This window comes from Rhizophagus irregularis, chromosome 24, assembly GCF_026210795.1.
Source record: "Rhizophagus irregularis chromosome 24, complete sequence".
Taxonomy (NCBI): domain Eukaryota; kingdom Fungi; phylum Glomeromycota; class Glomeromycetes; order Glomerales; family Glomeraceae; genus Rhizophagus; species Rhizophagus irregularis.
Window position 1 is genome coordinate 678,584 of NC_089452.1, and position 137,373 is coordinate 815,956.

At 26.5% G+C, this 137,373-nt stretch overlaps 26 protein-coding genes across 29 annotated transcripts; 15 read left to right on the plus strand and 11 right to left on the minus strand.

Annotated features, from left to right (window-relative positions):
* Positions 1-5,718: 5,718 nt before the first annotated feature.
* Positions 5,719-7,678, plus strand: OCT59_015873 (uncharacterized protein; the record flags this gene model as incomplete). The annotated part of the gene is made up of 8 exons (XM_066132103.1): positions 5,719-6,237; positions 6,297-6,392; positions 6,469-6,564; positions 6,632-6,716; positions 6,775-6,873; positions 6,943-7,296; positions 7,372-7,435; positions 7,501-7,678. The coding sequence occupies 8 exons, from the start codon at positions 5,719-5,721 to the stop codon at positions 7,676-7,678; spliced, it is 1,491 nt and encodes a 496-aa protein (XP_066003127.1).
* Positions 7,679-14,354: 6,676 nt separating this feature from the next.
* Positions 14,355-21,898, minus strand: OCT59_015874 (uncharacterized protein; the record flags this gene model as incomplete). Its single annotated transcript, XM_066132104.1, has 18 exons — positions 14,355-14,605; positions 15,101-15,215; positions 15,292-15,615; positions 15,682-16,053; positions 16,136-16,528; positions 16,603-16,998; positions 17,073-17,459; positions 17,537-17,893; positions 17,970-18,338; positions 18,415-18,789; positions 18,856-19,236; positions 19,322-19,657; positions 19,735-20,118; positions 20,194-20,562; positions 20,634-20,802; positions 20,971-21,005; positions 21,076-21,486; positions 21,551-21,898. The coding sequence occupies 18 exons, from the start codon at positions 21,896-21,898 to the stop codon at positions 14,355-14,357; spliced, it is 5,772 nt and encodes a 1,923-aa protein (XP_066003128.1).
* Positions 21,899-33,386: 11,488 nt separating this feature from the next.
* OCT59_015875 (uncharacterized protein) lies at positions 33,387-38,236 on the plus strand (the record flags this gene model as incomplete). Its single annotated transcript, XM_066132106.1, has 2 exons — positions 33,387-36,839; positions 37,340-38,236. The coding sequence occupies 2 exons, from the start codon at positions 33,387-33,389 to the stop codon at positions 38,234-38,236; spliced, it is 4,350 nt and encodes a 1,449-aa protein (XP_066003129.1).
* A 2,700-nt stretch (positions 38,237-40,936) lies between these two features.
* OCT59_015876 (uncharacterized protein) lies at positions 40,937-41,744 on the plus strand (the record flags this gene model as incomplete). The annotated part of the gene is made up of 2 exons (XM_066132107.1): positions 40,937-41,282; positions 41,383-41,744. 2 exons carry the CDS (start codon positions 40,937-40,939, stop codon positions 41,742-41,744), a joined length of 708 nt encoding a protein of 235 aa, XP_066003130.1.
* A 695-nt stretch (positions 41,745-42,439) lies between these two features.
* Positions 42,440-42,847, plus strand: OCT59_015877 (uncharacterized protein; the record flags this gene model as incomplete). Its single annotated transcript, XM_066132108.1, has 1 exon — positions 42,440-42,847. The coding sequence occupies one exon, from the start codon at positions 42,440-42,442 to the stop codon at positions 42,845-42,847; it is 408 nt and encodes a 135-aa protein (XP_066003131.1).
* A 284-nt stretch (positions 42,848-43,131) lies between these two features.
* Positions 43,132-45,246, minus strand: OCT59_015878 (uncharacterized protein; the record flags this gene model as incomplete). 3 transcript variants are annotated; one of them, XM_066132111.1, is made up of 3 exons in its annotated part: positions 43,655-43,679; positions 43,799-44,441; positions 44,973-45,246. In XM_066132111.1, the coding sequence occupies 3 exons, from the start codon at positions 45,244-45,246 to the stop codon at positions 43,655-43,657; spliced, it is 942 nt and encodes a 313-aa protein (XP_066003134.1). The 3 variants fall into 3 exon arrangements, with proteins under 3 accessions (XP_066003133.1, XP_066003134.1, XP_066003132.1); XM_066132109.1 differs by lacking the exon at positions 43,655-43,679 and adding an exon at positions 43,680-43,696 and having other exon boundaries at positions 43,761-44,441; XM_066132110.1 differs by having other exon boundaries at positions 43,132-44,441.
* Positions 45,247-48,573: 3,327 nt separating this feature from the next.
* On the plus strand, positions 48,574-48,825 carry OCT59_015879 (uncharacterized protein; the record flags this gene model as incomplete). Its single annotated transcript, XM_066132112.1, has 1 exon — positions 48,574-48,825. The coding sequence occupies one exon, from the start codon at positions 48,574-48,576 to the stop codon at positions 48,823-48,825; it is 252 nt and encodes an 83-aa protein (XP_066003135.1).
* A 1,039-nt stretch (positions 48,826-49,864) lies between these two features.
* Positions 49,865-51,442, minus strand: OCT59_015880 (uncharacterized protein; the record flags this gene model as incomplete). 2 transcript variants are annotated; one of them, XM_025332353.1, is made up of 1 exon in its annotated part: positions 49,865-51,442. In XM_025332353.1, the coding sequence occupies one exon, from the start codon at positions 51,440-51,442 to the stop codon at positions 49,865-49,867; it is 1,578 nt and encodes a 525-aa protein (XP_025173140.1). The 2 variants fall into 2 exon arrangements, with proteins under 2 accessions (XP_025173140.1, XP_066003136.1); XM_066132113.1 differs by having other exon boundaries at positions 49,865-51,100.
* Positions 51,443-52,201: 759 nt separating this feature from the next.
* OCT59_015881 (uncharacterized protein) lies at positions 52,202-53,638 on the minus strand (the record flags this gene model as incomplete). The annotated part of the gene is made up of 1 exon (XM_025327062.1): positions 52,202-53,638. One exon carries the CDS (start codon positions 53,636-53,638, stop codon positions 52,202-52,204), a length of 1,437 nt encoding a protein of 478 aa, XP_025173139.1.
* Positions 53,639-55,108: 1,470 nt separating this feature from the next.
* OCT59_015882 (uncharacterized protein) lies at positions 55,109-57,331 on the plus strand (the record flags this gene model as incomplete). Its single annotated transcript, XM_025333348.2, has 3 exons — positions 55,109-55,570; positions 55,674-56,262; positions 56,349-57,331. 3 exons carry the CDS (start codon positions 55,109-55,111, stop codon positions 57,329-57,331), a joined length of 2,034 nt encoding a protein of 677 aa, XP_025173138.2.
* A 2,951-nt stretch (positions 57,332-60,282) lies between these two features.
* Positions 60,283-60,817, minus strand: OCT59_015883 (uncharacterized protein; the record flags this gene model as incomplete). Its single annotated transcript, XM_025319709.2, has 2 exons — positions 60,283-60,716; positions 60,796-60,817. The coding sequence occupies 2 exons, from the start codon at positions 60,815-60,817 to the stop codon at positions 60,283-60,285; spliced, it is 456 nt and encodes a 151-aa protein (XP_025173137.2).
* A 312-nt stretch (positions 60,818-61,129) lies between these two features.
* On the plus strand, positions 61,130-62,525 carry OCT59_015884 (uncharacterized protein; the record flags this gene model as incomplete). Its single annotated transcript, XM_066132116.1, has 8 exons — positions 61,130-61,181; positions 61,504-61,527; positions 61,609-61,642; positions 61,739-61,760; positions 61,843-61,886; positions 62,306-62,319; positions 62,403-62,424; positions 62,504-62,525. 8 exons carry the CDS (start codon positions 61,130-61,132, stop codon positions 62,523-62,525), a joined length of 234 nt encoding a protein of 77 aa, XP_066003137.1.
* Positions 62,526-68,461: 5,936 nt separating this feature from the next.
* Positions 68,462-69,418, minus strand: OCT59_015885 (uncharacterized protein; the record flags this gene model as incomplete). The annotated part of the gene is made up of 2 exons (XM_066132117.1): positions 68,462-69,076; positions 69,170-69,418. The coding sequence occupies 2 exons, from the start codon at positions 69,416-69,418 to the stop codon at positions 68,462-68,464; spliced, it is 864 nt and encodes a 287-aa protein (XP_066003138.1).
* A 6,804-nt stretch (positions 69,419-76,222) lies between these two features.
* On the plus strand, positions 76,223-76,516 carry OCT59_015886 (uncharacterized protein; the record flags this gene model as incomplete). Its single annotated transcript, XM_025327060.1, has 2 exons — positions 76,223-76,301; positions 76,377-76,516. The coding sequence occupies 2 exons, from the start codon at positions 76,223-76,225 to the stop codon at positions 76,514-76,516; spliced, it is 219 nt and encodes a 72-aa protein (XP_025173134.1).
* A 2,436-nt stretch (positions 76,517-78,952) lies between these two features.
* OCT59_015887 (uncharacterized protein) lies at positions 78,953-80,643 on the plus strand (the record flags this gene model as incomplete). Its single annotated transcript, XM_066132118.1, has 2 exons — positions 78,953-80,546; positions 80,627-80,643. The coding sequence occupies 2 exons, from the start codon at positions 78,953-78,955 to the stop codon at positions 80,641-80,643; spliced, it is 1,611 nt and encodes a 536-aa protein (XP_066003139.1).
* A 1,012-nt stretch (positions 80,644-81,655) lies between these two features.
* Positions 81,656-81,955, plus strand: OCT59_015888 (uncharacterized protein; the record flags this gene model as incomplete). The annotated part of the gene is made up of 1 exon (XM_066132119.1): positions 81,656-81,955. The coding sequence occupies one exon, from the start codon at positions 81,656-81,658 to the stop codon at positions 81,953-81,955; it is 300 nt and encodes a 99-aa protein (XP_066003140.1).
* A 3,563-nt stretch (positions 81,956-85,518) lies between these two features.
* On the minus strand, positions 85,519-87,405 carry OCT59_015889 (uncharacterized protein; the record flags this gene model as incomplete). The annotated part of the gene is made up of 3 exons (XM_025327058.1): positions 85,519-85,701; positions 85,771-86,817; positions 86,908-87,405. The coding sequence occupies 3 exons, from the start codon at positions 87,403-87,405 to the stop codon at positions 85,519-85,521; spliced, it is 1,728 nt and encodes a 575-aa protein (XP_025173132.1).
* A 1,710-nt stretch (positions 87,406-89,115) lies between these two features.
* OCT59_015890 (uncharacterized protein) lies at positions 89,116-90,852 on the plus strand (the record flags this gene model as incomplete). Its single annotated transcript, XM_025319707.2, has 4 exons — positions 89,116-89,290; positions 89,374-90,294; positions 90,388-90,530; positions 90,615-90,852. 4 exons carry the CDS (start codon positions 89,116-89,118, stop codon positions 90,846-90,848), a joined length of 1,473 nt encoding a protein of 490 aa, XP_025173131.2. The 3' UTR covers positions 90,849-90,852.
* Positions 90,853-91,064: 212 nt separating this feature from the next.
* OCT59_015891 (uncharacterized protein) lies at positions 91,065-92,239 on the minus strand. The gene is made up of 4 exons (XM_025319706.2): positions 92,126-92,239; positions 91,924-92,036; positions 91,635-91,794; positions 91,065-91,559 (listed from the first exon to the last, which is right to left on the minus strand). The coding sequence occupies exons 1-4, from the start codon at positions 92,217-92,219 to the stop codon at positions 91,108-91,110; spliced, it is 819 nt and encodes a 272-aa protein (XP_025173130.1). The 5' UTR covers positions 92,220-92,239; the 3' UTR covers positions 91,065-91,107.
* A 7,571-nt stretch (positions 92,240-99,810) lies between these two features.
* On the plus strand, positions 99,811-101,082 carry OCT59_015892 (uncharacterized protein; the record flags this gene model as incomplete). The annotated part of the gene is made up of 6 exons (XM_025319705.2): positions 99,811-99,892; positions 100,030-100,126; positions 100,200-100,258; positions 100,359-100,428; positions 100,514-100,542; positions 100,622-101,082. 6 exons carry the CDS (start codon positions 99,811-99,813, stop codon positions 101,080-101,082), a joined length of 798 nt encoding a protein of 265 aa, XP_025173129.1.
* A 3,725-nt stretch (positions 101,083-104,807) lies between these two features.
* On the plus strand, positions 104,808-107,763 carry OCT59_015893 (uncharacterized protein; the record flags this gene model as incomplete). The annotated part of the gene is made up of 2 exons (XM_066132120.1): positions 104,808-107,281; positions 107,730-107,763. The coding sequence occupies 2 exons, from the start codon at positions 104,808-104,810 to the stop codon at positions 107,761-107,763; spliced, it is 2,508 nt and encodes an 835-aa protein (XP_066003141.1).
* Positions 107,764-108,293: 530 nt separating this feature from the next.
* On the plus strand, positions 108,294-108,566 carry OCT59_015894 (uncharacterized protein; the record flags this gene model as incomplete). Its single annotated transcript, XM_066132122.1, has 1 exon — positions 108,294-108,566. One exon carries the CDS (start codon positions 108,294-108,296, stop codon positions 108,564-108,566), a length of 273 nt encoding a protein of 90 aa, XP_066003142.1.
* A 2,192-nt stretch (positions 108,567-110,758) lies between these two features.
* On the minus strand, positions 110,759-111,097 carry OCT59_015895 (uncharacterized protein; the record flags this gene model as incomplete). The annotated part of the gene is made up of 1 exon (XM_066132123.1): positions 110,759-111,097. One exon carries the CDS (start codon positions 111,095-111,097, stop codon positions 110,759-110,761), a length of 339 nt encoding a protein of 112 aa, XP_066003143.1.
* Positions 111,098-113,203: 2,106 nt separating this feature from the next.
* Positions 113,204-114,400, minus strand: OCT59_015896 (uncharacterized protein; the record flags this gene model as incomplete). Its single annotated transcript, XM_066132124.1, has 1 exon — positions 113,204-114,400. One exon carries the CDS (start codon positions 114,398-114,400, stop codon positions 113,204-113,206), a length of 1,197 nt encoding a protein of 398 aa, XP_066003144.1.
* Positions 114,401-124,357: 9,957 nt separating this feature from the next.
* OCT59_015897 (uncharacterized protein) lies at positions 124,358-126,346 on the plus strand (the record flags this gene model as incomplete). The annotated part of the gene is made up of 5 exons (XM_066132125.1): positions 124,358-124,730; positions 124,907-125,295; positions 125,368-125,625; positions 125,716-125,913; positions 126,065-126,346. 5 exons carry the CDS (start codon positions 124,358-124,360, stop codon positions 126,344-126,346), a joined length of 1,500 nt encoding a protein of 499 aa, XP_066003145.1.
* A 3,472-nt stretch (positions 126,347-129,818) lies between these two features.
* OCT59_015898 (uncharacterized protein) lies at positions 129,819-130,040 on the minus strand (the record flags this gene model as incomplete). Its single annotated transcript, XM_025329052.2, has 1 exon — positions 129,819-130,040. The coding sequence occupies one exon, from the start codon at positions 130,038-130,040 to the stop codon at positions 129,819-129,821; it is 222 nt and encodes a 73-aa protein (XP_025164217.2).
* Positions 130,041-137,373: the final 7,333 nt, after the last annotated feature.

Here is a 137,373-nt window from a genome sequence, read left to right on the forward strand (position 1 = left end):
TAGTACAACATGGTCCGTTTCTTTTAATACTTGCAACTACATGAAGTATATAATGTATACACATTTTCATAGCACTAAGACGGTTAGCAGAAAATTTGTAATATTCACTATAATTAATTATTCATATTTTGTTAGTATTATAATAATAACATAAAATTATAAATAATATATTTCAGAATATTTACCGTTCATAATGAACATAAAATTTTAATAATAATGTATCAATATTATTTAATTCATCCATTGTAATTACTTTTTTCTGACATAACTGTACAGCTTGCACGAAGAAACTCCACCCTTTATAATATTTTGTTGGCAAATAATCTTTAAGTAATGGCAATGAATACATTGTTATCCATCCTGCCCATTCTTCAGCTTTGTATCCATGGTGATGTAGTATTATATTGCGTGGAGGTCTTCCTAATGCTGTTGGTATAGTTTTACGAATCTGATCCATTTTTTTCCAATATTTGTCCAAACTTGTTTTGAAAGTACGTATGGCTCATTATTTAATGTTTGATTTGTATAAAAAGTACCCATCCAATGACTAAGCATATATTTGGCAACATTTTCATAAAATACATGCATAATATCTATTGGAAATGAATCAGGAAAACGAGTTGTGGACAAGTTAAATAGAATACTACGCTTTATAATGCCTAAATATATTAAAATTAATTATTATATTAGCTTAAAAAAGTAGATTAAACAATTGAAAATATTAAAGTCTCCTTTACCATATTTATTAACAAGAGTATCTCGCATTTTTCCAACCTTTGATTTATGAATTTTTTCAAGCCTTTGTTGCCACTCTTCATGTGTTCGATTAGGTAATGCAAATAAATCATATGTTGTATTGTTTTCAAAATTATTTGGTGGAGTGGTAGGATAATAAATATGATTTGACCAAATTCCTCTTATATTACAATATCGACATCCTTGATAACTGTTATGCCCTGTTAAACACATCAGCTTTGTTAATCCTGGAATATCGCCTGACCAATTGATTACAGCTGCATGCAATATAAAGTATTCCTTTTTTAATGCATCATAGCAACTAATACCATCTACAGTATTAATAAATAATAGTTAAATATTAATAAATAAATCAAATAATTACAAATTAACTATTCTTATATTTACATATATATATGTAATATATATAAATTAATATCATACTTTCTAATTTCTGCAATTCCGAAACAATAGGAGCAAGAAAAAAATTGAAATCTTTTGGTTCTTTAGGACCTGGTATAATTGCACCCATTAAAAAGTTGTCTTTTTTAACTCGAATTTCTGGAGCAAGGTTTGCATTAATAAATAACAAAATCCAGCAATCATCTGACTTTTGTCTAAATATTTGATAACCATCAACTGAAGCTAATAATGCTACATCACGTTCATCCTGAAAATGTCCATTTTGTACCAGTTCTTTATAATGATCTCCATCAAAAACATCACCTATTTGAATATTACATTTATATAATTTTTGTGAAGTATAATTGGTTCTATAACGTAATTCTTTAGCACGATCATAATTTCTATATTGAATAGTAAGGCGTTCAATAAGTGAAAAATATGAATATTGTTTACATGGTTTTTTATGTTGAAATCGTTCAGATCCACATACTGGACATTTGGTTAATTTCCTATAACTTTCTGTATAAGCACAGCATGAATTAAGACACATATCTATCCAAATAGGTTCAATATGAACAATAGATTTCAATTGCTTTTTAACTGTATGTAAACTGATCGGATTACTATTAAATGCCATCATAGTTTCTTGAAATGCTTCATCTGTTAAATTGTGCTCAATTTTGACTTTCAGAAATCTTAGTGCTGATAATAAACTTTCAGAAATATCATATTCTATCCATAAATAAATAAATTAATTTAATAGATAATAAAGTTTTATTACATGTCAAAATAAGTTGATAATATACCTTGTTGTAAAATATCAGTCACTGAACTTGAATCACTTGTAACTTCATCATAAGACATCATACTACTACTTGAATGGCTTAATAATTCATCAGATGAATTTTCAAAAGAATTATCCAAATCATAAATTACATGATCATTTTCTGAAGTAGTACCACTAAAATGATAAAAATTTTATTTAATAAAGTAAATAAATTGCAGTTATAATAATTATATAACTTAAAAAACCTTAAAGAATCTTCTATTGGTATTTGTATTTCTGTACTATTATCAGTATTATATTCATTATCTTCTAGTATTGACATTTGTGTTTCTGTACTACTACTAGTATTGGCATCATCACTTGTTAATTCTGAATTAAGTGGCTTTGAATATTGATACCGATTTGCACGTTCAGTTTTCATATGTCTAGAACGAGTGTTTCTACTGACCCAAGCACCACCATAACCATTTTCAGCACATAAAGAACATCGACAATAGGGATGCCAAAAGTTCGGTTATGACCGATCATAACCGGTTTTTACCGGTTCGGTTCCAGTCTAAAACTGACCGGTTAACCGACGGTTTTATATATAAAAAAACCGATCAAAAAACCGATACTGCTAATTGATTATTAAATGACGATCAATTACAAATTTGATACATATGATATTAAATAACTTGTTTTTATTATTCTGCGGAAATTATATAAGCTGTAAATCACTGCACCATTACTAAAATTAGTTTATTGGCTTATTTTCATATGCAAATGTTTTTTTGTAAAGTGCGCTTAAAAAAAAAAAATTTATTAAAATATTTTTATTCTTTTTTTAACAAATCATCAAAGTATCTATTTATTAATTTTTTTTGCCTAAATAATTGATTTTAAAATTAATGGATAATTTTGATGTTGACTCAAACTATACTTCAGAAGATGAGAGTGAATATTCTTTTGGGAGTTCCTCTCAACACTCAGCGTATAGTTTAGAAATGCACAGAAATGATATGATTTTAGATGATGATAATACAAATCAGCAGGAACTTGATGATGAGGAAAATGAAGATGATGAAAACCAAAGTAATAGAACGCCATCTGATGTATGGGAGCATATAGATAAAGTAACAGATCCAGAAAAACCTAAATGTAAGATTTGTAATAAATTTTTTTCAGCAAAAAGTTCTACAACAACATTGCGAAATCACATTAAAAAATATCACAAACATATTCATAGAGAAGCCAACCAAACAACTCTTAAATTTAAGGGCAACATTACTTCCTTTTATGATAAAGAAAAAAATGCTGAATTCGTTAAACTTCTTATTAAATGGATAGTAATTGACATGCTACCATTTTCTCTTGTTGATAGTGTTTATTTCAATGAATTTATACAAAAATTAAATCCAAAATTTAGATGTCCAGGTCGTACTACATTAAAAAATGAAATAATGTCTGAATTTAAATCTAGGCGTGAACATATTGTTGATTTTGTTAAAGATATTCCAGGTCGTTGCTCAATTACAACTGATATATGGTCAAGTATTAAAAATGAAGCATTTATTGGAGTTACAATTCATTTTATTACTAATGAATGGAAGTTGAAGCATTTTACACTTGAAGTTTTGCGAATAACTGGTTCTCATACTGGAAATGCAATTTATGAAATTCTCAATAAACTTTTAGTAGATTTTGATCTCAAACAAAAAATTATATCCATTACTACTGATAATGGAAGTAATATGGTTGTGGCTTGTAGATTGTTAAAAAATGATTTTGACATTCAAACACCTGCATTAGATTTTATTCATTCTCGTTGTATATGTCATATATTAAATCTTGCAGTAAATGCAGGATTAAAACATGTAGAAAATTTAATTAAGAAGTTAAGAAAAATAGTAAAACGTGTTAGGAGAACCCAATTATATCTTGAGGAATTAGAAAGATTAGCAATTGCTGCTAATCATACATTTAAGCATCCAATTTTGGATGTTAAAACCAGATGGAATTCTGTATTCTTTATGGCTGAACGTGCATTAATTCTTAAGGATGACTTATTAATAATAAAATCTCGACATCAACCACTTCAGGATATTTGGCTTAATGAAAGGGAATGGGAAAAAATTGAAGTAAGTGTTAATTTTTATAATAATTATTAAATTATTATTTTATATTTAATTATTAATTACAAGTTTTAATTTTAGCATCTGGTTAATTTATTATCACAATTTCATATTGCTACAGCCGAACTTTCCACACAAACATATCCAACAATAGCATATGCAAGAGTAGTACTTTTAGGTTTACTTGTTGATCTTAATGAAAATAGAGGTCATAACTATTCTCTTAGTGAAGTTCTTTTGGCAATCCGTAATAAAATTCAAGAATATTGGGCTCACATTGATAAAATGACTCATGTTCCAGCATTTTTTGACCCAAGGTACAAAACAATTGCATACAAAAACTTGGAAATCAATGAGATTCTTGAACCCATTCGTAATAATTTTCCAGATTCAGCTTTAAGTAATTTGCCATCTAATAATAATGCATCTATATTTGTTCAACGTTTATCATCTGTACGTCAACAAAGAAATTCAAATACTGATGAATTGTTAAAATACTGGGAATCAGCAGATGCAAGTTTTGATATAGAACCATTATCATGGTGGCATGCTCATTCAACAGAATACCCTATATTATCAAAAATGGCCCAGAGTTATTTATCTGTACAAGCTTCTTCAGTACCCTGTGAACAATTATTTTCTTTGGCTGGTAATGTGGTAAGTAAAAAAAGAAATAGGTTGGATGAGGATACAACTAGGGCATGTTTGTGTTTAAGAAGTTGGATGATTGAAGGAATTGAATAACTTAAATATTTTAATTTAGTATAATGAATTTAAATATATTAATTATATATAAGGAGTTTCAATATTTTCCAGCAAAAATTTACTAAATTTAAACATTATTAGCATTATTCATTTATTAACATTTATTAGTATTTTTTTTATTGGTTTATTGACAATTATTTAGTTATTTTTTTTTGTAAAAATCATTAATAAAAAACTTTTAATAAGTTTAATGATATTGTTTATTAACGAATTATTAATAAATCAATAAAATTTAAAATTCGGTTTTGTACCGGTTTTACGGTTCAGTTTTACCGGTCGGTTATGCGGTCAGTTCGGTTTTGGTTGAAAACCGCGGTTTTAAAACTGAAACCGAACCGAACCGACCGTTGGCATCCCTAATCGACAATAAACTTGATTTGTATGATTATCAGATATCTCCATAATAATACTACTTTTTTTTGGACTATTTATTCAAATTATTAATTATTAAAATTGTAACTTATAAAAAAGGTTTATATAAGATATTAAAGAATTGTAAATTTAAAGTTACATTGAAAAAAAATTTATATGATTAATATTTTTTTTAACCAAGTATTTCATATATTAGAATTTGTTTGAACTTGATGTGATTTTATAATTATGTAATAATTCATATACTATACTAAATTTGTCAAACAAACTATAAAATAGCTTATACTTTATACTATACTAAATTTGTCAAACAATATATTTACGAAAGTATAATATTAACTATAAAATAGCTTATACTTTATACTATATTAAATTTGTCAAACAATATATTTACGAAAGTATAATATTAACTATAAAATAGCTTATACTTTATACTATATTAAATTTGTCAAACAATATATTTACGAAAATATATTTATTTTTCTTTCAAAATCTCTTAACAACTGAAATAAATACTTTTATTTTTTTTATTTTTAAAATATGGGAAAATACAAAAAACCTGCTATACGAAATAAAAAGAAACTTGTTGATGAAATAAGTGATCCTGAAATGGCTTATATGAAACGTCAACTAGAAATATTAAAAGCTGATAATGAACGGTTGCGAAAAGAACGACTTAAAAATGACCAAAACTCCAGTAAAACTTTAGCTTTAACTGTAGCAAGCATTGGTAAAAATTCTAAAGCTAAACATATTAATAACCATAAAAAATCAAATAAGGAGATTAGTGACTCTGAAACTAATATTTCAAATAATCAAAAAGTATACAAATATAACAAAACACGTAAAATTATTAATGTTTCAGAAAATTCTGAGACAGATGAGTTGACTTATAAGCAAGTATTAAAGAAGCGCAAACATCGCAAAAACAAACAAGCAAATAAAGTAACAACTATATCTAGTGATTCTGAAACAAATAATGAACAAATATTATTAAAAAAATATAAAAAGAAAATAAATGATAATGAAAGTGATATTGAAGATATGTCAATTTCTCAAGTAAGGTTTTTTTTTTTAATTTATAATTGCAAATATTAAACTAAACATTTTTTTTAAAGAAAACGAAAACACCAATTGCAAAACCAACTAACTTGAAATGGTATGATCTGCCAAAGCTATTGTCACTTGATAATAAAGTTTATGCATCGTATAGAGTAAGTTTAAGATATTATTTAATTATATCCAAATATTCTATGATGCATTGTTATAATATTATCATTATTATTTTAGAGTGCTATGCGTGAATTTATAGCAGAAAAATGGAATGGAAATACTCCAGAATATCGCAAGATAAGTATGACTAAAAAACGCTATTTGGTTGAAAAGGTATATCAGTTTAATGATATTATAATTGACATAACAATAACAATTAAGTAATAACAAATTATTTTAGCACAAATCAAATAATCCAGATTTTCCATTATCAATTGGTGATTGGGCTATTCAAATGATGATGCGTCGTGCTATTAATCAACAGCGTATGTTGATTAAACATAATTTTTTAAAGTTTATTACTTATTTATTTTATATTTTTAGGTAAAGTAGAAAGAAAAGTTACAAAGAATGTTAAGCATTCTCGTGTTATGAAAAGTAAAGTGATGGTAGCTAAGACTAATAAATCTAATAAAATTCATGGTATGTATATAATATATATTATTTGATTATTATTTATTAATTTATATATTAAATCTCCATTTAATTAAGATTCAGTATCAGAAGATGCCGATGCTACCAATGATGAGGATGCCGATACTAATAATGATGAAGATGCCGATACTAACAATAATGAAGATGCCAATACTAATAATGATGAAGATGCCAATACTAACAATGATGAAGATTCTGATACTAATAATGATGAAGATGCCGATACTAATAATGATGAGGATGCCGATACTAATAATGATGAAGATGCCGATACTGAAGAAGATGCCAATATTAACAATGGTGAAGATGCTGGTAATGTTGAAGACACTGATACTACTAATTATGAAGATGCAAATAGTGTAAACGATAATAAAAATACTAATTCAAATACTAATAACAATAAATATAAAGGTAAGGTTTTATAATTTTATATTTTAAAAGTATGATTGCCGACCTGAATTAATTTTCTCCATTAAAAATAAAAAGACGATTCAAGATCCATTAATAAAAAATTGGATACCAAAAAGTCTAGAAGAATTTTAAAAATGCGGTATGTAAAAGATTATATAATAGTAAATTTTATAGAAATTTTATTAACTAATAATAATTTTATAGACAAGATATAGTTAATTCTAATAATTCCGAAATTCAAAAAAGTAAATATGGACGAAAGGTTAATAATAGCAAAAGGAGTATGCAAGAAGCAGATCAAGGCGAGGATACGCAAGAAAATCAAAAATCTAATAGACGATCTAAAAGAATAGCCAACAAGTTAGCTAATAGTAATACTTAATAAAAATACAGATTCAATATAAAATTGATATAATTATCACACATTTCATTATGTATAATAATAGTATAAATACAACGCAGATTTAATATAAAAATAACATAATTATTGCACATTTTATTATATATAATAATAACATAAATATAACACAGATTTAATACAAAATTAACATAATTATTCTGCATTTTTTATTAACACAAATTGGTGCATTTTCAGACATTTATAAGACAAAATATTATACATAATTTTGATACAAATTTAACACATTTTTTTTTTATAGGGGGGGCGACACGTTATCATTGTGCTAACTCCCCAAATTTTTATTCAGAAAATAATTTTTAAATAAGCACTTAATAATTTCATTGTTAAAGTAATAATAGATTAATTAACAGGTTTTGTCTTTTTGATAATAACTTATCAAATGTCATACGAAGTTGAAATGTTTGGTTTTCTTTATCAAATTTTTTAGATGCATCTCTCATTTCTTTTCCTTATAACTAAATTTTTCTTCTTCCCCTATAATAAAAAACACCAAAATTCAAGTATTTATACTAATTCATCAGCTTTTGAATTTTTAGACAAAAAGCATTTTGAAGATATTTTAATGTTATTTACAACAAACATAGAATAATAAATTTTATAAAATAGCTACTTCATTAATTGAATTTTAATTTTATTAAAGGTATAAATTAATATAAATAAAAAATAAATTACGTAATTTAGTTTAATATGTTTAATATGTGAAATTGTAATTGTGTTAATTGTGTTCAAAAAAAAACAATTGTTTCAATTAAAATAAATAAAATGTAATAATTGTAAAATGATAAATTTATTTTTCATTTAATAAAAAAAATTAAGAAAATGTTACGCAAAAAGTAAATTAAATAAATATAATAAACATAAAATTTAATTTTTCTATTAATTTATTTATTATATCAAAAAATTCATTTTTATTTTTATTTTTTTTTTGTAACCACATTATTCCCAACATTCATATTCCCGACACTTATTATCCATTTAAGTGCAATACAATTATTAAATATAATAAGACACTAACCAACTACCCGGATAAATCTAGGGTAAAACTAGGGATGCATCCAGGGTAACTACCCAGGGGTTTTGATCAGTACGGCGCTTCATAATGATGCTATATATTTCCTTTTTTGAAAATTAGTAGAAAATATAATTCTGACCAGAATTATTTATACTCATAATTTTGCATTTCCTAAAATGGATGATGACCTGTTCAAAAATCCTGAAATTTAAATGACGTCATTTCCGGCCATTCCAACATTATTATTATTTTTCTTCTTCTTCTTTATAACGATTAACAAATAAATCAATGAAATACGTAAGATTATTAGAGCGCCACAAAATAGGGTTTAAAGATTCAATAGAAAGATCTATAGATGGTAGTAGTCATTTAGCATGGTTGTCATCATTATACTCGCCCATAACACCATTCACGCCCGAAATAACAGTGTCAGAAAATAAGAAATATAATTATCAGTTATTGTTTAAAAATTAAAACTAGGAAACGGGAACCGTTGTAAGTCCGGAGCGAAAAACTAAAATTTGAGATTTCATTGGGTGATGATCACGTGCGGACAGAGAATTCACGTGATCTTTTTATTTCATAGTGCGTAGACATGTCGCTTCGCTCCGGACAATTATACATCAACAATGGCAAGATGTTGAAATTTAATAAGCAAGGCTAGGTACCAAAATAAAAGAGTGGATGAATGATAAGTGAAAATTATTAAGTTTAATAATTACTTAATTACAAAAATTAGATTTAATATTTTAAGGTTTTAAATTTTATTAATTTTGGAATAATTATATTAAAAAAAAATTATTTGAGAATCTACTAAAAATAATGTTATTTATTGGAAAAACTCTTCACCCCAAAATCCTTGTGTTGATCCAAAGATTTAATTTGGCTAGTGGAGATTTAGTTATGAAATTTATGAAATTTGTAATCATAATTGTAAGATAGAAAATATATGTTAATTTTGACGTGTATATTTTTTAAGTCTCAGAACACAGTAATTTATGTAAAAATATCTAGTAATATATAGTGATTTTTTATAACACTTCGCAAAATATTAATGTCTTATTACAAAATTAATATTTCTTATCGGTCTTTAATATGTTTTTTGCAAAAATCTGCACTTGACATTAAAACCAAATAAAATTTTGAAAATACTAAACTAAAATACTATAAAGTAATATGAATAACAAAGAAAAATTACGTGTTAATCCATGCAGAAAATCAGTAATGACCGATTTTGTCATCATTAAAAATTGGCATAATTTATTTTCCTGTCAATTAAATTTTGGACATTGTAGAGGTTGGAACTGACCAAAAAAACCTTAATCGATTAATAATCGATTAACCAAGGGCCCTAATCGATTAATAATCGATTAATATTAAAATATTAAAAATTTTTTTTTTTTGACCGCAGATTGCACCAAATTGTTTTTGATCATACATTTAGTTATAGGAAAGTCTTATTTATTATTATTATCATTAAAAAATTAATACAAATTCTTCCAAGTTCGGAGAACACGTGACCAAAAATTCACAGCTCTGGGCCGCATTAGATAATTTGACCAGAATTATGGGTTGATAATTTTAATCGATTAACCGATTTTTGAGATACTTTAATCGATTAACCGTCTTAGTCGATTAATTAATCGATTAACCTTAATCGATTCCAAACTCTAGGACATTGAGCACTACGAAGAATATTTTCAACTTTTAAGTTCTGCTGCTTGTCGTTGCTCCTTTTGAAACTCATTAACTATAGTATAGATTTCTATAAGTGTTTGATTAACCTAAAGTTACTCAGCTTCCAGCGACGATGCCAATTTTCAATATAATTTTGTGTTTTTGGAGCACCTATCTCCACTAAGTCATGTACAGACTATAGCTGTGGTGAGAAAAGAGGCGAGGCATACATGAGTTATATCTCCATTTTCACTATTTTTCTATTTGCATTTTTTATTTTTGTTTCTTATATTTAATGAACACCTTACTAACTTATTCTACTTTTTATTACTTTATGGATTTTAATTCTTTTAACTATCTCCCTTAGTCCCTTTTTGTCCTTTATTTTTCCGTATATTTTCATTTTTAATATCTCCCTTTCATACTCATCATTTTTTATATCTTTCTTAATTTCTCGTTATCTTCCTTCGTCTCTTATTACCTTTTACGTTTCCATTCGTTTCAGTCATCATTTTTTTTGCACCTTTCTTCATCTTCATTTTTTTTCACGCCTCTCATCATTGTTTATCATCTCCATTTATCCATCATCTTTTTACATTTTCTTTCTTTCCTCATCATTTTTTTTTTACGTCTTCCTTCGTCATCATCTTTTTGCATCTCCATTTGCCTCACATCATTTTTTTGCATCTCTATTCATCTCTTATTCTCTTTTTGAATCTCTATTCATTTCCCATCTTATTTTTTACATCTCATTTCATCCCATCATTTTTTTCATTTCTTTTACATCCTTATTCACCTCTCATCATTTATTTATATCTCTCTTCGTCCCCCATTATTTTTTTTACTTTTATTTATTATCTCATATATTTTTTAAGTTTCCTTTATGTCCTATCACGGTTTGACATCTCCATTCGTTTCCATCCTGTTTTTATATTTCAATTCATCTCAATCATTTTTTTAATCTCTATTTAGTATCTTAATTTTCTTAATCTCTCTTTATATTTTACCATTTTTATCAAGATTTCCTTTTTTTTTTTGTATACCTATGTTATTTTTTAGTTTGGTTAAGTATGAATTTGATAATATTTTATTTTCTAATCAATGATTAACGTTATCGTTTAATATTGCATGTACCAATTAAAATAGTTATTTTTTATAAATATTTTTGTGAAAATGTATTTTCTGCAGCAAAAAATTAACAAACTAAAGAAAATTAGAAAATCCAAAATTAGCTAACCGTCACCTCGCCTGGGTTTTTTTTTCAAATATGTCACATGATGTACAATATATAGTAATTTATTAATCGGTCGATGGCTGATTTTTTTTAACTTAGCTAATTTACTTAAAATTTTATTGCGAAGATATTTTTAAAAAGAATTTTTTGCAAACATATTTATTCAAAATAATCTTATTTAATTTATTTAATGAAATTTTATTTGCAAATATTAAAATTTAAGCCACACATTTACGATTTTAAAGAAAAAATCACCATATTTATTTTTAATGAAGTGATATAAACCAAAAAAAACAATAACAACGGACGCAAAAATTACCTTCTTGATCCGTGTAACCATATCATCACCCCACCGCATAAATAAATAAAAAATATAAGTAAATTACAATGTTCAAGGAGAAAGATGTTAATAAAAAAATGGGTAATGGAAAGTAATAGAAGATGAAGAAGAGTAATAAGGAAGTGATAGGAAACAAAAGGAGGAATAGGACATGATGAGAGATGAAAAGGAGAAATAGGACATGATGAGAGATAAAAAGGAGTGATGGGAGACGAAAAGAAGTGATAGGAGATGAAGGGGAGTGATGAGAGACGATAATGAGTGATGAGAGACGTGAAGAAGTGATGGGAGACAAAAAGAAATGATGGGAAGTAAACAGGAGAGAAAAAGAGATAATAGAAGATGAAAAGTTGTAATAGAAAATAATGGGTGACGAAAGGATGGAATAATGAAAAGCAATACAAAAAATAAAAAAATGATCATGATAGGAGGTTGGGTAATGATAGAAAACCAAGTAAAAAAAAATCCATAAAAACCATAAAATAAAAAAAAATGTAGTTAGTAAGAAGATAGAAACGAAATAAAAAAAAATAAATAAATAAATAAACATACCTTTATTAATTGTAGAACCGAAAGAACTAAAATATCTAAAAAAAAAAAAGAAATAAAATTAGTGAAAACCGAAATATGAAACAGAACAAAATAAAAAAAATAAAAAAATGAGTAAGAAACGAAACGTAAGGTGAAAAACAACTGAACCTTAATTGCAGAACCTGAAGGACTAAAGGACCTAAAAATAATGAAATAGAGTAGTAAGAAACAAAGTATAAGCAGAATGTAAGTAAGAGATAAAAATAAAAGAAAGAAAAATACCTTGAGACTGAAAGAACCGAGGAAACGAACCTATACTGAAAACGAGATTCGATAAACAAGTTAAACATGACGCGATCATGTGGCCAATATGGCCAATCAGAATATTAAATCTGTCACATGATCGAAGACCCAGGCGATGATCGTCCAGGCGACGGTTAGCAATTTCCAAATAAATTTATTAATTTTAATTTAGAGAGTGAGTTAACTCGGGGCAAGTTGGCAAAATTAAAAAAGAATATATAATTAATTAATCACTTCAATTATAGTATTAAAGTTAAGTAATCTGCATTAAGCAAGTTTGCGTAAATCATTCATCTTATTAAGATTTAATAATAAATTTATTCATCTTTTAATGCAAACAATTATAATGAGATTACGTTTCAAAGCCAAATAATGATTGAACCTTTTGTGCTACCATAAATATTCTAAGCATATATAAGAAGTTCCTTATTATTTTTCCATTACACTCGCTAAACTAAAAATTCATAAAAAAAGTTTTAATACATGCCCGGGGATTCTAATACATAAATATGTATATTGAAGTTAATATTTAGCAGATTTTATTTATTATTACGGACCCAGGTGATATTAATGTCAACCAGTTTTTTTTGGTATTGTGAATAAAATTTATGGCAAAACATAAATAATTTATTTTCTGAATTTGATATGGTCTTCTGCTGTAACGGTCCTTTTAAAATATTTGCTAAATTTCTCGCCATCAAGAGGTCAGATTACCACCATTGGATTCTCTTGATCGTATGGTTCGAATGATAATATCTGTGTAACAAAGACAGTTCAAGTATAATGTTTTAAAAATCAATTTTATATTGTACGAAAGATAACGATAAAAGACAATCATTTCCAAAAGCAATATAACATTCAATAACATTATCACATAGTTGTAAGAAATCCAATAGTCTTAATTTTGTTTTAATAATTTTGTTTTAATACAAGCCCTGGTTTATAGAGAAAATGAACCACATTTTGAAAATTTCTGTGGTAAATTGATAAATTTGGAGATTTTTGCAGAGTGTTTATAAAAATATGAAAATTTCAGTTAACAATTCAATATTATTACATATACTAAAATCATGATAATTTGTGCAATTGACAACAAATGAATCAATAGTAGCAAAAATAATATACAGTATCTATTAATTTTTGTGAAAATTAAACAATTTTCTTTGCTTCAGTTAAGGTAAGTGAATTCTTTCTGATGTCACGTTAGAGAGATGGTAACAGTGGACTTTTAACAATCAAAATCAATCATTGATAATAAATTATGATACTTCATCAATAAATTATAATACTTCATTTTTTCAGTTAAAACAAATAATCATGTATCCAGTATTTGCTAACAATAAATTAAGTTCACTACTGTGATTTAATTTGCCCAATTACAAACTGATTTATTTACTTAAAATAAAACTTACATTTACAGTGTTGGACAAAAAATTATTCATTTCATTACAAATGTTCTATAACTAAGCAATTATATTTGAAATATCAAATAAATAAATTTGTAAAATTAATCATGTGCAATATGATGCTTATTTTGCATCTAATTTAGATTATTAGTAATTGCACAATCTAAGCATTCAGAATTGTCATCATTATATTTTGGGAGATCTTCTGTGAATGGATTAAGTAATCGAGATGTATAAATAGCTTGAGGATGAGTAGTTATTTGTCTATCCCCCTTTAATGAAGAGAGATGTAACTTTCTATATTCCTCTGCTTTTTCAATTTCTAATTTATTATTTACAATCAATGAAAGTGAGTGATCTAATTCATTGATATCAGGCCTATTTTCTAGATTTAAATCCCAACATTTGTTCATTAACTTAATATAAGTTATTGGCATTTCCAGCTCATTGATTTCAGGCCTAATTCCATTACAAATATCTAATGCTAAATGATGATCATGTGCACAATCGCCAAAAGGTTGTCTTTCAGCTGCTACAAAATACATAATCATACCAAAGCTATAGATATCTGCTGCTTTAGTGTAAGGTTTTCCTCTTAATACTTCAGGGGCCACATAAGGCATAACTCCATAGATATTATTTTGATTGATATCATCAACTTTTCTACATAATCCCATATCTGTAATATATATTCTACTATTTTGTTTTGAAGAAAGATTGCCAAATAATATATTTCCTGTATGAAAATCTTGATGTACTATTTTTTTACGATGAAGTTCTCTAAGTCCACTAGCAATATAACGTAATATTTGCATCTTATCTTTCCAATTAAAGTATTTATAATTCTCATTTATATTTAACCAATTATTAAAACTTCCACCTTCTGCATGGTGAAGAACAACAATATAATTTTTTGTATTTGGATCTTGAGATATTCCATATGTATTCATAATTTTACTATTACTAAGAGCCATTTTAGTTGAATATGCCTTAACCTATTAAATATTTATTATATAAAGTGTAAGTATATTGAAAATCATCGAAAAATTTATGAAAAAAAGTATTTCATACCTCATTTAGCAATTCATTAATAGGATGTTGTGAATTGTCCAAACATTTTAATGCAACTTTGAAATCTTTCCACATTGCTGAATATACTGTAGAAAAACCACCTTTACCTATTTCCTTAATTTCATTAAACTGATTATATGGTATCCATTCAAATATTGCATCAGGAAAACTACTAATTTTCTCCTGTTTTTCTTGTATGAAATTATCAATTGTTTCATTTCCACTAATCCGGGTAAGAACCAAAATATAATCACTTGTATCTGGATTTTGAGATATTCCATACAATACAAAAAACTTGTCATTTTTTGTTGAATATTTTTTAGCCTAAAACCATAAACAGAAAATTAGCATTATATTAAAAAATGTGATAATACTTATATAAATTTATACCTCATTTATTAGAGAATAATCAACAGGATCCTGCAAGTTATGCAAACATTTTAAAGCAACTTCTTTATTTGAATCTCTTGTACAATTACCATAATGTAATGGGCCATTCTTCCATATTGCAAAATATATGGTTATAGAACCATTTTTGCATGTTTCTTTAATTTCATTAAATTGATTGTATGGTATCCATTCAAATACTACATCATCATCAGAATTAACATTTAATTGCCTTTCTTGAATGAATTCATCAATTTTTTCATTTCCACTCAGCATAAGATAATTTTGAACTAAAATATAATCATTTGTATCTGGATTTTGAGATATTCCATATAATACAAGAAACTTGTCATTTTTTGTTGAATAATTTTTAGCCTAAAACCACGAATAGGAAATTACATTATATCAAAAAATGTGATAATAAACATAATATATTTATATTTATTTAAATTCATACCTCATTTATTAGAGAATCATCAATAGGATTTTGCAAGTTATGCAAACATTTTAAAGCAACTTCTTTATTTGAATCTCTTTTATACTTATAATATTTATCATATTCATCATCATAATATAATGGGCCATTCCTCCATATTGCTGAATATACAGTTATAGAGCCATTTTTACCTGTTTTTCTAATTTCATTAAACTGATTGTATGGTATCCATTCAAATACTACATCATTAGACTTATTAATTTTTAATTGCCTTTCTTGAATGAATTCATCAATTTTTTCATTTCCACTCAGCATAAGATAATTTTGAATTAAAATATAATCATTTGTATCTGGATTTTGAGATATTCCATATAATACAAAAAACTTGTTATTTTTTGTTGAATATTTTTCAGCCTAAACCATAAATAGGAAATTACATTATATTAAAAATGTGATAATAAACATAATATATTTATATAAATTCATACCACATTTATTAGAGAATCAATAGGATTTTGCAAGTTATGCAAACATTTTAAAGCAACTTCTTTATTTGAATCTCTTTTACACTTATAATAAGATTTATTATATTCATCATCATAATATAATGGGCCATCCTTCCATATTGCTGAATATACAGTTATAGAACCATTTTTGCCTGTTTCTCTAATTTCATTAAACTGATTGTATGGTATCCATTCAAATACTACATCATCATAGGATGTAACATTTAATTGCCTTTCTTGAATAAATTCATCAATTTTTTCATTTCTGCTTGTCCATATATAATTATTTTGAACTAAAACATAATCATTTGTATCTGAATTTTGAGATACTCCATATAATACAATAAATTTGTCATTTTTTGTTGAAGATTTTTCAGCCTAAAGCCATAAACAGAAAATCAACATTATATTAAAAAATATGATATAAACACAATATATTTATAAATTCATACCTCATTTATTAGAGAATCAATAGAATTTTGCAAGTTATGCAAACATTTTAAAGCAACTACTTTATTTGAATCTCTTGTATAATCTGAATCCAACTTATTTTTCTTGTATAATGGGCCATTTCTCCATATTGCTGAATATACAGTTATAGAACCATTTTTACCTGTTTTTCTAATTTCATTAAACTGATTGTATGGTATCCATTCAAATACTACATCATTATGCTTATTAATTATTAATTGTCTTTCTTGAATGAAATCGTCAATTTTTTTATTTCCACTTGTCCATATATAGTTATTTTGAACTAAAATATAATCACTTGTATCTGGATTTTGAGATATTCCATACAATACAAGACATTTGTCATTTTTTGTTGAATATTTTTTAGACTAAAGCAATAAACAGAAAATCAATATTATAATAAACAATGTGATAATAAATATAATATATTTATATAAATTTATACCTCATTTATTAGAGAATCAACAGGGTCTTGTAGGTTATGCAAATATTTTAAAGTAACTTTTTTATTTGAATCTCTTGTATATTTACCATAATATAATGGGCCATTCCTCCATATTGCTGAACACACAGTTATAGAACCATTTTTGCCTATTTCTTTTATTTCATTAAACTGATTGTATGGTATCCATTCAAATACTACATCATCATAGGAATTAATATTTAATTGTTTTTCTTGAATGAAGTCATTAATTTTTTTATTTCCACTAGTCCAGGTAAGAACCAAAACATAATCATTTGTATCTGGATTTTGAGATATTCCATACAATACAGGAAACTTACTTGTTGAATATTTTTTAGCCTAAAACCATAAACATAAAATCAATATTATATTAAAAAATGTGATAATAAACATGATATATTTATAGAATTTATACCTCATTTATTAAAAAATCAACAGGATTTTGTAGGTTATGCAAACATTTTAAAGTAACTTTTTTATTTGAATCTCTTGTATATTTACTATAATATAATGGGCCATACCTCCATATTGCTGAATATACAGTTGTAGAACCATTTTTGCCTGTTTCTCTAATTTCATTAAATTGATTATATGGTATCCATTCAAACACTACATCATCATAGGAAGTAACATTTAATTGTCTTTCTTGAATGAATTCATCAATTTTTTCATTTCCACTTAGAGTAAGATAATTTTGAACTAAAATATAATCACTTGTATCTGGATTTTGAGATATTCCATATAATACAAGAAACTTGTCATTTTTTGTTGAATATTTTTTAGTCTAAAATCATAAACAGAAATTAACATTATGTTAAAAAATATGATAATAAACATAATATATTTGTAGAATTTTATACCTCTTTTATTAGAGAATCAGGATTTTGTAGGTTATGCAAGCATTTTAAAACAACTTTTTTATTTGAATCTCTTGTATATTTACTATAATATAATGGGCCATACCTCCATATTGCTGAATATACAGTTGTAGAACCATTTTTGCCTGTTTCTCTAATTTCATTAAACTGATTGTATGGTATCCATTCAAATACTATATCATTAGATTTATTAATTTTTAATTGCCTTTCTTGAATGAATTCATCAATTTTTTCATTTCCACTCAGCATAAGATAATTTTGATAACTTTGAACTAAAATATAATCACTTGTATTAGGATTTTGAGATATTCCATACAATACAAGAAACTTGTTATTTTTTGTTGAATATTTTTTAGCCTAAAACCGTAAACAGAATATTAACATTATATTAAAAAATGTAATAATATTTACAGATATTCATACCTCATTTATTAGAGAATCAACAGGATTTTGCAAGTTATGCAAACATTTTAAAAAAACTACTTTATTTGAATCTCTTGTATACTTACAATAATTATAATTATAATGTAATGGGCCATGCCTCCATAATGCTGAATATACAGTCATAGAAATATTTTTACCTGTTTTTTTAATTTCACTAAACTGGCTATATGGTATCCATTCAAATACTACATCATCATGGGAAGTAGCATCTAATTGCCTTTCTTGAATGAATTCATCAATTTTTTCATTTCCACTCAGAATAAGATAATTTTGAACTAAAATATAATCACTTGTATCAGGATTTTGAGATATTCCATATAATACAAGAAACTTGCCATTTTTTGTTGAATATTTTTTAGCCTAAAACCAACAATCATTAACAGGAAATTAGCAACATATTAAAAAATGCAATAAGTAATGTAATAATATTTATAGAAATTTATACCTCATTTATTAGAGAATCAACAGGATTTTGAAAGTTATGCAAACATTTTAAAGCAACTTCTTTATTTGAATTTCTTGTATATTTACTATATAAAGGGTCATTCCACATTGCTGAATATACTGTTATAGAACCATTTTTACCTGTTTTTCTAATTTCATAAAACTGATTGTATGGTATCCAATATACTAAATCATAGGAATTAAGCCTTTCTTGAATGAAGCCATCAATTTTTTCATTTCCACTAGTCCAGGTAAGAACCAAAATATAATCATTCGTATCTGGATTTTGAGATATTCCATACAATACAGGAAACTTATTTGTTGAATATTTTTTAGCCTAAAACCATAAACAGAAAATCAGCATTATATTAAAAAATGTGATAATAAACATGATATATTTATAGAATTTTATACCTCGTTTATTAAAAAATCAACAGTGTTTTGTAGGTAATGCAAACATTTTAAAGCAACTTCTTTATTTGAATCTCTTGTATAATCTGAATCCAACTTATTTTTCTTGTATAATGGGCCATTCCTCCATATTGCTGAGTATACAGTTGTAGAACCATTTTTGCCTGTTTCTCTAATTTCATTAAACTGATTGTATGGTATCCATTCAAATACTGCATCATTAGACTTATTAATTTTTAATTGCCTTTCTTGAATAAATTCATCAATTTTGTCATTTCCACTCAGTATAAAATAATTTTGAATTAAAATATAATCATTTGTATCTGGATTTTGAGATATTCCATATAATACAAGAAACTTGTCATTTTTTGTTGAATATTTTTCAGCCTAAACAATAAATAGGAAATTACATTATATTAAAAAATGTGATAATAAACATAATATATTTATATAAATTCATACCTCATTTATTAGAGAATCAATAGGATTTTGCAAGTTATGCAAACATTTTAAAGCAACTTCTTTATTTGAATCTCTTTTATACTTATAATATTTATCATCATAATATAATGGGCCATTCTTCCATATTGCTGAATATACAGTTATAAAGCCATTTTTACCTGTTTTTCTAATTTTATTAAACTGGCTATATGGTATCCATTCAAATACTATATCATTATAGAAAGTAACATTTAATTGCCTTTCTTTAATGAAGCCATCAATTTTTTCATTTCCACTAGTCCAGGTAAGAACCAAAATATAATCATTCGTATCTGGATTTTGAGATATTCCATACAATACAAGAAACTTGCTTGGTGAATATTTTTTAGCCTAAAATCATTAAACAGAAAATCAGCATTAAATTAAAAAGTGTGATAATAAATGATTTATAGAATTTATACCTCATTTATTAGAGAATCAACAGGATTTTGCAAGTTATGCAAACATTTTAAAGCAATTTCTTTATTTGAATCTCTTGTATAATCTGAATCCAACTCATTTTTCTTGTATAATGGGCCATTCCTCCATATTGCTGAGTATACAGTTATAGAACCATTTTTACCTGTTTTTCTAATTTTATTAAATTGATTGTATGGTATCCATTCAAATACTACATCATCATAGGAATTAATATTTAATTGCCTTTCTTGAATGAAGCCATCAATTTTTTCATTTCCACTAGTCCAGGTAAGAACCAAAATATAATCATTTGTATCTGGATTTTGAGATATTCCATACAATACAAGAAACTTGCTTGGTGAATATTTTTTAGCCTAAAACCATAAACAGAAAATCAGCATTATATTAAAAAATGTGATAATAAATGATTTATAGAATTTATACCTCATTTATTAGAGAATCAACAGGATTTTGCAAGCTATGCAAACATTTTAAAGCAACTTCTTTATTTGAATCTCTTGTATAATCTGAATCCAACTTAGTTTTCTTGTATAATGGTCCATTCCTCCATATTGCTGAATACACACCATTTTTACCTGTTTGTTTAATTTTATCAAATTGCTTGTACGGTATCCATTCAAATACTATATCATTATAGTCACTTATTTCACTTATTTTCAATTGCATTTCTTGAATGAAATCATCAATTTTTTCATTTCCACTCGCCCAGTTTATGAGATTTATAAAATTATTTTGAACTAAAATATAATCATTTTTATCTGGATCTTGAGATATTCCGTATATTTTATGTTGGTCCTTATACTTATTTGTATGATTTGTTAAATACTTTTTAGTCTACAAAAAGAAAGAGATTAATATACTAAAAATAAAATATTAATAATATTAGAAAATTTCATACCTCATCTATTAGGAATTCAATCATATATTGGGAGCTATATAAGCAATTTAAAGTAACTTTTTTATTTGAGTTTCTTGTGTATTTGTCATTCCACCAATTCTTATATAATGGTCCGTCCTTCCATATTGCTGAATATCCTGTTATAAAACCATTTTTATTTATTTTTTTAATTTTAACAAATTGATTGTATGGTATCCATTCTAATACTATATCATGACGGTCTTCTATTTTCAATTGCATTTCTTGAATGAAATCATCAATTTGTTTTTTTCCGCTGGTCCTATTTGTAAAATTTTTTATTGAATATTTTAAATGATCCTTATTGTCTTCACTATCTTTAAAAGGCATTATTATTTAAACAGTTAAAAAATTTTTAGAATAAAATTTTATTCTTTAACGATATAAATAAAAAAATAAAAATAAATTTGCGCACAAAGGCGTATTCTCGCATGTGACAAACAAAGTCATGTTTGGGTCAACTATGATGATCTCCCGAGCAATATATAAATAGGTAACAAAGGATCGGCACTCATCTCTTCAGGGCAGAATTACGTAATTCTGCTGGAATTATTCAAAATAGGAAGGATTTACACATTATTGTTCATTCTACGCAAACTCTAATTCTTTTTGGCAACCCTTGTCTTTTATAAGTATTATTCATTTATTTTCTTTTCCTCATAGATTGGTTTAATAATAAAAACATTTTTTTCATTGTTTGATTGATTTCACAACTTTCTCTTATGCTTATGCTGAATATGGATACGCCAATTTCGTTTTCTGCCTCATACTTTCCATAAATTTTCACCTGGTGAACTCCAGTCATATATTCTCTTTGCTATTTCATCCTTTAATCATACTTCCAGCTCCTCATTACATTTGATTTTTATTTAACTAGCTACTTTTGCTCTTTCTTTCCCAATTTTCATTCAACAACTATCGTACTCTAGTATTTTCTACTACCGGTCCTTCAACCTTTCCTATCTCTCGTGCTACAGACTCTCTTGCTGCCTCTAAAAATATTTCTTTTGATGCAGAATTTTACAATTTCATCATTTTTCCGTAGTTCTGACTGTTTTAAATGTTTACATTCCTGTTGTATTTTCGTGATTTATCATGATAAAAGGTGTGTATATTTTATATAATTTATATATCATTAATAAATATTGTTATAAAGCTAAAAGAACGACCTAGTAATCATTCACAATCACATTACATTTTTATCACGTGACACTAATCAGTGACACTAAGAAAAAATCAAAAAAAAAATTGATTGGTATAGGGAACTAAAACAAATAAAACAAAAAATAAAAAAATCTATCATTGACTGATTCAACCATTCAAGAAGTCAAGAACTAAATTGTCTAAAAGATGATAGTATTATGATGCTCTATTTATTTATTCTTTACCATCCGTTTATGTATTTGAATGTTCGATATATTTAGCCCAATTGATTCGATTATAACAAAAAATTAATCCATTCCTAAGAAAATAATTAAAAGGAAATGTTAGTAACATTCATTATATCAATACAATCATGAAATTAATACTCTTCTTTACCGTGAGTCATCATTTTTAAAATCCATGAGGCCGTCCCTTATTTTTCCACTACAACATTGTCTTTATAGCTATTCTTATAAAATAAATCGTAATAAAACACTTATATTTCATTTCCTACAAAAATTAAAAGAAAACCTACTGATTATATTCAACTGAAGCTAGGAAAAGTTCAAAAGATAATGCTGAAACAAAAAAAAATCTCTGTTTTTTCAAGTCAAAAAGCCCTTACCGGATAAATTTGCAAATTTTGACCAAAATTAAATTATATCAGTTATCCCATAAGATCATTATGCCATCATTTTGCTCATATTCGGCTAGTTACACCATTTATTCGTTATTTAAGTTATTTTCAACTTTTATAATTTTTCATCATGATGTTTCAATGATTTTTATGTATATTTTTATAACAATTTGAATTACGACAACAAACTAAATTTTAATTACTAAAATTATCTTACATTTATACATTTTATAAAGTGGGATCGACTTTTATGAGTATTTGCTTCTGATTGGAAATACCGGGGAAACCTTTTTATCAGTAAAAAGGAAACTTATAAATTATTATAATTATATTTAACAAATATAATCTTAACATGTGTCCAAACATGTAGGAATTTAGCCTATAAATTAACTAAAAAATTTAAGTCTAATATGTAGAATGTTTTAATATACAGTAAATACAATGCAATAAAAGAGATAAACTACTTTAAAAAATAATCTGCTAACATATTAAATTTAAATAAATCAAAAACATCATTTTTCCATTTTTCTCGTCAGTATCTATTAGGCCGTTCCAATTCGGCTGTTTGTTTAAGAAAAGTTTGAGAAGGAGGAGGGTTTTCATTAAACGATTGGAAAATTTGGAAAAATTCGGAAATTTCAGAAAAATCCGGAAACCCGTAATTTAAATTTAGAGAGAGGGAATTTAAACATGTTTTGTTATATGTTTATCAACATTTTAAATTTTTAAAAAATAGAGGGGGTGGGTACGTTAAACAATCAAGTTGGAATGACCTTACGTTTAACTATAAGAAAAAAAAAAATAATATTTCATACATTAAATAATAAATAATTTTATTATTACATCTTAACTGTATTGAGTCAGTCGATTAATTGAAATTCACAAGCAAAAAATTACTGTTCTAACAATAAAATTTAAAATTTAAATACTTACGATGAATTGCCTGTTAGACTATCATACGTATTAAATTTATAAATCGTATTACTATACAGTTTACGACATAAATATTCGGAATTTTTATTTTTATGCATAAAGGAGTGCTGTCACACCAAGTCTTGTGCAACCAAAATAATAATTAAAATGGAAGTTGATCAGCCCTTTTTAAACATAAATATAGCGTGAAAAATTCTCACCTGATTGTTTATCAGCAGCAAAATAAAATCATGGCACCCACTTCGGTATTTGAAATGCAAAGGTTGACTGTTAAGGAGCTATGGGATAATAATATACGAAAACCCTCTGAAATAATTAAAATGACTGGTTTTCCAAAGTCTACAGTATATGACATTATCAATCGTCTAAAAAAAACAGGAAGTGTTGAACACTTACCCGTTCCTGGTCGTCCTCTTGTTCTGACACCAAAAAAACGTCGATATCTTGGCCGTCTTCTTAAAAATGATAATGCAACAACTTCAGCTTTAATGACAACAAAGCTGAATAATTTGTATCCAGATCTTAATGTATCAACCCGAACTGTACAACGTACTCTTAAAAATAAACTTAATTATATTGTTTGTAGACCATGGTCTGTTCCTCTTCTTAAAGAAAGTCATGTTGAAGCTCGTCTTCAATGGGCCTTAAATCACATCCAAGATGACTGGACTCACACAATTTTTTCAGATGAAAGTACATTTCAGACATTTCGTAATACTCAAATTGTACGTTACAAGGCTGGAAACCCACATCCAGTACATCCTATGGTAAAACATCCATATAAGGTTCATGTTTGGGGTGCATTTTGCCGCCAAGGGCCAATTGGAGTTGCATTATTTACAGAAAACATGAATTCTGCTAAATACCGTGAAATCCTTCAATCTCAACTACTTCCTAATGCTTATCATGCTGGTTATGGATGGAATTTTCAGCAGGACAATGCGCCAATGCATACCGCGAAGCTTACTCATCAATTTTTTGTGATTAATAATGTTCCGGTTATTGATTGGCCTGCAAACTCACCTGACTTGAACCCCATCGAAAATTTATGGGCGATTCTTAAAGGAAATGTAGAAAGAAGGGTTAATAATTGGGTTATGAAAAAAAAATCACTTGGTGCTAATGATTTTCAAGGCATAATTCAGCAAGAATGGGATAATATTGATAAAAATCTCTTCTTTAGTTTAGCAGATAGCATGTCAGATCGGATTAACATGGTCATAGAAAATAATGGTTATACGATAAATTACTAACTTTTAAAGTATGTTTATCTGCACATCTTAAGCTATTAATGGTATAAATTTGAAATAAAAAAAATAAAATTTATTATGTTTTTACATATTGTGATAAAATTCCGGATATTTATGTCGTGAACTGTATACCCGATATTTATGTTGTGCCCCAAGTTTACGATGTGCCCCAAATCAACGATCGGCCTAAATTATCGGCCCACCTTTATAATGCCTTAAGAATTTCCTAGCATTACTTTTCACATATAGTAATCATCGATGATTATCGTCAATTTGGGATTTTGGGCACAACATTTATAATGAGTTACTAGAAATGCATCTATATCTATACTACAACTAAAAAAATTCGGTGATATTTAGATTACCCTTCCAATAAAAATTTGAATTGATTACTAATATTTATCATATAACTATTATAATAGACTATTATAATTTATTTATTTTTTTGGTTAGATTGAAGTTTCTTGAAGGGCCAATTCATGACACATCGGATTGACCCGAAATATCCAGGTTGGACTCTGACCAGCTTTAAAATAGGACTGACTTGCCAACTGATCGTTAATAATTTGTATAATTATTGATTAACTTAAATGTTGTAAAATGTAAAATGGCTGTCAAATCATTTTTTTTAGAAAAATTCGATTGGTAAATTCCATATCATGGATACCGATAATTTCTACATTAAATGATCGTTTAAAATCGTTGATTGGATTAGTATGTAAGAAGTAATGCTGAGCTAAGTTTATAATTAGTGCTTGATAATTTGGGGTGTTACGATAACATGTAGTGTAGGGATACCCATGTATGTAGGGTATGCAAAATTTCACGCGCGTTCCATACAGATCTACATTGTTTATTACCGAATAAGGAAAGGCCTAGACCGTTCTATTCTGTACCACGTATAGTCACGTGATACTTTTATATGTGATGTTTAATCATACCCTACATACATAGCCAACCATACACTACATGTTTACTATGCTCTCGATAATTTGTTAACTGTTAACCCAAAGCCATATTGTTATGTTACCATAAATTATCATTATCATAGATAATTCAATGGAGAAATATGATAAAATTTAGAAAATATTCATTATATCATAGTTGAATAATTAAATCGAAAATTTTATAATTATAGTATAAATTTCTTATGAATTGATCATTTTTATAATTTATTTCAAATATAATCATTCATATTTATAAACAAATTGTAATTTTTAACCCGATTTAATAATAAAATATAATCATTCCTTAATACTAACAACAAAAAAAAAATTTACGGTATATATAGATTTTAAACAAATACGAAATTTTAAAAAAAATGCAAATGACGGTTTGCCATCTTTTTATCATAAGTGATGGAAAATAAAATTTTGATTTGCGAAAAAGACAGGACAAAACATAAACAATGATCGACCAAAGAATGAAAATTCCAAATAAAAAAAAAATTAGAAACTCCAAAATTTTCGATGTTTTAGCAGTGAAATGAAAATGGAAAAAGGATTTGAAAATCAATGAAGAGATTTTTTTAAAAAAAAGAAAATATACTTTTTATGTTATTGTATAATTAATTATATTGAAATAGTGAAATTTTTACATGATCATTCAATTGATTTATATACATACAGTAGTTATATGCAATTAAAATAGTTATACTATTTTTAGTTGTAACCTTTTAAATTAGATAATTGCATACTCAATAAGCATTTTTTATACATTAATAAAGAAAGAAAAAATATATATATTTTATTTAAATAAATCATTATTATATATTATTGATATTTTATAATATAAATTGAAAATAATAACATAAAATCATTAAAAAATTATACAACAACCTGTAAAAATTTTATCCATAATTTCTGCATTTGCTGAAATAATATGAAATAAAAAACACGAAATAAATTTTTTCTAGAACTGCTATCATTTTTATTTTAAAATTTAATAAATATCATAACTGATATAAAAATTGTTCAGAACCTTAGAATACATCTGGAAAAAGTAATGAAATACAAAATAGGAGGATGTTTTAGCAAGTATGTACAGTACAGTATAAAAGTTCACAAATTGAAATACTTAATAGGATTTGAAGCAAAATTTATATGACAAATATATTGGCAACACATAAATAGTCATATGATATATCACATTGTTTTACATTTTTGATGTTAATTTAATATATATATCAATATTATAAATCTTGAAATTTGAACGAAATACTTAAACATTGCCAATTAGCTAAATTTTGGCATTATAATTTCTTCATAAATTTGCGCCACTTTTTTTGTCTCATAAAATATCAGCTAGAAGTCTTAAATTTCTATATATATACTTTGGATATCTGCTACTATATTCTTTTAAGAAAAAAAAAAATAATATTAAAAAAATATAGAAAATTTTTTATGTTCCAATTATGTTAAAAACAGAAAATACTATGCAAATTTTCCATTTTTTCTATTTTTTTTAGAAATTTCCAATTTTTCAATTTTTCAAACTAAATATAAAACTTCATAAAAATCATATTGAGATTTTAAAATATACTGCATTGAATTGAAAACCTGTATTACTTAATAATCTAACAATAAGACTATCGGATTTAGCAATCAAATTTCTCAAACGAATGGAGTGATTATTGATTAACTTTTTTTAGTAAATCATATAACCCTAAATAGTACAGAATATAATAAACTTTTTTCAAAGTTTCAAACTTTTTTTTTTTCGCCATTTTCTAATTTTTATTGCCGTGCGTATGTGCGTAAAATGTTTATAAGATTTAAAAGTTAAAAATATGTTTAATTTATTTTATAAAAACACGTTATACTACATGTTTGATACTTCATAATATAATAATGTATAAAAAAAAAATAAACAGATTATACAAATTACAACCAAGAATCTTGAAAAAAAAAATAACTCATCAAGTTATATCCCTCGTACTAGATCTCAAAATTATTCCGTATGGAATCCTTTCACAAGTACCTCTTTGGATGCTTCAAATTATTTACATTCGGAGGATAAACTTCATTTTTGAATGATTTTAATTATAGTTTAGATTTCTTTAACTATAGTGTTTAAGTAATTTATGATAAGAAAAAAAATTCAGACGTAATAATGTTGTTTATTTTATATAATGTGTGTACCTAAATATCTATGATCCTTCCAGAAAAAGTCCCGCAGCTACAAATAAAAATCTTTCACTTTGACAATAAAATTTTTTTTTGGAATATTAAATTATTTTCCGTTCTTATCATTCTTGATCTAAGGATCTGCAAGGTGAAGTGTACAACGTCTGCTACTTCTGTTCCACTATCTATTTAACCATATAAATCAATCATCACAACTTTCTTATTTATGGTCACATGTGAGAGTTACTTCGCCACCCGCAGCCATCTCAAAGGTTGAAAATCTCTCTTTATCAAAAACTTAAAGGTTTTATAACCATCTTTACTCCATAAAAAGGTGAATAGAAACACTCTTGACATCACTAAATTATCAGACATCCCAGTGACCATCCCTGATTAAGTGGAAGTGTGAACTTTATTGGAAGTATGAAGTAGAAAGTGAAATTGGGGAGTGTATCCATATTCAGCATGGGCATGAGAGAAAGTTGTGAAATCAAAGAAAAAACCATTAAACAATGAAAATGAAAAAAAAGTGTAGTTGGGAGAAGTTAAGCCAGCTAGTCGATCAAGTTGACTCAGAGAGTTGTTTTAAGACTTATACATTAGACTTTTGTCATTATTTATTCTATAACGATTAAATTTTGGAATGTGTTGAATGTGTTGTCATCAAATGAATATTATATACTAAAGTTAATTTTAACTTAATAAACTTTATTATAGCTTTACAAAATTGATAAAATTAATTAAAACATTTATACTTTACAGGAACTACAAGATCATAGCGATGGCTTAATGCACAGTAACTGCATATATGTAATTTCTTTACGATTACATAATGTGGTCACTATATATTTATAATGCAGTTACTGCGCATTAAGCCATCGCTACGATCTTGAAGTTTCTGTACAGTAATCTTCGATGTTTCTATTTTTTACAACAAAACTAAGTATAGATATAAAATAATTTAAAAAAATTAAAACTAAGGTTTTAAAAGTATTGATTTTAATCGATTTGAAAAATTTTGAAACGTTAAGGAAATTCTTTTTGTTTAAAATATTCAATTTAAATTAGGAATATCTTTATAATATTTCATTATAAATTTTAAATAATTTTATTAGTACATCTTAATTAGAAAATTTTAAGACTATAATACAGAATACAAAAAAAATTATTATTAAAATTTTTAAAATAAAATTTTTAAATTTATTTTACTAAAAAAGAAAAAAAAAATTTTTTCGTTTTAATAAGCATATTTACAATGTTACTAAGGAAGGGATAGCTTAACCATAAGTAGAAGCTACATCATCAATTAAACAATTTTTTTGGGCCATACTCAGACACGTGATTATTTTTCTGAAAAATTTTTTATAGGGTTTCAGTATTGATCCTGCGCTATTACAAAGGCGAAAGCTCAAATGGGATTCGAGTAAAACAAACCAAGTCAATGAGTAAATGTTTCCTCTTGATCCTAATAAATGAATAAAAATTTAAAAAGTTAATTTGCGAAAATTTTACGATTAGAAGAGGATCCAGAAATATATATAAAAGGGTCAGGTTTGAGTTTGCGTATTTTGAACTAAGAAAATCATGAAAAATCTCTCCTTTTTTAGATAATTTTTGATAATGCCGGTCAGAATTTTTTATTTCCTATTATAGTAACCGACTGACATTATAATAATTCCGGGCCTGAAACAAAAAAATTTTTTCATCACCTGACCCCTACATACGGTATATATTTCTGGGTCCTATTAGAAAGAGTATTTTTATGATTTTGTACAATACCGTCTTTATGCTGCTATCATATTACTCACGCATCAAATTGCTGGTTAGGCAACTAGAATTCTCTAATATATGAGTTTTCTTGGGGATACTACAAAAAAAAATTTTAATAGAGCTTCAATCATGTCAAAATATTGGAACTTCAACTTCGCCTTCTATTGTTCCTCTTTATAACCGAACCTGGCGATCCATAATTGAAATCTCTTTAAAACTGCATATTTTCATTCAGATAATCTGGAACACAGGTTGAAGTACTACTTAAACTTCCCTACCCTTACCAAATCTATTTAGAATCAAGCTTAATAGATAATAATTCGCTAATATACTATGTAATTCTAACCGTGAGAATGTTCAAAGTTGACTTTTACTTTTTTTTTATCTTTCTTTGAACTTTATGAATTCTCCTCGCTCCTTACTACTCTCTTTATTATTGGTAAGTAATAAGTCTAATAGACGATATTTTGATTACCTCAAAGGCTCAAACGCTTCACAGTTTTTCTTTTTAACTTATTTTTTAATAAATGTAACTAATAACAAAGTAAGCGTCAAAGTTGTTCAAATATTATTTCTATAATTGCTGATTTCATTGATGTGTAAAATTATATACTGTAAACTAAATAATAACCCGAGTTTACGCTTGGTTCTAATAAAATATGATGAAATTAAAATGATAAAACTCTATCTCTTATTCAAAGTTCAAAATCATTAATAAAATCCTATACTTCTAAATTTCAAATATCAAACTTCGATAGTTTCCCCTAAGTGAACAATATTTCTCGCTTCATAATTATTAATACCTTCATAAAATATTATCGGAATAAAATAAAATCCTTAATAAAATATTTCAAGTTTTCCCACTTACTAATATTTATCGATTATTTCCCCATATGCTTCAAAAATACTACGCCACTTTTACTATTTTTATAATTTTGCTTCTAAAATTTGATCTTCAACTTTCTGTGCTCAATTTAGATAATTCAGGCTGAGATATTTACGTCTTATAATTAATTTCCTTTTTAATTCTTTCCATAAGTAATTTCTTTACACAATTCTTAAATTCAAAATTTACTTTTTCATTGTTAATGTCAATTCTTTAATTCTCAACTTCCGATGTCATTGTTACAATGATCATCATTCCGTAGTTCCGATCTCCATTGTACTTTGTGATCTACATTTCCTTTGTCAATCACCTTCCTTAATGATCATTTTGATTACTCATAATATTACTAATAATACATAATATTACTAATAATATAAAGTTACGTATGATAGTTTAGGACCGCAGAAAATAAAATAAAATAAAAATTTCTAAGCATCTAAACTAAATATAATACTGCGACCCACACTTAATAAATTCATTAGATAAATTCCGGCATTACACTATAAAAAATTTTATCCGTTATTTCTGTAAAACTCCGTAAAAATGGGTCCTTCACTGATCCATTCACAGAAAATGTAAATAATTCAACAAATTCTGTGATGTAAGGTTATTAATTCCGGAAGCACTTTTACTGAAAAAAGATGAAATATAAAAAATGGATCGACTTTTTTTGCAGGGTCTGAAATGTAATACTACATGAAATCAACCGTTATAATATGCCATGACCAGTGCCGCCTACAGATGAATTTTGCCGATTTTTTATCTTCGTAAATTAAAAATTAAATCTGAAATAAAATAAGGTTTTTTTATGTCTAACTAAAAATAATTTTCCTATAAAAGATTTTATCCGTTATTTCTGTAAAAAATTCATAGAAAATGTAAATAATTCGATAAATTAGTCTTTTGCTGAAAAGATGGAATAAAAAAAACGGATTGACTTTTTTTACAGGGTCTGAAATGTAATACTACATTAAATCAACCGTTGTAATATACCATAAACAGCACCGCCTATGGATGGATTTTTACCTTCGTAATTAAAAATTAAATCTGAAACAAAATAAGGTTTTTAATGTCTAACTAAAAATAACCTGAAATGTAACAATACATGAAATTAACCGTTGTAATATACCATAAACAGTACCGCCTATGGACAAATTTTTGCCGATTTTTAAATTAAAATTAAATATGATACAAAATAAGGTTTTTTTATGAACTAAAAATAATCTGAAACTTAATACTACATTAAATCAACCGTTGTAATATACCGCCTATGGACAAAATTTTGCCGATTTTTAAATTAAAGTTAAATTAGAAACAAAATAAGATTTTTTATGAACTAAAAATAATCTGAAATGTAATACTACATTAAATCAACCGTTGTAATATACCATAAAGTATAAACAGTACCGCCCATGGACAAATTTTTGCCGATTTTTAAATTAAAATTAAATTTGAAACAAAATAAGGTTTTTTATGAACTAAAAATAATTAGTAATGCAATGCTACATGAAATCAACCGTTGTAATATACCATAAACAGTACCACTTACGGATTTTTTATCTTCGTGATATGAGAAAGGTATTACTCGTCGTCATCGATCACCTCAGTATCCAGCGCCAATCGCAGACACTTTCGAAGGTAAAAAATTTCTTTACAATAACATTTAAGTTTTATAAACGTCTTCTAGCTTCATAAAAATTTGTATAGAGCAACACCGTTCTGTCGTTTAACATACTTGCTGAACTTGTTATCAAAAAAAACTAAAACTTTAAATATATTTCACTTTGGTTGTAAAGCGTCTTTGTTCGATATTTCTCTATCTCTAATAACAAAACTTTCAAAAAAACGATTATAAATATTATGAGAAATGATTAACCTTTCATATAACCTTCTATCACTGGTCAAGTGATCGACACATTATATTATCACGAATTCAACGGAAAAAATGTTCCGAAAATATTTTTTTATTGGTGTAACTTCTATTTTATATAAAGGCATTAATTTTTTTGTCAAAAAATACGCCTATAAAAACAATAATTTTTTTCCCCAGTAAAATAGGGTTCTAAAATAACAAATGGCAACTGAATTTAGTAAATCATACATTTTAGATAAAGATACTAATACAATAGACACCAAAAATTGTTCATATTGCATTAAACCTTTTGCTGAAAAATTATGGTGCAAAGAATGTATTAATTCTTTGGAAAAATTAGCAGAAAATGGAGATAAAGAAGCAATGTTTAACTCGGCCAACTGTTATAGAAATGGAGAAGGAACAGAAAAGGATTTAGAAAAAGCATTTCATTGGTGCCAAAAAGCAGCAGAAAATGGTGTAAATGAAGCAATGTTTAGTTTAGCTCATAACTATTATAATGGTGAGGGAACAGAAAAGAATTTAGAAAAAGCATTTCATTGGTATCAAAAAGCAGCAGAAAAAGGTGTTAAAGAAGCAATGTTTAATTTAGCTCATAGCTATTATAATGGAGAGGGAACAGAAAAGAATTTAGAAAAAGCATTTCATTGGTATCAAAAAGCAGCAGAAAAAGGTGTTAAAGAAGCAATGTTTAATTTAGCTTTGTGTTATGTAAATGGAAAAGGAGCAGAGAAGAATTTAGAAAAAGCATTTCATTGGTATCAAAAAGCAGCAGAAAAAGGTGTTAAAGAAGCAATGTTTAATTTAGCTTTGTGTTATGTAAATGGAAAAGGAGCAGAGAAGAATTTAGAAAAAGCATTTCATTGGTATCAAAAAGCAGCAGAAAATGACTATTCTTATGCAATGAATAGTTTAGCTAATAGCTATTATTATGGAAAAGGAATAGAAAAGAATTTAGGAAAAGCCTTTCATTGGTATCAAAAAGCAGCAGAAAATGGCTATTCTAATGCAATGAATAATTTAGCTTTATGTTATGAAAATGAAGAAGGAATAGAAAAGAATTTAGAAAAAGCTTTTTATTGGCATCAGAAAGCAGCAGAAAATGGTTCTACTTATGCAATGAATAATTTAGCTGACAGCTATTACTATGGAAAAGGAATAGAAAAAAATTTAGAAAAAGCCTTTTATTGGTATCAAAAAGCAGCAGAAAATGGCTATTCTGATGCAATGAATAATTTAACTTTATGTTATAAAAATGGAAATGGGACAGAAAAAAATTTAGAAAAAGCGTTTCATTGGTGTCAGAAAGCAGTAGAAAGTGATCATATTAAATCAATGTATTATTTAACTTTATGTTATAGAAATGGAGAAGGGACAGAAAAGAATTTAGAAAAATCCTTTTATTGGTGTCAAAAAGCAGCAGAAAATGGTTTAACTCATGCAATGAATGATTTAGCTATATGTTATAAAATTGGAAGAGGGACAGAAAAGAATGTAGAAAAATCCTTTCATTGGTATCAAAAAGCAGCAGAAAAAGGTGTTAAAGAAGCAATGTATAATTTAGCTGTATGCTATGAAAATGAAGAAGGACCGGAGAAAAATTTAGAAAAAGCATTTCATTGGTATCAAAAAGCAGCAGAAAGTGATCATATTAAATCAATGTATTATTTAACTTTATGTTATAGAAATGGAGAAGGGACAGAAAAGAATTTAGAAAAATCCTTTTATTGGTGTCAAAAAGCAGCAGAAAATGGTTTAACTCATGCAATGAACGATTTAGCTATATGTTATAAAATTGGAAGAGGGACAGAAAAGAATGTAGAAAAATCCTTTCATTGGTATCAAAAAGCAGCAGAAAATGGCTATTCTGATGCAATGAATAATTTAGCTTTATGTTATAAAAATGGAAATGGGACAGAAAAAAATTTAGAAAAAGCGTTTCATTGGTGTCAGAAAGCAGTAGAAAGTGATCATATTAAATCAATGTATTATTTAACTTTATGTTATAGAAATGGAGAAGGGACAGAAAAGAATTTAGAAAAATCCTTTTATTGGTGTCAAAAAGCAGCAGAAAATGGTTTAACTCATGCAATGAATGATTTAGCTATATGTTATAAAATTGGAAGAGGGACAGAAAAGAATTTAGAAAAATCCTTTCATTGGTATCAAAAAGCAGCAGAAAAAGGTGTTAAAGAAGCAATGTATAATTTAGCTGTATGCTATGAAAATGAAGAAGGACCAGAGAAAAATTTAGAAAAAGCATTTCATTGGTATCAAAAAGCAGCAGAAAATGGCTATTTTGATGCAATGAATAAGTTGGCTGTATGCTATAATAACGGAAAAGGGACAGAAAAAAGTTTAGAAAAAGCTTTTCATTGGTATCAAAAAGCAGCAGAAAATGATAATGAAATAGCAATGTATAATTTAGCTGTATTATATCATAATGGAGAAGGAACAGAAAAAAATGTAGAAAAAGCCTTTTATTGGTGTCAAAAAGCAGCAGAAAATGGTTATACTTATACAATAATACATAGTCATTGGTATCAAAGAGCAGCAGAAAATGGTCTTACTTATGCAATGCATAATTTAGCTGTGAATTATGAAACAAAAAAGAATTTAGAAAAGGCTTTTCATTGGTATCAAAAGGCAGCAGAAAATGGCTATCATAATGCAATGAATAATTTAGCTATATGTTATGAAAATGGAAAAGGAACAGAAAAAAATTTAGAAAAAGCATTTCATTGGTATCAAAAAGCAGCAGAAAATGGTAATAAAGATGCAATATTTAATTTAGCTGTATGTTATAGAAATGGAGAAGGGACAGAAAAGAATTTAGAAAAAGCCTTTAATTGGTATCAAAAAGCAGCAGAAAATGAAAATGAAAAGGCAATGTTTACTTTAGCAAATTGTTATTATTTTGGAGAAGGAATAGAAAAGAATTTAGAAAAATCCTTTTATTGGAACCAAAAAGCAGCAGAAAATGGTAATGAAGATGCAGTATTTAATTTAGCTATATATTATTATAATGGAAAGGGAACAGAAAAGAATTTAAATAAAGCCTTTTATTGGTATCAAAAAGCAGCAGAAAATGGTAATGTAAATGCAATGTATATTTTAGCCGTACTTTTTGAAAATGGAGTAGAAACAGAAAAGAATTTAGAAAAAACATTTCATTGGTATCAAAAAGCAGCAGAAAATGGTTTTAATTATGCAATGTATAATTTAGCTATATGTTATAAAGATGGAAGAGGAACAGAAAAAAATTTAGAAAAAGCTTTTCGTTGTTATCAAAAAGCAGCAGATAATGGTTTTAATTGTGAAATGCATAATGTAGTTATATGTTATGAAAATGGAAAAGGAACAGAAAAGAATTTAGAAAAAGCTTTTCATTTGCATCAAAAAGCAGCAAAAAATGATGTTAAAGGAGCCATGTATAGCTTAGCTATATGTTATGAAAATGGAAATGGAATAGAAAATAATTTAGAAGAAGCTTTTCATCTGTATCAAAAGGCAGTGGAAAATGGTGATGAAAGAGCAATGTATAATTTAGTCCTATATTATAAAAATGGAAAAGAAACAGAAAAAAAATTAGAAAAGATCTTTTATTGGCATCAAAAAGTAGCAGAAAGTATTAAAGTAAGTTCTAAAGATGAGGTTGGATTACTATGTGATAAATGTAAAAGACCATATAGAGATCATTACTCAATTTATCAACATTGTGGTGAATGCAGACTACCATGTATTGATTACCAATGGTGCCAACAATGTAATATTAAACGATTACATCGTGATTTTTCAAAGTGGACTAGTAAAAATGAATTTATTGATAAATTTATTCAAGAGGCCCAACTAAATGCTAAAAATTGTTATGAAATTTTGGAGTGGATACCTTATAATAAATTGTTAAATATTAGTTATTATGATAAAGGAGGATTTAGTGAAATTCATAAAGCTATCTGGTCAGATGGACCTATTTTTAGTTGGAATTATGACAAACAACAATGGAATAGACAAACAAATTATGAGGTTATTATTAAAACATTTGACAATTCATCAAGCTTGAATAGTAAATTTCTTGATGAGGTATAGTATTTGTATTGATAGAATATTTTACTTTCTTTTTCAAAATTTAATAATTTTTTATCATAATATAGTGGAAATATCATTATAATTGTCAGAAAAAATCATTTTCAAGATTTATTCAAATCTTTGGAATTACTCAAGATCCGAATAATTTAAATTATATAATAGTAATGAGTTATGCAAAAAAAGGAAGTTTGAGAAAATGTTTGTCCGATATAGTTAAATTTAAGTGGCAAGATAAATTACAATTATTGAAAAAAATTATATTAGGACTCAAAGTAATTCATGAATCAAATTTAACTCATGGTGATTTCCATGATGGTAATATTTTAATGTCTGATATTTACAATGAGTTATTTATTACTGATTTAGGATTATGTAAACCCATAAGTGATTCTGATAATACTAGAACAAATGGAAATTATGGAGTTTTACCTTATATGGCACCTGAAATATTAAGAAATAAATCCTATACTCCAGCAAGTGATATTTATAGTTTTTCAATGATAATGTGGGAATTTACATCAGGTATTCCTCCATTTAATGATAGAGCACATGATCATCACCTTATCTTAAGTGTTTGTGAAGATGAACGTCCTAAAATTATTGAAAATACTCCAAAATGTTACGTAGATTTAATGAAAAAATGTTGGGATTCAAATTCTTCTAATAGACCAACTATAATAATGCTTGAAAATATTATATCTGGATGGATTAAATATGTTAATGGATATTATGAAAGAAACACGGATAGAAACTGCTGTATCTTTATAGTACCTGCTGGTATTGATGATCAATTAAAAAATGATATGTTCGAATTTGTAAACGCAAACAAAGCTTTAGTACAAGAACAAGCAAATACTTCTATTGTACAATCTCATTCACAAGCATGTTATACAAGTCGCAAACTTACTGAAATTTTAATCCAAGAAAATTCTGAGTGTTTTGAATGTTTAATTGAAGAATAATTCTGTTATTAGTTTATTCTTTATTTGTTGGTTTATTTATCAGTTATTATATAAGAAATATTTAATTATCTTTTGTATTTTTATAGTTTTTAAAATAAAGTAATAAGAAACAAACATCATTAAATAATGTTTATTTGTAACTTTATATTCATTAGTTTAACTTCCAATATGTTTCAATAATTTGCTAGTTATTATTATTATAACTTCACTGCGTGTTAAACTTTTTAAAAATGATTACTTATATTAATATGCAAACATGAAATTTTCAATTATCATAAACCATTTAAAAACCTGAAATCCTTCGATAATTACTTTCGCGTTGTTTATGTGCATTATTGATTTTACCTCAAAAGTAAAAAAAATTATTTTCTAGATTATGATGTAATACAATTTTAATTGAAATTGTGAAACGGAAATTGCAAATTCAAAGAGTTACCTTAATTAATATTTTAAGTGTTATTATTTGATCGACTAATGTTTCTATATTTTTTAGAAATGGATATTTATATATTCAACCTTTTATATATTATGAATTATAATTTTAAGTGTATAATATCCAATAATTTATTATCCCATTTGTGTTATTTGTGAATATAACAATTTACGATAATTAAATAGTTATTTAATATATATATTGTCAAATTTCTGAAAGAGAATATTACTATTGTACAGGTGGTTCATATGGTTTATATTATTAAAATTTGGTGGAAACCTGTTCAATTTCCATAATGTGCTAGGTTTCAATGAAGTTTCCAGTTTTTGGAAATGTTATGGAAATGTTATGCAAATTGGATCAGTTTCCATCATGTATACTAAAGTTTCCATAATGGAAATCATACCACTTTGACCAGTGTTGAATGCAATTATTTCACACTTTTCAAACGGAATAAAAAAAGTAACTTGAAAATTAAGTAAAATATTTAGTACAATGGTTTTTTGTATACTCATTTGAATACAAAATTATTAGAGAAAATGATTATAAAATTGTTTTTTGCAATCTTAAAACTTTTGCCAAATTTAATCTTATTTATTTCCTAAATTATTTTTTTTTCTCTTTATTGAATCATATCATCAAAATGCCATTCCCTGACGCTTAGATAATAATGCATACCAACAACATAGAAAAAATATATCTATACAATCAAGAGCTATGTCCCATAGTAAAACATAAACTAAATTAGATTAGTGTGGTTATTTCAGTTTAGTTAATTAAAATTACGCTAATATAAACTATGAAAGCGCAAATCAAACATTAATCCCCAAAAGTAAACTTTAACAAAACAATCCAAAAAATCCAAAATAAAAAAAGTAGGCAAGTCTAAATAACAATAATAATAATGCAGACGACATAGCACCACGTGAATCGACCGTTGAGCTATACTAAATCACGTTCCACCTTAGTCTTAACAAAATTATACTTATTAATAATATGAACAAATATAAATATATGCTTGGTTTAATATAACTAAATATTTCTAAAAATAAATCCCAAAGTTCGTATCCTGCCCTTTAGATCAAATCAAATATTACCCCTTTTTATATTTGATGATAATCTTATCATAAATCTTCTTTAAGAGCAAAAACCTATATCAATTTCAATTCAATTTTCAAAATTTCAAATTCCCATCCTAACGAATCTTGTTCTCTGAAACATATTTCATTATTGAATTTTATTTTCAGTACCTCAAAATTAAAAAAATTCGTAAAATTCCCTTTTTGATCTTCAACTCTACTTCTTAAAATATAAAGTTCTCGATTCTGGTCCCCCGTCTTAATCTAAATATAAATTATTACGCAATCTCATGACCTCTAGTTTAGCGTCATCTCGGACGTTACATTTGTAACGTCATACAATTTTGAATTTTTAAAATTATATACTGATTCTAAATACAATACTGCGCCTCATAATTAATAAATTTACTAGGCATTACATCGGTAAATCCCGTGACCGTCGCAGATCCAGAGGATAAAATTTTCCGATTTTTTATCTTCGTAATATGATAAGAAATCTCATTTCTCTAACATTCGATTCGTTCCCGTATCTTACTATTATTCTTTATTATTGTATGGCAAGCTTGATATTTTAGCTTACAGACGAACCAATATCAAGCACAAACACATCTAGCACGAACAGTTAAAATATCAATCACATGACGGATAAACATCAAACACGGACAGATGAACATCAAGCATTAACAAGTAAAATGTCAGACTTAATGTGACATTTAAATTTATATAGAAAAACACTGTTCTGACGCTTAACATACTACTTGTTAATGATATTTCTCTATTCAATACTATAGTAGTATAGTATAAAAATAAAGGAAAGACGACAATTGCAATAGTATGCAAATGTAAATTGTTTAAATTAATAACCCTTCATATAACTTTTCTATCTTTTTTTCCAACCTGAAAATTAAATTAATCAACGGAAAAAAGTTTTTTGGGATGATCATTTTTCTAGATTATCATTTTTTTTTTTTATAAAAGGTGGATAATTTACTGACATGGGTAGATCAGTGAATCGGAAAAAATATGGCCCGAAATTAATTTTTTTTTTTTACTTTTAGTTAAGATATTCCTTTTATAGAAAACTTATTTATGAAATATAAATTTTTTGTCAAAAAAAAAATTCGTCTAAAAAAAACAATTTTTTTTTCCAGTAAAATATATTTAATAAATTTCTAAAATAAATAACAAATGGAAACTGAATTTAGCAAACCTAAAGATACAATAAACACCAAAAATTGTTTGTATTGCAACATACCTTTTACTGAAAAATTATTTTGTAAAGAATGTATTAATTCTTTAAAAGAATTAGCAGAAAATGGTGATAAAGGAGCAATGTTTAATTTAGCCAACTGTTATAAAAATGGAGAAGGAACAGAAAAGAATCTAGATAAAGCCTTTTATTGGTACCAAAAAGCAGTAGAAAATGGTAATGAAGATGCAATATTTAATTTAGCTATATGTTATAGAAATGGAGAAGGGACAGAAAAAAATTTAGAAAAAGCCTTTTATTGGTATCAAAGAGCAGCTGAAAATGGTAATAAAAAAGCAATGAATAATTTAGCCATATGTTATGAAAATGGAGAAGGAACAGAAAAAAATTTAGAAAAAGCAAGCCTTTCATTGGTATCAAAAAGCAGCAGAAAATGAAAATGAAAAGGCAATGCTTGCTTTAGCAAATTGTTATTATTTTGGAAAGGGAACAGAAAAGAATTTAGAAAAATTTTTTTATTGGAATCAAAAAGCAGCAGAAAGTGGTCTTAAAAAAGCAATGAATTATTTAGCCAGTTGTTATTACAATGGAGATGGAATAGAAAAGGATTTAGATAAAGCCTTTCATTGGTATCAAAAGGCATCCGAAAGTGTTTTTACTGCTGCAATGCATAATTTAGCAATATGTTATGAAAATGGAAATGAAATGGAAAAGGATTTAGATAAAGCATTTCATTGGTATCAAAAGCGGCAGAAAATGGTTTTACTTATGCAATGTACAATCTAGCTGTATGTTATGAAAATGGAAAGAGAACAGAAAAGAATTTAGAAAAAGCCTTTTATTGGTATCGAAAAGCAGCAGAAAGCAACAAAGATGAAGTTGAATTATGTCATAGGTGCAAAAAATCACATATTATTTACCCATGGTATTAACAATGTAATGAATGTAAACAACCATATACTGATTATCAGTGGTGCCAACAATGTAATGTTAAACGATTCCAAAAAGATTTTTCAAAGTGGACTAGTAAAAATGAATCTATTGATAAATTTATTCAAGAAGCACAATTAAATGCTAAAAATAGTTATGAAATTTTAGAGTGGATACCTTATAATGAATTGTCAAGTATTAATTATCATGATAAAGGAGGATTCAGTGAAATTCATAAAGCTATCTGGTCAGATGGACCCATTTTTAGTTGGAATTATGACAAACAACAATGGAATAGACAGACGGATCATGAAGTCATTCTTAAAGTACTTAATGATTCATCAAGTTTAAACAATAAATTTCTAGATGAGGTATAATATTTAATTTTTAATTTTTATAAATAATTTTATTTTCTTTTTCAAAAATTTAATGACTTTTTATTAATTATATAGTGGAAATATCATCATAATTGCCAGAAAAAATCTTTTTCAAAATTTATTCAATTTTTTGGAATTACCCAAGATCCAAATAATTTAAATTATATGATAGTAATGAGTTATGCAAAAAAAGGAAATTTGAGAAAATGTTTATCTAAGGTAATTACATTTAAGTGGCAAGATAAATTACAATTATTGAAAAAAATTATATTAGGACTTAAAGTGATTCATGAATCAAATTTAACTCATGGTGATTTTCTTGATGGTAATATATTAATGTCAGGTGATTACAATGAGTTATTTATTATTGATTTAGGATTATGTAAACCAATAAGTGATTTACAAGATTCTGATAATAACAAAGTTAATGAAGTTTATGGAGTTTTACCTTATATGGCGCCTGAAATATTAAGAAATAAACCCTATACTACAGCAAGTGATATTTATAGTTTTTCAATGATAATGTTATTTATTTATTTATTTATTTTATGTGAAGACGGACAGACTATTAACAGGACATAAACGTAACCGTGCTATCCTACTTCTAGCTATCATCCCCCCGAAGACGGACCCGAACTTCTTTAAATCCAATGAACCAGAATGATCCCCTCCCCTACCAGAAAGGAACCAATGAACCAATTAAAAAGTGAACTAATTAACCCGTATTTTTCTTTCAGCATCAAGCTGCCACCTGTAAATACTGTCATAGGTGGAATGATTCACACTGTTTGTAATTGTTAATATCTATCTTAATACGAACTAAAAAATTCAAAAAATGAATTACAAAATATAGAAACTAAACTATTTCAAACACGAAATTTAAAAATTAAATCTATATTAGAGGGTAAGAAGTCTTCTTCTTTGGTATCCCTACAGTCGAAAATACAAAGTTTTTTTGTTAGAGGTATAAGATCTCCATAATTATTATAATGAGTATATCTGGCGCGACGTTTTTTTGGACGACGTTCTAATATCTTCGTGTCGTCGGAGGTATCACTGAGATCATCTTTTATATATTCGACGTTATTAGGTCGGATAATAGCACGGTACCGTTTGGAGGGGTATTCGACCCGGTATTTTTCACCAAAATCTGTTATCAAATTATTAAGACGTTTTGATGCAACAGATCGTTTGTTGATGCCTTTCTTCATATGTGCACCATACGCAAATATGCGGATATTAGCCATACGATCATTAAAATTGTCATTCATTTGAGTGAAAAAATCCATAGCATTTGTACGTCTAAGGTAGTGTTTAGCAGAAGTATTGTGATCCCTAATGTCTTTAATGACATTTACCCTTTCGTTAAGACGATCACGAGCTTTGATCTCAGCAATGCAATCTTCGTTTAAACCTAACATATATGCGTCTCTCAAGGATAGTTGAATTGTGGAGTCCTCTAATAATTGTATGGCATCTATATATTCTGATGCACCTTTGCCATAGTGTTCATCAATAAGATTTGTGATATACCAATCCCTATAGGAGTTTTCTGATGTATCATCCCTGCCATTATCGGCTGAAGAGTCATCCTCTTCATCTGAATCCTGATTCTTGATAACCCAGCTTGATCCAGGAGTAATGTGAGAAGGAAGAATCCTATCTTCATATAAGTGTAGAAGAGCGCAGTTCCGGTCGTATGGAAAGCGGAATAAGGGAACAGTTGGGAAACGTTTAAATAATCCCATATTAAATTTTAAGTGAGGGAGACGTTTACAAATCTTTTGATACGGATAGAAAAGAAACTTCCTTTGATTTGCAAGTCTAATCTTATGGCGGAGTTTAAGAGCCATCCCAGATTTAGGTTTATTACTACTAAAAATACGTCGACAAGATCGGTCAAAATAAGCTTTTTGGCGTACAGCTGTACGTGGATTAGAACTTATCGTACGAGAAAAATTTTCATAAATCTTGGTGTACATAGAACCAATAGCCTTATTAGGAGGTAAAATTAGATTGAGATCGTGTGCGTCATAACGTGTTGTATAAGAGATACCCAATCGATTTGAAAAAATTTTTTGCCTCGAGTTACTGTTATATTTCTCATAGATAACATTAGCGTGAAAGCTTTTATGATGAATGATGTTAATCGTAGGTGTTGATGTCGCCTCAACCTCTAAAGGTATATTTGCATTATGAGTGATGAGTGAATGATGTTGGATACAAGCGTGTCGATTAAAATTTTTAACAAAAGGGCACGGTATATGGCATAGTGTTGCTTTCTGATGGGGAAACTTCTTTGTAAGTAGATGGTTACAAGCTACGTAGATACCAAAGTAAAATCTGTATCGTTTGTAAGAGAAGTTGAAAAAGGTTTTTGTAATATTATTGCTGCACGTGATTTTTCCTGCACGTGATGCTATCAGATTGATTCTATCCAACAATTTGAGTCGTATCATGTTAAAAAATTTGTTCTGAATACGCCGAGGAATAACTCGTTGATGTAAAAAAAAGTGCGTGAGGCATTTCGATATTTGAAATCGATGATTAGGTAATTTGCTTGTGGAATAATACCGAATTGGGGTTGATAACATATGATGATCGTTTGTGTATATTTTAAGGTGAATTTCATTGGTGTCTGGTATTTGATCGACAACCTCAAAAAAGAAACTTTTTGAACGCCTAAGTTCATAGATCTTGTTATAACCTGCTTTAGACGCAGCGGTCACGTGAAATTTTTCGAAAGAGACCAAAAAAGAAAAGGTCGAAAGGGTTGGTGAAGGTAAAGGAGCTTTGACTGTGATAGTCGGAAGTGTGTTATCCTGTGGTTTAATAGTCATCACTGAAACATTATCTTTAGCAAGTCCGCCTTCAGGAATATTTCGTCTGCTATCGGAGTGTCCGTCCAACTGCGGATAAGGTTTCGAAGATTCATATGAGGCCAAGGAAGAGTTGGGTAGTTTGTATTTTGAAGATGACATGGTCCCTTAGTATGGGATAAAATGAGAACTAAAAACCTTGTATAAGACCAAGGCGCCCGGTTGGGCCTCGTCCCCTTTAGCGTTTCAACTAGAAACTAAAAAAAAAAAAACTTTCGCAAAATTACTGCGGAAAACTAACGGAAATAAAAAAAGGGGAAAGAGTTTTTTTTTTATCAATAATTTTTTTCAATGATAATGTGGGAATTTACATCAGGCATTCCTCCATTTAATGATGAAGCACATGATCATCACCTTAACCCAGTAAATAGTCATCGTTTGTAATTTATATTGTATTCGTTTGGAATATGTGTATATTGTTAATTTTATATACTAAATTTGAGCCACTTAATAAAATTTAAAAAAATTATTTTTTAATAACGTACTAAACTTGTACTATTCGCTTGGTTTTATACTAATTATGTATTTTTAATCATGTACTAAATTTGTGTTAATTACTTAGTTTTATACTTGTAATATGCTAAATTTGTACTAGTTGCTTAGTTTTGTACTAGTTTCATATCTATATTCGTATTAATTACACATTTTTGGATTTTTTTGAACCATATACTAAATTTGTACCAGTTTTGGTCTTTTTAATTATATACTAAATTCGTACTAATTTCGCAGTAGTTACATATTTCTTCATGTATCCTTTTTCTGTAACTATCATCTATTATTAATCTATATTAATCTCAAGCTATATACTGCAACAGTGCAACGTACATATGTACCTTAATATAATTAATAACATCAAAATAAAATTTCCCTATTTATATATCGCGTGATATACTACCAGTTCGATCTTTAATATAAACTAAAATAAACTTTTTTTTTAACTTTTTCAACTCTCCTTTCATTCTCTTTTTCTAATAAACTTTTTTTTAACTTTTTCAACCCCCTTTCGCTCGCTTTTTTTCTTTTTAAAAATAAACTTTCATTAGCTTTTTTTAACTCCCTTTCACTCGCTTTTTCTTAAAAAAAAATATTTTTTTTTAACTCCCTTTTTCCTTTCCATTATTCCTATTTCTCTTCTTTTATATTTCGTTTGTTGAAAAGTACTCACAAAAAAAAAATCAAATTCTATAAGGCCAAAAAAATAAAATTATTCGTTTCTCATGAAAAAAAATTGCTAAATTTGACCCGGCCGCCCGGAAAAAAAATTTATTTTCAAAAAAAATTTAGCCGATTCCTAGATGATGATTGGTTGATTTAATAAATTTTTTGCCCGGGTCACCGGATGGAAAAAAAATTATTTTTTTATGATTATGATTGGTCAAAACCAAAATCACATGACCAAATAAAATAAATTTTTTTATCTTTTCGTAACATTTACATGACCCGCCCGGTCATGAGAAACGAATAAATTTATTTACTTGGCCTAATGAAACATTTGAAACATTATAAAGTTTTTTTTTTTTCTTTTTAGGTGGCTCCATGATATTTCGCAAGTTTTCAAAAAAAATTTTTCTTAAATTTATTTTAACAAAATATTACTATTTTTTCTTTTTTAGATGGTTTTTCGGGTCTATTTTGACACGTGGGATTTCGTTCTCAGTAGGTTTTTTTTTTCCTCTATTAGTTTATTTATTCTAACGAACCATATGTTAACATTTTGAATTTATCTTTTTTTTTAAATTTTTTTAGATGGGCCTGAACGCATGGAAGAGGAAATCGGACTATATTTTTTCGAATTTAATTCTTTTAATGAAATAATAATTCATTTTAGACGACTTAAGGATCACTTTGAACATAAATTGCGGTAAATAAAACAAAATATTTTTTTTTCATTTTTTTAGGAAACTTTTCAGATCTTTGGACGCATGAGATGAGATTTGGTGGAAAAGGTTTTTTAAATGACCTTTTTATGGAATATTTTGCTACTTTTTATTTCTTTTTTTAGGATATTGACTATGAGGTAACTTTTCTAAGCTTAGGAATATTATTGAGTATCGTAAGAATTGATTTAGGCCGCAAAACCAACCTGTTAGACTAAAGACGAGTACTATTGTTCAAAGATCAAGACCAAATTAATCTATATCAAATCGGACACTGGACACGTGAGATTTTGGTTGAAAATAAGTTTGTGTAAAATTTCGGATTATTTCATATCTTCTACTTTAATTCGTTGTGAATTTTCTATTTTTTTTTCTAAATTATTATTTTGATCAAACATTTATTACACTTCTTGTTTATCTTCTTAGACGGATTATTTGGTTTAGTACATGGAATTCTTACTTTAAACATTTTGGTTTGCTTTATTTAGACGGGTCTAGACGCATGAAAAAGTTGGATATTTCTTTTTAGGCAGCCAGTTCTTCGGGCCCCTGGACCTCCTTAGGCATGTTGATTCTTGATAAGTATTTTTTCCTTTTAATTTGTACAATTTAACAACGGAACAGGTACTCACACTTCGTATTTTTTTCTTAGATAGCCTCTTCTGATTTCATTTCACAAGATTTTGGGATTTTTTTCATTTTTCTTTAATATTATTGACGTCTAAATGATGAAAAAAAGAATGAAGAATAGTGAAGGAGAAACAAAGTAGCTGCACGAAAAAAGTAAAAGAAAAGAAGAAACTTGATTGCAAGGAAAGAGAGAAGAGAGAAAGCTTCTGTCATTGGTAAGATTGGAAGCATATTTCGTTGAACTACTACTAAAAAATATATATGGGGGAATAGCAGAAAGAAAGTAGAGAGGAAAGAAATGAGGTAATATAGTGGATACATCTATTAAGGAAGTGAGTCTATTACTGAAATAAAATAATAACTTCAATTCTTTACCTGCAGACGCATCTAAAGATTTATTACATCAGAAACATGTGTTCAAATCGGGTTCCCACCTTGTTATAGTTGTGTCACCAGGGGCGCTATGTCAACGGAAATTTAGTACGTTGATCGCTTAAAAATCCGTGGCTATCCAATTATAACAAGAGGAAAGAAAAAAAGTTAAGTAATACAGTTAGCGCAACTTTAAAATTATCTATACTATGATCCACAGGAATTCACACTAGATAACTGATATATATTTATAATGTATAATATATTTATAATGTGTATTTTATATATTATTTATACATGTTAATAAATTAATATTACAATTACGAAAACGTGACATTAATTTTACAATACAGTATTAATAATTACATATAAAAAAGTGGCTCATATACGGCACAAGGTTAGATATAAAAATGGTATAAATCTATGTACAAAAATAGCTTGAAGCTGGACTACAACTTGGATAAGTTTAAAATAAATGCAGTACAAATTTTGTGCCAAACGGGCTCACTATATAGTGCATAACTTATGGATATGAATTTGGTACAAATTGATGCGAAAACTTTTTATTGGGCTTATATTGAGTGTTTGTCAAGGGAAACGTCCTGAAATTATAAAAAATACTCCAGAATGTTATATTAATTTAATGAAAAAATGTTGGGATTCAGATCCTTCCAATAGACCAACTATAGCAATACTTGAAAATGTTATATCTGAATGGATTATATATGTTAATGATATTGATGTAGTAGATGGAAATTATACCTTTGAGGTTTCTGATATTGATAATCAATTAAAAAAATGATATGTTAGAATTTGTAAAAACAAATGAAACTTTAGAACAAGAACAAGCAAATACTACTATCATACAACCTCATCCACAAGCACATTATACAAGTCGCAATGTTACAGAAGAAATAGAAAAGTCTAAGGATGTTAGTGAAAACTTTGTTCAAGAAAATTCTGAGTTGCTGGAATGTGTAGTTAAAATTTAAAAATCAATAATAATAATTCTGTTATTTATTCTTTATTTGTTGGATTATTTGCCAGTTGTTATATGGAAATGTTTATATTATTTGTTTTTACAGTTTTATAATAAAATAACAAGAAATAAACATGTTTAAATACATGCTACTTATTAAATAATATGTTTATTTTCATTTGCAATTTGTTTAGCAAATTTAAGTTTCAAAAAATATCTTTGCATAAATTCTGTATAATTTAGTGACTGAAAATATCATGTATTATAAAATATTCTGTACCTGTATAATTTGAATAATTTGTATAATTTCTATATTATAGCAATATACAGGTTTATTTGAATTATTGATAAATTTGCGACATGATACTAAGTAAAATTATAAGTTGAATTTATAATGAATATAATGTAGCAAATTATAATTCGAACTTGTAATTTGATACAATCTATAAGTGAATATGCCAATAAATGAAATAATCACTTATCACCATAACAGAGAATAAATAAAAGATGTTGATGTAAAAAACAAAACTGTTATACCAATAAAGTCAAATATAACACATTGGTTTTCAAGTTATTTTTTTTTTTGATTTGTCCAAAAAAAATGTGATGATATATATATATATATAGTAAATAATTATTGTAAATATCCTGTTACTGTATACCTATAGGCTATAGTTTATAATATAATTTTTTATTTACGAACATCATAACTTGACATAATCATATACTTAAAAAAAAAACTTATAAAAAATTCATATATAAAAGAAAGTTAAATATATAAATGTCTATATTCCTTAAAAAAAATAGTTAACAAAACTTAAAAAATAAACAAATCAAATAATAATAATAATAAAATCTAACTTTAATAACACCATTTAAAATCTTTATCATCATTAAAATTACAATTTTGAAATTTCTTAATCACACCTTCATTTGTATATTTTTCAATCAAATTTTTCATCTCATTTATATAATTTAAATTATAAAAACAATCATTAGAATCTTTATCAACAATAGAATATAAATGTAAGGTTTTTCTACCTTTCCAATGATTAAAAAACCTATCCAATACCGTTATTTTAAAATTACAATAATTGATTCCAATTTTATATAAAGTTCTTGGTGCAAATCTAATTAATTTATCCAATAACTTATCAGTAAATGATGGATTAATATTATTATATGTAGATGATCTTTGATTTTGTAATAATGACATATTAATAGTAGTAAATGTTATTTTGTCTTTATAAATATATAAACCTTCCAATAATTTACAATTAGTTAAAAGTGATTCAAGTTTATCAAGATAATCATCATTTAAAGCAATTCTAACATATTTAAGATTAGGACAAAATTGAGATATACATTGAATAAAATGACCAGTATTACTATTTAATGATAAATTCCTAATATGCATAGAATCTGCCCAAATTTTTTGAATACTTCCAGTAGTTTTCTTAATAATTTCTATAGCAATAGAATAAGTTATTTGAGATACATTAAGAACTTGAAGTTCAGAATAAACAAATTCTAAATGTTTATCCAAATTTAAACTAATCCATTTATCACTGGTACCACATAATTTTAATTTTTGTATATTAATTAATTTTGCAAAAAGTGTTTCAAAAAATTCCAAATCCCTTTCTATTGATAAATAAATAAGATTATGAGCATGTTTTATTATTTCTTGACCAATGTTACAATTTGATAACTTATCATTATGTGATACATAAGTTGGTTCATCAATTTTAAGATATTTTAATTTTTGTTGCATTTCAATTAATTTAGCAAGTCCATCATTTGAATAATTATGTAAAATATGAAAAGACTCAATAGATTTACATATATGAGCCAAACCAAAAAATAATTCAGAATCATCATCACTTCTACAATTTAATTCATTAAGTTCTAAAAGACTTTTTTCAGAACCAGGAAATTCGTATAAAGGATGTTTGAAATCGGTAATATCCAAATATTTTATTCTAGAACATTTACTAACAAAAAGTTTATAAATTTCTTTTTCCAATATAAATCTTTGAGAATCATTATAATCATTCTTAAATAAAATATCATAAATATTTTTACCATTAATAGTCATATAACAATATTGATTTTTAATATATTTAATAAAACTAATATAATCAAATAAAGGACTTTTTTGTAATGATAAATCCTTAAAAATATCAATACCTTCACTTAATAAATAATTTTTTGATTCCTCAGATAAATTTAAAAAGATAATATTGAAAAATATATTTGCCCTTTTTTGAAGTTTCAAAGTAAGAGTTCTATTTAAAAATATCCAAGGATCCTTCCATAAAATTGTTACAGCAGTTTCACACCATAATCTATTAACTCTTAGGCATGAATATAAAGAATTTTTATCTTCAAATAATTCTTCAAAAATATAAAGTAAAATATCTTTATTGAGATTTGACATAATTATTATTTTTTTGTATAGAAATAAAATTAGGGTAATCTGTGAAATTTTTTTAAATTTTTTTTTTTGTTATTTCTAATTTAAGTTTAAAATTAGTAATCTTAATAAGTAAATAATCAATAGCTGCGCCATGCATAATATTTTGTACTTAGGTGGCTAAGTGGGCAATATTTCAATGAAATTTATGATTATGATCATGTTGTATCACATATTGAATGGCTTCACGGCTTCACAGCCTAAACTAAATAAAGATCATCTTTCATAATGTACGTAATAGTACTTATTTTATGAGTACCTTAACAGTATCTAATTTTAGTTAATTATTGCAGGTGATTTTTAACTGGCCCGGTGAAAATATAATTGTGACAAATACAGAGTTTACTTGTGTCACACACACTTGTTATTAACTACGATGAAAAAGGTTAATATTATTTAGCAATGAATTTACAATATAAATACATAAAATATTTTTTTTTTTGGTACTATTTTAAATTTTATTACTTTTTATTATAAAAATATGCTAAAATTTAAAATAAATCATTTTTATGATTTTTTATTCAAAAAAACGAATACAAGTATTAGTTTCGACTAAAGTAGATTCAAATTTGACTCAATCGTTATGTAGAATCGTTAGGAGAACTTGACACATAAGTAACACAATGACTAGTTAAATATATATGATGACGTATTTTTAATAAAAAAAAGTAATAGTAATAAAAAGGGTGTATTGACCGATAAATAAATATTTAATATGATTAGTTAATTTGAATTTTTTTTTCTAATCCATTCAAAATCTTCAAAATAAACTCCAAATATACTATTATGATATACTTTAATTACTCCCTCCGCTTTATATTTTTCGATCATATCACAATAGTCTATATCTACAGTTACATATTCACCTTCTGGAATGGTATATAATAACATTGAATGTCTACTTTTCCAATTATCAAAAAATAATTTTAAAAATTCCGGACGAGGAGCCACGGAAAAATAAAATTTAAACTTAAACAAACTAGTAGGTGATGACCTAGTTAATATTTTGAATAATTCAACCCAATCAATATGATCTTCAGTCATAATAAATAATCCGTCTAAATATTTACAATTAATTAATAATTTTTCCAATTCCCAAATATTACTATCCTTAATTAACAGTTTAAGATATTTAAGATTAGGACAATTTTGATAAATAGCTCGAATGAGTCTTTTGTTATCAATTTCATCATGATCTATATAACCTATTTTTATTTCATTAAGATATCCTTTCGTTTTTTCAATTAAACTTGTTAAAACGTTGATTGGAACATTTTTAACGTTCAAAAGTTGTAAAAAGGGTAAAGATACAGTTGCTAATTCATCCCATAATGCGTTGTAATTTATACCAATCACTTCTAAAATTTTTAAATTTTCAAAATATGAAAGAATATTTGTGATTGGTTGATCTACTATCTTAATATATTCTATAGTCTTTCCATGTTTAATTAATGAATTTTCAAGATTTTTACAAAATGATTCATCAACATTATCATAATCTAATTCAAAGTATACTTGATTTAATTTTTTTTGTGAATCAATTAACCTAATAATTCCATCATTATTATTTGTTTTGACAAAAAATTGGATGAAAAAATCCAATTTTTTAATCGATTTACATATTTCTGATAATCCAATCAAAATTTTCTCATCTATACCAGCATTAAAATTAAGGAATTCAATTTCTGAAAAACTTTCTTTAGCTCCAGGAATAAGATGTATTTGATAATTAAATCCATAAGGCATATAAAGATGTGTAAATTTTGCTTTGTTATTAATAAAAAGATTAAATATTTCTTCTTTAAGTAAAGAAATATCTAATAAAAAATTATAATCTATTGAAATATAAATGATCTTTTCTATTTCAATTAAATTTAAAATTTTACAAAAACTTATATAGTTAAATAAAGGTTTTTTAAATGATTTTATCAAATATTTACTTAAATTATCTCTTGATTCATCTGATAAATGTGAAATTATTACTTCTAATAATAATTTTTCTCTTCCTCTACTTAAATATTTCCAAGGATCATTCCAAAAAATTGGAATAATTATTTCACACCAAATTTTATTGACTGAAAGACATGAAATTAAAGTCATTTTATCATCTTCCAATTCTTTGAATATCAAATAAAGAATATCTCCATTTAACTTGGACATTTTTTTTTTTTTCATATACTGAAAATTTTTTTTTAAAAAAAAAAGAGGGAGGGGAATTCTCGATGTTTCAGTTAAACATTCGTATTACATAAACATTCCTTTATACGTCGTACAAAAAAATTCTTTGGTCGTTTAAATAACGGTAGATCATCTGCTGTACAATGGTTTACCTGCCGCAGTTGCAGTAAATGACACTTTCGACCTTTCAATGTTACTGAGCTAATCATACAATTTTAGACGCCATTAAAAAAATCGTAAATATAAAAAAAAAACAAAACTTCATAAATAAACCTATTTTATTCTTACATAACTGATAACACCAAACTGTATTACAACGATTTAAAATTTAATTCCTTTTGTTATTTAAATTTCAAGCTGGCATAAATCAATTTTACTATTATGATTTTATTACAAATGTAAGAAGAGTTAGTAGACGATAAAAGAAAAAATTAAAACAACTTTCAATTCCGGTCGGTTGCATTTTTCGGTCGGGTTTGTTTGTCTCATTTTGTGCAACACATGAAATATCCAATCTTTTGACCCATAAAATCTTTGGGTTTACCGGTCGAACGTGTTTCATCAATAGAATAGTTTATTTTGCATATGACCGAAAAATGCAACCGACCGGAATTGAACAAGCCTAGTAAATCTTAGTAAAAGTGCTTATAATAGTAATATAACAATGTTAATAAAAAATTAACTGTTTTGTAAAATTTTAAAAGAGATGCGAATTATCTGCTAACCCAATAATAAATTGTGTTATTAAATCTTGAACAGAAAAAAATAATTATTTAAATTATTTAATTATTTAAATCTTCGTCTAGAATTTAGTATTTTTTTTTTCTACATGAGCTTAAAACATGCGATAACACTTTCGTTTAGGTTTCTTTGCGTCTTATTGAATTAGTTAACTGTAAATCTGGTATCAAGTGCAGTTAATGTTAAACTGCTGAGCCGCAAATTTACTTCACCTACGACCATTTTGAAATAATGCCTTAATCAATTTAACTGTGAGATTGAATTTCACTCATAATAATTTATCTCGGTATAAAAATAATGTATTTCAAATGATAGCAGAAAGTTTTTAGGCTTTTTTGGTTTTGTCTAGATAATAATTGTGTTGTGCTACAGATTACTGATACACATGATGTATTTTCATCATACACAAAGATAATGGTATTTTGGCTATAATATGACGTAGTATGTACATGTTGGTCGCGGGGATCGACTTGTACTATTCAAAGGTGGTGTGGCAATTATTTGTTGCACAATACACAAATGCTCATAATGCTTATCAGAATGAACCATTTCCTATTCAATTTGTTCTTTTTTGGAAAAAATAAACCCCGAATTTACCATTCAAAAAAAGAAAAAATCTAAATCTTAATTTTTATATTGCAGATTTTTTTTAATACAATTAAGAATTCAAAAGACTTGAATAAAGTAAACAGTCATACATTCCTTAAGACTATGCGCACTGAAAACGAAGCTATTGCTCCTTTCATATCTCTTGTAAGACTTGTTTTTACTTTAACAAAAGAAATTATAGAAGCATATGAAAATGTTCAATGTATCAAAAGAACTTGTGGTACGTTAGTTAATCGAGTTAAAGCTGCTGGAATCACTATTAAAGTATTGATGAGAGAAAAAGAAAAGTATCTTGAAAATTTTAGAGATGAAAATTATTATAACACTTTTTTAAGATTTACAAATTGTTTAAAACAAATTAAGAAATTATTTGATGATGTTTCTCAATTACATAAATTTATTAAATTTATTTCAAGTGCAAGTATTGAAGAAAAGTTTGAAGAGATTATTAAAGAATTTAATACTTGTTCTAATGATTTAAATTTAACAATTTATATCGCTACACAAAATCATTTGAATAATGACCTGAAAATTTTACATAATGATATGATTGAAATGTATAAGGTATGTAAACATATAACTTTCTAATTTTCCACTTTGAATTCTTTCGTAAACAAATTGTTAATTTAATGATATGAAAAAAAAATTTTTTTCATGAACGATATAGTTTTTACAAATGATTGAATGTGGTATCACGGATACAGCTAATAATAATGAAATTACCATGAACAAGTTAGAAATTCAAAACAATGAAATAAAATTTATAGCTGAAAATATTGTGGTAGGAAACGAACGACTCATAGAAATGAATGAAGAACTCGATGGATACAAAAAGGTATATAAAACGATCAATTACTTACTAAATATGCGAATAAATGAACAAGATTCAATTAGAGCCAAAGATATTAAAGCTTCAGAACTACAAGATCCACCAAAATATGTACCACTACGACTGGGTAGCAGAGTAAAAATTCAAAAAAAAGTTTTTAATGCAATAGAAGTTGCTTGCAAACCCATTCCTAAATACATTTTTCCAATGGCCCAGAAGTACCTTGCTACCTTGGAAAAATTGGGTGCTTGCCCATATATTATTAAGTTTCATGGACTATCGGTAATAGCTACAGTAAAAGTAATAGTTATTGAATGGGCGGAATATGGAACTTTAAGGGATGTTTATCAAAATTATAAGATTAATTGGGGAGCGAAGATTTCTATTGCAAGAGATATTTGTTGTGGCTTGGCTTTTTTGCAATCAGGTATTACAATGTTATTCACTAATGAATTATGATATCGATTTCAATCCAATAATTAACTTTTTTTTAATTTTGTCATTCATCGACAGTGAATATTTTGCATCATGATATTCGATGTGAAAACGTATTAATTAATGAGAAAATACAACCTAAACTTTGCAATTTCTCATTTCCTAGTGAATATTATGAAAAAAAGATATTATACAGTAGGCATAATATAACAAATTGGGCAGCACCCGAACTATTTAATTTTTTTTTAACAGACCAGAATAAAAAGTTTAGAAAATCGGGGGTCCCTAAATACACTATTAAATGCGAAATTTTTAGTTTTGGAATGCTTTTATGGGAACTTGCTTTTCAAGAAATACCATATAAAAATATGAGTATAATTGATATAGAAAAACTTGTTTCGAAAGGTTATAGAGAAGCATTGAATTTGGGATTAAATTCTTATTTAATTAAAGAGTATTGTGAAATTATTAAACTTTCTTGGCAACAAGATCCATCATTACGTCCAGGAATCCAATCTCTTTTTAATAAGTTGCAGGGGTTATATGAGAAAAATATATTAAAATACAAAGGTACTACTGTAGATGTACCATTATTCCCAGTTAAGGTCGGTCTTGAAGCTCATAAAGATGGCAATTATAAGAAAGCTTGGGATATTTTTGAAACAAATGCAGATGTTGGTGATATGTTAGCAAAATATTGGAAAGGTTATTATTATTTAGTAGGAATATATATTAATAAGAACAAATCAAAGGCAATGAAATTATTTAAAAAAGCAGCAGATGCTGGTAATGCTGATGCTCAATTACGATATGCTTTTTGTTTAATTAATAAGGAAAATAAAAACATCAATGCTATTGAGTTTATGAAATATTTACAATTAGCAGCTGATAATAATAATGCTGCAGCTCTTTATAATGTTGGTGATATATATTTCTCTGGTAAATTGGGCATCAAAAGGGATAAGGAAAAAGGAATTTATTATTTAAGACAAGCTGCTTTACGTAAGCATGCTAGGGCAAAAGAAACACTAGATAAAAATAACATTAGTATTGAATACTAATACATCATATTGACGATCAGATTGGTCAAAAATATCAGAGATTCGGAGTTTCCAACAAGCGAACCCGAAAATTACCTTTTTCAATTTTAGTATAACAAAAATGAGTTTTTAGAAAAATTATTATTTTGCCTTTAGTGCAAGAAAATTTTAACTTTAAATAAATTTGATACAAATATGTATTACTCTTTAACTTTATTTATCATAAAAGAAAAAAAAAATAAAAAATAAATTTGTTGCTCAAACTATAAAAAGGCATACTTAACAATAAGCCATTTAAACTATTTCAATCTCTCATGAACTCTCGACCCATTCTTTCCATTACTTTTTCATCATGCATCTCCTTAAATATTCTTCTTATTGACATGCGAATATCGCACAAACAAAAACAAAATTAACACTTATACGAGCTTATATGTGTAACATAGATTAATAACCGAGGTAACTGAAGTTAATGTTAACCTAGAAATCAATATTGGCTTAGGGTCACTAAAGGTTAGGACTGGTAAACATTAGCTTAGGATGAAATGTTGACTTGGAATCATTTAGGGTTTTGTGGGTTAGGTTAGATTAGGCGTTTAAGAAAGTAAGTTTAAGTTAATATTTCAACTAAATTTTACGTTGTTTTTCATATTTTTAGATGGATGATGGTCGGTATGATGAATTTAAAGACATAACCAAATAGGACCCAGAAATATATATACAGGGGTAGGGTACACAAATGCGTCGCCATCATAGTGGAATTAGACGGAGTAAAGTTTTGATTTGCGTACAATTTTAGAATTTTTCATCTATAGTTAGGTCATCAAGATTGCGTATTTTTTATCGAAATTTTTATATGTAAAAAATTAGTTTGCGTATTTTTGACCTAAATTTGGCTAATCTTATATATATAATATATTTACTGTAAGTACTTATTTAATTAACCGAATTGTAAGAAATTTCTAAGGGTTAAAAAGTGAAATTTTAGAAAAATATTATAAAAAAATGGTAAATTCTATTTTTTCACATTAGTATTTTGTTTTATAAATAATATAGAAGCCATGATAAAATAATTAATAACTTAATGTCTGAAATTTTATTTGCGTATTTTTGCAGGATTTTCAATATCAGGTGTCAATTATGCGTACTACTCATATAAAAAGTCTCTGCGTACAGCTCATAGTAAAAAAATTTTTCGCCACCTGACCCCTATATATATATTTCTGGGTCCTAACCAACATCAGGAGAATAAAACAAGCGTAGATCTACAAAATAATACACGTGTGAAAAACTACGCAAATCTACACCACTCGCGACGATATACGAGTGTGAAAAATTTAGAGGAATTTTCAATAGTATAAAATAGTGTACTTTTAAAAATGACGTAGTTTTTTTAATAGTAAAAAATAGTGTAGTTACCATATTCTCAAATTTTTTCACATTTTGTAATTTTATTATTTTTTTTTACTTACACTAGTAGGGAGCCGAACTGAAGCATTTTTATGTTTTTACTTACACTAAGAGTCGAAGTGAATTACCCACTATTAATTATATTTTATTTATTTATTTTTTACTTACACTAGGAATCGAACCGAATACCTCGAGATAAACTATTAATATATTAAGTCTCATTATCCGACCACTACACTATTTGTTCTTTTTTTTTAATTATTAGTATTATATTTCATATTTATCTTAGAATTAATATGTATTTATATAATTTTTTTAGTGTAGATATATCTATTTGTGTAAATTTTATGCAACTTTTTTAATACAAAATATTTTAAGTTACATTTTCGCGTGGGTTATGCAAAATCGTGTATTTATGCAAATTTCTAAAGTGTAGATTTCTGAAACTACCTACTTATGTAGAATTTATGAAACTTTTTAAGATACAAGTCAACGAAATATTTTTTTAAATTGTTTTTATGTGTAGATTACTTAAATCATATATTCAAGAAGTTATTTCAAGGTAAAAAGTATCATAAAATTTTCGTGAATAGGTAGTTTCGAAGATTTATAAGATACGCCTTATTAAATAACTATGTTTTAAGTGTAAATTATGCAAAATTGTATATTTATAGATTTTTACGGAGTATAAATTTCCAGGGATTATACATATTTGACAACTTTACGCTAATATTCGCCTCATATAATCTCCTGATGAAATTAACCAATGTATCTAAAATTTCTAATGAGTACAATAAAGATAATTTGTCTGGTAGTATTGATTCTGATATTGAGCCTAATTATAGTCAATTGAAGAATTTTTATAGTGAATAAACATTTGCTTCTTTTGATGTACTGGAAAATGTTTACTCTTTTTGAATAGGATTAGAAACAGAAATTGTCAGAATTGAGAAAAAAGAGGGTTTATGGTCATGAAAAAATTGGATCTTATACAGCCTGTACTGAATGTGGCTTTTTACTAAATGCAAATGTTCAAATTTGGTTTTTGTTAGCAAATTTGCTAAAGATCATAACCATACGTTAAATACTAGCAAAAAACTGCTCCATCATTGCGTAAAATACCTTAGAATGTAATGGAAAAAAAAAGTCTTATGTTAAAAAGTGTCATTTGAGTTGTAAAATAATTTATCTATCTCAATTAGAAGGGATAGAAGTAATAATCATATAAATTGCTTCAAAGGACTAACAACTAGATAAATGAATTAGTATATATTTTAAGTGTTCATTGCTATTAAAATTTATAAGAAATAATGATTATAATATTACTCTAAGGCAATATTACTTATAAATTTTTAAAATACGGATTTGGAAGTTAAACTTAAATTTGCTAAATAAGTTGCAAACGAATATAAAATCATAAATAAAAAGTTTTCAAATATATTTAATAATGTTTACTTTATTGTTAAACTATAAAAATACAAAATTACAAATATTTTAATATATAATAATTGATAAATAATCCAATAACTGAAATAAGGAATAAAATAACAGAATCATTATTATTAGATCATACAGTCAGAACCCTGAGACTCCTCTTGTAAATAAATTTCAGTAAGTTTGCGACTTGAAAAACATGTTTGTGGATGAAATTGTATAATAGGAGTATTTGCTTGTTCTTGTCCTAAAGCTTTGTTTGCTTTTACAAATTCCAACATATCATTTTCTAATTGATTATCAATATCAGGTACTCTATATGCACCATCATCCCTATCCTTGTTTATTTCGTAATATTTATTAATACATCTGGTCCATTCAGATATAATATTTTCAAGCATTGTTATAGTTGGTCTATTGGAAGGGTCTGAATCCCAACATTTTTTCATTAAATCTATATAACATTTTGGAGTATTTTCAATAATCTCAGGACGTTTTCCTTCTTCACAAATACTCAAGATAAGGTGATAATCATGTGCTTCACCTTTAAATGGAGGTTTACCTGATGTACTTTACTGTCAAGGCCAATTTTTTTACAATTATTATACCATCCATGTAATCATAATGTTACATATACATACATGTTATCATGTATGTTAACATGAATATTGACAGGTTTTTGAATTATAATAATAATGTAATAAACCATTACAAAATAATAATTGTCAAGTATTATGCAATAATTATTTTTTTTCTTAATAAATAATTATTTTGATATATATGTTATAATTTGTTTAGATCTAATGCATTACACAAATATTATAATATGATAAAATTCAGCATTACAATATTTTATTTACATATATTGCCAAATATAATTATAATATTTTATCTATGCATTTTAATCAAAACTTTTGACCTTTAACGTTATGTAAATTTTGCCGATCGGTCATATGAATCATCACATTTTGACCAATGGCAATACTAGTCAAAACGAAGGATCAGCTGATCGGACTAGTCAATTATAGTCTGTGCGGCAAATGATAAACTTTTTAAGCTTTAAAAAAAAAACTTTTTTTCGGTAAGTTTCAAAAGTTTCGTTTTGAAACTTTTTTTTTCTTTTTTTTTTTTTAGGTATCAGTTTCAACTTTTGCTTTAGATCGGTAAGCTTTGAAAGTTTCATTTCAAAACTTTATCGTTATTTTGATTTTATTTTAAAATTAAAAAATTGTATTTTATTTTTTTTAGTATCATCGGTGCTTTGAATTGGTAAGTTTCAAAAGTTTCGTTTGTTTCAAAACTTATTTTTTGGATTTTAAAATAAAAATTTTTTTTTTTATTTTTTTTAGGATTTGTCATTGTGCTTTTGATTGGTAAGTTTTGTAAGTTTCACTTTCGAAACTTTTTTTTTGTTTTTTTTTAAATAAAAATCTCTAATTTCTTTATTTTTTTAGATATGAATCAGCTTCAACTTTTCGCTTTGGATCAGTAAGTTTTGGAAGTTTCATTTCAAAAAATTTTTTAAATTCTTTTTTAATATTATTTTGAAGAAACTAATCATTCTTCTTTTATCTATTTTGTAAGTTACCAAGTTCGGTTTTTAGATGTAAGTTTTGAAGCGAAACTTTATTAAATATATTTTTTTAATTTTGAAGAAACTAATTGTTTCTTCTTTGTCTATTTTGTAGATTTTTGTCTTCAGCTTTGGCTTGGTTTCTTGGGAAGTTTTGAAGTGTTTTGTTTCAAACTTTTTTAGTAAATTCTTTTTTTAAAATTGTTTAATTTTTATTTTATTTTTTTTTATATTTGGTTATTTCTTTGGTACTTTGGATGGTAAGTTTTTGAAGCGAATGCTTCAAAATTTTTTGGATTTTTTTTAAAATAAAAAAATTATTCTAATTTTTTTCTTTTTTTAGATATCGGTGCAAAATTTCTAATCAGTAGATATTAGCTTTGCAAGCTCTGAGTCACTTTCTTGCAAATGCAATCACAACTGAAATATTCATACCTTATTCCATTTCGCTGACACCTGAATTATTTTGATCGGCACCCTCATGTGACATTGTGACGTGCGATTTTCAATTGGTAAGCTTAAAAGTTTCGCTCAAAACTTATTTTTTTTGGTTTTTTAACTAAAATTTTTTTTTTTAGGTCTACTTTAGATGGTAAGTTCATTTCGGAAATTTTTCTTGGGTTTTTTTTTTTAAAAAAAAAATTTTTTTAAGGTTTTTTCTCCTTTTTTTTGTAGATATCGGTAGATTGAATGATCGGTAAGTTCCAAAATATGTTTCGTTCTCAAAACTTCTAAATTTAATTATTCTTTGTTAATAATTTTTTCTTTTTTCGTAGGTGTATGACTTCTAAATTATGATCAGTAAGTTTCAAAATAGGTTGAAACTTTTTTTTAACTTTGCTTTGAAAATCTAACCATTTTTTCTTTTGTTTATTTTGTAGGCAACATCTTCGATTTTGGGTCTGCTCTTTAGATAAGTTTCAAATTGAAGATTATGGATGTATTGATGGTAATTTATGGTTTCATCTTCACCCGTTAATAATTGTTGATTAGCAACCTAGAATGCATTTCATTACACAGATGTACAGGAGAAGGATTACATAATAAAAATAATATGGAATACATTTAACAAATTTTATTATTTAATTAATGATTATAGCAGAATTATTTTATTAATGTAATATCTATTATAATACTATTATACTAATAATAATATACATGTTATAAATATAAAACATTGATGTTGTAATTATGTATAATATATCTATTGTAATGCGAAATAAACCATGTAGAACATATTGTAAAATTCATGTTATAATACATATATGACATAGTGTTTTAATATATTTACCACTATAATAGCAGGTTGGCGCTCATGAATTTTATAACATACTTATGATAGGGTTTTTATATGGTTATCAAAAAAGTCTACATTGATAGTAAAGTAAATTCCCACATTATCATTGAAATACTATAAATATCACTTGCAAGAATATAGGGATTTCTTCTTAATATTTCAGGTGCCATATAAGGTAAAACTCCATAAATTTCATTATTATTATTATCAGAATCTTGAAAATCACTTATAGGCTTACATAATCCTAAATCAATGATAAATAGCTCATCGTAATTATCTGACATTAAAATATTACCATCATGAAAATCACCATGAGTTAAATTTGATTCATGAATTACTTTAAGTCCTAATATAATTTTTTTCAATAGCTGTAACCTGTCCTGCCACTTAAATTTAATTATATCGGATAAACATTTTCTCAAACTCCCTTTTTTTGCATAACTCATTACTATTATATAATTTAAATTATTCGGATCTTGGGTATTCCAAAAAATTGAATAAATTTTGAAAATGAATTTTTCTGGCAATTATAATGATATTTCCACTGTATAAACAATAAAAAAAAATTATTAAATTTTTGTAAAAGAAAATAAAATATTTCATTAAATATAAATACTATACTATTAAATATAAATACTATACCTCATCAAAAAATTTACTATTTAAACTTGATGAATTATTGAGTATTTTAAGAATGACCTCATAATCTGTTTGTCTATTCCATTGTTGTTTGTCAGAATTCCAACTAAAAATGGGTCCATCTGACCAAATAGCTTTATAAATTTCACTAAATCCTCCTTTATCATAATAATTAATACTTGACAATTTATTGTAGGGTATCCACTCTAAAATTTCATAACTATTTTTAACATTATGTTGTGCTTCTTGAATAAATTTATCAATAAATTCACTTCCACTGGTCCATTTTGGAAAATCATGTTGGAATCGTTTAACATTACATTGTTGGCACCACTGGTAATGAATATATGGCTGTTTGCATTCATTACATTGCTCATACCATGGGTAACAAATATGTGATTTTTTGCATTTATTACATAATTCAACTTCATCTTTAGAACTTACTTTATCTAGTACTTTTTGATGCCAATAGAAGGCTTTTTCTAAATTTTTTTCTGTTCCTTTTCCATTTTCATAGCATATAGCTAAATTAAACATTGCATCAGTATAGTCATTTTCTGATGCTTTTTGATACCAGTAAAAGGCTTTTTCTAAATTTTTTTCTGTTCCTTCTCCATTTTCATAATATTTGGCTAAATTATTCATGGCTATTTCATCACCATTTTCTGCTGCCTTTTGATGCCAATAAAAGGCTTTTTCTAAATTTTTTTCTGTTCCAGTTCCATTTTCATAACATATAGCTAAATTATTCATTGCATCTTTAGCACCATATTCCGCTATTTTTTGAAACCAATAAAAAGCTTTATCTAAATTCTTTTCTGTTCCAACTCCATTCGTATAATATAAAGTTATATTATTCATTGCTCTTTCATGACCACATTCTGCTGCTTGTTGATACCAATAAAATGCTTTTTCTAAATTCTTTTCTATTACTATTCCATTTTCATAAAATATGGCTAAATTAAACATTGCACCAGCATAACCACTTTCCGCTGCTTTTTGATACCAATAAAAGGCTTTTTCTAAATTCATTTCTGCTTCTTCTCCATTGTAATAACTATTGGCTAAATTGAACATTGCTACTTCATCACCATTTTCTGCTGCTTTTTGGCACCAATGAAATCCTTTTTCTAAATTCTTTTCTGTTCCTATTCCATTATTATAACAATTTGCTAACTGGAACATTGCTTCTGTAACACTATTTTCTGCTGCTTTTTGATACCAGTAAAATACTTTTTCTAAATTTTTTTCTGTTCCTTCTCCATTTTCATAGCATATGGCTAAATTGAACATTGCTCTTCCATAACCATTTTCTGCTGCTTTTTGATACCAATAAAAGACTTTTCTAAATTCTGTTCTATAAATTCTTCATTTTTATAATAAATGGCTAAATTAAACATCGCTACTTTATTACCATTTTCTGCTGCCTTTTGAAACCAGTAAAAAGCTTTTTCTAAATTCATTTCTATTCCTTCTCCATTTTTATAACAAATAGCTAAATTAAACATTGCTACTTCATCACCATTTTCTGCTAATTTTTTTACAGAATTAATACATTCTTTACAAAATAATTCTTCGGTAATAATTTTATTGCAATACAAACAATTTTTGGTGTTTACTGTATTGGCATTTTTATCCAAAATATTTGGTTTATTAAGTTTATTTTCCATTTGTTTATTTAAAAATTTATTTTACTGAAAAAAAAAAATTCTTAGCCAAATTTTTTTAGGTAATTTTTATAAATGGGTTTACCAAAATTAACCAAAAGTAGATAGACCAAATGATCAACATAATTTCTAAGCTAACCATTTAAGTGATCGTCGTAACTTTATTATTTATGGCAAGCCGAGTCGGACTAAACTATCAGGCATTGGGCGGGTGAAAACTGAAAAATCAGACAAAATTTTATACCAGGACCCAGAAATATATATATAGGGGTCAGGTGATGAAAAAATTTTTTACTATGAGCTGTACGCATTTTTTCAGGGCCGGAATTATGATAATGCCAGTCGGTTACTATAATAGGAAATAAAAGTCTGACTGGCATTATCAAAAATTATCTAAAAAAGGAAAGATTTTCATGACTTTTTTAGTTCAAAATACGCAAACTCAAACCTGACCCTTTTATATATATTTCTGGGTCCTGTTATACCGTGCCTGATATTTTACCTGTTCATGCTTGATATTCATCTGTCCGTGCTTAACATTTATCTGTACGTGCTTAATGGTTTTATCCGTCTGTGCTTTATGTTTTCATCCATCTGTGCTTGATATTTTTGTTGATGATTTTGTCCAACTGTGTTTGATTTAATCCAATCAATAATTTCTTTGTCAGCACAGGGTTTGATATTTTGTCAGTCACATGTTTTTAAGTTTAACATAGGTTTAAAAATTTTTTTTTTTTTTTAATTGGCTTTTTTTTTATAAACAAATTTGTAGAGAATTTTCATTTTTAATATAGGTAAAGGCTTTGTTTGATAGAATTTCTCTGGGAATTTTTTTAATAAAAAGATTTTTTTTGATAAAAAATTTCGTTAGGAAATTTTTTTTTTGATGGATAATTTCGTTAAAAAACTTCTTTTTAATAGGATTTTTTTTTTTTGACATATACTTGAAAAAAATTTTTTTTCAACAGGAGATTTTTTTTTTTTTGTAGAAAATTATTTGAAGAATTTTTTTAATAGGGAAGATTTTTTTTTTTGATAGATAATTTCGTTAGAAAATTTTTTAACAAGTGAGATTTTTTTTTGATAGAGAATTTAGTAGTTAAGAATTTTTTTTTAATAGGAGGGAGTTTTCCTTGATAAAGAATTTCTTTTGGGAATTTTTTTTTAATAGGTGAAAGTATTTTTTGACGGAGAATTTTATTAGAGAACTTTTTTTTTAATAGGATTGTTTTTGATAGAGAATTTCATTTTAAAGAATTTTTCTTTAATAGATTTCGCTGAGAATTTTTTTTTTTTGATAGGTCATCTCGTTAGTATAAAGAATCCTTGAATTTTTCTTAATTGGGGATATTTTTTTTTGATTGAGAATTTTATTAGAGAATTGTTTGTTGAAAAATTTTTTTATTTTTTTGATGGAGAATTTTGTTTAGAAGTCTTAATAGAAAATTTTATTGAAAATAGTTATTTTTAATAAGTGTATCGAGAATTTTGGCTTGAAATTTTTTTTTTTAATTAAGAATTTCATTAGAAATCTTTTTTTTTATAAAAAAAAATTATTGGGAAATTTTTACAATTTTAATAAATATTTACTCCTCTTCATCTCCAATCGTTTCTTTTCATCTCCCATCGCTCCTTTTCGTCTCCCATCACTCCCTTTCGTCTCCCATCACTCCTGCAAAATTATTGATCTTGATAGGTCAGAGGTATACTTCTTGATAGACCTTACTGTAAAATATATTATGCATATCAAGATGCATACCCCAAATATATCAAGAACCATATTTTTGCATCGCTCCTTTTCGTCTACCATCCTCTTCATCTTCCCATCACTTCTTTCATCTCCCATCACTTCGCTTCATCACCCATCACTCCTTTTCATCACCCATCACTCCTCTTCGTCTCCCATCACTCCTTTTTATCTCTCATCACTCCTCTTCGTCTCCCATCACACCTTTTTACCTCCCATCGCTCTCATCACTATTTTTCATCTCTCATCATGTCCTATTTCTCCTTTTTGTTTCCTATCACCTCTCATTACTCTTTTTTGCTCCCTTTCATCTTCTATTACTTTCCATTACTCCATTGTTATTTCATTTTTTTATTAGCATTTTCTCCTTGATCATTGTAATTTACTTATCTTTTTTATTTATTGTTATTATTTCTTTTATTTGTACACTTCAATAAAAGTAAATATGGTGAGTTTTTTCTTTAAAATCGTAAATATGTGACTTAAATTTTAATATTTGCAAATAAAATTTCATTAAATAAGATTATTTTGAATAAATATGTTTGCAAAAAAATTTTTTTAAAAAAATATCTTTTGCAATAATAACCGATAAAAAATCATATCCGCCGATTTGCGGAATTTGCCGATCATCAGTTATGTGGCGCAGTACCGATTAAAATCAATCAAAACCCGTTCCTACATAAGAAAAAATGTCAATATATAAAAAAACTTTTAAGACCTCTCCCAAAATATTTACCTCTTTAACCCGAAGCCAGTAGAAGGAGTTTCTAGAAAAAAAGGAAAAAAATATTATAAAGTTAGTTTATTAAAAAAAAACAAAAGAAAAACTTTACAAAATTCAGAATATTTAATGATTTAACAAAAAAAAATTGACTGAAAAATAATTAATAATAAATATCAAATAGATTTTAATTAAACAACTAGCCAGTATTTTTTTTGTTTCAGTACCCACCACAGAACACGGGACTGATGGGGACAAATTCGAGCGTATTAATTAATAGCATCACGGGATCAACAATCAGGGATCGGAGCATATTATTTTTTAATATTAAAATAATTAAAGATCATAAATTTTAGAAATGTAAGAATGCATTTGTTTAAACGAGATTATCATAAATGTTGTAAATCATCATTAGAATAATGAAGAAAAATAAATTGTTTCATTTGATGTATTGTTTTAATTTTATTTATTATTTAAAAAAAATACAATAAATTAAAAATTAATGTGAAAAATTTTATATATTTAATAAAGGAAAATAAGTTTTATGCAATCTCCGATACCTTTTTTGTTTATTATTGACTTTTTTATGCTCAGCAATTATATGGTTAAAAATATATATATATATATATTTTTAAAAAAGAATAAGAAAATAAATTTTATTATTTAAGTTTCACTAGAGGTTTCGTTTTGGGTCATGGTTGGAAGGGGGTTTTCTTGTAATGCGGATGCTAGTGATTGGCTTCGAGTCTTCCTGGTGGAAGATAGTTGTGAAAGTGTAACACGACCTCTTTTTAAACGTGGTGTAGATCCTCTTGGTGTACGAGGTGTGTTCCTTGAACTTGTTGACTCTTGGTTCAACCATGGTAGATTAATGGATTGAGCAGACGTATTAGGTCGGTTGCTAGAAATTAGTGATATATCATCTAATTTCAAGATATGTTTCCCAGGTATAGACTCTTCAGTTGTGCTGGTATCTATGATGGATTCTTGATAATAGAGTAGGCCTGATAAAATTGCCATCGTAGATCTCATGGTTTGATTGATAGAATTAGTTTTATTGGCCAAATAATTAATATTTGAATTATGTCTCATCTCTAACCAAAAATCCTTTGGTTCTCTATTTCCAAGATTTTCTTCCACGTGAAAGTCAAGAACAGATTCGTCACCTACATTTTTAACAGTTTGAGTGGTCAAACCCGTCACCATTATGTTTATGCCTACAGCTGGCATCATATCAAAATCAAGACTTGGCATAGGTAATATGGATGTAGCGTTGACCTATTAATTCAATTTTTTCAAAATTAATAATTTGATACTAATTTTTATTTTATTTTAATTTTTGTTTTTTGAACTAAAAATAAGTAACATTACCGTGTACCATCCATTGCAGGCAATAAATTTACCTCTCAAGTAAATTACCTGGCCATTTTCAAATTCTTCGATTTGTGTATCAATTTCTTTATCCAATGGAACAAACGCTTTAATTTTTAGATATATGATTTTGGTTGGGTCTTCATCACTTAGTCTGGATATTCCAGTTATTTCTTTTATACTATATTCCTTTGTCGACCTCTGGGTTGAATCGTGAATGTAGCATATTGTACTCAACTTTGCTGGCATTAGAGATATAGGAGGTAGAAAAGATATTGTAATTTTTTTTTTTTTTTTAAGAATAAAACTGTATATTTGAAAAATATAAATATACATTTTTTTTTAAGTAAAAAAAAAATATCAGAGTATTTATATACAAATATTAAATAGATGAAATGATAATCGGGTTTTAATTTGAAGAAAAAAAAATGCAAAGTGTATGAATTTACGACATGAAATATTTTTATTTTTATTTTAATTACATGAAATTTTTTTTTATTTAAAAAAATTAAAAAAAAAAGACTTAAAAAAAATGTTTCAATTAAAATATAAGGAATTCTTTTATTAAAGTTTTTAAAAAAAATATGATAAAGAGTGGATTCTTTTTAATAATCATTCTTGCACTCCAGAATAAAGATTCGTTTTTTTTAAAAAAAATTTTTATTTGATTTGATTAACTAAAGATCTATTTTTTTTTTTCGATAATAAAATAAAGGAGTCTGATCGCCGCAAAAAAACCTATTTTAGGATTTTTTTTTTTAGAAGCACGAGTAATTTATGTAATATTGTAATTATTTAAGCCACATCATCCGAATCTTTCCTTTTTTTATATAGATAATATATAAAAATTTATATTATATCGTAAACAACTTATATATTTGGAAATAATTTATATTTTGATTAATGTAATATTTGTATTATAGCCACATCATCTGCCTTTTTGTAATTATTTATTTATTTATACCTTTATGGAAATTAGAACAGTCAAATAAAAGTCACGAAAAAAAAATTTGTTTTTATACCAGTTTTTTTACATGAATTTATTCGATTTATTTATTTATGTAAATGTAAAAATTATGAAATTATGAAATTTGATTGAGTAAATGAGTAAAAAAAAAGAGATAGGAAACAAATAAAGATCAGTTTTTTTTCTTTGATTTAAATTATTTTTTTTATGAATAAATAAATTTTATACTGGAAAATATATTGATTGATTGAGTAATGTGTAAAATTTTTATGAAGAAAAAATAATTTTTACGAAATATATTTTTCGTAATAATTTTCGTAATAAGTTAATTTTGAAAAATTTTTATGAAAAAAATAAATTTTATATTGCAGTAATATATGGTTTTATTTATTTTTACATAAATTGACAAATTTTATATTATATAATAGTAATAATACAGTATATATTGAGTAATACGTAAAATTTTCTTTATTTTATTTTTTGTAAATATTGCATAATACATTGAGTAATTTTTTATATATGAAGACAATGATGAAGAAAATTTTTTTGATTTGTTGAATAAATTGATAAATTATATTGGGTATAAAATAAAATTTTTTTTTTTGCGTAAGTAAATATTGCGTAATACGTAGAGTAACCCGAAATTTTTTTTTTTTTAAAATGAAAAAAAATGAAGGAAAAAAAATATATATAGCCCATCGGTTCATAAGGAGGGAGGGTGGGCGTTATACTCTTAGATTTAGGATTCATTATTCTTATTATTAAATCTATAATCTAAAATCTAAGATATTAAATTCGCAGGCAAACTTTTCGTGTTGATCACAACCAAAAAAGAGTATACTTTGCAAGTGTTTTGATGATCGTTTGACCAGGAGTCTATGGGGCACATTATTTTAAAAAATATAAAAAAAAATTGTACCACTATATTTCAGAGAGTATGACAGATTACCGAATAGGAAAAGGCTATTGTCTGTTTTTTACTCTACGATAACTAATCAATACATAAACTAAATTCGCTAAAACATCGTTATTAATATTTAGAGGTATTTATTTATTGAAAAGATTTTTTTTGAATAATTTTGCTTTCTAAATAAATTTTTCTAAAAACTATAAAAATAAAAATAAAAAAAACAGCTCCAAGTTGTATCTAATATAAAATAATTACAAATATACTTGCAAAAATTCTCAATTTACTTGATGTAAAAACTGTTTGAAAAGTTGATGGGGGAGTTGATGGGGAGTTTAATAGGGAGTTTACGAAAGAAAAAAATTTTTTTAATGCTACTTTTTGTTGAAGTAATTTCTTAATATCTGTCATATGATCATATAGCACAAGTGTGATCATTTTTGCAAAACTTAATTTACCTAATTTTTATTAAATTATTGTCAAATTCCTTAATTTAGACGAATTTTGTTAATTCCGCAGATCGGCGGATATGCTTAGATAAATCATATGATATTTGAAAAAAAAAACCCTCAGGCGACATTTAAAAAAAGTATATTTGTTTGAAGTGTTTTTTCTTTTTATCATTAATATTATTAAATAATTGGCATAAAAAAGTTAGCATTATTTTAAAAACTTTTTAATTTATGTTATATATGAATATTATGATTATATAATAAGAAATTTGTAAAAAAATTTTTATGAAATTAAAAAAATATTTAAATTAAAAAAAAAAATGCTAAAAATTAAAGTTAAAAATGGAATCAAAAAATACCAAACTAAAGAAAATTATTAAATAAAGTAAGATAAATTTTTTTAAAAAAATAACATAAAAATAAATTCTAGAAATCTGAAATTATTAAATGAAACAAATAAAACAAAACAAAAAAAATACTAATGCTTAATTTTTATTTTATTACTTTGTAGGCGAGCCAGCTCTAGCTTTTTCGAGCCGGCTTGTCAAGCATCAAGCCAATTTATTAAGTATGGCTCGGCTCATAAGGAGCTATACTAGTATATAAAATTTGTTTAATTTACTGCTATTTAAGATTCCATCATAGTTTTTTTTAATTTTATCTTAATCTTATTAATGTAATTAATATTTTTTTAATTTTTTATAAAAAAAAGATCTCTAATGAAATTCTTTATTAAAAAAAAAAATTTCAAGCCAAATTTCTCAATACCCTATTAAAAAAAAACTATTTTCAATAAAATTTTCTATTGTAGACTTCTAACAAAATTCTCCATCAAAAAAATAAAAAAACTTTTCAACCAATAATTCTCTAATGAAATTCTCAATCAAAAAAATATCCCCGATTAAGAAAAATTTCTAACGAAAATCTTCCATCAAAAAACACATTTTCCCTAGCTATTAAGAAAAATTCAAAGATTCTTACCTATTAAAAAAAATTCTCAAAAGAATTTCTATCAAAAAACTTCTATTAAAAAAAGAAATTCTTTACTGAAATTCTCTATAAAAAAAAATCTCCCCTGTTAAAAAAATTTACTAACGAAATGATCTATCAAAAAAAAAATCTTACCTATTAAAAAAAAATTCTATGATGAAATTTCTATCAAAAAAAAAAATTCTCAGCGAAATTATTTATCTTCCTATTAAAGAAAAATTCTTTAATAAAATCCTCTATCAAAAACAATCCCCCTATTAGTTAGTTATAATGACGTTTCTTCTTTTTAGTGATATGAAGTGTCTTTTCCCAAGCATGGAGTTTGTCATTGTGCTGGGACCAAATGGTCCGATAAAGTTGTTGCTGTAAGGAGGTAAAAAATTCCATAATAATTTTTTTGGTCAACGAGTATTTGTGTGAATAAGATTGTATGAGGTCTACTAAGCGAGCTGATGTAAAATTAGGTAAATGTCATGCGTCGAGTCCGTGACTACAATGAAGAAAGCTTGAGTTGTTTAACACTGTCAGGGATGAACTTGTGAGTACGTAAGTTCGTTATATATATTTCAATAAGTCTAATTAAAATAGGTATGTGTGACTGTAAAGTGGAATTCAGGAAAGGAAGTAAATTAGAGCAAAATCCTAGGTTTGATAAGCTGATTTTCGTTGACTGCAAATATCTTCTGTGTAGGAGGCCTTTAGTGAGAGGCCAGTGAGTGCTGTTGACATCATTTTTTCAGCTTCATACTTACATAATGTTCAACCTGTCTTGTCACGTGATTTTATTCGTCAGAAATGAGGAATTTGGTTAGCGTTTAGAACAATTACTTTTTTGAAAAAATATTAAATCAGATTTTCCAACTAATTGTTATCATCGATCTGAATTATTGAATTTCATTATTGAAATGAGATTATGAGATCGGTTTTATTATACGCACATATAATTTTCATTTTATGTTAAAATAAGGTACATCCGGTGATTTCGGTGATCATGTTATTATAATCATATGATCAGCAACATGTATGCAAAATCTCGACGATCAAAAGTCCGTTATAAATAATCCCGAAAGTTCAACTCATCCCAACACTTGTTAATTTTACATTTTTTTTTTTTAGACGTAATAATTTTGTTACACTTTGTAACGATTAATATTTCTACTAATTTCTACTAATATGTAATAATGAATCATTATTAATGTTATTAGAAAAAATAAATTTCAGTTTTTTGCTTTATATTAAATAAAAATTTAATGTTTGTATATAAAGATATTATTTTTTTTTTAATATGTTTAATAGTCACTTTTTATTCAGTTTTGAAATAATGAGTGTCGGATTTGAATTTATGGGATTGCGTCGGCGGGTTTGTGTTTATAACTGGGTCCTTGGGATTTCGTAGTAAATTCGCATGGTTACGCATGTATATGTATTTCAAATAAGGTATATTTGTTTTATTTATTCATTGTTGATCAGAAACATGCATGGTTAATGAGATCGTTGTTTTATTGGATTACGGTACATTTCAGCTGAATATTTTGACGATTATCCCATGCCCATCAACATTCGTCAAATGGATGGTTCGCCGAATGGATGTTACGCCGAAGGGGTTTTCAACAAAAGTATATTTTATCGAATCCATTTCACCAAATCGTCCATTTACAAATTCCATTTCACCAAATAAAAATTTTGCCGAGATTAACATTTTCATAAAAGATATTCAACGTGCAATGATAAATTCTTTTTATTTTTAAATATCTTTCTTTTCCAGGATATTATCACTTTAACATTCAAGTAACTGATATTAATTGTTACACAATAAATAAATAACTTTATTTTCCTGAAAACAAAAAAGTAAAAAAAAAGATTTTAATTCGTGATTTACGAGTCAACTGCAAAGGATCTGCAGAAATGGGAATCTGGTGTAGTGTCAAATAAAAGTAAAAAATTGTTGTAAAAACTATTTGAACTTTAGGATAAATATTTTGTATTAAATATGTTAGTGTTGAATGTGTTCACATGAAAAACATTATTTAGGGAATGAAAATTGGGTCACGGATCACAAATTAATGTATTACAAACAACCAATCTATTTAATAAATTTCATCTAATTTACAAATGGAATAAGTAATTTTTTGGGATGTTTTATTCAGATACTGTTCTTGGTTTTATTATACGCACGTATTTATTCTTATTCAAGATATATTAGCCGATTCACATGTCTCTTTATATATTAGCTAACTAAGAATCAGTCTTTATCATATTATTCATTATTTTATTGTTCGAATGGTTCCTACCTCTTAGTAAAAAGTTATTCCGAATTTATTTTATATAACGAAATTGGCTTGAGCGAAATCACATTATTTTAGCGTTGATAAATAATGAAATTGGCTCTCATTTATTGATTAATTTTTAATTTCACATGATAAATTATAAATTCTTTCTTTTTGTTTTATTTATTCACATGCAAACAAATATAAATATTATGGTTAAAATATTTACATATAAAAAATATGGGTTTACAAAATCCTGGCAACCATAAAATCGACAGTCTACAATCCTGACACCAAGATCCTGACAAACCCAAATCCTGTTGAAATAAAATCCCGATAGTTACAAATTCTGACAGTTAAAAATTCTTGATGGTCAAATCCCAAAGTTTTTTTTTAAAAAAATTATATAAAATTTCCATAATTTTAAAAAATGCAGTGACGTAGCAACAGGCTAATTTATTAAAATATAATCTATAAATTTTATTAATACCAATGTTAATATTAATGCAAATTGACTAACGTTACTATATTATTAATGAAAATTAAAGAAAAAATTTTTTTATCTTAGTTAAAAGGATTATGTACAATATATTACTAGATTACTAAACTATTCCTTATCTTCTAAATTAGAAATAATTGCATTAAAAAATTAAGTAATCTCAAATTTATCTGATCGAATCTCAGACAGGATTTTGGCTGTCAAGATTTTAGATCATTTGAGTTCTATGACTGTCAGGATTTTGATTCCAATCGGGATTTGCATTTATCAGGATTTTGGTGTCAGGGATTATAGACTGTCGATATTATGGTATCAGGATTTTTGGGTGATTCCAAAAATAAAATATGTATATATGTATCCCCTTTAAAAAATTGTAATATTAGTAAATGATTAAACACAATTTAAACTTTTAATCAAAATATTTTACACATAATGAATTTCCTATCTTTTTAACGCTCACTATCATTTTTTTGCTACGGCTCTTGTACTGACCACGGAAGGTAAAATCTTGAAATATTGAACTTGTTTTAAGGAAAATAAATTAATAAATACTTTTTTCTCCCTATCTACAGATCCGTAATAATTTTTGAAATCTGAAACACGTTGCAAAATATCACCATTTGTAAAATGGAGAAAAATTAGTTAATTACTTTTTAGACTGGCTTTTTCTTTATTTACAAATTCGCAATAATTTTGAAATCCGAAATACGTTGCAAAATATCACATGTAATTGATCATTTGTAAATTTGGAGAAAAATTAGTTAATCCTTGTTCATAATAATTAATAATTACTTTTTAAATTGGCTTTCTCCTTATAAAAAATTTTCATTTTATTTCTGTAAATGATATAGTCTTCGGAATTATCATATTCTGCTTTTTCTTATATACAGGGACTGATTAAAAAAACACAGAACAAAAAAATATTACAGAACAAAAAAAGAAAAATCCTCAAACTCTAACAATATTTTGCAATGAAATATATTTTCTTGTTTATCGTTCTTATTTGTACCATCCATGGTCTGACAGTTCATGCATCACCTCTCCATGAGGGTAAGAGATTAATCATTTTTATTTATAATTTTTTATCTTTCTATTTTCTCATGCATTTAATATTTTCATTTGTAGTTAGATCTAGTCTTCTCATGAAACGTTGTACAACCGGTGGCCAACTTGGAGATTGTGGTATTGGAGGCGAATGTGTTACTGATGATGATTGTTTGCCGGGTCTTTATTGTGATACCATTGTTGGAGTATGCTATGACTGATGTCACTTTGAATTTTTGAGTTAGATTATTTATTAGTGAATGTATTAGTTATTTTACCTTTTCGCTGTGAAGAAATTAATCTATAATTTTTTTTAATTAGTAATAAATATTTCTATCATGCAAATATTGTATTCTTGACCTTATACGATTTACTTTCTTGACTCGTGTATATAGTGACGGTCAAAAGTAATGCATTGCCGAAATGAAAAATGGTGATCATAATTCACAGTAGTGTGCCATACTAATAACGAGTTTATTATATTATATAAAATTTTTATATATTAATAAAATAAAAGTAAAAAAATTCCTTTATTATTGATCAAACATGCGATGCTTTTTTTTTTGACTGTTTCCAAAAATTATATTATCGCTTCTTCAAAATACTATGTTATAATCATATGATTAATAACTATTGTAAACTCTCGACCAGATAGGATAAGCTGAAAGCAAATATGGATCTTTAAATATCAATGAATAGTAAATTTTATAATGATTAAAAGTTTTGAGATGAAATTAATTTATTAAATTTATCTTGCATTTTTTGACGGGTATCTATATCAATAACAAATAATATAATTAATATAAATACTCTATTTTTAGGTTTCAATCATATACTAAGCCATTAATAAATCTTCAAAAAAAAATTCCTTTCATAACTGTCGGTCAAAAAAAAAGATTTTGGATAATTATGTCCTTTAATAAAAAAAAAAGAATTTAGATAATTATTTATTATTAAAAATGCATTAGGTTTGTAACAAAAATTATCAATTTAAAAAAAATTATTAAGTATATTAATTTTTGTGAATGAAATTTATAAACGGAGCCGAATTCCTGATTGCCGATCATCTTGACCCGGTTTAATCGCAGAAAATCCCCTGGAATTCCACGACGATCTACGCCTGAGCCGTGTCCGGATCACGTTACGCCGTTTAATTTAGTAAAAAATTCTAATGCTATTTTATATTAACAATTATTAGCTAACTTTCAATGTAAAAATTACTATATAATTTAAATATGGCAAAAAAATTGATAATCAAAGTTATTTCTTTTATCTCCATTTTCAACAAAATCTGATTTTGTGATGTTATTATGTGATTTTTCGTATTGAAAATAATATGAATCATCTCTTTACACGAATTTTTAATATTTTTATACCAAGTTATTTTTGGTGGATTTAAACAGCATATTATATAAGAGAATCAAATTTATTGTCGTAGTTATATCATTATTATGGTTATTTAAGTAAAAATTGAAGTGAATTACCATTTTTCATGAAATTTTAATACTTTTATATATTTTATCCATGAAAATCATCATAATAATATTTTAAATTGTTTTATGTGAATATTTTGTATTATAATAACGTACGATCTATTAAATAAAGAATTTAGTTAGTTTAAATTATATGTAAATATTATAGCAATAAGCAACAATTCGACATTATGGAATTACGGCATTACGACATTATGGCGTCGTAATTCATTTTGACGTGGAATATTTGAATTGATGTTGGTGTAATATTTTACGCTGCCATAATAACTTATAACTTACCAGCTAATAATTTTTAAATGAAGAATTTAGTTAGTTTAAATTATATGTAAATATTATAACAATAATAGAATTAAATAAATAACATGATCTACAATTCTACATGCTTACATGAGACATGACATCGATGATATTGATCGACATTGTTCTACAAAATTTGACAAGATCCTCAATCACGTGACACTAACTAAATTAACTAAACTATGTTTAACCAAAATTTGCGCTAAGTAAAACTAAGAAAACAAAATAGCCAAATTACTCCTTCGTGGGAACAAATTAATGAATTCAATAATTTGAATGATGCCTTTAGTGGAAGATTATGGAGTAAATCAAGTGCGCCCTGAAAAGTAATTGAGAGTAGTCTAGGTAGCACAAGTAGTAGAGCTAGAAAATTTCTTAAAGGATAGTTTTTTTTAGATTTAGTTTTATTTTAATTTAGATTTTTAGATAGGAATCTTCGTGTTTTTGGCGTTTTATTGTATATATATATTCTCATACGTATCGAGTCAACTTGTTTTGTGTGCTAGATAGGTGTTCAATAAAAGTAAAAATAAAAAAAAAACAAAACCAATCACACGCTAGCCCCAAAAAGTAAATTAAAAAAAATCTGAACCAAAATAAGGTTAATAAAGAATGAGTAAAATTTCTAAATAATAACCTTTCATACTGTATAACCTTCTGTCACTAGTCAAGTGATCGACACATTATTCTACATTATCACTAGTTCAATGAATCGAAAAAAGTTAACCCGAAAATATTTTTTTTCTATTTTAGTTAAGATATTCTTTTTTTAGTAACTCATTCATAAATATAAATTTTTTTGTCAAAAAAATTACGCCTAAAAAAAAAAATTTTTTTTTTCAGTAAAATAAAGTTCTAAAATAACAAATGGCAACTGAATTTAGTAAATCAAACATTTCGGAAAAAGATACTACTAATACAATAAGTACCAAAAATTGTTCGTATTGCAATAAACCTTTTGCTGAAAAATTATGGTGTAAAGAATGTATTAATTCTTTAGAAAAATTAGCAGAAAATGGTGATAAAGAAGCAATGTTTAATTTAGCTAACTGCTACAAAAATGGAGAAGGAACAGAAAAGAATTTAGAAAAAGCCTTTCATTGGAATCAAAAAGCAGCAGAAAATGGAAGTGAAAAGGCGATGTTTACTTTAGCAAATTGTTATTATTTTGGAGAAGGAATAAAAAAGAATTTAGAAAGATCCTTTTATTGGAATCAAAAAGCAGCAGAAAATGGTATTAAAGAAGCAATGCATAATTTAGCCATATTTTATAAAAATGGAGAAGAAACAGAAAAGAATTTAGAAAAATCCTTTTATTGGTGTCAAAAAGCAGCAGAAAATGGTCTTAAAGAAGCAATGCATAATTTAGCAGTATTTTATGAAAATGGAGAAGGAACAGAAAAGAATTTAGAAAAAGCCTTTCATTGGAATCAAAAAGCAGCAGAAAATGGTAATAAAGAAGCAATGATTAATTTAGCCAACTATTATAGAAATGGAAAAGGAACAGAAAAGAATTTAGAAAAAGTCTTTCATTGGAATCAAAAAGCAGCAGAAAATGGTTATGATAAGGCAATGTTTAATTTAGCCTTATGTTACGAAGATGGAGAAGGAACAGAAAAAAATTTAGAAAAAGCATTGCATTGGTATCAGAAAGCAGCAGAAAATGGTGTTAAAGAAGCAATGTTTAATTTAGCCAGTTATTATGAAAATGGAAAAGGAACAGGAAAAAATCTAGTAAAAGCCTTTAATTGGTATCAGAAAGCAGCAGAAAAAGGTGATGAAAAAGCAATGTATAGTACAGCATTATGTTATGGAGATGGAGAAGGAACAGAAAAAAATCTAATAAAAGCCTTTAATTGGTATCAGAAAGCAGCAGAAAAAGGCCATGCTGATGCAATATATAATTTAGCCATATATTATCATAGTGGAAAAGGAACAGAAAAGAATTTAGAAAAAACCTTTCATTGGAGTCAGAAAGCAGCAGAAAAAGGCCATGCTAAAGCAATGTGTAATATAGCCAGTTGCTATTATTTTGGAGTGGGAACAGAAAAGAATTTAGAAAAAGCTTTTTATTGGTGTCAAAAAGCCACAGAAAATGGTAATAGAAAAGCAATGTATGATTTAGCCTCATGCTATGAAAATGGAAAAGGAGCCGAAAAGAATTTAGAAAAAGCCTTTTATTGGTATCAAAAAGCTGCAGAAAATGATGTTAAAGGAGCAATTATTAAATTGGCCAAATTTTATGAATTTGGAGAAGGAACAGAAAAGAATCTAGAAAAAGCTTTTTATTGGTATCGGGAAGCAGCAGAAAATGGTGATAAAGAAGCAATGTATAATTTAGCCATATATTATGAAAATGGAGAAGGAACAGAAAAAAATTTAGAAGCAGCCTTTTATTGGCATCAAAAAGTACTATCAGTAAGTAATAAAGTATGTGCTAAAGATGAAGATGAGATATGCAGTAAATGCAAAAAACCACATATTTATTACCCATGGCACCAACAATGTAATGAATGTAAACAACCATATATTGATTATCAGTGGTGCCAACAATGTAATATTAGACGATTTCAACAAGATTTTTCAAAGTGGACAAGCAAAAATGAATTTATTGATAAATTTATTCAGGAAGCACAACTAAATGCAAAAAATTGTTATGAAGTTTTAGAGTGGATACCTTATAATAAATTGTCAAGTATTAATTATCATGATAAAGGAGGATTTAGTGAAATTCATAAAGCTATCTGGTCAGTTGGACCCATTTTTAGTTGGAATTGTGACAAACAACAATGGAATAGACAGACGGATCATGAAGTTATTCTTAAAATACTTGATAATTCATCAAGTTTAAATAATAAATTTCTAGATGAGGTATAGTATTTATGTTTAATAGAAAATTTTATTTTTTTTTTTCATAAATTTAATAACTTTTTATTATTTATATAGTGGAAATATCATTATATTTGTCAGAAAAAATCATTTTCAAAATTTATTCAATTCTTTGGTTTCACTCAAGATCCAAATAATTTAAATTATATGATAGTAATGAGTTATGCAAAAAAAGGAAATTTGAGAAAATGTTTATCTGACATAATTAAATTTAAGTGGCAAGACAAGTTACAAATATTGAAAAAAATTATATTAGGACTTAAAGTAATTCATGAATCAAATTTAACTCATGGCGACTTTCATGATGGAAATATTTTAATGTCAGATAATTACAATGAGTCATTTATTATTGATTTAGGATTATGTAAACCTATAAGCGATTTACAAGATTCTGGTAATAGCAGTATTAATGAAATTTATGGAGTTTTACCTTATATGGCGCCTGAAATATTAAGAAATAGACCCTATACTCCAGAAAGTGATATTTATAGTTTTTCAATGATGATGTGGGAATTTACATCAGGCATTCCTCCATTTAATGATGAAGCACATGATCACCATCTTATCTTGAGTATTTGTAAAGATGAACGTCCTGAAATTATTGAAAATATTCCAAAATGTTATACAGATTTAATGAAAAAATGTTGGGATTCAAATCCTTCTAATAGACCAACTATAATAATGCTTGAAAATATTATAACTGAATGGATTAGATGCATTAATGAATTTTATGAAACAAACAGAGATGGAAATTATAATTATAGAGTACCTGGTATTTCTAATCACTTAAAAAATGATATATTCGAATTTGTGAAAGCAGCTTTAGTACAAGAACAAGCAAATACTTCTATTATCCAGTTTCATCCACAAGCATATTATATAAGTCGCAATGTTACTAAAGAAATAGAAAAGTCTAAGAATGTTAGTGAAAGAGTTGTTCAAGAAAATTCTGACTTGCTGGATTGTATAATTAATATTTAAAAATCAAATAATAATTCTGTTATTTATTTTTATTTGTTTGATTATTTACAGTTATTATATAGGAAATATTTATATTATGTATTTTTACAGTTTTACAATAAAATAATAAGATATAAATATTGTTAAATAAAAATATGCTAATTAGTATTAAATAAAGTTTATTTATATTTTTTATTTTCATTTTCAAATTTGTTTATCAAATTTGATAATTGCATTATAGCCAAATTTGCAAGCAAAATTATGGTTGGATTTATTAAATTTATTAATATGCTAATGTAATTATAATTTAAACTTAAAATGCAATACCAGTTAAATTTATGATATTAATACATGAACTTGTTTTATTAAAATATAAAATTATATTAATACAGTATACAAATTCATATAATAGTAAAATTTAATGCAATGTAATACAAAAAAACAAAAACTTTTACACAAAAATGGATATTTCATTATCAAAAAAAGTTACACAGTTAAAGAATTGGAAAAATATCTATAGAAGAACAAAAGTAAGAGCCAGGGCTGACAATTCAAGAGACAGATAAAGAAATAGCCGAACATACGAAAATTTCAGGTGCATGATATGCATCAGTAATAAGAAGTATATGTGAAGTAACCTATCAAAAAATGGAAGATAAATTTTAAGAAGAATTTCAGAATGTCTTCAAATTTTGAGACAACATATAGAAGAAGTCACAATTCATTAATAAAGTAAAGAAAGAAGAAAAAGTAAAGATATTAATTATGAGAATGATAAGCAAAGTGACTTGAAAATGAACGATTAGTTCAGAGTATCAGACATGTCGATGGGAAACGTAAATTTCACGGGTAGTAGATATCGTGAATTACCTAACAAAAATGGAAGAATGTAAATCTAAAAGTATCAGACATTAAATACAGAAGTTACAAGTAGCTCAAAGTAAAGCAATATCATGTGGGTATCATGTTCTATAATATGCCAGGACTGGAGGACGAGAAGAGAATTGAATTTATTAAAAAGAAAATAAAAGAATATCAAATAGAAAATTTAGAAATCAAGAAAATTTATGTCCTGTCTAACATGTATATTGTGATAGTTGTAGGATCACAAGAATTAGAGATCAAGCAAGAAATTTAATACCATTAATATGCTTAAACACTACATAAGAAATATGTATTAATAGAGTACCAAAAAACTGCAATAAGACAGAATTAGATAACTGTATTATCAGAGGTATTATATATATGCCTAAAAGTAATGGTAAAGAAGTAGATTTATATAGAGCGACAATAAAAGTGATTTTATGTCTACGGGAAAGGATGACAGATGGGATTTTTTTTTGCAGGGTTCTTGGGTGTCTGAGATTTCCTGTTCGTCTACGCGTTTAATTTAATCATCATAGGACAGAATAGAACGTCGACGCAAAATCAATTGAAAAGTTTGCTAATATCTAGGATTTTTTTAAATTAGTGTAGTGTAGTTGTTTTAAATTTTTACATAGGATATTATTATTATTTATTGTATTAGATAGGTCTTTTATTATGTTTGTATTTTCACAGGTGTATACTGGTGACATAATTTTGTTTAGGGAACGATGAAAAGGCCATGTGATATATACGGTATATCGATAATAATTGATATACAGTTTTTAAATCAGTTATATTGACGAACGATAATTATCTCAATAGTTAACATTATCTATCTAGTAAATACTCCATTTCCCTTCAGTTCATCATTAATGCTCTCGATCGAACCCTTCGAAACCTACAAAAAAACATATAAAAGAAATACTATTTAACTTTTTTTACTAAAAAATACAAAAATAAGATAAATTTCGCAAAGGAATTTAAGTTCCCAATTTCTAGTATCCAATCGAAACCTGGAGAACCTGCAAAAAATAAAAGAACGACACCAAAATCTAAAAAAAGGAAAAAATAAACGTTAATAAACGTTTCTGGTTAAATAAATAAATAAATAAATAAATAAAATTATAGTTTCGTAAAAGTAAAAATTTGCGAAACTTACCGTTTCAATATCAAAGAAACGTTAAAAACGTTCCTAATAATATTTGAAAAAACAAAAAAGGTTCAATTTGAAACCCGGAGTACTAAAAAAAAGCAAAAAAAGAAACGTTAAAACGTTTCTTAGTATAAAATAAATAAAAAAATTAACTTTCGCAACAAGATTGTTATTATTTCACCGTTTGGAATATTGGAGCATTGAACTAAAAAAAAAATATTAAGAAATTTAGAAACGTTCTTTTAAAATGCAAGAAAAAAAAAATTTTAGTAAATCGTTACGAAATTTCCCGTTTCTCGAAACTTACAAAAAAGTAAAATAACATACTAAGCTGTCTCGAAGTTATACTTTGAAACCATTACCCAACCTGAGGTCAAAGACGGAGGAGTTTTACAAAGTCCGCAAAATTTACCACTTTCGAAGTCCGCGAAGACCAAAGTTTCTAAGAACCTATAAAGTAAAGGAAGTAAACGTTCCATTAATATAAAAAAAAATTGATGTTTTGAAACAAAACTTATCGTTTTTAATAGATGAAAAACCGTTAAAACTCGTTTCTATTAATATAATAAGTTTCGAAACGAAACTTACCATTTTCAATATCCAATCCCAAAACCTACAAATAGTGGAGAAGGGAAACATTAATAAACGTTTTCTTTGTATATATATATATAAAATTAAGTTTTGAAATTCAAAACTTACCGATGTTTCCAATCCAAATCAAAGGCCACGATAGAATTCCTATCCTATTTTGGTAGTAAGTAGCCCTATTAAGAAACCAGGAGAAGAAAGATCAAAAAATTAATTAAAAAATAATTATAATTTAAAAAAATAAAACTTTGCCGGATTTATATCCGTTTATCATTCAGGATAATTTGGGCCATATTTATAGTGCTGGCCAGAATTATGTACATGATCGACCAAAGGAAATTTGGATTTCGACATGGCATGGAAAGGTACTAGTAATCAATATTTGTATCATTTTTTTATATTTATCTGATTTTATTTTAATTTATCTCTTTACATTTACGTTAAAATATTTTATTTCTTTTTATGATAAACTGAGTTTTTAATAACTTTTAATAAACTATTTCCCGTAGCAAAAAGTTTCCTTGACGTATTAAGGTCAATCACATGATCTAAATAGATAAAATTCAGCTCTTTTACGTGCAAACCAGTTGACAGCACTTCCAATAAGCTATCTCGTTTATCAAGTTATAAAAAACATGTAGCCTGATATTAGAAATTGTCATGTTATAATTCATTCGATACTTAATAAAAATAAGTATATTTTTCCAAAATCGTAGTTGAAAAATAGAATAAAAAGAATGTAAAAAAATCTCAAAAAATTTTTATTATTGTATTTCCATATTTCGTTACTTCATTTATATTTTTCTGATAATAGGTATACTCACTGACGCAATAACATATTTTTATGTCAAAAAGTATAGACTTATCGGTAAAATATTTATTTATTTACTTATAAACTTAATTTTTTTTTTAAAAAAAAAATAATAATAATAAATAATTTTTCTTATTAACTGTTAAGGAGACATAAATTATAACTTTAAAATGGTAACGTTATATTAGCATTAGGATTTTCTTCCAACATTTTAAGTTTTGATAAACCTTTAAGTACAGGATCAGCAGGACAACCTAGTTCAGGAGCATAATGTACAATAAAATCACCACGAATATATCTATCAGGGAAAGTATTTATCGTATGATCATCCCGATTCAGATATAAAACCTATAAAAAAAAGAAAGTGATTAGAATAAAAACTATAAATTTTACAGGATGAAACACAAAAAATCTTACGTTTGGTTTCCAATTTGGTAATTGGATAGCATCACGCATAGCTTGTTGTTCTCTCATACCAGTATTAGCACGATCATATCTAGATTGTACACCATTTCTAAGAAAATCTCTAGCCCAATCACTATTTCTAATTAAGAAAACACCAGCATTAATCATATTATCACCTATAGGTCTGGCTACAATAAAATTAATTTTTTCAAATTCTTTCTTTCCACCAGCTCTTTTTTCACATTTTTCCAATAATTGTTCAATAGAAAAAGATCTATTGGCAAAAAAAGCATCCATATCTAACCATATTAACCATTCATAATAAGCTAAAACTTTTTCTACTGCATCAACTTTACCCCAAACTGGTTTTCTCTTTCGATAATATTGTTGATCATATTCAGTTGAACGAGCTACGAAAGCATAACCATGCCTTTCAGCATATTCACGTTTATTTTTTGCAGAAAGAGGAGCAGCTTCTAACATACAATTATCTTTATATAAGAAACTACTTGTTATCACTGCTATATTTGGTCTTAATTTATTTACCGTCTCATTTGAATACATTTTAAGATCATAACGAGCAATACAAGGGAGTGTTGTTGATATATTAAATTCTTTTATAATATTTCTAATTTCCCATTCTTGGTAAATATGACCCATGGCAACAATACAATCAACACAAGAAATACTACTAATCGAATTTGGCCATTCTATTATACTTATTGGATCATTAATAAAAATTAAATCGCCCGGAATTATTTTATTTGGATTATTATAATAATAAAGATATAGACTTGAAATAAGACTTGTATAATTCATCTTATAATTTGAATTTTCGAGAATTGGACGTATTGCCGATGATCCTAATATTACTGCCATATTTTCTGTTCTGTTAGAATCGAATGATCCCCATACCATTTTTCGAGTATTCGAGATTAATCGATTTTCTATTTTCGAGGATAAAATTTTATCCTGGATTTTTTCTAAATTAATCATAGTAAATGCATCAATTAATATCAAATGATCGAATGTTATACATTTTTCTTGTAATGATTGAGCCTTTTTTTATTTTAGTAAAAAAAAAAATAAATAAAAATAAAGTTAGTTGAAATTATCACGTGACATCACTCGAAAATAAACTACACTTACGTATTTGAGCAAAGTTTGATGCCAATCATCACTATGTTCAACATCAATTTCAACAATATCATGATAATATTCCATTTTTTCAGATGTAAATAATTTTAGAACTTTTCCATTAACTTTTTTTAATTTTCTTACAAAGAATTTATAATAAATTACATTTGTATCTTGTTTCATACATGGAATTATATTATCTGTGATACCAAATAATTCTTCCCTCATTAACATACGTTGGTTAAGATCTTCCATTTCCGAGAAAATAAATAATGCCATTTTATAATGTGGACATGACATATTTTGCATAATTTGTTCCGGACTATTAGTAAGAGGAGTCGTTGTAGATTCATTATCATTAACGTCATAGCTGGATGACAATATATCATTATAATCATTAATATAATACGGTATTGCGAATAAAAATATCACAAATGTCGTAATTAATAAAGGAAATAATTTTATTTTATGAAATTGACCTTTCATATTTAATTGTTCTTTCATTCCCATTCTTTTAAAATAAATTTATTTTTATTTTTAATTTTTTTTTTTTAAAAAAAGGAGGGAGGGAAAAAAGAACAAAGTCAATAAATAAAAAACAAGTATTTATAGTTAATGTTAATGTTACGTTCAGATAAAAGAATAATAATAGAATTTTTATTGCTACAATTCACAAATATTTTTTATAAAAATAACTAAAATGACTTATAATAATTTATCAAAAAAAGTAATATTTTTTCCGGCTATGAAATTAACAATAATATTTTGACATAACGTAAACAGGTTGATTTGCTTCCATAATTAACACATCCTAATAATAAGTTTATTATTATTGTTTTATTCCTATATACGGAAGATCCGAGTTTTGTGTACACTCTTATCTTTAAAATAAGCTTAATGATTAAAAGATTAAAATACTCCGATAAGACTTATCTTTAATGTCTTTTTAATGGTTACACTAACAAAATACTAGGTGCATTATCTCATTGAAATCCGTTGTACTGTTTATCTACAGATCTTACCAATACTAGAAACCTTGTTTTACGTGTTTTTATTAAACGTGACAAAAATGATCGGTCTTTTACTTATTTTTACCATTCCGAATTTAAATAATCACTTGATCAATTCTTTATTGATATTATTGGATGATTGGTTAACAATAACAAAGACTTGTGAATTGTGTCACAATATTTTGTTTCGTCCTTTGTTGGGAATATATTTTGCGTTAGTGCCAATACTGCGCGTTTCTTATTATTTAATTGTCTGTGTACTGCATTGGAATTGTCTGTGTTTACTTATTATTAACTATTTTATAATCCACCTTATAAAGTACTGCTAATTGTTTTTGATGCATATACTTACTGTATATGTAATACAAAAATATACAATACAATACCGGTAACCGGTATTTTTACGTTATCCGATTATAATATACTATAAATGATAAAAAGGAAATGGTAATAATACTCAAAGAAGAAAATTTTCATAATTCAGTTTACGCGCTGCGCTGAAAGAGAGCCATCGTTTTTGTGTGAGTCATGCATAGAAGTTTATCCCTGCATGAACATCATTAAATTAGGAAATCAGAACCATACTATCATATGCAAACCATGATATTTTAAATAGTGTTATTGGATAATTCTGATTCTTAATTTAGCCAATTATGGTATTTTAACTATGCTCATTAAAAAAAGGTTACGCCAAGTCATTATACGCAGTAGATATAATCTTTTATGGTAAATAAAATTATTTTAATAATCAATGTCCGAAACTTAAGCCACCAACGCCATAGGTTTTTGTTTATTGTTTCTTAACTTAGAAATATCATAATCAAAAAAAACTTTTGTTTATAAAAGACCGGAAAGTTTCATTCAAAACGTACCGGAAATTTATTCGTTTTTCTAGTTTCATAAGTGGTCACATACTAAGCACTAACGTAATTTGATAAACAATAACTAACTAAAAATTTTTTTTATATATTTTAAACTTCAAAAACCTATTTCTATATTCCCTCGAAATCTCTCTTCCCATTTCATTTTTTTCTTACTTCCCAAGTATTAAAACTGCTACGGAATCAACAATAATTAGTAATAATTATTTATTCCTTTGATTAATTTAAAAATACCATTTCTTTTATTAATACTTTTTATTTGAAAACTTCTTTAATACTTCTTTAAATACTTCTTTAATACTTTTTTTTATTATACATTTTTTAAAAAAATGGTCGCGAAAAATCAAGAAGAAATTGAAATTATAAAACAAGAATTATTACGTTCAACGTACTCAGAAGGAAATAGTAATAGTGAAGAACAGGATATTGGGAAATCATCTTCAAGTGATAGTGAAGAAATTAATAGTTTTAGATATCCTGCGGTTATACTCATCGGAAATGCAGGTGAATAAAAAGGTTCTTTAAACAAAAAAAAAACAAATAAAGAGTGAATATAGGATTTAATGTAAAAATATATTGCCTTGTAGGAGTCGGAAAGAGTACTTTGGGTAATTGGTTATTGGGATACCATGGAGATGGTGGACCGTTCGAAACCAAAGCTTCATGTGATCCTGTAACTTTAGAACCACAAACAGCATTACTTGAAATTAGTGATCGTAAATATAATTTAATTGATACACCAGGATTATTTGATGTGAAGGATGATGCTAGATCAGATATTGCTCTCACTAAATTAGCTAATACAATTAATCATTGTTCGTATGGTATACAAACAATTATTTTTGTTGTAAAAAAATCCTTTGGAAAAGAAATCGATAGGCAAATTCAAGCAATTAAAGGTTTCTTGGGAGAAAAAGCTTTAGATCATATATTGATCGCATTTACTCACGTTAATATGGATCAGACGATGGATAGAACGGTCATGAAGAAATCTTTTAATTCTAGAATGATCAATTTTCTTAACAAGATTGATAATAGATGGATTGTTTCACCAAATCCTGATTTATTTACCTTAGAGGACGATATTGTTTATACCAACGTGTATGAAGCTAAAGATATTATTGAGTCATTCCCTGAAGCATATACTACCGATATGTTTAATAGAGTGCGTAGAGCTAGAGAAGAGGCTGAAGAAGCTGCAAGAATAAAAGCACAAGAAGAACGCCTCAGAGCTTGCGAAGAAGAAATATCAAGACTTCGTAATAATGCCGGTATACAGGCTGCTAGAAACGAAGCTGAAAAACAATGTTTTTCTTTAGATACTATTGTTACGTTGGAAGGTGGAAAAAAAATTGAAATGTCTGAAGTTAGAGTTGGTGATAAGGTCGCTTGTGTCGGCTCTAATAATAAAGTAGAGTATTCGGAAGTTTATCTGATTGCTCATGTAGATAAGGATAAACAAGCCGAATTCTTAAAAGTCGATTACACTAAACCTGATGGAACAACAGGTATTTAATTTTTTTAATTAGTATTACATGCTTTGATAGTATATTAAATTGTTTTTTTACTTATTCTATTTTTTTTCTTCTTCTTTTTAATAGGATGTTTGAACTTAACTTCAGAACATCATTTGTTTGTTAATGGTTCGTTTGATTACGCTCATAATATTCGTCCAAATGATTCACAAATTCAGATTTTATACAAAGATGAATTAATTCCCGTAAGAGTTACAAACGTCTCCAAGGTAGATTTTTTTTTTCATAATTCTTTAATTCTCTTTTATTTCCTTTTCTTTATTCCGTTTAATTGATTTTTATGAATATATTAGGAAATACGCAAAGGGTACATCGGAATCTTTACACGTACCGGAACAATCATAGCGGATGATGTATTTTGTAGTTGTTATTCTAGTTGTCCACCGTACCAAAATATTATTCATTATATTATGGCCCCCATACGATTTACAACTCTATTTCATAAATCAAATTATTGTGATAGTGAGATTCATCCTTATTTGAAGTTTCTTTATAATAATTATAAATCCATTACTGGAGCTTTTTAATTAGAATAACGAATATTTTGGAAATCTCCGATTTTTTTTCGTATTTTAAATGTACAGTAATTATCTATTTATCACCAAATGTTAAAAAACTAGAGACGAACAGATTAGATCATCATCATCATTATTATTGGGCTAGTTTATTCGTGTTTTTTTTTTTAATTTGTATATTTTTTTTTTTCCTTTTTAAATTACATATCATAATATACAAATACGTATAAGCATTAAAATTAAATTTTATTATAAAATAAATAAATTATTACTACTTTACAGTTATCTTATTTGTTGAAACCAAGATCATTATAATTATTAATGTAATAAAAGCCACTACTAAAAAACCATAAAAAAATTTTTTCCCCAATTCCGTACTTTGAGATTTAACTCCACGAGTATCTCCCTTTAATTTAACTTTTTTTGAGCCTTCTTTACCTTCTATTGACAAAATCATCTTTTTCAGATCATTAACAAAACTTGCAATTACACTTTTACCTTCATTATTACCAAATAAATCTAAACTTGGCATTACGATCCAACGATCATTTATACTTTGTAATAATGTTGATATTTGTGTATTAAAAGTTTTTTTCATTTCTGTACTTGATAATACTAACGCTTTACGTACTTTTGTAAATACTACTATTGTACGTGATTTTGGATATCTTGTAAATAATTGATGAATAAATAATAATTCATGTTGTGTTAATCTTCCTCCCTCTATAAAAGAAAAAATTTTTAGTGAAAATATCCTTTTTTTTAATCGAACGATCCGTATTAAAAGTAATTAATTACCTAACACAAAAATATATGCTTTTATATTTTTAATTTTCTTTTCAACTTGTTTTAATTTATTCCATATTTCATCTGTATTAGATTCTGATTCTGGAATACCGATCGTATCTATTATAGTATATTTTTCATCTTTTATGTTAAGTTCTGCCGTACGATATGTCTACATTGCAAAAAAATAAAAGAGTTCCAAGATTTTTCGTTATATATATATATATATATATTTAAAGAAGAAGAAAAAATTAAAAAGAAAAATAAAATGATAAATAAATAATAAAGGACGTTACGTTACTTCTTCCTTTTCATCATCATCATAATCTCTATCAGAAATTGGAAATATTGGTGAAACATTTACTTCAGAATAACTTCCCAATAACATATTACTCAAAGTACTCTTTCCAACTCCTAATAAATGTGATATTTCAGTTAATAAGTAATAGTAATAGAATTAATAAAATTAATAAATGAAAAAAAAAAAAAACTTTCTTTAATACCTTTTGCACCTAATATAAAAATTGCTGGATATTTTGCTTCATAATTCATTAACATTTGTTTTTCATCCATTACATCCAATGCAGTTTCTGTCATGATTTCTTTCTTTTTTTTTTTAAAAAAAAAAACAAACAAACGAAAATAAATAAAAAAAGAACTTATAAACCGTAATTTCTCGTTTAAAAAAAAAAAAAAATATTTTTTTTTTCGAGGCTTTAATAAATAATTTTTTTTTTTAAACTTTTTACACTGCCTCAAACTTTAACTATTTTTATTTCATATTTTTTTCGGGTGATAACAATTTTATTATAGTGAAAGCCACAATTTTTTTTTTTTGATCGAAAATAGAAAAAACCAAGTTTTTATATTTATAGTTTTTGCCATGTGTTAGATCATCATAAAATTTTCCATAATAATTGTTGAAAAATTAGTTTGGGTACAAATGCATTAAAAAGGAAAAGTCAATTTTTGAGATTTGATGATGAGGACAAAAATTTTATCGTTAATGTTGACGTTTAACATTTTTATTTATTTCATTCGTTTCATTCGTTTCTTAATATCAAATTTAACACCAAGACCTATTCAATGCCCATCACATCAAGGGTCTTTTTATATTATTTTTTTTTAAAAAAAAAAATCTTCAAGATTGTTTGCAAACTGCCATAGAATTATGTCTTTTTTTTGTGAGTAACATAGATACATAAAGTTATAAATACATAGGATTAAAACAAATATGTTTAAAACTATTTACTAACAGCTAATACAATATTAATATATCAGATATTTACTGTAGACCATAGAATTATGTCATAAGATCGGTAAAACTACCGATCATTTTATTGGCAACTGTATAAATAAATAATAGACGAAATTTTTAAAAAACTTAGTTTTTATACCAAAATACCATTATGATGAAAGTCGTTTTTAGGTGAAGCCAAAATCATAAAACATTTCCATTTCACTTTTTTTTTTGTAGATTTTGGCCATGTTACTAAGAATATTTTGTTCTTTTACTTTGTTAAAATCTTACAAAAGTTACTGTAGTTAGTTATTTTGAAAAAAAAAAATTTGGATTCCCTATAAAAAAACCGGTTACGTTTTTGATAAAGTTTTTATACGATTTTTTTTCCTTAGAAATAACGTATCGTGAAAGGATACGGAGGATACGGGAAAATGCATAATTCCGTATCATAAAAAGTATCATTTGCACGATTTGATCACGGAATTTACATGAATTACAGAATTAGTCACTGAATTTATTGCTTAAATTACTAGTACATTATACAAATAAAATAAAATGCTAATATGAAAAATCTGAAAACCTATTATTAAAACATAAATGCTATATCTACTAATAAGATAATTGAAGCAATCTAAGAAAAAAACCTGTTATTACAAGTCCAGGTTCGTCCAAGTTTCCAGAAGTTCAACGGTCTAAAAACAAAAAGAAAAAAATAATTGTAAGAACGTTCCTTTTACTTAATTGAAAGTCAATCTCTCTCTCCTATATAATACCCACAGTAATTTCAGGTTTATCTAAGTCTCCAAAAGTCTGGCAACCTAGAAAAGAACAAAAAAAAAGAAATGTTCTATGCTTCTCTAGCACAATTGAAAGGTCAACTCCCCTCTATATAATACTTACAGTATACTCCAGGCCTCCAGCTCATTCAAGTCTCCAAGAATCGATATTCCTATAAAAAAGGAGTCAGTATTATATAAAAAGAAGGGAATTCTGGTGGCCTACAAAAAAGAAAAATACCCTACAAAAAAGAATTGAACCGTCCTACAAAAAGGTGTCGGTGACCTACAAAAAAAAAGTCCAATTTACTATAAAATCTTTTTACTGAGAAAAAAAGGATAAAAGAAAAAAAGGATAAAAATAAAAAAAAATAATTAAAAAAAAGGAAACTTCTAAAAAAGGGAAGATATAAAACAATGAGGTGGAAGTAAAAAGAATTTTTTTTAAAATAAAAAACTAAAGGGGAACGAAATGAAATAAAAAAAAAGAAAAACAATTTTTTTCTTTAAGAAAAAGAAGGAACGAGGCGGGAATAAGAAAAGAATTTTTTTAAAAAAAAAACTAAAGGGGAACGAAATGAAAATAAAAAAAAAGAAAACCAATTTTTTTCTTTAAGAAAAAGAAGGAACGAGGCGGGAATAAGAAAAGAATTTTTTTTAAAAAAAAAACTAAAGGGGAACGAAATGAAAATAAAAAAAAAAAAGAAAAAAAAATTTTTTTCTTTAAGGAAAAGAAGGAACGAGGTGGGAATAAGAAAAGAAATTTTTTTTTAAAAAAATAAAAGGGTGAAGTGGAATAAAAAAACGCTATGAAGTAAAAATTTTTTTTTCTTAAAGAAAAAAGAAAAAAGGGGGAAAGAGAGAGAATAAAAAAAAATTTTCACAAAGTTCGATGAGAACGTATTCAATTCATAACGATAAACAAACAATCATGTTATGATACATTGATATGGAAAGTATTTTTTTTTTAATAGATGTACGCGGTTTTCTTTATTAGATATTTATATGAATATAGCGTATAATTACAAAAATATGAAAAGAAACATTTAGACCGTTATACAGTAGAAAACTCTACAGTCTCTACTATCTATCTATATCCAGTTATAATACGGATAGTATACGGAAACCGGAATGACGAAGTTTATAAGTTCCGATATACAATATTCATTCTAAATCATTTTATTATCATTAATTTATTAAAAGACCTTCAAAATGAATTACACAGACTAATGATATTATACAGTACATTTTACTTTAAAATGTAATCACTGTTTTTCAATAATTTTTAATTTTCTATAAATAAAAGGAGCATAATGTTTCGCAAATTTATTGAAACAAATAGAATATTGTGGTTGTTTAGTGTATTTTTAATATTTTCAAATTATTATCATGAATTAAATGAATTAATCATATTTAGTAATTGATTAGTAAAATTATCATTTTTTAATAAAGGTATAAGTAAACAGGTACAGAAGGTATAGGACTAGTCAGTAGTGTAGCTCAAAATTTGTGTTTAGTAAAATAATTACATGGAAAGCAATATAATGGTAATAATGGTATTATAACGTAATGCCATTTCACCGACATGAAATCGCCATTGCCGTTTTACCGACGGAAAATTTACCTACTCCATTAGTCCATTTCACAGAAATGCCATTTTACCGATATGTAAAATTACCATTTAATCGACAATTTATTAGCTGCGACCTCAGCACTTGCGCAATAAGGAGTGAAATGTAAAGGTAGTTCAACAAACTGAATTAATAATGCAAGATTATATAGCACCAATCTAATTATTCCTTTGTAATCTTTTCTCTTTGTTTTTTTTTTCAAATAGAACGGTTAGAATTTAGAAACAAAAATTTATATCATTGAAAAATATTCCTTGCTTTTTTATTTAATACTGTAAAATGAATTTCATGTTCGTCGCTATGTCGATCATGTCGTTCGTTAAAATGGTTTGATGTCGGTGAAATGAAGTAGGCAAAATAACGTAAGTAAATTGATGTCGGTGAAACAAATGTCGGTAAAATGGGTGAATACGTTCAAAAGTTATAATGAAAATACTGTTTTATTTTCAATAAGAACTTCATAGTGCGTATTATTGACGAAAATTTTCGCGTGAACGACTTTTAATGATCGATTTCGTTAATTCATAAAAAAATCAGTGTGATGCTATTGAATATTGACGTAAATTCATAATATTATAACTTTAAAACTTAGCTGTTAGGTATAATTCTGATATAATTTCATTAGAATTATAATGATGATGATATTAACTGTATTTCCAAATCCAAAGATACAATCTCTTGAATAAAGAACGAATCAGGTGAAAATACTACAATATTGAAACGATATGGATTTAAATTTCGAATGCATGACAAGTATTATATATGTTACATAAGACTTGTTAAATATGAACGTCCAAAGAAAACATAATTATCAATATTTTCTTGTTTTGTATAAACAAATAAAAAATTTTATTAATAAGAAATTTTTAAACAATTATTACAATACGCCTGAATCCTATCAATATAATTATTTATTAACATAATTATTTCTTTTTCTCAATTTATAATAATATTTTATTCGCATATAATAAATAATAATAATAATCCCCTGTCGCACGAACATTAGGGGTTTTTCGGTTTTTTCCCGAAGGGAAAAAACCCCCCATGAAATAATAATATTTTATTGGGTCGCGTTTAACTCACCGACAATTAATTCACCGACAAACGTTTCATCGACAGGGTTATTTCACCGACAAACGTTTCACCGACATATATAAAATTAAATATAAATTTTATAAATATTTTTATATATATCTTTATATGAAATGGGATTTTTTTTGTTAGTAACACGTATTTCTTTGTTAGATTTTATAAAATACAAAAAAACTACTACTTTTTTACAATAGTTTATTTTTTTTAATAAATGTATTAATGTTTTGTTGTGATCAAAAACTTAAAAAGTTTATTATATATATATATATATTTTTGTTAGTTTTTATTATTTTATATATGTTTATGTTATTCTATCTACTATAACCCGCTCGTCATCCAACGATCGTAGAAAGATGCACCATAGCTCGTTGGAATCGTCTCATAACGACGAGTCGAATGGTGGTTAAATCATCTTTTTACGATCACTGGATGCTGAGATAATAGGCGAAACGTCAAATGGCGCAGTATAAAGATGAAAGTAAAGTATCAATACTAATTAAATCTAAACTAAATATCTAAAAAAAAAAGTTTTATAATAAAATATCTCATTCAATATTTATTTTTTATGTCGGTGAAACGTTTGATTGTCAGTGAAATGATTGTCGGTGAAACGTTTATCACGTTTATCGGTGAAAGTAATTGTCGGTGAATGAACCAGACCCATTTTATTCACATATACCATAAAATAATAAAATAATAATAATAATAATAATAATATTTTTATAATTTTTATTATTATTTTATTATTTCTATTAATTTTTTTTAATGAAAAAAAATTTTTTTTATGAAACTGAAATTGGAATAGCGCGAAATCCGTTTTTCGGCCGAACAATATTATTATAATTTGTTAAAAGATTTTCATATATATAAATAATATTTAGCTTATTATTGTCTTATCTTTATGATTTTATGAAAAAATAAAGATTGTTTACAATGCATAATAACCGAAGGAATTATTTTTTTTTTAAATCCGAATATATCATAGTAGAATGTAACAATAGTAGTAATAAAATGTGTTACGTTACAAATTAATCGTTATAAAAAAAAAAACTCGGATTCTTTATATTATTCAAAAGTTTTCCGTTCATAGAAATAGAAAATTGATTTCAAATAAAGAAATAATCAGTGTCCAAATATGGATAAGAAAAATAATATATAAATTTTTTTCTTACTTTACTATTATATTCCTTTTTAAAAAAACTTGTGATACCCGAAAGGAAATACGATAGAAAATCAATTTCCTCTACAGTATTGATGATTTTGAAACATTAAGGGGGATGATGATCATGATGATTTATTATGTCAAATGTTTAATAGTAACGTGAATTATTTATCAAATTTTGCCATTTTTGAGAATTCATCAACTTTCAAAATTACAAATCAAATAAAGAAACGATTCAAAAAAAAAAAAAAAAATTTCAAAAATGAATCCAAAAACCAACATTATTTACCAAGCCAATCATCATGATTTGCTTCTTAAGTAACATATATGTTCAAGATACGATTTCGAATTTATTATTTGGGAATGAAAGTTCATTATCAATTTATCGATTCTGGTGTTCCATTTCAAATATATTCTATAATTGATTTGATCTTCCAATAAATCATTTACAAACAAAATACCGGCAAAAAAAGTCTTGTTCTAATAGGGGCTTCGCTGCTTATGACATATGGTCCATTACTAAGGTTTAGCCGATCATGACAAATTATGAAAAATATCAAAATATTCATTTTTTTCAAATATAAAATCATTTGCGGTGTATAATTGTGTAAATCGTCAAATATAAAGATTTTAATTAAGTCGCACTATATTTGACACATTTTAATGCCGGTCATGCGTCCAGTCACGTGGTTTAGAAGTTTGAACTTCTTTATCATTTGAATTATTCAATTTGAGTGACGCAATGTATTTTCTGAGTCCAAAGATTTAAAAAATTAATATAAATTTAATACAATTGAAAATTTCAAATATAAACAAGAATTTAATTATAGTCAAAACATCGTCAACTTTTTTTGTTTGCACTTTTTGCACGACGTTCTCTTATGGTAAGAATCTGGCAATCTTATTACCTATATTATGTAGGTAAAATCGTAAATCTAGGCATATCAAGTTATTAAAAACTTTATATGGAATTCAGTATACGCCGAAACAGTAATGCAATTACGCCATCTGCGTTAGTATGCATAACGAACATTCTTTTAATAAATTAAACATTATATTAAATATTATTATAATAAAAATTCTTTTTACGTTTTGCAAAAAACTTTAAAATTTTAAAAAATATATTTTGTACAAATACAAAAAGATTATTAATTGACCAAGGTTTTATATTAGATATACATAAATAAATGTATTACAAATTTTGTAAATCCGGGATTATCAAACATACCTTTAATAATTATTAATTAGACGTCAAAAAATTAAAAGGGGATAATGACTCGCGGTACAATGCGAAGGAGAAAATCTTTCCGTAACTAAAATTGTATTTACCGAAAAGTGCGGAAACTGAACCTAATTTAAATGTCTAATTATTTATTACCAACAAAATAAAATCCCTGAATATGTCTCGCTTTAGCCAAAAAATTTTCAAATTATGTATCGTAATCGTCCTTTCTATGACGATGATAAAATGTGAATTATGTGAAAATTTGTTTTTTAAAATGTCATTTTATTAGTATTATATAATTCATAGGATAAAAATATTATGTATATTATTGGGGATAAATTGTCATATTTTAACCCATTTACCCATTTGACACATTTCACTTTTATAATCACGACCGAAAATCAATTTGGCAGATAGATAAGTATTATTTGCCGTTGACGGTTAGAAGTAAACATGTGAGCTGCACAAAAATTTAAGACTATTGTGTATAAATAACGACATAGATTTACAAAAATAAATTAAAATTACTTAATATAGGAAACACAGGGTTTCACAACGCTCCTCATTCGGTAATCTTTAATTAATTATACATACAAGGATGTTTATTCTAAACCATTAGAATGAAGCTGTTTCAATATGAGAAGGGGAAATTAGTATAAATAGAATGAGCCCTCTTTGTAAATTTGTTTTTTTCTTTACACCAACATCTGTTTTAATGGTGTTTATGTGCGTGTAGAGAGAGAAATTTTGCTGCGGAAATTTCTTTAAAAAATAATATACTTATTTTTTTTATTATTGTCTATTATATTATTTTTTCTTTTGTTGGTGGCTTCAATATTATAAAACACACAATTTTTTTATGGAAAGCAAAAAAAAAAAGTTCGAAAATTTAATTATTTCTTTTTAAATTATTTTATTTTATTTTTTAATCGAATCTCAAGTAAAAATCAAAAAAAAAAAAATCGTAACGAATATTACCTTATATATTATTTTTTTTAACAAAGTTTGTTATCATTAAAAAAAAAAGAGCAAGTTAAAAGAAAAAAAAAAATTTTAATAATGGGACCTGAAATGTCAGCTAAATTTATCAAGCATTTATTTTTTATACAAATTCTCATCATGATAGGAATAGGAATATGTGGTAAGTCGTTATGAATTTATGAATTTCAATTTCAATTTTAATTAAAATATTTATTTTTATTTATTTTTATTTATTGATTTATTCATTTCCCGTTCTTTCTTTTCGTTCGTTCGTTTCGTTCGTTTAAACGAATTTAGAGGTAGTACAATTGGCGGAAGTTAATAAGTCTCAACAAGAAGTTATTCAACATCCGGAAGATTGGGACTACTTGTTTGGTTACACAAAAAGCATAGCGTAATTTTTTTTTTCGTTAATCTTCCTTTTATTAAAGAAATTAAATAATTAATTATTTTTATTTTATTTTTAGTACAATTTTTATAAGAATATATTATTGGATTATTATACTTGTTTCGTTCGGAATTTTAGGTGGGCAATTCTTTTTGAATTTTTTTTTTAAAAAAAAAATTTAAAAAATTTAAAAATTATAAATGATTAAATATTATTATTATTATTATTATTTTAATAGGATGGGCCTTGGATTCATTTAATAGAAGATGGAAAAATATTGAAAATTATAGTGATAATTCAAAAAATGTGTACGTATAATTTTTTTTTTAAAAAAAAAATTTTAACGTTAAGATCGACTTTATATGGATTAAAAAATATTTTTTTTTTTCGTAGAACGTTGCTTATACTATGGTGTTTTGCAAGTAAGCGCAAGATAATTTTAATTTAATATCGAATCGAAAATCTCAATCTCGAATCTCATTATTTTTTCATTAATTTAAGTTATACCAAGTGTAACCATTTTAGCAAGATCAGATAAATTGAGAACATGTTCCGAATCATCCTATTCATACACAGTGTCAGCAAGATTATTAAGTCATTGTAACGCATATTTGGCATCACTGTTTCTTGCATATATATTTATTATAACAGTGATAATTCAATTATTATTTAATTTCGTTGTAATTAAACATCAAAAAGAAATTAGTATGAAACCACCACCAAATTTACAAGAGCCAAAGAAAATTAAAGTTAGAAGAAGTAAACGTGTGGCTAAAAAGAGAAATAGTTTAAGATCGATTTCTGCTTATTCTGCAAGTACAAGATTAAGTATTGTCACCGAAGATGATGAAGAAAAAAGTAATAAAAGTAGTAGAAGTATTAGAAGTAGTAGAAGTACTAAAGGTGCCAAGAAAGTTAAGAATGAAGTCAGTCCCGAGATGAGTGTTAATGAAAATGTTTAAAGATTTAATTTAATTTTATGTAAAAAAGTGAAAAAGTTTATTAGGAACATTTGGTCTCTTTTCTTTTTTTCATTAGGTGGTTTGGGTTTGTTTAATTATTACTTTTCTTTTTATTATATATATAATAATAATTTTTTTTTTGTTCTTTTTTTTTTGTGAATTCATTTTTTTGCATTTTTGCATTATTTTTAGATTAGAAAGTTTCTAGAACAAAATTGATAATTCTCAATATCAATTATGAATAATAATTAGTATTTATTTTTTATTCTTTTGAATTTGTGTGTAAAATTTGCATTTTAGTTAACAATAGGTTATAATATTTTTTTTTAATTTTTTCACGCATTTTTTACCACAAAATATTTTTTTATTTTAAATAATTCTAATTTTTTTCGGATCAGTTTCAACAAACAAACAAACAAACAAAAAAAAAAAAAAAAAAAATTCATTTCATTTCAAAGCAAATTTTTTTAAATATTTTTTTTTTAAAAAAACATTAACAATTTTCAATTTGAATAAAAATCTTTTTTTAACATCATTTTTCTTTTTTTTCAAACAAAAATAAATCGGCAAATGTTATCATAATATTATTATATTATTATTATTTTCCAATAAGGTGAAGATATACTTGATTATGTTCAAATTATATATGTATTAGAATCTTTTTTTTTTGTTTGATAATCGCGTGATTTATAAAAAATGGCGTAATTTTAGGATTTTAAAATAAATTTTCATTCGTCACTCGTTTGACAAATCGGATAACGCATTCGATATTTAATGCATTTCTAAAAGTCTAAAAAAAGACATAACGATCAACGGGATGCATTCAAATCACCGAAAAATATTTTGCCGACAAATGTTTCACAGAACAACGTTTCGCCGACAGGAATCTCATTGGCATAAATGGTAATCTTCAAATAAACATTATATTTAAAATGTCTTTTTTCGTATAAAAATTATAAAAATAATAAAAATAATAAAAATAATAAAAATATAAATTTTTTTTTAATATCATCCTAATTTAGTAATCATATGTAAAAACCTTTCAAATTTTTTTTAAAATTTTTTATTTGTAATTTGTAATTTGTAATTTTTTTAATAAATTTTCTTTAAAATTGGCAAAAATGAACAGTCACTTGTCGTAGATCATTTATCAAATGATTCTGTCGATGAAACGACTGAAACGTGTCGGTGAAGACCCGTGATCAACATATTATTTGAAATTTGATTTAAAAAAATTAGAATCGGGTCCATTTCAAATTTTTTTTTTTTGAAATTAATTTTGCAGGGTCAATAAAGAAATAATGACAAAAAACGATATGATCTTATCAAGACAAAGTTCCATATTACGTGTCACAGGCGCACAATTCCTTGCCCTGCATAGGTAACGTGATACAATAATTTTACGTTATCGAATCAATAATAAAGAATTAATTATTTGTTTATGCACATTAGATATGTTATGTAAGTTAAACTAACATAAATTATTAATTAAAATGGCTTTATGAATCCTTTTTTAGTTAAATTTGTTTTTTTTTCTTTTTTTCTTTCCTTTTTTAATTTTTGGATCACATGATCTTATGTTTTTTAAAAAAAAAATTTGTTCGATAAAAATAAAAAAAAAGAAAATTCAAAAAAGAAGTAACCATTTACTGTATAAACAAATTTATAAACAAAATTTATAAACAAAATTTATAAACAAATTAATTATAATACCCCTTGAATACGAAAATATAATTTTTATTTATTCGTACAGTACATTATAAATATTATAAATAAGATTTGACTTCAAGATTTTTTAAAAGTAAAGTATTATTTTATCCTTGTAAGATTAAAATAGAAAATAGAGAGACGATGATGTTAATCCAACTAAAATTATTTTTCAATATTATGAAATATAAGATTTTTTATCGATTATTATCAGTTTTCTTGGATTCGCTTCCGCTCTTATTTTTAATTTTTCGCAAGAGAAGATAAAAGAATTATAGCATTAGAAGCATAAAATATTATTAAAACTAATAATTATAATGTAATTATAGTATAAGTTTTTGGTTACGTCATGTTATTATGTTTTTGTATCAAAATTGCCAAGCAAGGATGACGAGAGAGTATACGGTACACTGTACACAATGTATTGTTATGCGTATGTAAATCAAAATAAGTCGTCCTATTAGACAATTAAGTATATTTTTGTACTATAACTTTGTTCACGTTGAAAATAAATAAAATAAAAAAAATAAAAAATAAAATTAGACAATTAAGTATACATTTTTACAATAAATAAATAATTACCCAAAAAGAGATTCGGCAAAAAATGGGTTTACGCTATTTCCATATATAAAGTAAATTTTCTCCTTTTCTATTGCAAGCTCACAGAAAGTATATCAAGATTTTTATTCGAAATAATATTTTTTTTTTTATTGATTATTTATAATGAAGTATTTGATCCTTGAATTATTCTCGACTTTAAAAATTTCTATATTAAAATTTTCTTACATGATTTTAGAATTGACGCTTTTTTGTGCTTATTGTTCTAAATTATCAGCAGATCAAACATCGCTTAATATTCGCTTATGAAAAAAAAAAAATATCATTTCTTTAAATAGATTCATTTCTTTAAAATTCATCATTTTAGTTTTCTTCCAATTTCTTAATAGTGAACTTAGGTCGTTATTATTATTTATTGTTATTTTATTTTGTATTATAAAAAAAAATCACAATTTACAAACGATTTCTTTAATTTCAACGTCGTAATTTTAAAAGTCATAAAAAGGGAATCTGGCCTTTTTTTTTTAAGCACCACTCGATTCAATATCTACTACATCATTAATTTTTTATCATAAATACACAGTGAAATTCGATAAATCGGATCTTCGATAAGCCGGATTTGTGCCTAACTGATATTTATTCGCAAATCTCAATATTCGCTAATGTCGATAGATCGGAACACGTGATTGACTACCAATAAAATTGCAGAAACGTGATGCAATAATTCTTAAAATTTGGCCAGAATTAAAAAAATTTTAATTCTGACTGAAGTTATTAATATATTTATATTCAATAAAAAATTATTTTTTCATGAAAATAAAGATGGAATATTAAAATACAGTGTAGATTAGCTTTTTTTTAGAATACCGGTATATTATTTTTTTGAAATTCAATATAATGGGTTGAAATTTTTTTCGCTACATCAGAGAGAAGAAGCATAATTAAATCGTGAGAATTTCCACAACAAAAATCTTTACGAAAATATCCTTGTTATGTAAATCTTTTCAGTTACCTGATAGATTATATAATAAACAATTATATTTTTCATAAATGTTATTAAAATTATTTCGAAAATACGCTTCATAAGTTTCTGACTATTTATTTATTGATCATGGTTTAAATTTCTCGACGCAGATCATTACATCGGAAAAATACGGTCCGAAAAAACTATTTTTTTTTGATGTAACTTTGAACTTCTATTTTGATTATAATATTCCCTTTTTAGTAACTTATTTATGATGTATTAATAAAAAAAAAGATTTCTAAAAAGAATCGTCTAAAAAAAAAAGATTTCTAAAAAGAATCGTCTAAAAAAAAAGATTTCTAAAAAGAATCGTCTAAAAAAAAAGATTTCTAAAAAGAATCGTCTAAAAAAAAAGATTTCTAAAAAGAATCGTCTAAAAAAATAAATTTCTAAATAAAAAGAATCGTCTAAAAAAATAAATTTCTAAAACAATTAAATGGAAACTAAATCAAATATCTCAGATAAAGACTCTGATACAGTAAATACCATAAATTGTTCATATTGCAATAAACCTTTTACTGAAGAATTATGGTGTAAAGAATGTATTAATTCTTTAGGAAAATTAGCAAAAAATGGGGATGAAAATACAATGTTTAATTTAGCCAATAATTATAGAAATGGAAAAGGAACGGAAAAGAATTTTGAAAAAGCCTTTCATTGGTATCAAAAAGCAGCAGAAAATGGACATATTGTTGCAATGTATAATTTAGCTTATAGCTATTATGATGAAGAAGGAACAGAAAAGAATTTAGAAAAAGCCTTTCATTGGTATCAAAAAGCTGCAGAAAAAGATCATATTGAAGCAATGTATAATTTAGCTAATAGCTATTATTATGGAAAAGGAACAGAAAAAAATTTAGAAAAAGCCCTTTATTGGCATCAAAAAGCAACAGAAAATGGACATACTAATGCAATGTTTGATTTAGCTTATTGCTATTATTATGGAGAAGGAACAGAAAAGAATTTAGAAAAATCTTTTTATTGGTATCAAAAAGCAGCAGAAAATGGACATACTGGTGCAATGAATGATTTAGCTTATTTCTATTATTATGGAGAAGGAACAGAAAAGAATTTAGAAAAAGCATTATATTTGTATCAAAAAGCAGCAGAAAATAATGTTAAAGAGGCAATGTTTAATTCGGCCATATGTTATTATAATGGAGTAGGAACAGAAAAGAATTTAGAAAAAGCCATTTATTGGTATCAAAAAGCAGCAGAAAATGGACATATTGTTGCAATGTATAATTTAGCCAATAATTATAGAAATGGAGTAGGAACAGAAAAGAATTTAGAAAAAGCCTTTCATTGGTATCAAAAAGCTGCAGAAAAAGATCATATTGAAGCAATGCATAATTTAGCTAATAGCTATTATTGTGGAAAAGGAACAGAAAAAAATTTAGAAAAATCCTTTTATTGGTATCAAAAAGCAGCAGAAAATGGACATATTGTTTCAATGTATAATTTAGCTAATGGCTATTATTATGGAAAAGGAACAGAAAAGAATTTAGAAGAAGCCTTTCATTTATATCAAAAAGCAGCAGAAAAAGATTATATTGAAGCAATGCGTAGTTTAGCTAATAGCTATTATTATGGAAAAGGTACAGAAAAAAATTTAGAAAAGGCCTTTTATTGGTATCAAAAAGCAACAGAAAATGGACATACTAATGCAATGTTTGATTTAGCTTATTGTTATTATTATGGAGAAGGAACAGAAAAAAATTTAGAAAAATCTTTTTATTGGTATCAAAAAGCAGCAGAAAATGGACATACTGGTGCAATGAATGATTTAGCTTATTTCTATTATTATGGAGAAGGAACAGAAAAGAATTTAGAAAAAGCATTATATTTGTATCAAAAAGCAGCAGAAAATAATATTAAAGAGGCAATGTTTAATTTGGCCATATGTTATTATTATGGAGAAGGAACAGAAAAGAATTTAAAAAAGGCCTTTAATTGGTATCAAAAAGCAGCAGAAAATGGACATACTAATGCAATGTTTGATTTAGCTTATTGCTATTATTATGAAGAAGGAACAAAAAAGAATTTTGAAAAATCTTTTTATTGGTATCAAAAAGCAGCAGAAAAAGATCATATTGGCGCAATGTCTGATTTAGCTAATAGCTATTATTATGGAAAAGGAATAGAAAAAAATTTAGAAAAATCCTTTTATTGGTATCAAAAAGCAGCAGAAAAAGATCATATTGGTGCAATGCTTAATTTAGCCAGTGGGTATTCTAATGGAGAAGGAACAGAAAAGAATCTCGAAAAAGCCATTTATTGGTATCAAAAGGCAGCAGCAAATGGTAATGAAAAAGCAATGTTTAATTTAGCCATTATATATTCTAATGGAGAAAGAACAGAAATAAATTTAGAAAAAGCCATTTATTGGTATCAAAGAGCAGCAGGAAATGATCTTGATAGTGCAATGTTTAATTTAGCCAAAGAATATTATAGAAAAGGAACAGAAAAGAATTTTGAAAAAGCCATTTATTGGTATCAAAAAGCAGCAGAAAAAGATCATATTGGTGCAATGTTTGATTTAGCTTATTGCTATTATTATGGAGAAGGAACAGAAAAGAATTTTGAAAAAGCCTTTTATTGGTATCAAAAAGCAGCAGAAAAAGATCATATTTATGCAATTTTTAATTTAGCTGCATGTTATAGAAATGGAGAAGGAACAGAAAAGAATCTTGAAAAAGCCTTTCATTGGTATCAAAAAGCAGCAGAAAAGAGTCATATTGATGCAATGTTTAATTTAGCTGCATGTTATAGAAATGGAGAAGGAACAGAAAGGAATTTAGAAAGGGCCTTTTATTGGAATCAAACTGCAGTAAAAAGTAACAAAATGAATTCTAAAAATGAAGTTGAATTTTGTAATGAATGCGAGCAACCAAACACTGATTACCAATGGTGTCAACAGTGTAACACTAAGCGATTTCAACAAGATTTTTCAAAGTGGACTAGTAAAAATAAATTTATTGATGAATTTGTTCAAGAAGCACAGCTAAATGCTAAAAATAGTTATGAAATTTTAGAGTGGATACCTTATAACAAATTGTCAAATATTAATTATTATGATAAAGGAGGATTTAGTGAAATTCATAAAGCTATCTGGTTAGATGGACCTATTTTTAATTGGAATTTTGATAAACAACAATGGAGTAGACAAACATGTTATGAAGTTGTTCTTAAAATACTTAATAATTCATCAAGTTTAAATAGTGAATTTCTGAATGAGGTATTTATATTTAATAGCAAATTTTATTTCTTGTACAAAAGTTTAATGCTTTTTTTGTTATTTTTATAGTGGAAATATCATTATAATTGTCAGAAAAAATCATTTTCAAAATTTATTCAGTTCTTTGGATTTACCCAAGATCCAAATAATTTAAATTATATAATAGTAATGAGTTATGCAAAAAAAGGAAGTTTGAGAAAATGTTTATCTGATATAATTAAATTCAAATGGCAAGATAAGTTACAATTGTTGAAAAAAATTATATTAGGACTTAAAGTAATACATGAATCAAATTTAACTCATTGTGATTTTCATGATGGTAATATTTTAATATCAGATGATTACAATGAATTATTTATTATTGACTTGGGATTATGTAAACCTATAAGTGATTTTCAAAATTCTGATAATAATGAAGTATATGGAGTTTTACCTTATATGGATCCTGAAATACTAAGAAATAGACCCTATACTCGAGCAAGTGATATTTATAGTTTTTCAATGATAATGTGGGAACTTACATCAGGTATTCCCCCATTTAAAGATAAAGCACATGATCACCTACTTATCTTGAGTATTTGTAAAGGTGAACGTCCTGAAATTATGAAAAATACTCCAAAATGTTATATAGATTTAATGAAAAAATGTTGGGATTTAAATCCTTCCAATAGACCAACCATAAAAATGCTTGAAAATATTATATCTGAATGGATTAGATGTATTGATAAATATTATGAAGTAAACTGGGGTAGAAATCATAAATATGTACCTAATATTGATAATTCATTAAAAAATGATATGTCAGAATTTGTAGAAGCAAACGAGGCTTTAGTACAAGAACAAGCAAATATTTCTACTATACAATCTCATCCACAAGCATATTATGCAAGTCGCAAACTTACTGAAATTTTAGTTCAAGAAGTGACTCAGTGTTTTGATTGTAAAATTGACGATTAATAATTCTGTTATCCATTCTTTATTTGTTGGATTATTTATCAATTATTATATGTGAACAAATTATTTATATTACGTATCTTTGCATCTTTACAGTTTTGCAATGAAATGAACATTGATAATTAAATAATCATATAATTATTGAAATAATATTATTTGTATATTTATTCATTTGAATTTGTTTAGCAAATTTAATCCTATAAAAAATTTATTCCGTGTTTTTTTTATTCTATTCTATTTCCGTAAATATGCCATATTTACGGAGATTTTACGGAAATTACGGATAAGATTTTTTACAGAATAAGTCTAATGTATAAATCCATAATACTTCAATATTATTGTTTTTAGAGTATTGTTATGCAGTAAAATGTCACGTAGTAATCACATGATATAACTGGACCCGTGAGATGACCATAGCGTCGCCTCCAAAAAATGGTAGCCGGATTATTTTGCCAGTTCTTTAGTGTTAGGGTTAGGATTAGGGTTAGGATTAGGGTAAGGGATTAGGATTAGGATTGGTAAGGGATTAGGGTTAGGAATTCATCACATAATGTCACACCCTAACGTTTCTTTAATTTTATAATTATTCTGAGGACTTAGAAAATTTTTTATACGTAAAGTACTAAATGTCACGTATTATTTATCACCTCTCAATAATATATGTAACCCGGCAAATTAGAACCGGCTACCATTTTTTGGAGGTGACGCTAGCCCTATAAAAAATATATATACGGTTAGTATACTGTATTTTCGTATTTTGCGAACAGTATATTTATAGTATTATTACCGTATGATTACAGTATTTTCACATACTGTATATATTCGGTATTCTGCACACTGTATCATATATACGGTTTGCGTACAGTATATTTTTCCAGTTTTACCCGTATGTTTTATACTTGTAAACAGTAGAAAAACTGTATGTTTTATACTTATAAACAGTATATTGTTTTATATTTTATATTGCGAACAGTATACTTTTCCAGGATAAACCGTATATTTTATACTGATAAACAGTACTTTTTTCCAGTTTAAACTGCATATTTTGTACTGATAAATAGTATATATTATTCAATTAAATCGTATATTTTATATTTGCAAACAGAATTTAAAATGCATTTATAATCAATAAAATTTTTATTAAATAATATTAAATATACAAATATTTTTTATAAATAATATAAATAAAAAACTAGTATAAAATAATATACTATTTGTAAAAAAAATAATATTAGCAAAATATAAACAAAAAAAAGAAATTTAATTAGTAATATTATCATTATTTTAAATATAAAAAAGGAATAATAAAAGGTTAGTAAAAAAAAAGAAACTTAATTAGTAATATTATCATTATTTTAAATATAAAAAAGAAATAATAAAAAGTTAGTAATATTATTAATATATTAGTTAGATATAAAAAAGTAATAAAACGATAGTAGTAATGTTAGTAATATATTAAAAAAATTAAATAAAATACATAAAAGTAAAAAAAAATATAATTAATATATGTTAACATATAATATTAATATAAAAATAAAAACATAAAAAGGTGTACATATAGTTGTTTAATTAATATTGTTAAAATTCACCATTACAATTCCAGAGAGATATTAGCGAAAGTAATTGTTAATTGATATACGTGCGTATCACTTTTTGTATAATTAGTAGTTTAGTACAAATATATATATTGTATATTATCAAAATAAGTTTTTTATTTAATTTTTATTATTATATGTTAAAATAGTTTTGGTATTCATTTTTATTGTCTTTTTTTTTTCTAAAAAAAAAGAAGAGAAAAGAATATTTTTGAAAAAATAAACAAAAAATAAACAATAACGTGTTATTAATGCATGTGATCAGCGATCAGCTGAATTTTAATTGGTTAAATATAGAAATGCAAAAATTAAAAAGCAGAAGTATTTTTTTAAAATTTAAATCATACAGATTGTTTTTAAAGTTCAATTAGTAATTTAAAAGTTCTTTTTTTTAATAAGAAAATTTGTAAAAATTTTTTTTAATACTGCTTAATTTTTAAATTAGGCCGTTCCAAATTAAATGTTTGTTTAACGTCCATATTTTCTTAAAAAAATCCAGGGGGGAGGGGGGGTCAAAATAAACAACATCAAAAAATAAACATATAAAATTTTATTTATATAATCAAAATTTATTGAGTGATTTATTAAGTAAAATTGATTTTATCTATTACCAACTTTAATTTTTCCTCTTGTTGGCCAATTATGTCCCTTATTTTTACAAGTTTGACAAAATGGGTATATAGTTGTAAACTTTTTCTTTAGATTATCATCTGGTTCTAATAATCCATCTTTTTCCCCACAATAAAAACAAATAATTTCTGTTTTTAAACGACGACATGAATAATATACTGCTTCAATTGGACTATTACAATGAATCTTTTGTCTAATGTATACTTTTTCATAAAGATTATGTGCTTCGGGAGTTATAGGGGACCCACAAATATAAATTACATTATCTAATAAAATTTCTAAGCTAGTTTTTTCATTATCACTTAACATATTTTTGCTAAAAATACATCTTGGCTTACTGCAAATAGTACAATTAACAAACTTACGTATATGATTATTATTAATTATGCCAGCAGGAATAATTTCTTTAGTAGAATCAGATGCACTAGGAAGAAATTCTTTTGTTTCAGTACCATAGAGTCCATCAAAATCTCTATAATGATTAGAGTCTTATAAAATAAAATATTATTAATTTATAATGTAAAATTAAAATCAACTATTAAAATGTAACTGAAAAAAATGACAAAAAATGTACCAGTAGACAATATTGGATCAGGAATAAAATTTAAATTGTTAAATACATCTTCTGGTAATCGAATTGGTAAACAAAATTTACAATTATCCTTTCCACATTTTTTTATCTATAATAAAGTGTAATGTAAATTAAAATTATATTTATTATTAATAAATCTACTAAATTTTAGTTAAAAATACCTGAAAAGAATATGTTCTGATTTGACAGTGGGATTTTATAAAATTTTGGAGTTCATGATGCTTATTTAATGAATTCAGGGATGTTTCCTCTTGTTGTAAAGTGCTATCAATATAATGGATTGCCTAAATAACAAATTTTGAATTTTTAATATATTTTATTTTATAATAAATTTATATAACTAAATATATACCTCAAAAATTTCGTCAATACTTATTAAACTAGCAGGAGAATATATCCGAAAGTTTTTTTCATTTAGTGTTAATCGTTTAGTTCGTTCAGATAGTAATTCCTGAACTGGTTTAATAGAATTTCTCAGTTCTAAACCTAATTTCTTATTTTCTTGTGCTGCATTTCTAATTTCTTCTAATGTATTCTTTCCTTTAAATATATCTTCAAGAATATCATCCATAGAATCTCTTTGCAAAAACACTCCTTGTAAAGCTAAATTTAAAATAGACATTACACGTTCAGCTGGATTCATCCAAGAATGATATGGTGCTGTTCTTACACTTGCTAAAAAATCAAAATCCCCTTGTAAAAAAAGACATATTAACGAAATTTGTACTGATCCAAATGTATTTCTGTGGTCAGGTCCACCATCTGTATAAATTAAAAGAATTTCTGGCAGATTTTGTCCATTATATTGTTGCAAGAGAGTTTTATAAAATTCAGTAGAATGACGAAGAGCTGAACTAGGTTGAAATGCTGTATTCTTATAAGAGACATAAACTTGTCCACTATAAAATGATTCAGATATGCATGTAGGAATGTCACAAATAAATATTACAGAAGGAGTTAATGAAAGTTTTGTAAAATCGTGATCAGATGATGACAATTCCATATTTGCTGGTGTTAACGAAGACTTGTTTCTAACACCACTAGATGTTGCAATTCCTTCACCTATTGGGACTTTATGTTTGTCATCAGCACAAATTAAAGAACAATAATTACGATATTTAACAGCAAATAGTCGCATATATCTAAACAATGCAGCACAGTAATGAGCATCAACATGAAACTTAGATAATTGTCGTGATTGCACTTTATACTTAATTTCAAATCTTCCAGTATATTTAGAAGCTGCATTTTTTGTAGTATTTGCTGGCCAAAATTGTAATCGAATATATTCATCAGAAGGTATAAAAATTTCAGAACTAAGTGGTATTCCATATTTTTTTTCTAATCTTTCAATAATAATTTTTTTGAGATCAGCAATTGACATTGCTACTGGTAAATATAATACTGATGTAGAGCGACGATCATGTACAGCTGGAACGATCTAAATAAAAATTATATGATGCCAAATTTTAATAAAAAATACCAGGTGTTGTAGCAATTGTTTATGATAATAATTAAATAATAGATGATAATATACCTCATTAAAGTATTCATTTAATTCATTCCAAAACATATCAAATTTAGTACCATGAAATCCATTATTGATTCTTAAATCCATTATAATATCTGCGTCTTGTAAATCCAAAATCATTCTAATTCTTTCTTGCATTTCTTTTGATAATTCATGAGGTGGCGTTGAGTTATCTCCTGCTAAATCATTATACAGGAGTTTCCATACACTTGGCGCCATTTTAGCAACTAAAGAATACTAAATAAATTTGTTATTGTTAGATTTATAATGTTAAAAGTATGAATTTTAAATATCATGTATTTGACAATACCTTTTCAGTAACATTCTTTCTCATTTGTCGTGTAAAATAAGATGGTATCATTTCATTTGCTAATGTTAACATTTTTGCTTCTTGACTTTTATCTTGTTCGGATATTGAATCAGGAATTTTCCATATAAAATTTAAAGTTCCTAAATAATTCCCATGATAATAACGATAAAGTGTAAATGTGCAATCCACGTTTAATTCATTTATGAAATTATATCGAGTTCTTTTTTCTTGAGGTAAATAATTATCTAATAAGTGTAGTTCATAAAAATTGGAATCTTTAAGAAGATCAGAAATATTTTTAAACTTTGGATTAAAATTTCTTTGTTTATTTCTAATTTCCAAGGTTATATTATCTAATAAATTTTGGGTTAGTTCATTTCTTGAATGATTTAAAATCATTTCATTGTTAACTGACTCCAAATAGGTTATATATTTTCGAATATTATGACATAGTTCAAATACATTAGAAATAAAAGGTTTCCAGTTCTCTTGACCCGCCCAAGGTTGAGTAATAAAATGTTCAATTGCTTTCAAATGATCTTTTAAATTTTCTCGCATAAGTTGCTCTTTCTTATGTTTCCCAGTATAATAAAAAAGATTATATAATGATTTAATCTTGTATTGCGAAAGTGATAAGAAGATTTCTGGAATAATACAACTTCGCAAATTTAATTTTTCATGATGTGGATCAATGTACCATAGGAGATCAGTTAAAGCTTTAATAAATCCACTTCCAATACTTTCATAACTTCCCCCATACCACCCTAATAATTCATCTTTTAATAATTTAATCAGATCATTATAAAGTAAATCATGACGTGTTACAAAATTTCTTTCTTTAGGAAGTTTAGGAATTCTGTTGGTTTCCATTATCTTACTTAACCCATTAATACCATTTTGTCTGTTTCTTTTCTCTAAACTTTCTTGCTCTTTCAATGTAAATTTGACTTGACATGGTTGAAACTTTTCACATAAATTCAAATTTGCGCTTAAACCATATTTAACATTGGTCCAATTTTTTGTTAATTCATTGTAAAATTGAACGACTATTGGTTGATCAAATATATCATAGCCTAAAACTTCAAATAACAAATCACTAAAAGTTTCTGTAGACTCCATTTCCACTGCATCTTCATTTAATAATTTCGTTTCTTTGTAAACAGCTACTATGAACCACATTTTAAAATAATAATTGAAAAAGGAATCAAAGATTTGAAAAAGAGATCGATAAAAAAATTATATTCTAATTTGGGAAACAATACAATTATTAGATCGGCAATATCTTAATTCGATAATTACCGTAAATACTATTAGTAATTAAATCACATGATATGTAAAATCGAAAAAAAATGCCGAAACTGATAGTTCCGGCGTGAATTACCAGGCCATGTATAATAAGATCACGTGACATATATCCCGTTTGTTTATTTTTAAAAATTTTTCAAAAATGAGGGGGGCGGGGGACGTTAAACAAACTATTAATTTGGAACAGCCTTAAAGCCTTAATACTAAATTAGTTAAATTAGAATTAAGAAAAATTTGTAAGAATTTTCTTTGATACTGCTTAATTTTTAAATTAAAGCCTTAATATTAAATTAGTTAAATTAGAATTAAGCAGTATTAAGAAAAATTCGCAAGAATTTTCCTTAATACTGCTTAATAGTTAAATTAGAATTAGGGAGCTTACACATATTATGTAATTATTATAGGGGGGAGGGGGTAGTTAAAATTTTACGTTACACTTATTTAAATCATATGATTTATAAATATTATAATTTGATTGGTTATGAAATCTAACAGGGGGGGGTAAGGTTTATAATAAAATGAATATTGCGTGATATGTGTAACTCCCCTTAACATATGGGCTGATTTATGGAATTAAGTTTTTATATTCAAAAAACTAACTTTATTAAGCAAATGCAAATACAAGTTACATGAAAATGATAGATTCACACCAGCTGACATAAATAAAATTGATTTGATTATATTATTTTTTGATTTTTTTTAATAATATCATTAAAATTAAAAAATTTAAATATAATTGTCATGACAAAATATTGAATAACTTAACGTGTATCTGTGCTAGATGAATGAATTTATATTCATTAGAAAGAGGTAATCAAGAGCTATCTATAAACCAAATATCACATGAATTGAATCACAAGTTGCTGAATAATTACGTTCAATGTATTTGTTTTTAACTTTTGACTTTGATCGTTAATATCTTCACATCTAGTAATTCAATTTGAATGATCTTTTTTCGTTCAGGTAGTTTAGGTTCTGGCCTTTCACATGAATATAAATATATGTGTTTAGCATGTATTTACGCTGATATATTAACGATTTTGTTAATTGAATAAAACTCTGATACAAAAATTTTTAAAATTATAATTCTTACCAAAAGATGATCTTTACAGGTATTATTGAGCTCTTTTTACTTTACTTAATAAGGTTTTATTTGCTATTTCTGTTTTAAATTGAATAAATTAATAAAATCAATTTTAAAAAGTAATTAACAAGTAGAATAAAATCAGTATAGTAAAAAACAAAAAAAAACATCTCAAAAACTCTAAAGCATAACTCACATTTTTATTTTGTATATTTTTACTAAAAAAAAGAAGGAACTAAGGTTAAAAATAAGTGAAAAAAGATTTTTCTTATTAATATAAATTATTAATATTTGTTTTCTTAATTATTGATTAAAAAAAACCTGCTATATATGCCTATAAACTTTTCTAAGTCACCTAACAAAAATCTGATTGAAAAGTGATTGAAAAGTGATTGAAAAGTGATTAAAAAAGAAAGTAGTTGCCATTGTTAGGCCGTTCCAACTTGATTATTTGTTTAACGTCCACCACCCCCCTCTATTTTTTAAAAAATTTGAGATCTAATAAACACATATTATTAAATACCCCCTCTATTTTTGAAAAAATTTAAAAGCTAATAAACATATAATGATAAATAATCCCTTCTGAAATTTTCAAATTTTCCTATGTTTATTTATTTAGTTTGTTTAACTTAAGCCCCCCTCCCCCCTTAATTTTTTCAAAAGGCCTGGACGTTAAACAAACAATTAAGTTGCAACAGCCTTATTTTTGACGTTAAAAAATTTTTTTTTATTTTTTGATAGATTTAGATCATCTGATTATGTAACACATATAATTTAAGCTTGTGAAACATAATTCTTGTTAAAATGTGCAAATCTTTATGAAAATCTTAATTTTGGCTAATTCCACAAATTGGCGAATATAAGCAATATTAAGAAAAATTCGCAAGAATTTTCCTTGATACTGCTAAATTTTTAAACTAAAGCCTTAATACTACTAAATTAGTTAAATTAGAATTAAGCAGCATTAAGAAAAATTCGCAAGAATTTTCCTTGATACTGCTTAATTTTTAAATTAAAGCCTTAATACTAAATTAGTTAAATTAGAATTAAGCAGTATTAAGAAAAATTCGCAAGAATTTTCCTTGATACTGCTTAATTTTTAAATTAAAGCTTTAATACTAAATTAGTTAAATTAGAATTAAGCAGTATTAAGAAAAATTCGCAAGAATTTTCCTTGATACTGCTTAATTTTTAAATTAAAATCTTAATACTAATTTATAAAAATGATTTATAATTGAGTTTTGAATTTAGTATTATCAATCAGACTTTGAACTTAAAAATTAAACAGTATTAACAAAAATTCTTGCGAATTTTTAATAATTGTGATTTTACATCAGTGAGTTTTTGGGTAGTATATATTAGTGGATACTAGTATTGTTTGATGCTTTAAAGTGTAGAAAAACTTACGTCAAATAAATAAAAACTGGCAAAAAAATCAGATAGCCAATTTTTGGCTATATTTGTCCGATTTGTAACTTTTTGTAGCTGATTTTTTAGTACGAATTGACAAAAATTGGATATGCCAATTTTTAAATTGCATATTCAAATCGGATTGCTGATTTTAGCTATATTTGTCTGATTTGTGACTTTTTACAGCCGTATTACCAATTCTTAACTACATTTTTCAGTTTTTTCACTATACAAAAAAATTGTATATACTGTACATTATGAAATATATATTTTTATAAAAAATTATATTGTAATATTGAATTAAATTTTAAAAAATATTTTATTAAGCAATATTAAATAAAAAACTAATCTTAAATAATTAAATTTTAAACAAAATACATTTAAGAATATAAATTTACTTGTAATTCAATGTAATATGCACAATTATAAAAATTAATAATTCCACAAATATTAACTGTACCTTCATTAAAATAAATATTCAAGTAGATTCTAAGCTGCTGAACAATTTTCAATTAATAAATGAAGTCGATTTGCTTTGGCTAAAGTGCTCAAAATACGCTCTGAAGTGACAAAATGGAAAAAAATAAAATTCGGGAATGAGTACCGTTGTGAAAATCGTGAATAACTCATCAAGTATTAACTGTACCTTCGTGAAAATTAATATTCAAGTAGATTTTGACATGCTGAACAATATTCAATTAATAAATGAAGTCGATTTGCTTTGGCTAAAGTGCTCAAAATACGCTCTGAATTGACAAAATGGAAAAAATAAAATTCGTGAATGAGTACCGTTGTGAAAATCGTGAATAACTCATCAAGTATTAACTGTACCTTCGTAAAAATTAATATCCAAGTAGATTTTGACATGCTGAACAACTTTCAATTAATATAAGAAGTCGATTTACTTTGGCTAAAGTGCTCAAAATACGCTCTGAAGTGACAAAATAGAAAAAATAAAATTCGTGAATGAGTACCGTTGTGAAAATCGTGAATAACTCATCAAGTATTAACTGTACCTTCGTAAAAATTAATATCCAAGTAGATTTTGACATGATGAACAACTTTCAATTAATATAAGAAGTCGATTTACTTTGGCTAAAGTGCTCAAAATACGCTCTGAAGTGACAAAACGGAAAAAAATAAAATTCGTGAATGAGTACCGTTGTGAAAATCGTGAATAACTCATCAAGTATTAACTGTACCTTCGTGAAAATTAATATTCAAGTAGATTTTGACATGCTAAACAACTTACAATTAATATAAGAAGTTGATTTACTTTGGCTAAAGATCTCAAAATACGTTCTGAAGGTAAAAAAATTTGTAACTTAATACTACTGTATTATATAAAAAATGTAAATAATTCCAAAAATATTAACTGTACTTTTATGAAGATTAATATCTTAACAGTTTTAAACTTACTGAACTACTTTTAATTAAAAGAATAAGATTTACTTTAACCAAAATGCTCAAACCATACTTTGAAATATGTGTAAAAAAAATATAATATTTGTTTATATTTTAAATTATGAGTTATTTAATTTAAATGTGTTTATATTTAAGAAAAAAAATATTTTAATTCTATTTTATAAAGTATTTAAAAAGTATTTTAGTAAAGTTTTTGAGGCAAAAAAATAATTATAACTGAAATAAAAAAAAAATCTAAGTTAATAAATAAATATTAAACCGTAATACATAATCACATGTTATATATTAAAATTAGAAATTTTATATTAAAATCGAAAAATCCTACTACAAATAGCCAAAAATCGGCAATTTCATGTTAAAAATCAGAAATATTATATTAAAATCAAAAATATTTATTAAAATCGGAAATATTATATTAAAATTGCCAAAAAATCAGATAGCCATATTAAAAAGGGCAAAAATCTGATTTTTATTTATTTGACCTGTGTATATCTGTAGAAAATACGTTATAAATGTATGAATTTTAATATACTGTAGAATAATACGTATACCGTATCCTTCATTTACAATATTTTTGTGAACCGTATACAAAATACTGATATACAGTAGAAATGGTATACGTTATAGACGTATGAATTTAATATACCGTATCACACAGTATGTTTACCGTATACTTTATTGTATTTTTTACTAAACACATTTTGCAAACAGTATACATTATACTGATATGCCGTATGTAAAAATGCGAACTGTATCAAAAATACGTATATACAGTGTAAAAACCGTATACATATTTTTTATAGGGTAGGGTGGTTGGACCCGTGATGCTTATCAATGTAGGAGATATCAAATATATTCGACATGTTCAATATGTTATGTATGTCCGATATATAGAATATATGGTATATATAGAACATATAGTATATATAGAATAAATAGTATATATAGCGTAAATAGTATATATAGCATAAATAGTATATATAGCATAAATAGTATATATAACATATATGGCATATATAGCATATGTAGCATAAATTAGATATTTTTTATATAGTAGAAATTGTTATAAAAAGGCAGTGTAAATGCGCATAAAAAAAAAAAGTAAGTTCTTTAGAACAGTTCTTAAAAAAATCTTTAATAAAATTAATTAAAAACCCATATACCCTTTATTTTCGTGTTGTTATTTCTGAGTATATAGTAAATTAGTACTGTACGGTAATACAAATTAGTACGGACGTTTAAAAAAAAAAAAAATTTTAATTTTCTGTACTCAGACGGACCTTTAAAAATATATTTTGATTTTTTCGTACTAATATTTTACATTGTAGCATCATGTGATCAAATTTTTGAGATGAATATGTTGCACACAATATTTGAGTAATATAATCTGTCATCGTAAATATCTCTTTTAATTTTTTACTTCTTTGAAGAAGAAAAATAATTGGAAATATGGATATTTATCCCTTCACTAGTCGAAATAAGGCAAATCGGAAGTAAGGCAAATCGGCCAAATTTCGGCCAAATTTCGGATAAATTTCGGATATGATTGATAATCGGCTGACATTCGGCATAGCTGATTTGCGGTGCAAAATTCCGATTTCGGATATGATCGATAATCGGCTGCATATCAGATGACATTCGGCATAGCCGATTTGCGGTGCAAATTCCGATATTTGTTTCAAATTCCGATGTTTGCGCATTATAATATTTCGACATTCCGATAATTATATTATATGTAAATTTGACATTTAATAATTCCGATATTTGTATTGTATTGTTTTAACATTTAATAAATTTCGATATTTGTATTATTTGAAATTTGTATTATTTTGAAATTTAATAAATTCCGATATTTGTATTATTTGAAATTTGTATATTTTGAAATTTAATAAATTCCGATATTTGTATTATTTGAAATTTGTATTATTTTGAAATTTAATAAATTCCGATATTTGTATTATTTGAAATTATATGTCATTTCATCAAAATAAAGTTCGAAAAAGATACTAATTTCAGCGAATATGAAATTTTCTATTGACTGGATTTACCGCTAAATAGACGTTTGAACTTCTCCTGCCTGAAATTCGGTATTTCGTTGGTATAAATCGGCCAAGAATATGATGAACTGGAATAATACAGTCGCGGGATTCTGGGTAAAACTCGGTACCCCATAATTCAACATTGCATATTTCGTCATCTCTAACTCTGAAATGATACCGAATATTTGATGATTCTGCAGGTTTATACCAGCGAATAAATGCTAGATTATGTTCGGATAACCCATCCGGCAAATTAACGGCATGTGTAAAAAAGTATTGGACTTGTCCAGGATAGCAATCGATATCACCACTTTCTGTCATAAATTTTGCCAAGATAAATGAGCTTTTTACATGACGTGATGATATCGAAGAGCCGAATATTTCAGAACCAATTCGGCACCTTCCAAATTGATTCATTTTAACTTGAACTATTATCGAATCTTCTGCACCCTCTCCAAATGGTTTCCGAAATTCCATCGTTTCGTAGCTCGCCATGTAGTATTCAACTATTAAGTCAAGCATATCACTTGACATTACAATATCGTTAAATACTGGTCTGAGCATTTCGCCCGGAAATGCTTCTTTTCCTGTGGTGGTCGATTCATGAATGTTTCTTGAAGTCAACCAAAATCGCCTCATTTCATCAGCAGAAAATTGGTCGGCTTCTGATAGAGAGCCAACAGATGGTCTATTACTAATCAAATCTAGGCCCTTTGATTCCACGCCGGAATTAATGATATTACTGATTTGATTATCAAACATCAGGCGGCGCATAATTTCCGGTTCAATTTTCCTTCTGCTATTCGGAAAAGAGCCTAAATTTATTTTAAACAAAAGTTGATAAAAATGCATTATTTTAGAAAGTAACAAGAATATTTAAAATATTATACCTAGCATGCCATTCATGCGCTCAAAGGAAAAACACCAGAATGTATATAAAGGTCCATAGTCGAGTGAGCATTCACATAAGTGAAGTGATAAATGTAAATTCGGTGTGATTTTATCACGACCGTAATTTTCTTCTATCAACTTCACTAGGTTAATTAGCCACTGATGCGCCTCTCTCATGAAATCGACTTCTACAATTCGACTTACTGAAATTGAACAAATTCTCACAAAATTCACGAGAATCTTCCGGTCATTCTCAGAAAGATGTTCCCAGAGAGAGACCGTTGCATATATTGTAAAAAATATTCGCCATTGATCCGCAGTAAAATTTGAAAACCCATCTCCACAATCGACTTTTCCCGGGATTCGACCCAAGTCAGCTGGAACTTTAAATTCATCCATTTTTTTCTGAACTGTTTTCAAAATATGTGTTGTTAATACGCCATTTTTGATCCAAAGTCTTCTTACAATCCATTTTGCGATGCCCAGAAACAAGCAGTGCATCGGGTCGATTGTAATGAACCGAATTGGATCGAAATATGGTAGACGCAATAATTCGGACCATCTAACTCCAGTTTGCTTTACAAATCGCTTTCTTGCTGCGTCCGAATTACAGCGTCTCCATCCTATAGCATCTTGACGATGTTGAGCCAAATCACGGCAAGTAAACCATTCGTCCATTTCATTTATCCCAGCGAAATTATGCTGCCGATTTTCATAATTCGCCTTCTTTTCGCATCTATGACACGACACCAAAGCGGAAATATGTCCGCAAATTTTTCTTGCAGCCGGTATGTCACATGAAACAAGAATCAGAGCTGCGCGAATTCTTTTCCCTTCTTGACATTCATACGTTTTATTTAATGTCACTCCTTCCCAAAGTGACTTCAACTCATCAATGATTGGCGCCAGATAGTGGTTAATCTTATGTAAACTTACTTCATCTGGGCCGGGTAATAAGCCAAGAATCAAGATATTATTGCGCTTGAATCTGACATCCCTCGGAAGGTTACCGATTGCAGCGTATATTACTCCGGTGCTGTGGATTGTGCCGTCGAAGGGTTGAAACCAATCCAAATTCAAAATCAATCCGAGGTGCGAATCAGCAACATCAGATCGGAAAAAATTATTCGAACTTTCATCTGTCGTTTCTTTAAAAGTTTTCCAAACTTCACCATCGTATATATCAGTTAGGATATTATCGAAAGTTGGACGATTTATCCAATGCCTTAGAGAATTTTCAAAGTTAGGTTGACGATACATTGCTTCCAATTGCTGCTTAATACTCACAAACGGAAATAATAATTCAGGTTTGATTGAAATTTGGTTATTTAACAATGTTGTTTTCTGTGCCAAAGGTGTTTGGCACAACCTTAATCTTCGAGTTGTCGAATTAGGAAATTCGACATGGCAACACTTCATGATGGCAGGTTGCTCATTTTGGAGAAAACTTTTTATTTCCTGTTTGTTGTATAATTTGTGGCATTTGGAACACGCCACAAAACTATGAAACCGGTCTTCAAGATTAAGGGCTTTTCTTGCTAGATATAAAGTGTCAGGAAATGTGTCAAAATCAGGACTACCGATTTCTGTTAGAACAAGCTTCAAGAATTTTATCAATGATTCTGTAGCTGTTTCTGGTAAGTTAAACCTGGTTCGGAAGCTCATGATCCATAATAATATCCATAAGAACCGATTATTTATTGATTGTTCAGTATCAGAATCTTGAAATGGTTCGAAAGGTGGACATGAATAATCTTCAAAAATTTCGTGGTATTCGTCATCATTGGATGGTTCATTATCGGATGATTCATTTCTATCATCGATATTTGCATCTTCCTCCGTAGTATATTCAGAAGATTCAGAAGATTTATCATCTACTGTATCTCCTAATTCAGCAATTATAACCGGTCGAACATATTTTCTTGATCGTTGTCTACTAGGCAATTCAGCTTCTGATTCTCTCATTCGTGGTTCATCTGATATTGAGGCACTTTCGTATGGTTCATCAGCTTCCGATTCTCTCATTCGTGGTTCATCTGATATTGAGGCACTTTCGTATGGTTCGTCACTAGGCAATTCAGCTTCATCAGGTAGATGTACTTCTGTTCTTTCTGAATCATCATCCTCTGAATCTTGGTTAATTTCATGGATAGTTTTCGTACGAGGATCTACTAATCGTCCATTACATTTAGAACAATTACATGCAACTAACCTTCCAATACGTGATGATGTAGGATAAGATTGATTTGAAGATTCTTCGTCAATTATATTTGACACTGATCTGGTTCTTTGTATACGTGATGAAGGTATGGCATGAGGTCTAGAATCTGATTCTTCATTGAGTATACTTGATAATGATCTTTTTCTCGTCATTTTTGTGAACGTTTTTCGAAATAAAGTTAATTGTTAATAATATATCAATAATATCAATATAATTCGTTTAAAATACTTAAATTAGAATAAATTTTATTAAAATCATCAACTGCGTCGATGTAATACTAAATTTATTAAAATCATCAATCTACACTTAAATTATAAATATAAATCATTCGATTAATAATATTGATAATAAAATAGACTATTCGATCGATCAGTATGATGGCGAAAGTTTCTTAAAGTTTAATTTTTTAAACAACTTCATTTTTTCTCACCAACCTTTTTCTTTTTAGAGTTTAATCTTTTTAGAGTTTAATTGTCGATATAATACTTAAATTATATTAAATTTATTAAAATCATCAACTATCACTTAAATTATAAATATTACATGATGTCGATTTGCGTTCAAATCGTTCGATTAATAATATTAAAAATAAAATAGACTATTCGATCAGTATGATGGCGAAAGTTTCTTAAAGTTTAATTTTTTAAATAAAACTTCATTTTTTCTCACCTTTTCTTTTTAGAGTTTTAACGTCTAATACTCTTCGCAACCAAAAAAAAAATAAAAAAATAATGAGCCAAAATTCGCAACCAAAAAAAATAATGATCCAAAATAGAAAAAATAAAAATACTGAAAAAGGTTTGGCTAGTGATAATCGAAATAAAACGATTACTAACATCAATAAAAGTTCGTCCAATATCCAACAAGCTGTTGAAGGAACTGCCACCCCAATTCATGAGCGAGCTCAAACTACTAACATCAATAAAAGTTCGTCCAATATCCAACAAGCTGTTGAAGGGACTGCCACTCCAATTCATGAGCAAGCTCAAACTACTAACATCAATAAAAATTCGTCCAATACTCAACAACCATCTGCTGCGCCAAGTCATGAACGAGCTCAAAGTGTAAAAGAGAGATATAAAAATCTTCGGCTTCCGGATTCGTCCAATACTCAACCACCATCTGCTGCGCCAAGTCAGCGAACGAGTCCAAAGTGTAAAAGAGAGATATAAAAATCTTCGGCTTCCGGTCAGATATCAAACTAATGAACCTACCCGCGATGATGATGATGCATCAACAGGTCTGTATCGTGTATATATCGTCAGTTAGATTTAGTATTTTTTTTTTGTTGATTTTACATTTTTATACAGAGAATCGGAGGTTATCTCAAGAAGTATCCGATTTGCGTGCGAAGTGTTTACAGTTAGAACGACGAAATAATGAATTAACCAAACATACAGCTGTCGTTGCCACTGAAATAGCTCGCTTACGAGAAGATAAAGAATTTCTTGCTGGTGTTAACGCAGAATTCGGTTCTGAAAATGACGACTTGAAAGAAGAGGTTAACGAATTAAAAACGAAACTCGAACAATACCAGATACGATCATCATCTGAAAGCCTTGATTTTATTGATGTTCCAGAAGAACGGTTAGCAAAACGGTTCAAATCGGATGGGTCAAAAAAAGTAAAGAAGACGGTACACTACGCCGAAAATCAACCAAAAGAAGAACAAGAAGAACAACGTGAAAAGGAGGCGAGGGTTTGTAATTTTGTAATTTTAGGCAGAATTGTACAGTCTTTATACTTTTATACTAATTGTTCCGATTTAAAGATTGAAATGAAAATGATCCTCAAAACTATTAAACCTAATGACAATTTGGATGATAACGAAACGTTTAATAGTCCAAAAAATGTTGAAATTCGCAGTAGATTAATTCCCGAACTTCGAAGGGCGATGTTTCCGAATTATAAACCTTCAGTAGCACAATTGACGAACTGGTTAAGCGCCCTCCATAAGTCGCGAAGATCACAAACACAACTGAAAAAAGTGGAAAAAGCGACGAGGACAGTCGCAGAGTTCACAACAACAGTCGCGTACAAAATGTAAAATTGTCGAATTTTTTCCTTTATCATCATGTTAATGATTTATGCTAATTTTCTTATATATTTATCATTTAAGAAAAAATTGCGTCGAATTAAGGCTGCAAAGGATCTTTATAGGAAAAGTGACGAAAGAATAATTGGTTATGAAAAACGCCAATTATTAAAAATGTTGGCAAATCGATCTTACCACTCACCGGAAATCAGTGAGTCAGATGAAGAGAATCCAGATAAGACGATCGTATGCGTCTATGATTATTCTTGGCGATCACAAGAGGTTTATACTTCGATATTTATTATACTTCGATATTTATTATACTTCGATATTTATTATACTTCGATATTTATACTTCGATATTTATACTTCGATATATCACTCTTGTTCCTTTCTTTATTTTGTATTTATTTTATTATATTATCTTTTTTAGCTAAAAAATTTACTTCGAAACGTCATCGACTCACATTCGGCAGATATTCAAACGGCAAAATTACAACGACCTCGCCAGTATGATGATGAAGTTCAACACTTCGACCGAATGCACCCTGAAGATGCTCCACAATGGTCATATGTCGAGCAAGAGGATTTTATATATGATATGGAAATCGATAGTAGAAGTGGTTTCGACGAAGATGAAGACTATGGTGAAGAAACGGAAGAGGTGTTAATCGATAGTCAAAAAAGTGGAGCCGGTGATGATTTAGCTGAATGAAGCGGGACTATCGATTACATTTATTTTAAATTTTTTTTTTTCATGTATTATTCGTAAATATTTCTGATAATTAATATATAACGATAATAAATTTAAATCGAATTTTCTATATATAATAATTTTCCGAATTTAGTATGATTTAGTTCTGATTTATGTCCGATTTAAGTTCCGAAGTACATCTGATTGACTGTCCGAATTTAGTATGATTTAGTTCTGATTTATGTCCGATTTAAGTTCCAAAGTACATCTGATTGGCAGTCAATCGGATAACAATCGGAATATATTTTTTTTGTAAAAATCGGACATATTTCAGCCGTAATTTGACCTAAAATCGGATATCCGATTTTTAGCCGATTTGCCTTATTTCGACTAGTGCTTAAACTGTAAGCAATTGCGGGCAAATTTGCCCGCAATTTTACCAAATTTCAGCTCTCATCTAATTTTATGAAAAATAAAGCAATTTTAATAAAATTTTTTTCCAAGATAGTTTAAATTATATATTGTGCAGCAATTATTATCATTTATTAATTATATATTAGAAAATCGAAAATTACCATTGGTCAAAAGTTGTATTTTAAGATAATCACAAAATTTTAAAAAACTTTGCACTTAACTTCGACGATTTCATTGATAATTAATTGTAGCTATATAAAAGCTTAATAGAATATGTAGAATTTGGTATGAGAAACGACTTTTGTTAATATGATTTTTTATATTTAAAAGTAGGATTTTGACTTTATATAGAACCTTAATGAAAATTTTATTATGCATTTTAATTATATATTCATAATAATTGATTTTTTTTTATCTCTATTTTGTTTATTATAATGCAAAATTTTTATAATAAAAATAAAAAGTTATAATAAATATTCAAATAGAGAAAAAATATGGTAAGAAAAGTTTAAATTTTATTATATAAAAATTCTGATACTATTTTTGCGGGTTAATTTCTAATCCAATTTTAATGATCAACTGTACTGTATATCTAACTCATACAATTTATGGCCAGAATGTAGATCAATTTGGCTGCAAAATTATGTGACGATCTGGCCAAAATTAAAGAATTTTTTATAGCGTCATTTATTCTAATTTAGAAATTGCGGGCAAATTTGCCCGCAAAACAGTTTAAGGGATAATATATCCGATGTTAAAGATTATCCATTTGAGCTATTAAATCCTGAATTTGAACAAATAAAATATGATAATGAATTGAAAAAATTAATAAATAAACCAATAAAATTTAGTTATTATTTCAATAGTCAGTTTTATTATTGTGGAGCTGAATATGTTAAAGGAATGAAAATTTATTAGCTTATCTTCAAAGAATTTTTTTAATTTTATAATTTAACATTTAATTTTATAATTAGTAAGATATTTTGTTGAAAACAATATTCGAAGTTGCACAAAAATACAAGAATGCAAAGTCGTACGATTGTACGAAAACTCAAATTAATACGAAAATTTTAAAACTTTCGTACGTACTAGTATTAAAAAATTGATTAGCTGTAAATGTACGTACGAACAAAAAAAACACACGTACGTACTAATTTGCGTTAGCGTACTGTCCTATTTTACTCAATACCTGTTATTTCTTATACACTTTATTTTTATTCATTGTCTGTATTTGGTTAATTTAATCCCTTACTTGCGTCTGATCATATAGGCTATTTGGAGAGCTATACCATATTCGCATTTGATCAGATTTTTGTTAAGATTTACATTGAATTAATTGAATTAGTATAAGATCTACGCCGATCCTATAAATTTCCGACCCTACCAATCCTTCTGCTTACACTAAATATACCGCTTATTTTTAAGCACATAAGAACTAGTGCTCCTACCGGGTCAGATTCAGTCGGGTTTGGAGAATATATCCGACTTGACCCGGCAAAAATAGGAATGATCCGATTTTAACCCGACCCGAGTATATTTAATTCAAATAACCTGGGTTAAACCCGAATTTTAGTAATTTTCGTTGCTGTATGCTTAGTAATATATCAAAAATATTTTTTCAAACATAATTTTTTCAATAACGCAAGGTAATTGATATCATATAGGTCATACAACTTTTTATTATTAAAATTAAAGCTAAGCACGAATTTAAAGATATCTTCAATTCCTGTTTATTTATTGCTTTATATTTGAACTATAAAATCGAAATTGTATCACTTGCTTTAACAGAAATTGACTATATTTTATGTCTGCCAGGACTCTAAACACATGCATGCTCTAATTGTATCTGCTTTAAGACTACATCTTTTTGCAGCTATCAAATCGGTTCCACCGGCAAATACTCTTTCTACTGGAACGCTGGTTGCTTTATTAATTATCAAAATACACTTATTAGCTAATGTAATATTAATAATTAAAATATTAATTCATACACATATCTGTAATTGCAAGGTGTCTCTAGCAATTTTCGCTATACTACCTCATTCATCTAACAAAATTATATAAAATTAATCAATATTAACACGTAATCAATATGTGATCAGTGATTTTAATGATCATCCGGGTCTAATACGGGTCAAAACCCGAGTCAAGGAAATGAATAACCCGACCCGACGGGTTAGGTCATGCGGGTCACGGGTTATTAAAATTGTTTGTACCGACCCGATTTAAAATTCACTCGGGTTGAATTATCCGGGTTAGACCCGAATTTTGCGGAGCACTAATAAGAACTGACATATAACAGTATGTTATAGTCATTATAAATTATAATAGCAACTAAACATCCAAACAACATCAAACTTTATATTATAAAAAAAGAGGTTGATAGTAAATTAGTGAGAAATAGGTTTTTATGTAATTTTTAAACCCTAGTTTTTTTGAAAATAAATTAATACATACAATTATTGAATTATTGGTTAAATTATAATATATAAATTCTAATTTTTGTATCTTGTGATATATATAAATAATTATTTTATTGAATCTAATGGATTTTTTTTGAAAACAATTTTTTTATTTGTGAATACAGCAGGCATTATGTGTATTAGTGTCATTTCAAAATTATTGAGAAAATTAAACTTGCATAAAATGATCGTTGATAATGAAATTTATATACATGAGGTTCTTTAATAAAGCTTTTTTATTTTCATCATGGAAATTACTATGTATATTAAGTGCGTAAATACCTTTTAAAAGTAAAAAATATAAATTTATTTCTTCTCAAAATACAAAATTAAACATGTCAATTCTAAATAATAAATTTTCGAGAATTATACAGTATAAATAGATAACAAAAGATCGGCACTCAACTCTGCGCATCAGAATTATTATTAATTTTTTTTTATTACACTGTAAACTTTATTAGTATTGAGATAATTACTCAACGTAAATACAAAGTAAATACATTGTGTTAATAAAGTACCTGTCTATAAATCTATGCTAATACAAAAGATTCTTGATCAATACTATGAAAAAAACCTAGCTATTTTGTCATAAATTTATTCTAGTATAAAAGACTACTCTATTGAAGTATTTTCTCACTACTTCCCTGGTATACAGTTATACGTTTATTGTTTTCATTCAATTCCTTATTATCAGATTCAACTTCTTTACGTACTTTTACCTTTGTTTCTTGTGCATTGCCGTTAATATCTTTGATTCTTTCACTAAAATCCGAATTCAATTTGTTAAAATCTTCAACCTGCTTATCGTTTTGAACCTTTGAATCCATTGGGCTATCCATTGCTTCGAAGTTTGTTCGTCTTTCGATGAAGAATTAGCGTTATTTGCTGGCTTCTTATGAGTTCTCCGATCCTGAATTTACCACCCACCCTATTAATTGATCCTGATGTTTAATTAACAAACTTGATCCTAAATCATTTTTCATATTTATATTTGTTGCCGTAATTACCACCGTACAATAAATATCTGTATATCGTAAGACTAATGCAGATCATGCTTTAAGACTTTATATTCATTCTTATTACTATGTCTTATTACTATATTACTAGAAATTAATTTAACATTACTATCTTTGAATTATTGTGAATACATTAAATTGTTTTCATATAAACCATATAAACATAAGTTGCTGACTACTACTTGTCACCTGATCGCCAACTTGAGGCGCAGCAACATTGATCAGGGGGAAGGGGAACGAAAAAAAAAGAAGGTAAAACACCACCCACACAAAAACCCACACAAGCCCACACTCCAAACCCACATACATAAAGGCAGACACAAAGAAAAGGAGCCTAAGCGAAGACCTAATTCTTTCCCAACTTCATCTTTCCAGGACATATTAGACGCATTTTCTAATAAAAAAAGAACTAGACGAGAGAAGACAGACCTAAAAAAAAGCCAAAAAAAAAAAGAAAGTAAAACACCACCCACACATCCCCAACCCACACTCCAATTTACACTCCCAACCCACACAAGCCTACACTCCCAACCCACATACAGTATGGCAAGCTGAGTTGGACAAAATTATCAGATATTGTGTGGTAAAAAATCAAGCATGGTTAAACAAAATGTCACCCCGTGTCTGCCATTTTACCTGTTTATGCTTGATTTTCATCTGTCCCGTGCTTGATATTTTTATCTGATGTTTATCTGTACCGCCTGTACGTGCTTGATGTTTTATCTGTACATGGTTGATGTTTTATCTGTTCGTGCTGTACTTGATGTTTTTGTCCAACTGTATTTGATTTTAATTTTATCTTGTCAACAATTAGTTTCTTTGTCAGCACAGGGGTGATATTTTATGTTTTTTAAGTTTAGCATAGTTTTACACGAAGAATCTTTTTTATTTTATTGGCTTTTTTTTTATAATACAAATTTTGTAGAGAATTTTTATTTTTAATCTATTTTTGATAAAATTCTTTTGGGATTTTTTTTTTTTTAATAAGACTTTTTTTTGAAAAAAAATTTTGTTAGAGAATTTTTTTATTGATAGTGACATTTCTGAGTTTTTATTTCGATGGATAATTTCGTTAAAAAATTAAAATTTCATTGGAGAATTTTTTTTTAATAAGAATTTTTTTTTAATGATTTTTTTTTGGACATACAGTATACTACCTAATTTGTTGGAACAATTTTTTTTACAGGATTTTTTTTTGATAGAGAATTCATTGAGAATTTTTTTTAATAGGAAAGATTTTTTTTTGATAAAAATAATTTTGTCAGAAATTTTTTTAACAAATGAGATTTTTTTTTTGATAGAGAATTTCGTTAAGAATTTTTTTTAATAGGAGAGAGTTTTCTTTGATAAAGAATTTCTTTTGGGAATTTTTTTTAATAGGTGAGAGTATTTTTTGACGGAGAATTTTATTAGAGAATTTTTTTTTAATAGGAGGATTGTTTTTGATAGAGAAATTCATTAAAGAATTTTTCTTTAATAGGAAGATAAATAATTTCGCTGAGAATTTTTTTTTTGATAGAAATTTATCATAGAATTTTTTTTTAATAGGTAAGATTTTTTTTTTGATAAATCATTTCATTAGTAAATTGTTTTAACAGGTGAGATTTTTTTTTGATAGAGAATTCGGTAAAGAATTTTTTTTTTTTAATAGGAGGGAAGTTTTTTTTTGACAAAAATTCTTTTAAGAATTTAACTTTAATAGGAAAGAATCTTTGAATTTTTTTTTAATAGGGAAAATGTGTTTTTTTGATGGAGAATTTTATTAGAAGTCTCAATAAAAAATTTTATTGAAAATAGTTTTTTTTTATTAAGTGTATCAAGAATTTTGGCTTGAAAATATTTTTTTTTAATAAAGAATTTCATTAGAGATCTTTTTTTTTATAAAATTAAAAAATATTAAATTACATTAATAAGATTAAGATAAAATTAAAAAAAAACTATGATAGAATCCTAAATAACATAGCTGATAGTAAATTAAGCAAATTTTATATACTAGTAAAGCTCTGCATAAGCTGAGCCAGCTTGCAAGCTGAGCCATACTTAATAAATTGGCTTGATGCTTGACAAGCTGGCTCAAAAAAGCTTGAGCTGGCTCACCTGCAAAGTAATAAAATAAAAATTAATCATTAGTATTTTTTTTTTTTTTGTAATTGGCATAAAAACATTTTTTGAAATCTACTATTTTAAATACTTTTAATATATATAAATAAAAATTGGAGATTGTTAAACGTCGCCTGGGCGATCATCACCTGGTTTTTTTCCAAATATGTCATATAATGTATCTAATTTTTGATCGGTTATTATTGCAAAAGATATTTTTAAAAAATTATTTTGCAAACATATTTATTCAAAATAATCTTATTTAATAAAATTTTATTTGCAAATATTAAAATTTAAGTCACACATTTTTGATTTTAAAGAAAAAAATAACCATATATATTTATTTTCAATGAAGTAATACAAATAAAAAAACAATAACAATAAATAAAAAAGATAAGTAAATTATAATGATCGAGGAGAAAGATGCTAATAAAAAATGAAATAACAATGGAGTAATGGAAAGTAATAGAAGATGAAAGGGAGTAAAAAAGGGTAATGAGAAGTGATAGGAAACAAAAAGGAGAAATAGGACATGATGAGAGATGAAAAGGAGTGATGGGAGACGAAAAGAAGTGATGGGTGATGAAGAGGAGTGATGAGAGATAACAAGGAGTGATAGGAGACAAAAAGAAGTAATGGGAAGATGAAGAGGAGTAATGGGACAAAAAGAAGTGATGGGAGATGAAGAAGAGTGATGAGAGATAAAAAGGAGTGATGGGAGACAAAAAGAAGTGATGGGAAGATGAAGAGGAGTGATGGGAGATAAAAAGAAGTGATAGGAGACGAAGAGGAGTGATGAGAGATGGAAAGAAGTGATGGGAAGATGAAGAGGAGTGATGGGAGACAAAAAGGAGTGATGGGAGATGAAAAGAAGTGATAAGAAGATGAAGAGGAGTAAAAATTTATTAAAATTGTAAAATTTAATAAAAATTTTCCAATAAATTTTCAATCAATTTTTTATAAAAAAAAGATCTCTAATTATTAAAAAAAAAAATTTCAAGCCGAATACACTTATTAAAAAAAAAACTATTTTTAATAAAATTTTCTACTAAGATTCCAAACAAAATTCTTCATCAAAAAATAAAAAAATTTTTTCAACAAACAATTCTCTAATGAAGTTCTCAATCAAAAAAAATATCCCTGATTAAAGAAAAATTCAAAGATTCTTACCACCTATTAAAAAAAATTTTCAAAAAATTTCTATATCAAAAAAAAAAAAACTCCTCTCCTATAAAAAAAAAAATCTCCCTGTTAAAATACATTAACGAAATGATCTATCAAAAAAAAAATCTTACCTATTAAAAAAAATTCTATGATGAAATTTCTATAAATTCTCAATGAAATCTATTAAAGAAAAATTCAAAATTCTTTAATGAAATTTTCTATCAAAAACAACCCCCCTATTAAAAAAAAATTCTCCAATAAAATTCCCTGTCAAAATACTTCACCTATTAAAAAAAATTCCCAAAAGAAATTCTTCATCAAGGAAAACTCCCTCCTATTAAAAAAAAAATTCTTAATGAAATTCTCTATCAAAAAAAAAAATCTCACTTGTTAAAAAAATTTACTAACGAAATTATCTATCAAAAAATAATCTTCCTTATTAAAAAAATTCTTCAAATAATTTTCTACAAAAAAAAAAATATTCTCAATGAATTCTCTATAAATACAATCCAATGATAAGAGGTAATATAACAAATATATAAAGTATAAACAAAAAAAAAAAGAATTTCATATTTTTAATACTTAATACACACTCTTTTTCAAGAACTCCTCTAAGAAATTTCTTCATTTTATCAGTGATTATAAATCTCTGCATTTACTTATTATGACAAAGAAAAATTATTAATAGTGTGCTAAATTTTTATTTAATGGTAAAGAAGACATAGCCAATTCCTCCTTTAGAATTAGCAGACTTTATCAATAACAAAGTAGGATGTTATCTGCTTGAGTTGGTTATCAAGTGAACAAAAGAAATAAAAAAGAAATAAAAAAAAAGAAAAAAAAGGGAATAAAAAAATAAAAATAAAAATAATATAAAATAAAAAAGAAAAAGCAGGTAATTTCATAGGAATTACCCACTTTGCTCACCCTTACCCAACCCAAACAAACAAATCCAGTACCCTCCTAAGTAAAATTTGTGAACTCCCCGACTCAATGAGTTATCCGTTCTAATTTTGACTTAGGAAGTTACCCACTTTGCAAATAAAAAAATACACACCTCTTTTAAAGTTCTCTTGAGCCATTTACACTCATCTAGAAAACCAGTAATGCTCCATTCAGAGAACTTTCATCTGTTGTCCAGTGTTTCAATACAAAATATTGCTATAACTGATAAATAAAAAAAGGAATAAATACAATCCAATGATAAGAGATTAGATAACAAATATAAAGTATAAACATCACATTTTTAATACTTAATACGCACTCTTTTTCAAGAACTCTAAGAAATTTCTTCATTTTATCAGTGATTGTAAATCTCTGCATTTACCTATTATGACAAAGAAAAAATTATTAATAGTGTGCTAAATTTTTATTTAATGGTAAAGAAGACATAGCCAATTCCTCCTTTAGAATTAGCAGACTTTATCAATAACAAAGTAGGATGTTATCTGCTTGAGTTGGTTATCAAGTGAACAAAAGAAATAAAAAAGAAATAAAAAAAAGAAAAAAAAAGGAATAAAAAAATAAAAATAAAAATAATATAAAATAAAAAAGAAAAAGCAGGTAATCACAGGTCGAATAAAGAGGTATCGGGTATATTAAAATCGGATAAATATCAGGTTATATCGGAAAATTGAAATTTGCCGATAGACAATAAACATATAAGGTAAGATTCAGTATACTTATTGACATATGATATAATGCCGATGTGTTAATATAGGGACCAGGCAATTTCGAAGCTAAATCGGTAGATTATTAATAACCCGATAGATTCCATAAAGGTATATTTGATATGTATATCAACAATCGGAAACCTATCAAAATCTGATACGAGTTGTATATTATTTTTGGAGCAAAATATTTTGTAAACATAAATTTATTATATTTATATGAGATTATATTAGTGTATTTTGCAAAATAAAAAGTAAAAACTATCTAGCATTATGAAAATAAAAAATTACGAAATTGTTAAACAACAAACGTATATAAAATTAAATATGAAATTTCCTATTTATTGGAATAACTGCCATATACTTTTTCGGATTTCTTTGCCCTACTTCGAAAGTTCCTGAAACAAATCTACATAAAATATTATGTATAGGAATGATACAATCTCTTCCCATCTCATAAAATTTATCACTCCATAATTCAATATTACATGAATTAGCATCATCATCAATTTTAAAATAAAATCTTGTTTTACGATTTTCGGCTGGCTTATACCATCTCACAAAAGCTAAATAATGCGTTCTGGGGCCCTCTTGCAAGTAAACAGTGTGTTCAAAAAAAAATTGAACCTGGCCGGGAAATGTTTCAATAGTATCATCATTCAGAATAAACTGTGCCAAAATTTTTGCTGATTTGGCATGTCGATAGGACAATACTGAACCAAATATCTCCATTCCGATTTTTAATCTGCTAAACTGGTTGACTTTTGGAAGAACAGGAATAGAATGTTCTGGAGCATTATGAATGTGCGACAATGCAACAAAATCTTTTTCATAAACATTACAATAAAATTCTGTTAATAATAAATAAATATCTTGCGTAAGCAATACATCTTTTTTTGATGGACCTAAAAAGGAGCCTGGAAATATTTCAAAACCGAAAGCTGCGCCTTCTTCAATTGTAGTTGATAACAAGCGAAATGCTTTATAATCTTCGTCAGTATATTCATCATACATTGAAAGGCTTCCGACCGAATCTCTAGGTTTTAATATTATAAGAACTTCCTGAAGGTGAGGATTTTGGTCGGCATGGGATGTTAATTCATCTAAAAGAGCATTATGTTGAATAATTTTCATAAGCTCAATTTCGATCTTCCTATGACTGTTGTGAAACGATCCTAAAAATAAATTTGTGTTATAAAAAATAAAGGGTGTGAAAATTGATCATTTTTATTCTATAATTTACCCACCCAATAAGCCATTCATACGCTCCGTTGAGAAACACCAAAAAGCGTACAAGGGTCCATAGTCCAAAGAGCATTCACATAGATGCAAGCACAAGTGCAGGTTTGGTGTTATTTTTTTAGGCCCGTATTCTCTCTCTATATCCTTTACCATTTCTACTAAACGTGTATGAGCTTCTTTAAGACCACTTATTGATACTATTCTACACACTAAAATACTACACACACGCACGAAGTTTACCAAAATTCTCTGGTCTGCTTCGTTTAAAAGATCCCAAGTAATAGGTATGGCAAATATTAACGTGAATGTTTTCCACTGATCGGCAGAAAAGCCAGAAAAGCCTTCGCCTGTTGATATTTTACTTGGAATCCTACCAATGTCTACTGGCACCTGGATATTGCTGGCCCTCTTTTGCATAAGTGAGAGATTTTGTGGCGTTAACTTTCCTTTTTCAATCCAAAGTCTCGTCACGATCCATTTTGCAATTCCAAGGAAAAGACAGTGCATAGGATCTATGACTAAAAATCGTATAGGATTAAAGTAGGGTAGGCGATACATTTCAGACCATCGTACCAATGTTACTGATACATGGTTCCGTCATTGTTCTTCTGTTTTACACTGTTTCCATGCAAAAGCATTGTTCTTAATTTCTTCAACATCTCTTTCTACAAACCAGTTATTCATATCATCAAGTCCTCCAAAATTCGGCTGATTCCTGTCATCGTAATTGGCATGTTTGAGACACCTATAACATGCAATTCTTGCAGATATATGTCCACAAAGCTTTCTTGCGGCAGGTATGTCACAAGAACAACATATCACAGCGGCCTTAATTGTTTTTCTGTCGGAATGTTCAAAAGTTTCTGATAGATCAATACCATACCATAATTCAATTAACTGGTCGACCAGAGGAGCAAGGTAGTGGTTTAGGCGATGTAATGATAGTTCATTTGGTCCTGGGATTAATGCCAACGTTAATA

Coding starts and splice junctions, on each gene's coding strand:
- OCT59_015891 (XM_025319706.2), bottom strand. CDS start 92,219: ATGACAGAAACTGCATTGGATGTAATGGATGAAAAACAAATGTTAATG. Junction 92,037..92,125: donor TTTTATATTAGGTGCAAAAG/GTATTAAAGAAA, acceptor CACATTTATTAG/GAGTTGGAAAGAGTACTTTG. Junction 91,560..91,634: donor AGCATATATTTTTGTGTTAG/GTAATTAATTAC, acceptor TTTCTTTTATAG/AGGGAGGAAGATTAACACAA.